This window comes from Rhinoderma darwinii, chromosome 6 (genome assembly GCF_050947455.1).
Source record: "Rhinoderma darwinii isolate aRhiDar2 chromosome 6, aRhiDar2.hap1, whole genome shotgun sequence".
NCBI classification, from domain to species: Eukaryota; Metazoa; Chordata; class Amphibia; order Anura; family Rhinodermatidae; genus Rhinoderma; species Rhinoderma darwinii.
In genome coordinates this window covers 14,772,627-14,916,805 of record NC_134692.1, presented here as the reverse complement: position 1 = coordinate 14,916,805, position 144,179 = coordinate 14,772,627, and the positions used below count along the sequence as shown (strand labels likewise).

At 43.4% G+C, this 144,179-nt stretch overlaps 1 protein-coding gene across 1 annotated transcript; it reads left to right on the top strand.

Annotated features, from left to right (window-relative positions):
* The first annotated feature begins 61,949 nt into the window (after positions 1–61,949).
* Positions 61,950–142,628, top strand: DARS1 (aspartyl-tRNA synthetase 1). The gene is made up of 18 exons (XM_075829231.1): positions 61,950–62,095; positions 85,618–85,714; positions 87,450–87,479; positions 90,356–90,413; positions 93,806–93,898; positions 97,729–97,831; positions 111,003–111,105; positions 113,350–113,430; positions 116,262–116,321; positions 129,328–129,439; positions 132,193–132,327; positions 136,929–137,076; positions 137,689–137,835; positions 138,780–138,822; positions 139,048–139,128; positions 141,428–141,539; positions 142,002–142,073; positions 142,193–142,628. The coding sequence occupies exons 1-18, from the start codon at positions 62,073–62,075 to the stop codon at positions 142,282–142,284; spliced, it is 1,590 nt and encodes a 529-aa protein (XP_075685346.1). The 5' UTR covers positions 61,950–62,072; the 3' UTR covers positions 142,285–142,628.
* Positions 142,629–144,179: the final 1,551 nt, after the last annotated feature.

Here is a 144,179-nt window from a genome sequence, read left to right as displayed (position 1 = left end):
AATGGGGTTGTCAACCAACTTTCACATGGATATGGGTGCGGAAGACATATCACTGCATGACATGGTAGGTTTTCCGTTCAGTGTTCCAGAAAAGCTGGGTGATGAACCCTATGTGAGCTGTAATGGAGGCCATGTTGGATGTGATCCAGCTTTCCCAGAAACAGATATTAATGATGGCCGAATGGATTGTTACCTCAAGGGCTTCAGATGGCCATAAACACAGCACGGTGCACAGCCAAAAATATCTTCAATATGAGGTTATTTCTATGAAATGAGGAAGATAAGCGGCATTCACTTTTGGCGCCGCTTATCACATAGGGGGAAAAAGTCAGGGGGGGTGCGAAACATTGACAGAATCTAAGATATTATCGATTGCTGCCAAAATCGTCAGCATCAAATGAAAATAATTTAACTATGATAGATTTACTGCAGATTTTTTTGTATTTTAGTTTCAAGAAACATTCCCAGAGATTTCCCCTTAAGAAAGTCAATAAGGTTGACTTTAAGGGGGAACTCTCTTTAATAATCCACTTATTCATTGATTCATCCCTTCCATAGGAGCGTTTATTTTTTTTTAAATATATTTGGATTATTTAAAGGGGAATTCCAGCTTTTGAAATGTCATAAATTATTATTTCCAAAATGAAGAAAGACCTTTTGCGATGCCCAATGTATAGTCGTCCTCCATAAGAAAACCGCATGATGGCCGCCAACGAGGTTTCCCTAGAGTTGGTTTATTTTTGTTTATAATACAGTGACCCTAATAAACACCCCGTCACTTTATTCTTTTATTCTTCAGACCCAAAAGGTAATTTTCCACTTGTCCAGTTTCCCTTGATTTTATTTTTCTTTAATTGAAGTTTCTTTGGAAGGAAGTTGAACTGGCGGAAGTGATTGCGCGCGCTGTCGTGATCTGTCTTCCTTATCTGGTTGACTTGTTATTTTATGGCCGGTTTCATTGATTAAATTAAAGCGTCACTCTACAAATGGTCACTGCGGTCATGCATTTGTTTCAGGGGACGGCTTTAGGGGGCTCTTTGTCCTTGTGAACATTCATTAAACTCAAAGAAAAGCAAACATTATAAAGTCAAATAGGGAGATAAAGACCTCATCCTATAAGATCGGTGCGCAGCTTCCGGTGGGAATCTTATTTTTTCAAGGCAATTTATTGTGTGTACTTTCATTAGTCAGGGCTCATACACAAGACTTAAAAAGGGATTGTCCAGGATTAGGAAAACGGCTCTGCAGTAACAGCGCCACTCTTGTCCATGGCCTGTGTCTGGTATTGCAGCTTAGTCTTATTCATTTGAATGCGGCAATACTAAACCCAGCCTGTGGACAAGAGTGGCGCTGTAGATTTCTAATCCTGGACAAGCCAATTGTTGTTCAGAATTGTGATGATACTCGGCCTGTTTTATGAAGAAGAAAATCAACGATAAATGCTAAAGAATTGTTTTTAGTTGATCTTTATGGATCGCACCACCATAAAAATCACTGCTATCGGTAGCACCGACAACGGTTGCTCGGCAACACCCGGCCAGGTAGTTTCCTCTTTGCCAGTAATGAGGGTCGACATGATGGAAATGTCCATCAGATCATCGATGTCGGATTTTTAAAATCATTTATTGGTGGTTTGAAGAGTCGTCACATGTAAAAGTCCCCAGGCTAAGGGTACCTGGTATTTAAAGGAACACCCTGAAAAAACCTACACACTGTGGACTATGGTCCTTGTTACCCATAGCAACCAATTACAGTGCAGCTTTCATTTTTTGTAGATCGCTTGAAATTAAATCTATGTTCTAATTGGTTGCTATGGACAACTAGACAACATTACAGAGCCTGAGGGGGTGGAGCATGACTCAAGAATTTAAAAAACACCTGACATGGAATCCACTCAGTTCCAGCACTAAGCAAAACACAATGGGGCAGATTTATCAATGTAGTCAGCCAGTCTTCTAGCATTAACACATAATAAAATGTGGAGTTTGGGCTGAACACCATATTTATGAAGCTACAGCAGCACTTTTAACGACACATTAAAAATGTATTCGAAAAAATGTGCGAGGCTTTACAGCGGTGGTGTCACAGCCCTGGATTTTTAGCCCAGTGCTCCGAACCTCCGAGCGAGCGCCACGTTTAACTGTATTCACATTCGCTCCCTGCCCCCCCATCCACTCTCATAGGCCACAGGCCACATTAGGGCTGTAGCTCATGAGAGGTAGAATATACAGCACAGGGTGGCAAAATTACATCATCACACAGGGTGGCTCCATGACGTCATCGCACTTATCATGGGCACATGCGCTGGCCCATAGACAGCTCACCCCCGCTGGTAGCAACATGGAACTGTAGTTAGGTAAGTATTGGATAATTTTTTTGTCTGTGGTACACTTCATTTTGGGGGTACTGTTGGGGGCAATACGGGGTTCACTAAAAGTTTAACACTTTAACTACTGTTAGTGTTGGAAAATAGTGTTAGGTATCGAGTGTACGCTACCATGGTCAGAGAGAGTGCCACATTGGCACACCTGATGTATATATACAGTGAAGGAAATAAGTATTTGATCCCTTGCTGATTTTGTAAGTTTGCCCACTGTCAAAGACATGAACAGTCTAGAATTTTTAGGCTAGGTTCATTTTATCAGTGAGAGATAGATTATATAAAAAAAAAAAAAAAAAGAAAATCACATTGTCAAAATTATATATATTTATTTGCATTGTGCACAGAGAAATAAGTATTTGAGCCCTTTGGCAAACAAGACTTAATACTTGGTGGCAAAACTCTTGTTGGCAAGCACAGCAGTCAGACGTTTTTTGTAGTTGATGATGAGGTTTGCACACATGTTAGATGGAATTTTGGCCCACTCCTCTTTGCAGATCATCTGTAAATCATTAATAAGATTTCGAGGCTGTCGCTTGGCAACTCGGATCTTCAGCTCCCTCCATAAGTTTTCGATGGGATTAAGGTCTGGAGACTGGCTAGGCCACTCCATGACCTTAATGTGCTTCTTTTTGAGCCACTCCTTTGTTGCCTTGGCTGTATGTTTCGGGTCATTGTCGTGCTGGAAGACCCAGCCACAAGCCATTTTTAATGTCCTGGTGGAGGGAAGGAGGTTGTCACTCAGGATTTGACGGTACATGGCTCCATCCATTCTCCCATTGATGCGGTGAAGTAGTCCTGTGCCCTTAGCAGAGAAACACCCCCAAAACATAATGTTTCCACCTCCATGCTTGACAGTGGGGACGGTGTTCTTTGGGTCATAAGCAGCATTTCTCTTCCTCCAAACACGGCGAGTTGAGTTAATGCCAAAGAGCTCAATTTTAGTCTCATCTGAACACAGCACCTTCTCCCAATCACTCTCAGAATCATCCAGATGTTCATTTGCAAACTTCAGACGGGCCTGTACATGTGCCTTCTTGAGCAGGGGGACCTTGCGGGCACTGCAGGATTTTAATCCATTACGGCGTAATGTGTTACCAATGGTTTTTTTGGTGACTGTGGTCCAAGCTGCCTTGAGATCATTAACAAGTTCCCCCCGTGTAGTTTTCGGCTGAGCTCTCACCCTCCTCAGGATCAAGGATACCCCACGAGGTGAGATTTTGCATGGAGCCCCAGATCGATGTCGATTGACAGTCATTTTGTATGTCTTCCATTTTCTTACTATTGCACCAACAGTTGTCTCCTTCTCACCCAGCGTCTTACTTATGGTTTTGTAGCCCATTCCAGCCTTGTGCAGGTCTATGATCTTGTCCCTGACATCCTTAGAAAGCTCTTTGGTCTTGCCCATGTTGTAGAGGTTAGAGTCAGACTGATTAATTGAGTCTGTGGACAGGAGTCTTTTATACAGGTGACCATGTAAGAGCTGTCTATAATGCAGGCACCAAGCTGATTTGGAGCGTGTAACTGGTCTGGAGGAGGCTGAACTCTTAAGGGCATGCCCACACGTGGCGGATTTCCTCCGCAACTGTCCGCATCAATGCCGCACAGAATCTGCGTTGCAGATTCTGCGGCGGATCTGCCCAAAATGTGCAGTAAATTGATGCGGACTAGCTGCTGTGGACTGCGGGAAAAGTGCTTCCCTTCTCTCTATCAGTGCAGGATAGAGAGAAGGGACAGCACTTTCCCTAGTGAAAGTAAACGAATTTCATACTTACCGGCCGTTGTCTTGGTGACGCGTCCCTCTTTCGGCATCCAGCCCGACCTCCCTGGATGACGCGGCAGTCCATGTGACCGCTGCAGCCTGTGATTGGCTGCAGCCGTCACTTAGACTGAAACGTCATCCTGGGAAGCCGGACTGGAGACAGAAGCAGGGAGTTCTCGGTAAGTATGAACTTCTATTTTTTTACAGGTTGCTGTATATTGGGATCGGTAGTCCCTGTCCAGGGTGCTGAAACAGTTACTGCCGATCGCTTAACTCTTTCAGCACCCTGGACAGTGACTATTTACTGACGTCTCCTAGCAACGCTCCCGTAATTCCGGGAGCCCCATTGACTTCCTCAGTCTGGCTGTAGACCTAGAAATACATAGGTCCAGCCAGAATGAAGAAATGTCATGTCAAAAAAGCAAGACGCATCCGCAGCACACATAACATGTACATGACATCTGCGGACTTCATGGCGGAATTTAGAATCTCCATTGAAGTCAATGGAGAACTTCCGCCATGAGTCCGCAACCAGTCCGCCACTGGTCCGCAACATCCATTGTATGCTGCGGACACCAAATTCCGCACCGCAGCCTATGCTCCGCAGCGAAATTTTCAGCCTCGTCTAAACGAAGCCTACTAAAAAGAAGTGGAAGGCAATGGAGAAACGGCTCCGCTGCGGATTAACGCTGCGGAGTGTCCGCAGCGGAATTCAAGAGCAATTCCGCCACGTGGGGCTTTGCCCTAATGGTTGGTAGGGGATCAAATACTTATTTCTCTGTGCACAATGCAAATAAATATATAGAATTTTGACAATGTGATTTTCTTTTTTTTATTTTATATAATCTATCTCTCACTGGTAAAATTAACCTAGCCTAAAAATTCTAGACTGTTCATGTCTTTGACAGTGGGCAAACTTACAAAATCAGCAAGGGATCAAATACTTATTTCCTTCACTGTATATATTTTTTCTCTTTAGGGTGCAATCACATGTGACGTAAAACGACACCACAAAATCCACAACAGGTAGGCTAGGGCTATGCGGCGACTTTGGCTGCGATACGCATCGCCCTGCCTGCAACACAGGCCGGCAAAGTGGCCCTGTAGCCCTTGCCTAATTCTGCAGCAGATTCCGCAGCGGAATTACATATGCAGATTTTGTGGCGACTGTGTTGCATATTTCAGTGGGGAATTTCACATAGCATTGAAGTCTATGAAAAAATTACGCATCCAAACTCAGCAACGAATAGAGTCAATTATTTCCTCAGCAGAAAAATTCTGCACATAAATTGAAACCATGTGTGTGTTGCGGATTTTGCTTCCACCCATAGGAAAACATTGTGTAAATTTACGCAGCGTATTTTTCCGCTAAGGAACATTATGCCCTGTGTGACGGCACCCTTAGGGCTTGTCCAAACACAGCGGAATTGCGGATGGAAAATACTCAGTAGAATACAGTAGCAGCAAAGTGGGTGATCCATCCACACGCTGCGTAAAAATACTGACCACAAATTCACCGTATTTTTCGTACTGCAGCACGTCAATGCCTGCTGCGGAAAGTGTACTGAATTGGTGCGTTTTTCAGAGTAGACGTCACCACATTGAGAAATGGTGCGGTTTTTCCGCAGCGCAAATCCTGCTAGTTTCTGTGGAATTGCTGCAGAAATTTACGGACGTAATTGGAGCTGTTTTTCAATGGAGTCAATGAAAAACGGCTCCAATTACGTCCCAAGAAGTGACATGCACTTCTTTGACGCGGTCGTCTTTTTACGCGCCGTCTTTTGACAGCGGCGCGTAAAAAAAAGCCTGTCTGCACAGAGCATCGTAACCCCATTGATTTCAATGGGCAGATGTTTGCCGGCGTTTTGGAGCCGTATTTTCTGACGTAATTCAAGGCGTAAAATGCCCGAATTACGTCCGTAAATAGGGCGTGTGCACATACCCTAACACTGCACTCTCTATATTGTATTTAGCGCTGTCAGCAGTTTTAAGGCCTCATTTCACACGGCTGAGTGAACTAAACGCACCTGACAGTTTAAAATCGCACGGAAATATTCACACGTTACAAGCGATCACGTCAAAGCGGCGGCAGAGAACTATCCCCGGTTCCACGCTTCATTGAGTCTCTTTTTATTGGTTTGGGAAAGGAAATTGCCTGAGGAAATATATTCTTGAATGGGATACAGACAGAATAATACTGCTCAGATACTTAACAATAGTTGCTTTTTGTGCGCCGCCCTTTCATATCCCACAATGGTCCGGAGCCAGTGAACCCGATATAGAAAGATACTGTTTACTTTTCGGCTTAGGACCCCACACCCCCCCCCCCCCCATCTTTCTCCGTCAGGTTCTGTATAGACGTTTAACTCATTCCTTATGAGAAGTGAATGAGAGCCGTCTTTCAGCTCTCAGTGATATTGTCCCTGGGGGGTCATTTGTTTTACGGACTTTAAGTGCGTTATTTCTTATTCCCAAAATGCTTTTAAAATCCTTAGTGCCCCATTAAGTGCGGCTTTTATTCAATTCCACGGAGGTCAGACCATGAAAATGTAAAACAAAGCTGAGCGCTCATCAAAGGTAAATGGTCCACTTCATTATCTTGCCGGATTATGCAGGAGAAACAGTCATGCGAGGAGAAGCGATGCGCGGAGAAAAGACACCGGATTCTCCATAAAATATCATAGAAATTCTTGTATGTCTCTACAGGACGGTTATAATACAAGGAAAAATGCTGACAATAAAGGTCAAAGCCTTCAGCCCTGATCTCCAGATGACAGGAGCCATGGGAAAAGTTGCAGGGGATGGGGCGGGGGTCCATAAATTCAGGCCCTGCTGACTCCTAGAAAAAAAAAGGGGCCACACTTATTAATGAACAAACCCTTTTGGAGATTCTATCATGGGAAATCTGGGACACAATTCTCATGCTACCTTTCTACTGAACTCATGCAAGAAAGTTGTGCTGGGGGTTTCCAAGGCAGAAATCTCAGATGAACTCCAATGCTTCAAAGAGGGCGAAAAATTGGCGGAGGTTCGAGTTCAAGGACACTCAACGATCTTAACTCCTGACATAAGGTGGATTTTAGGTGGACTTCCCCTTTAAGGAAGTTTTGCACCAGCCCCTAACATGACATATGCCTCAGGGTTTAAGTGAGGACCAGCGATGAGTGAATCAGTCTGCTCCATTCGTTGGAGAAGACCATTGCCGGTACTTTCTATAACTTCAAAAACGAAAATTAAACATTTTATTTAAAGGTGGAATATCCCTTTAACAGTTTTATTATCAGAGGCTTTCTCAGCTTTGGAAACCTCTGTAAACATAGTTTAATTTCCCATTGTGAATTATAAATTGGATGTTGAGGAAGACATATAGGGTACCGCACTAACAGAATGGCCGACAGATTCCTTCCCAACTCCTCCACAAACAGCCCTCACCTATCCAAACCCTACAACTTAGAGATGTCGGGGGGTAATTAGACAGGAAATGTTCAAAAGCCCCATCAAAATCGACAGAAGTGACGTAAAAAAAAATCTAGTGTCTATGGACAATCTAAAAAGGTATGGTGGTTGTCACAGCCCCACCCCTATTACTTATACCACTAAATACTAACATAAACTTATTTAAAGACCAAAATATGTCTAATTACTTATAAATTACAAAAGCAACATTTATCTAACTTTGGTTTTTGAGTTCCCTAGGAAAGTAGTCCTTTAGAAGAGCAGACTGGCATTGAGGTAACTATTAGTAAGCTTTATGTTAAGTTGTGGCTTTGATTAATACACTTGTTTTAATTTACCCTAATACATTTTATATTAAACATTTTTCATTCTGATCTAAATTTTATCATTTTAAATTTTGGTGTGGAGATACCCTTCAAGCATGGACATAAAAAGAGGCCACAGACCATGAAGAAGTCGGCGGAGAGGGAAAGGCCAGGGATGCTGGAATGAAGAAGGTCCAACATTCCTGCTGTTACTGCGATGGGGACGGGGAGATGGATGTGAAGCCATTTGACTTTCCTGCCTTTTGGCCGCTGAATCACAGCTGTGTGATGGACAGTACAATGGCCGGAGCCACAAAGGCTGACTGTGACCCTCAGAGGCCATTTAGACCAGGCTTAGAGCCAGCATTTATATTGGAAACAGCTGCCGCTAATCACCAAGAAACACTAACACATTAACACACTAAACTCCAGGAAACACCAACACACACATAAACCTAGTCAGTACCACGTACGACCGAGAACCGTAAAAATATCCATGTTAATTAATCCTTTTTTAATTCCTCCGCTAAATATATGTAAGAATGAAGCTAGTTATGGAGGAACTGCTGGCGGATTTACCTTTCAGCCATCACCCCTAAACCTAACATGCACAATCAGACAAATATGTCCATCAATATGGTGGAGTAAGGAGAAGTAGCTGTCAAAGGGTCCTGGTGCTGCTTATCTTTAGGTCGGCCAAGAAAGTCAAATATGGACAATCTAATCTATGATCGCCAACAACAGGAATATAATGCACATAAGAAGTTTCAGGGGTTGTAGCGGCCACTGGAGGAGAAATGTGGTATTACATGGCGCCCATTCAAATGTATGGGCGACCATGTAATTCATAACCCAGTCCTCCTCTTTATAGAAACTCAACACGCTTTCAGACAATCGTAATACGGGTGATTTTTTGGTTCTGTATGACGGATACTACACCTGGACTTCCCACGGTGCATCAAAACAAGAGTTAGAGCTCCATAGAAGCCTATGGAGCTCTAACCGGTTCGTTTGAAACGTGGGAGGTCTTGGTGTTGCGTTCGTAATACGGCACAAAAAAGCCACTATTTTACGCTTGTCTGAATGTGCCCTAATAGAGAGGGTTTACAAGCAGGATACCCCTCTATGACACCCATGTGCCCTAACAGAGGCTGTACTATAGGTACAATGCCTAAAAAGAGGTTCTCTCTTCTGGACAGCCCCTTTTCTTTTGCTGTCCTCTCCCAAATAACAAGGCGATCACATGGGCTCTGCTGGGGCCTCTTGTAATCAGCTGTGGGGAGACCCAGGTATTTTATTCCAATTTTTTAAAAATTGTCCCGTCAAAATCAAACGATCAGTCATTGATTTATATGGACGCATGGATTAGGACCCATTTTTGTTAACTTAAAATGTTTCAATAGGGGGATATCAATATATTCTTTGGTGCCATAACCCTGTTCCCCTTGGAAGTAAATGGCTAAAGTTCTAGGTCTAAGAGAAACTTTGAAGATCTGGTGGCCACATGACAAGAGATCAGATTAAAAAGGCATTGAACCTATCAAAGTAGTGCAGGAAAATGTCTCATACCACATAATAGGAATGTCCACATTAATTTGTATCTGTGGTATTTTCCATGACAATGTATGGGAACCACAAAAATGTGAACATACCCCAATACTGACCGCACTTGCAGAAGTGGCCTTATCATACAGGACCCATCCTGCCCGACCCAAAATAACCGATCTGTTCTGTATCCTGTCTATGCTGTCAATATCCACATAAAGACTGTCAGCAATCAGGTACCTAAGTAACTTTATCGCCATATCTAAATATCCATTTGACCTTGCTAGGAATATTACTAATAAAGGGGTTTCATGAGATTATAAAGACGGGTCTGCTTCTCCTCCTGAAACAGCGCCACTCTTTTGAATGGGGAGTGGCTGGTATTGCAGCTCAGCTCCATTCACTTAATTGGGTCAGAGCTGTAATACCGCACACAGCCTATGGACAAGATGGGCGCTTTTTTTTTCTAATCTCATTCACCCCATTTCAGGCCTGTCTGAACAAAGGTTTTCCACATTCAATGTATTATGACAGGTTATTAGTCAAGTCAGAAGATGACATTAGTAAGACCCCCCCCCCCCCCCAGAACGCAATGGATAAAGCGGTGTGAACACTTTGTCATTTCGATAAGCTTGCACCTGTCCATATGTCCTATTAGAGAATATGGATGACATAGACTAGGGCCCCTTTTTTGAGGCCCCCGTCTATAAGCCGGAGCAAAGAGACGCTCAGTAAGGCCGTATTCACACGAACGGATGTTAAATCAGCTGTGAAAAATGGCCATTCCTAAAGGCCAATTGTCACCTGTGCAGGGCCCGTTTTCATGGATCCCTCATAGACTTGAGTCTATTGAGGAATCGGGGAAAATGTGCAAAAATAGGACATGTCCTATTTTTTCACGGGCCATTCACGCGGTCCGTTAAAAGAACGGCCATGTGAATAGCCCCATAGACTTGTATTGATATTAATGCAGCCTCGTGACGGGCAATTGTCCCTGTCGTGTGAATAAGCCCTAAGAGTTGCACCCTGTCTGGTCAGTGTTTTTCTGACTTTTTACATGGATGCCAACTACGTCCAGGTATAAATAGGATGGAACTACGTAATTACTCAAAATAATGTAAGTAAACTTAAAGGAAAACACCAGGCAAATCTGAAACATTGGTCCACATTTACTAAGACTGGTGTTTCTAACGCCAGTCTAAGAAGAAAGATAGTTGGAGTGATTTGTGCCAACTTTATTAAAATGGCGCATTTTGGACTGACTAAAAGTCCAAAAATATAATCTGCGCCTGATAAAAGTAGGTGTAGATTTGCGCCCAATATTTGAGCCCTTTTCCGTCTTTCTTCATAAATCCATTTCAAATTTTGAGACCAAGCCCACTCCATGAAAACCACGGCCACTTTTCAAATCTGTAAAAAGTCACCCATTTTTGCACAAATATGGTGTGCGCCATAATTTGCGACCTTTTAATGCAAATTTTACGCCAAAACTGGTATCAAATGATACGTAAAAAGCAAATGGGCCATTGTGTTTTGCCTATTACAGGGCTTGAGGGGGTGGAGCATGACACAGAGATTTAAAAACATAGTCATGCCCCGCCCTCTTTGCAAAACGGATACACTGTGTATCCTGTGACCTTACAGTGTTCCTTTAGTTTTTTTTCATTCACTCTTTTTATTACCCCCACGTTACCCCATAACTTCCTCTATGCGGCTAAATTGAGAACATGATTACATTATAAATGATTTATTATACAGCCATTATATAAAAAGTACGATTCTAAATGTTTCCACATTACAGGCCTTTTGATGACTCTGATAATATCCTCCTGTTATTCCAGATCTTAAAATACATTGTGTAAACTTTCTCTTACAACATGAAATATATTTCTAATAATCCCAGAGGAAAGCGAAAATTACACCGAGCAGTTCAATGAAATGGTTCAATTTACTGCTCTGACTGCTCCGCAGAACGACACAATTATTTCTAAATTCAGATACAGATTTAGCCAAGAATTTTTTTTTTTCCCAGGTTTATACCGAAAATTTAGAAAAATAAAAAATTGTATTGCGTTCACTCTTTCGTCACTGCATGTCCCATGTGCCCTAGTTCTAAAAGGGATTCAGAAAAAAATATATTTACATTATGAATCAGACAGGGCCGGCTCCAGGTGTATATGGGCCCTTAGGCAAAAGTCACAGTGGGCCCCTTGACATTCCCACCCTTGACTTGAGCATTTAGAGCATGTTTACCAAGTTGGTCAGGGGGCCCTAAGCACAGAGCTACAGAGTTACTAGGCCATGCTATGTTTTTCCAAATTTTGTTTTTGCTGTTATTTAGTGGGAAAATGCATGCTGGGAAAAATACTGTTTTCCATTGCAGCAGTTTTGTCAACATTACCTAGACCGACTTATCAAGACATAGGGTATGTGCACACGATATCGACCATTACGTCTGAAATTACGGAGCTGTTTTCAGGAGAAAACAGCTCATTTCAGACGTAATTGCTCGTACTCGCGTTTTGCGAGGCGTCAATTACGGGCGTAATTTTGAGCTGTTCTTCATTGAATTCAATGAAAAACAGCTCAAATTACATCCCAAGAAGTGTCCTGCATATAATGTATATAAGTGTCCTGCACTTCTTTGACGAGGCAGTCATTTTACGCGTCGTCTTTTGACAGCCACGCGTAAAATGACAGGTCGTCAGCACAGTACGTCGGCAAACCCATTCAAATGAATGGGCAGATGTTTGCCGACGTATTGGAGCCGTATTTTCAGGCGTAGTTCGAGGCATAATACGCCTTGTTTACGCCTGAAAATAGGTCGTGTGAACCCAGCCATAGGGTATGTTCACACGGCAGCCTCCGTTACGGCTGAAATTATGGTGCTGTTTTCAGGAGAAAACAGCTCCGGAATTTCAGACGTAATGGCAAGTGCAGGTGCTTTTCGCTGCGTCCATTACGGACGTAATTGGAGCTGTTTTTCCATGGAGTCAATGCAAAACGGCTCCAATTACGTCTGAAGAAGTGACAGGCACTTCTTTGACGCGGGCGTCTTCTTTACGCGCCGTCTTTTGACAGCGGCGCTTAAAAAAAATAACCGACGGCACAGAACATCGTAAAGCCCATTCAAATGAATGGGCAGATGTTTGCCGATGCTTTGGAGCTGTATTTTCGGACGTAATTAGAGGTTAAAACGCCCGAATTACGTCCGTAAATAGGGTGTGTGAACCCAGCCATAGAATGACGGAGATGATCACGGATCAACCAAGTCAACAAATGCACGTATTATAAATGGGGCATTGCCACTATTTTAGCTGGGTGAAATTTCAACATTGTAATGACTCCTAATCAGCAGATGTGTCCTGTGTAGGAGACCAAAAGAAATCAAGGAAAACAAACTGAAAAAACAATTACAAAGCTTAACACAAGTCATGGACAAGGAAAATACTTTTTTATTTTCGTGAAAAATGTCCCCCAGGATAGTGTAAGAAACGTGAAAAGAAAAAAACGAATGCCTTAGGCTTCGTTCACATCTGCGTTGGGGTCCCGTTCTGACCTTCTGTCAGAGCTTTCCATCGGAACGGAGCCCTGACTGACACAAACTGACACGTTTCCATCACTGTTGATTTCAATGGTGACGGATCCGGTGCCAATGGTTTCCGTTTGTCTCGGTTGTGCATCGGACCCGTCGTTTTGCCGGAAGCAATAGCGTAGTCGACTATGCTATTGATTCCGTCAAACAACAGAACCCCTGCACAACTGAGATAAACGGAAACCATTGAATCATTGGCACCGGATCTGTCACCATTGAAATCAACAGTGATGGAAACGTGTCAGTTTGTGTCAGTCATGGCTCCGTTCCGATGGAAAGCTCCGACGGAATGTCTGAACGGAGCCCTGACGCAGATGTGAACAAAGCCTTACTCGACTTTTCAAGTTTTCCCTCCCATGCTGTCATAGATTAGGTAGTGCATTGAATTCAGTGTAAAACCTTTCTGGAGGATCCTCAAAGAGAGAAGGGGGAGGAGAGAGCAGGAGCTGTGCATTTATAGGAGGCCCAGCTGACTTTGTGACTAATTATAGCTCCATAGCTACTACAAATGGCTTTTGTAATTTTACTACTTACTAAAGCCAGCTTCAACAGGTTGATAGACAGAAATCACGGCATATCATGATAGGACAGTTCATGAAGACAACCCCTTTCTATATGCCCTATTAGAGAATGTTGACAATTACAAAAAGTGGACCCAACCATGTTTTACACACAGGAGCGTAACTAGAGTATGCAGGGCCTCATGGCACACTTTTGAATGGGGCCCCTTAGCATGGACCCCCCAGCATAGATCCCTCAGCATAGACCCCCAGATCAGACCCCATATCAGACATAGAAAAAATGCATTTACTTACCGCCCCTAGATCCTTTTCAGTGCCCGTTTGCCACTGGCTTGTCTTTAGGGCCCATCCGCCCTGGAACCCCACAGGCTGCCACATAGGGCCACGGCGCATACAAGGTCCTGATGCTGGATGTTTTGTGATGCGTCGCATACAACGTCCCGACACTGCCCGTCTCCAAGACCTTGTGTACGCTATGGCACAAAGCTTGTGTAGAGGCCTAATTTGGCAGCCAGCAGGGATCCGGGATGGCCCCCTTACTCTCCAGTCGCACCCCCTTTGACCGCGATCATTACGCCACTATTTACACGGTCAGCTATTCATTTGAATGACCTGCATGTAATACTATATTTCCCCTGTAGTGGCCGCTGCAGGGGAAATGTATGGCTGAATCTAGAGGACGGCAGTGATCGGCTGATTGCTGGGCCAGCTTCAATTTAAAAACAGGGTTGTTTCTTTATGATGCAATTAATGTATTTATTTTTAATAACAGATTGAAACTCTTATTACCTGAGGTTGAATTGACACAAAATCTGCATTAAAAATCAACCAGCGTAATTAAAATTTTTATGCAATGAAAATACGCAGTTTTTACGCCATGTGTGAATTCACCCTTATAAGCCAGACCCTAAGTCATAGCCTGCAGCCACTAGCAACATAGCTGTGTGTCTGTTTTATGATCTACAAATGGAGCCTGCCGTATACACACGCTATATAAATGTGTCCCCAGATAAAGGAAGACTGTATTCATGGACATCTTTGATATTCTTCAGTTTGATCTTTATTCCCGGCTTATGGATAAAACCTTTTAAAAGGCGGCCGTTGAGAGCTCAGCCTGAGGGAGCGCCGCTCAGAACAATGTATCTCAGAGGACGGGCAGGTTCTCCTGCAGTTTGGGTGCGTGGACTTCTGAGTAAATAGAAGCTTTATTTTTAGCCTATTGTTCTGCATTTGTATCTGGGCCTGTTCCATCTTGAAAAGCTTTTTAGCTTATTTTGGAGATACAGTAATCTTAAAATAAATAATAAAAAAATAAAATTGCTTTTGTGTTGTGAAAAGTATAAGCTGGATGTACCAGGACTCACATAGCAATCCAGCCAAGAAATAATGGAGCGATATGGTATCCGAAACGCACAAAATAATTACTACTTTACGGAACTATGTTGTGGTCAGAACTGCCACGGGCACGAAGCCTAAATGGTGCCATGAAGAGTCCCTGTGGGTCCATATGACTGCGCCGCCATATGTACCCCTCCACAAGGCACCATATTCTCCCCTAGAAGCAATGGTTCTAGGAGAGAATACCTATGTAATAGTGATTTCTTTTTTCTCAAGAATTCTCACTGTATTATTGAGAAAAAATCCTAGCATCCAGTACAGTGCGCCCTGCGTGCCACCTTATGGCTCTTATACAGCCTGCAAATAATATCCACTCCACCCTTCTGAGCTGAGTGCAGCCTCTCCCACAGTCAGGGGCATCTGCGTTAAGCAATATGGTGACCAATATAATACCTCGGGGGGCAAAGGCATAAATTGATGCTTCTGGGCCCAATGCAAAATACAGTATATAACAAGGTCCAAAATACCATGTGCCATTTATAATACTAGTGTGTTCTTATCTGGCAGATGGGCTTTTGGCCACTTGTTTTGTACTGATCACATGTTACAGCCTGTATTATACTTCAGAGCTGCACTCACTATTCTGCTAATGGAGTCACTGTGTACATACATTGCATTATTTATCCTGTACTGATCCTGAGTTATATACTGTATTATACTGCAGAGCTGCACTCACTATTCTGCTGGTGGAGTCACTGTGTACATACATTACATTACTTATACTGTACTGATCCAGAGTTACAGCCTGTATTATACTCCAGAGCTGCACTCACTATTCTGCTGGTGGAGTCACTGTGTACATTCATGACATTACTGATCCTGAGTTACATCCTGTATTATACTTCAGAGCTGCACTCACTATTCTGCTAATGGAGTCACTGTGTACATACATTGCATTATTTATCCTGTACTGATCCTGAGTTATATACTGTATTATACTACAGAGCTGCACTCACTATTCTGCTGGTGGAGTCACTGTGTACATACATTACATTACTTAAACTGTACTGATCCAGAGTTACAGCCTGTATTATACTCCAGAGCTGCACTCACTATTCTGCTGGTGGTGTCACTGTGTACATACCTTACATTACTTATCCTCTACTCATCCTGAGTTATATCCTGTATTATACTCCAGAGCTGCACTCACTATTCTGCTGGTGGAGTCACTGTGTACATACATTACATTACTTATCCTGTACCGATTCTGAGTTACAACCTGTATTATACTCCAGAGCTGGAGTCACAATTCTGCAGGCTTTACATAATTATTTTTTAGTTCTTGCTCAGGTGATTTGCATTCTGGGAAGTGTGATTTTTGCGCTAGAAAGTATACAGCAATCTAATTTTGGGAAAGCTAGCTGTTCCACTACATTATTTGAGCTCAGCTTTTAGGGGTGTGTCTGACAACAATCTTGCTGTCTGTTTCCAATGGCAACTAGCATAACTGTACTGTTAAATGGTGTTCAAAGGTGATCATACACTTAAAATAATTAATTGAGACAATTTCATAGGAAGCCATTTAGTGCTAACTACTGAGCCACCATGGCAGCCAACGGTTGGGAATGATTTCCTCTTCCCATCAGACGTCCCAATCATGAATAATATGAGAATGCTCCTCTGAACCTGTACAGGCCTAGTCTTGAAGGACGTCTTCTCAGTAGACTGTCATGCCCCAGGCAGGTGTATTGTGAGTAGATTAGGAGCTATAATCTATACCTCTCAGCGTCTCAGCCGGACAAAGAAGAACACTTAACAGTTAATGAGTAAAATAGGCAGCGACTTATGTGGTTACAGACACCTGCGAGTGCGAGATAGAAAGCACTACACAAATATGAAGGGTGGATGAAGGTGCGGGATACAGAAGAATTGACTGAAGCCAAACATTGAATAGATGTATACACATCTACACAAAGAGAGGAAAATGGGGTGGATGAGTACCTCAAATAGAGAAAGAGGGGCGCTCCCTTAGAATGAAGCAAATCTACATGCCGTAGATCCGAATGATATGTAACAATGTCTCTATAAATCCATACTATAGACTTGTAGGTATCCAGTATGATATGGCGTGCTCCATTGCACACCATATAAAATCGAAGGCACACAGGAGTACAATATGGACATTTAGCAAGCTATGGGCACCACTTTTTTTTTTTTATTTGAAGCCCGAGTCATGCTTTCTATCACCCAAAGTGCAAAAAAAGTGCAGGAGTGGCACACAAAAAAGTGCACAAAGGATGCGGTCTATCGTAGCCCTACTTCTAAAGGAGAGAGGCCCCGCATAACCATCCCCCGACCCTCGGAGCCATTAGGCCCTAAAAGGATCAAGGACAAATGGTCCCCTCTTCCTAAAGCTCAGGGAGACCCAACAACACCCCAAGGCTTCCACCTGGGCTGCCACCCCAGTTTCCACCTTGGCGCCTGCATCAGGTTTGCACCTCCCCTGCTCAGAAGAAGAAGGGAGGTCAGGAAAGACGGAACCATATGGCCGCACGACTTCCCACTAGACCTTGGGAGGGTCCCAAAAGGGTACCGCATCCCAGAAATCCAATGTGACAAACGCACAGTGAAAAACATCTATAAATAAAGTGAATGTGCGCTGTGATACAGCCTGGACATTCGCCAGATTCCTCATTGCGCAGCCAGACGGCCGGTAAAATAAAGGTGTGTGCTCAAATAGCATGAAAGACAAGTGCGTGCAAATGTGCCATCAGTCAGTGGGATTCCACTCCCAGTGACTTCGGACACCCCAATTATCTATATCTTTCTTAGTGCTCCTGCAGAGTTATTATCAGATTTATCCCAGTTTGTTAAGAAGAACTCCCCACCCCTCTCCTGTCATAAAAAAAAATTGGGGACACTTCCCACTGAGGGTTGTCACCCAGCTTTTCTAGAATACTGAATTGTAAATCTGCCTAGTTGTGCAGTATATCATTGCAATTGTAAGCAGATTTTGAGCCTTGGAAACCTCGTTGGGGACTGTCGTTGTGGCCACATTGGTTGTCACCCAGCTTTTCCTAAAACAGAGGGAAAAGTTGACAGGGCTTACACTTTTGACAATCCATTTTTGTTGGAAGGGTTCCCTAATGATAAGCACTTATTAGCATGGCCTGTCACTGGAAACCCCCAGCGATCAGCTTTTATCTGTAGGTGATCCTGGCAGGAAATGTGCAGTTTCCCTGCAGCGCCACCACAGGGGAATCTAAGCATTACACAGTGCCCATTCATATCAATGGATTGTCTGAGTAATGCATGGATGTTCCAGATCCTCCAGAGAGATAGAGAGAGACGCTCTTTGTAGCCGCTCTCAACTTTGACTAATAGATGAGGGTCCTGAACAAGGTACAACCCACTATTAACTCAAGGTTCCCTAATAGGGTATATGAAAATGGAGTTTTCTAAACCGGAAAATAGCATTCTTACTATAAGCTGGCCCTGGTGCAGGTTTTATACCAGAGTCAAGAATCTTCAAGTTCCAAGAGATCTTCAATGGAGATTATAGAGAGCTAGATACTTTGCTGTTTAGGGTCAGTTCACACGTTGCGTAAATACTGCTTTTTTTTCACAACAGAATTAGTTGACGAAAATCCGCAGCATATACAGTAGCAGCAAAGTGGATGAGATAAAACAAATTTCATCCACACGCTGCGTAAATACTGAGCGGAAAAAACGCTCAGAAATGGACCTGCGCTGCGGAATTTTATTCTGCAGCATGTCAATTGTATTTCTGTAAACGCTGCCTATTTGTTGCGGGTTGTCCCCATTGAATTCGATGGGACGGTAAATCCTGCAATAAATAGTAGATGTTGTGTTTTTTGCGCCGGGTTCGCAGCGATCCCACCGCAAAAAAACGCAATACATTCAAAAAAAACCCTCATACTTACCCAGGAGTCTGTATTCCTCCCTCCAGTGCGGCCTCCTGGGATGATGTTTCATCCCATGTGACCGCCACAGCCAATCACAGGCTGTAGCGGCGGTGACATGGGATGAAACATCATTCCAGGAGGCCGGCCCGTATGACGTCAGAGGGCCGGTCATCCCATGTGACCGCCGCTGCAGCCAATCACAGGCTCCTGGAATGATACGTAATCACAGGAGGCCGGCCTGGTAGCAGGCCGGATAATGAAACAGTTTTCCACAGCGAACATTCCGGGCAAAAAACTGCACCACAGTTTGGTGCACTTTTTTGCCCAGAATTCCTTGCGGCGCACAGGGCAGATACGCTGTGTGAACACGGCTTTACAGGACGGAAATCGTAAGAAATGTCACCAATGCTGATATTATGATTTAGTTCTACGCTGGAGTTAGTTGAGCGTCTGCCTGCAATCTACGACAGCGACGTGCCAAAGAAACCAGCAACGTCTTCCAGAAATGGAGATGACTTTTGTCTGAGGCTTGACAGGCCCAGATTTGTAGCCGTGGACAAGAGGCAGAGCACAAAAGGGAATTGTAAAACCAGCATTTATTGTATGGTGTTTGTCAAACACTTGTGGGCGCGGGCCGCCATCCCTCAGGAACACGCTGCGTCTTTCATGTCTGGGGATCGCCCCCTCCCTCCTTTCTCCGGATCGTGTTTTGCACTTACGTTGCTGGAAGCCCTTTGTGCGCCGTTGGTGCTGTAACACGATACAACAGAACTCTTGGCAGTAATAATAACTCCAGGTGCCTGTGTATAATAGGCAGGTAGGACGGGCGGGCTCCAGCCATGCTTTTATCCTACAAACTTCAATTACTGCATTGTCTTCATACTGAAATCTTCAAGATTCCCGGAATATAATAGACATTGGGCAGATTTATTAATAGTGGCAAAGAGACAAGTCATACGGCATAGTGTAAAAAGTTACTGCCAAAGTTCAGCAACATTCTAATGTACTTTGTCGTCTCCATTTTCAAGATCTCTGCTTGCTGGGAGTGAACTTTAACATCTTTGATAGTGTGCTACAATTGTATCTAGTCTGGACAATTCTCTGAAGTATATAGGGAAAGGTGGGCTCTGCTCATATAAGGATGACTACAAAGATCTTATGCACATGGCCATATTACGGCTTTGTGTTGGGCGAAACTATAATATGGCGCCCCTAGAATTCTATGGGTCCAATACTGTACCTGCGTGCTTCAGATTTTTCACATATTCTTTATTAATCCACCAGAAAAAAAATGGTGACATGCTCCATTACAGGACTGCGTGTGCTGCTGTAAGATTCTATGTACTCGGCATTACTGTGTGCATGAGACCTAAATAGAAGATGTATGAATTTTGAAAAAAATTACTTTACAGAGAAACATTATATACACAGACCAATAGGGATGACAGGGGTGTAGTTGGCAATTGCATCACTATCTCACAAACACCCCACTTCCACCCAAAAAAACAAACACACCCTTCATGAAAAATGATGGAAATTTGCTTTTGGTGAATTTAGGAAGGAAACAATTTATTTATTTATCTCTATAAAAAAAATGCCACCTTTAAGATGGCCATAGGCATTAGATGTATGTCGGACAAACCTGCCGATTTTGGCGAGAGCGGCCGACCATCTAATGTGTATGGCGGTGTCCCGACTCTTATCTCGATGGCAGGTGTTGGGACGGAGAAGGGTCAGGCATGTTGGATTTTAACATGCCCGATCCTTTTCTTGCAAGATCACTGTAATGGCAGGAAGGAGGTGAAGGGAAAGTGAGTCCTAATCTACCCACCGCCCTGTCCCTGCCAACTTGCAACGACCCGCCCTAGGCGACGGGGTACAACTGGGCGGCGGTCCCTACGCTGTCTAAGTGCACGGGAGAACAAACAGGGAACACGCAAGGGAAGGGGCAGTAGCCACGGAACGCCGCGAGGAAACGGAGCGGTGAATGAGTAGTCCGGACCAGGATGAAGTGGAGTATACCCAAGTGAGCACGGAGGAGGAAGCAAGCCAGGGGCAAAGCAAAGCAGGTTAAGCGGAACTGCAGCAAGGCAGAACCACGGCAGAAGCAGGCTGGAGCAAGCAGCAGTGGGGCCAGGAATCCAGAAGAATTACTGTTAGGGATCTGCCAGGTACTACGTCTAGGTATACTCCTGGGATTAATCAATCCACACCTGAGGCCAGACCTGTTCGACTGACACCATCTCCCACCAACCAGGGTGGCAGGCTCAGGAGTGGGAGAGCCTATCGCGGCCTGGTCAGTCTGAGTTAGCTCCGCCCCCTGTCCTTTATTACCTGCTGTGTTCTCCTCCTCAGTGCTTGTAATTCTTTTGGATTCCTGGCCCCACTGCTGCTTGCTCCAGCCTGCTCCTGCCGTGCTTCTGCCTTGCTGCTGTTCTGCTTAACCCGCTTTGCTTTGCCTCCGGCTTGCTTCCTCCTCCGTGCTCACTTGGGTATACTCCACTTCATCCTGGTCCTGACATCTCATTCACCACTCCGTTTCCTCGGCGTTCCGTGGGCTACTGCCCCTTCCCTTGCGTGTTCCCTGTTTGTTCTCCCGTGCACTTAGTCAGCGTAGGGACCGCCGCCCAGTTGTACCCCGTCGCCTAGGGCGGGTCGTTGCAAGTAGGCAGGGACAGGGCGGTGTGTAGATTAGGGCTCACCTTCCCTTCACCCCCTTCCTGCCATTACATAATTACAAGCCTCTTACCTAGTCTACCATTTCCCCTACGCTGACGCTATCATGGACCCCCTTGAGACCCTGACCCAGCAGATGCAGGGCCTCTCCCTACAGGTCCAGGCCCTGGCCCAGAGGGTCAACCAAGGTGACGCTGCCGTAGTAGTTCCCCTCACCTCACCTCTAGAACCCGACCTCAAGTTACCTGACCGGTTCTCAGGGGACCGTAAGACGTTTCTCTCTTTCCGGGAGAGTTGCAGACTGTATTTCCGCCTTAAACCCCACTCCTCAGGTTCCGAGAACCAGCGGGTGGGTATCATCATATCCCGACTCCAGGAAGGGCCCCAAGAGTGGGCCTTCTCCTTGGCTCCTGACGCCCCTGAACTTTCCTCTGTTGATCGCTTTTTCTCTGCCCTCGGACTCATTTACGACGAGACTGACAGGACTGCTTTAGCCGAGAGTCAGCTGGTGACCTTACGTCAGGGTAGGAGACCGGTTGAGGAGTACTGTTCTGATTTTAGGAAGTGGTGCGTAGCTTCTCGGTGGAACGATCCGGCCCTAAGGTGCCAGTTTAGGTTAGGATTATCTGACGCCCTGAAGGATCTGCTGGTTAGCTACCCCTCTTCTGACTCCCTTGACCAGGTTATGGCCCTAGCAGTACGACTTGACCGACGTCTCAGGGAACGTCAGCTTGAACGCTTCAATGTGCTCCCCTCTGACTTTTCTGCGATCCCCCCCGAGGTCCCGTCTCCTTGCCTCTCCACGGAGGACTCGGAGGTACCTATGCAACTCAGGGCCTCCATGTCCCCTCGACAACGTAGGGAGTTTGGCAGAATGAATGGTCTCTGCTTCTACTGTGGGGACGACAAGCATCTTCTGAACACCTGTCCCAGGCGCAAGAATAAAAAGCCGGAAAACTTCCGCGCCTAAGTGATCATTGGGGAGGTCACTTGGGCGCACAGGTATTTCCCGTTAATGTGAAACGCAATAAAATTTTGCTTCCCTTTCAGGTCTCGTTTGCTGGCCGGTCTGCCACTGGCAGTGCCTTCGTGGATTCTGGCTCATCTGCTAATATCATGTCTGTGGAATTTGCTATGTCTCTAAAAATGCCTTTTATTGATTTACCTTATCCTATCTCTGTAGTAGGTATCGACTCAACTCCCCTTGCTAATGGTTATTTTACTCAGCATACTCCTGTTTTTGAACTCCTGGTTGGCTCCATGCATTTGGAGCAGTGCTCTGTACTGGTGATGCAGGGATTATCGTCTGATCTGGTATTAGGTCTTCCCTGGTTGCAGTTGCATAATCCCACGTTTGATTGGAATACTGGGGATCTCACCAAATGGGGTAGTGAATGTCTTATGTCATGTCTTTCTGTTAACTCTATTTCTCCCCGGGAGGAGGTAAACACGCTTCCTGAGTTTGTTCAGGACTTCGCCGATGTGTTTTCTAAGGAGGCCTCCGAGGTGTTGCCCCCCCATAGAGATTACGATTGCGCCATCGATTTGGTGCCTGGTGCCAAGCTTCCTAAGGGTAGGATATTTAATCTTTCATGTCCTGAACGTGAAGCTATGAGGGTGTATATCCAAGAATGCCTGGCCAAGGGTTTCATTCGCCCCTCGACTTCTCCTGTAGGTGCTGGCTTCTTCTTCGTGGGGAAGAAGGATGGTGGTCTTAGGCCGTGCATTGATTATCGTAACCTGAATAAGGTCACCGTAAGGAACCAGTACCCACTTCCTTTGATTCCGGATCTTTTTAATCAGGTTCAGGGAGCCCAATGGTTTTCTAAGTTCGATCTACGGGGGGCATATAACCTTATCCGCATCAAAGAGGGGGATGAGTGGAAAACTGCGTTCAACACACCCGAGGGTCATTTCGAATACCTGGTCATGCCCTTTGGGTTGTGTAATGCCCCTGCTGTCTTCCAGAATTTTATTAATGAAATCCTGAGAGATTACCTGGGTAATTTTCTTGTTGTGTACCTTGATGACATACTGGTGTTTTCCAAGGACTGGTCCTCCCACGTGGAGCATGTCAGGAAGGTGCTCCAGGTCCTTCGGGAGAATAATCTGTTTGCTAAGACTGAAAAATGTGTCTTTAGGGTACAGGAGATACCATTTTTAGGGCAAATCCTCACTCCTCATGAATTCCGCATGGACCCTGCCAAGGTTCAGGCTGTGGTGGAATGGGTCCAACCTGCCTCCCTTAAGGCGTTAGTGTTTTTTAGGGTTCGCCAACTATTACAGGAGATTTATTGCCAACTTCTCGGTCGTCGCTAAGCCTCTTACGGACCTTACTCGCAAGGGTGCTGATGTCCTCCATTGGCCCCCTGAGGCCGTCCAGGCCTTTGAGACCCTCAAGAAGTGCTTTATCTCGGCCCCCGTGCTGATTCAGCCCAACCAAGAGGAGCCATTTATTGTGGAGGTTGACGCATCCGAGGTGGGAGTGGGGGCCGTCTTGTCCCAGGGTACCAGCTCCCTCACCCATCTCCGCCCCTGTGCTTACTTCTCTAGGAAGTTTTCGCCCACGGAGAGTAACTATGATATTGGCAACCGCGAACTTCTAGCCATTAAATGGGCTTTTGAAGAGTGGCGGCACTTCCTGGAGGGGGCCAGACCCAGGTAACGGTCCTTACGGATCACAAGAATCTGGTTTTCCTAGAATCGGCCCGGAGGCTTAATCCTAGACAAGCTCGGTGGGCACTATTCTTTACCAGATTTAATTTCTTGGTTACCTATAGGGCTGGGTCCAAGAATATTAAGGCTGATGCCCTGTCACGTAGTTTCATGGCCAATCCTCCTTCCGAGAAGGATCCTGCTTGTATTTTACCCCCTGGTATAATCGTTTCTGCCACGGATTCTGATTTAGCTTCTGATATCGCGGCTGATCAGGGTGCAGCTCCCGGGAACGTCCCTGGGGACAAACTGTTTGTTCCCCTGCAATACCGGCTAAGGGTACTCAGGGAAAACCATGACTCCGCTCTATCTGGTCATCCTGGCATCTTGGGCACCAAACACCTCATTACCAGAAACTATTGGTGGCCTGGGTTGCCTAAAGACGTTAGGGCTTACGTCGCCGCTTGTGAGGTTTGCGCTAGGTCCAAAACCCCTAGGTCCCGACCTGCGGGCCTACTACGTTCCTTGCCCATTCCCCAGAGACCTTGGACCCATATCTCCATGGATTTTATCACCGATTTGCCTCCATCTCAGGGCAAGTCGGTGGTGTGGGTGGTAGTAGACCGCTTCAGCAAGATGTGCCACTTTGTGCCCCTTAAGAAGCTACCTAACGCCAAGACGTTAGCTTCTTTGTTTGTGAAACACATCCTGCGTCTCCATGGGGCCCCAGTCAATATCGTTTCGGACAGAGGGGTACAATTTGTTTCCTTATTTTGGAGAGCCTTTTGTAAAAAGTTGGAGATTGATCTGTCCTTCTCCTCCGCCTTCCATCCCGAAACTAATGGCCAAACGGAGAGGACTAACCAGTCCCTGGAACAATATTTAAGGTGTTTCATCTCTGACTGTCAATTCGATTGGGTCTCATTCCTTCCCCTTGCTGAATTTTCCCTGAATAACCGGGTCAGTAACTCGTCAGGGGTCTCCCCGTTTTTCTGTAATTTCGGGTTTAACCCAAGGTTCTCCTCCATTTCCCCTGGTTGTTCCAATAATCCTGAGGTATAGGATGTTCATCGGGAACTGTGCACTGTCTGGGCCCAGGTGCAGAAGAACCTAGAGGTGTCCCAGAGCGCACAAAAGATTCAGGCGGATAGTAGACGTTCTGCTAACCCCCGGTTTGTCGTCGGGGATTTGGTCTGGTTGTCGTCCAGGAACTTGCGCCTTAAGGTCCCGTCCAGGAAGTTTGCTCCCCGATTTATTGGGCCTTATAAGATCATTGAAGTCCTTAACCCTGTATCCTTCCGTCTGGAGCTGCCCCCATCCTTTCGCATACATGACGTCTTCCATGCCTCCCTCCTTAAACGCTGCTCCCCGTCCTGGTCCCCCTCGAGGAAACCTCCTGTTCCCGTTCTCACCCCTGAGGGGGTGGAATTCGAGGTGGCCAAGATTATGGACAGTAGGATGGTCCAGGGCTCCCTCCAGTACCTGGTTCATTGGAGAGTGTAGGGGCCGGAGGAGAGGACTTGGGTACCTGCCCGTGATGTTCACGCTGGGGTATTGATCAGGAGGTTCCACCTTCTCTTCCCTACTAAACCGGGTCCTCTTAGTAAGGGTCCGGTGGCCCCTCATAAAAGGGGGAGTACTGTTAGGGATCTGCCAGGTACTACGTCTAGGTATACTCCTGGGATTAATCAATCCACACCTGAGGCCAGACCTGTTAGACTGACACCATCTCCCACCAACCAGGGTGGCAGGCTCAGGAGTGGGAGAGCCTATCGTGGCCTGGTCAGTCTGAGTTAGCTCCGCCCCCTGTCCTTTATTACCTGCTGTGTTCTCCTCCTCAGTGCTTGTAATTCTTTTGGATTCCTGGCCCCACTGCTGCTTGCTCCAGCCTGCTCCTGCCGTGCTTCTGCCTTGCTGCTGTTCTGCTTAACCCGCTTTGCTTTGCCTCCGGCTTGCTTCCTCCTCCGTGCTCACTTGGGTATACTCCACTTCATCCTGGTCCTGACATCTCATACACCACTCCGTTTCCTCGGCGTTCCGTGGGCTACTGCCCCTTCCCTTGCGTGTTCCCTGTTTGTTCTCCCGTGCACTTAGTCAGCATAGGGACCGCCGCCCAGTTGTACCCCGTCGCCTAGGGCGGGTCGTTGCAAGTAGGCAGGGACAAGGCGGTGGGTAGATTAGGGCTCACCTTCCCTTCACCCCCTTCCTGCCATTACAATTACAAGCACTGAGGAGGAGAACACGGCAGGTAATAAAGGACAGGGGGCGGAGCTAACTCCGACTGACCAGGCCGCGATAGGCTCTCCCACTCCTGAGCCTGCCACCCTGGTTGGTGGGAGATGGTGTCAGTCGAACAGGTCTGGCCTCAGGTGTGGATTGATTAATCCCAGGAGTATACCTAGACGTAGTACCTGGCAGATTCCTAACAATCACCTGCTGCCAGGAGTTTGAGAGAGGCTTTACTCCTTCTCCCTATTGAGAACGCATGCACGCTCGGACAAACGTGCATGTATACGGGGTAGTCGGATGGAATAGATGTCAGCCGAACGATCGTACGGCCGACAGCTATCTGAAGGGTATGGCCAGTTTTAGACATTGTTGCATTTTCCAAAAACACAGCAGCAAAAAGCAAGTGGAAACACCATATAAAATGTAAATGCAGATCTAAAAAATTCCTGTTCACTAGTATTACACAGACTAAACAGTGGGGAAACTTTATCGAAATTGGTACAGAGAGATTCTGGAATAAAAAAAAATTTGTTTAGCATTTGGCTAACATTTTTAGTATGTTCTCATGGCAACAGTTTTACATTTTGGGGGTTTTGTTTCATTTGCATAAGTGTGCACCAAACTTATTGAGCGTGTACAATCTTTTTGTATTCCATAAAACTGTCATCCAAGCAATGTCAGGTCAGCCCAGCAAAGAGGTGTAGTTAGACTTTTTTTTTACCTGGGGTAAAGATTACGTTTTCTGCCCTAGTCTTGTATCTAAATTCCCTAGCCAAGGAAGAGTGGCTTATAGGCTTCCCCCTCCATATACGCCCTTGTATTTTGTAGAAGGGATTTCTAAAGGGTTAATATATAACTGGAACAAAATTTCCATGCACAATTTTTGAAAATTTGACAAATTTCCATTGAAAATTTTGCATTTTTGCCACCTAAAAACATCTGGAAAATGCTGGAAAACTAAATGTGTGTGGCCCCAGCCTGGGACTCTTTATTGTCATAGCCAATAACATTACACCATGTAGAGCAGTTTGTTAAAAAATTTTACACCACTAAGTTCTATAGTAAATAATATGTATCCTATAAATCTTTTCCACAAAGCATTGAACCGGCTTTCAGCATAATGACTCTGCTCCATAATCAAGTCCCTCTGTGACCATCTCCCAATGTGTCGCTCCCTAAGATTTATGCTTTGATCTGAACAACCCGATCAGGGGGCAAAAAAGCCACTTGACCTGGACCTCATTACTTGGTGCGGCCATAAATCTGGACAAGTTTTTGTAATTTTCCTGGCACCCTGACAAATAGTCAATTAAAATAAAAGAAACAAGCATCATGTGGAGCTTGTAATATTTACTGACAGCGAACAAGTCCCAGGTCCTAACAGCCTCCGAGGCGCTCAGATTACTTTATGGGACTAGATGATCTTATGTAGATTTATTAGTGATGACGCCACTTATAACGTCGCTCCAAGATGATGATTCGGGGACTTCAGAATATCGAATGATTGAAAATGTAGGAGAAAGGGTAAAAATGTTTGTGATTATCTAATGAGATTTTTCTTTGGGGGGGCGCATCATTTTATTCTTTGCGATCATTTAGAAGATATTTTTTTTTAGATGTTCACTACCCACCAATGGACAAATGTGAATATTCCTAAATTTTTGTCCGAAGGCTGTGTCCGGTATTGTAGCATTTACCTGAATGGAGATGAGCTGCAATACTCGACACAGCAATGGATAAGGGTAGTGCTGTTTCTTGGAGGAAAAAAAACAAAAACGGGCCACTTCTCCTTGGCCAGAGTATTTAGATACAGGGCTAGTGAATCAAACTGAATCTTACCCCCCCCGGATGAAGGAAACCCTCACTAAGCCTTTGTCCGGGCTGACCTGACCTGGCTGGCTGTAGAGTCATAGATAAGTTTTCCTTTACCCAGGGCAAAGTAAGTTTGGTGCCCTAGCCCTGTATCTGAATACCCTGTCCAAGGCAGAGTAGGTTGGCCATGCCATGCTTACCAACATTTGAATCCCAAATTGTGGGATGTTTTAAGCCCCACTTCATTTCACCCGGGAATATTTGTAAAACAAGCAGAAACACCCTTTTTATACAAATCTGGGTAAATTACGCCCCTTTTGTGGCCCAGTTTCTGGGATTGTTCCGTGAAAATCAGGCCTTTTGGTAAGTCGGGACCAGGGCGTGAACTAAATATTTTCATTAAAGGGGCTGTCTCATCACAGACAACCCCTTTCATATGGGAACTGACGTGGCTCATGACCCCCCGACAAAAAGCTGATTTTGCCGGGGAAAGCCTCGGCTATGGAGATACTGCCCCTGCAGCGGCCACTGCGGCCTTTTAGTAAAATGGACAGCTCGGGTCCATGAGAGGGTGAGCAGCTTCTACAGAGCAATTCTCCGTTCTGGCTCATAGAGGTGGGTCCCAACACAGGACCCCACTCTATGATGTCCATAGGCCCTTCAACCCCTTTAATAATTACAATTTTTCTAGTACTAATTTATTTCTTTTACTTTTTAATTTTATAATTGAAATTTGTCCAAATTAAATTTAAAAAGTATTTTGCTCAGCGTCTGTTCTTCTTAAAAAGTGGGGAAAACATGACGGCAGTCATATTATAAGCTGAAAGCCCAGCAACAGGTGAAAATTAGGAGCCTATGTAACCCGATCCAGTTAATGAGTGGTAGGAAGCAGCACAGATATATGTGGTCTGATCGTGTTAAGCGTGGAGGTCTCTGAGGAATGGGCCCAGATGGAGCCTTAGATGTAAGATTCATTGCACGTGCAATTTTAACAATGTGACCCTACCTACAACATTAGGCCACTTTGCAGTAAGCCAACAACCACACTATATGGATTTATTGACATCTGCACCCCCGACCCTACTGACAGAGTGGGCCGCTGCTCCTTAGATCTTGAGATGCCTCTCCCTGACCTCTGACTTCCCATGCGGCCCTAAAAAATACACAGCTATCCCGTAAAAGTGCACATAACAAGCATACAGTACCGTTACATTTATGTAGTCATGGAATTATGTGAAATTAGAACGGTTACAGCCGGTGTTACACGCACAGTTCCTGCTCTTCTCTCACATCAGGAAGGGATCGCGTGCAAACCCTTAACCCCTTCAGGACACAGCCTGTTTTGGCCTTCAGGACATAGCCGATTTTTTCTAATCTGACATGTGTTAATTTATGTGGTAATAACTTTGGAATGCTTTTACCTATCCAAGCGATTCTGAGATTGTTTTCTCCTGACACTCTGTACTTTATGTTAGTGAAAAAATTGAGTTGATAAATTCAGTATTTATGTCTGAAAAACACCAAAATTTAGAGAAAATTTGCAAAAATATGAATTTTTCTAAATGTAAACGTATCTGCTTGTAAAACAGATAGTAATACCACACAAAATCGCTGCTAATTAACATTTCCCATATGTCTACTTTATGTTTGCATCGTTTTTTGAACGTCCTTTTATTTTTCTGGGACTTTACAGGACTTAGAACTTTAGCAGCGATTTTTCATATTTTAAAGAAAATTTTCAAAAGGCTATTTTTTCAGGGACCAGTTCAGTTGTGAAGTGACTTTTAGGGCCTTATATATTAGAAAGTCCCCAAAAATCACCCCATTTTGAAAACCACCTCTCAAAGTATTTGAATCAGCATTTCTAAAGTGTTTTACCCCTTCAGGCGTTTCACAGGAATTAACAGTGTTTTTTGAACTGGCCAGTCTGGCCTCCGGTTGCCATGACAAGCATCGGCAGCCCCCACAATCACATCGTGGGGGCTGTCGATATGCTTCAAACCCCTTAAATCGGTCGTCGCATTTTAGTGTTTAATTGCCGAAATCAGCGGAGATGATCTGCTAACCGTCAAGACTGGAGTGTCAACTGTCGGGGACAACTGACCTCCCGGTTCCCGGACACTGTTCGTTAGGACAGTGTGCGCTGGGAACCAGTCCGCAACTGTACGTCCTGGTGCAGGAAGCAACCCCTCTCCAGGACGTACAGTTGCGGCGTAGCACAGGAAGAGGTTAAAGAGCATTTCCCCTAAAATAAAAAAATTACAGTAAATATAAGTCCATGAATCATCCTTTGAGACAAAACTGGATGACCAACCAACATGGCCGTCATTGGTAGGGGGGTGTATCCACAAAAAATATTCTATTCAGGATTCGGGAAAGCTGAGGGACAACCTCTGTGGGAGCTGTAGTAGCAGCTTTTTTTGATTGTCACCCACTTTTTCTGGAAACAGATGTAACAACTTGACTGAAAGAAGACGACTTAAGGACTTGTGTCTACTGGAGATGTTTTTGCATTTGTTTTGTGATGTTAGATGGAAACGATCTTTAAAGGGGTTCTCCATTTTGGTCAATCCCTTTATATTAAAAGGATCCCCTGACAATAAACCGATCACAGGGTGCCCCACTGCTGGGACCCGCAGCAATTAGCTGTAATCTGTGACAGAACCCGGCAACAATTTCTCTGTTTTCCCACAGCGCTACTACAGGAGAAATTAGGCATTACACAATTCTTACTCAAATCAATGGGCTATCTGTGTAATGCATTAATGTGCCAGGTCCTCCTGGGAGAGACACTCTTTGTGGTCGCTTTCCGCTGGCTAATAGATAAGGGTCCTAAACAGGGGACCCCCTTTTTTTCACTCAGAATTCTATAATAGGGTATAGGGTTCATAAAGCAGACAATTATCTTTAAGTTTAGACTAGTAATTGGTGTCCAGTGGAAATTAATATACGGTACAGAGATATCAGTCTTGATAAAAACCGTACCCAGAATAGTCAGGCCTAAGTCAGCACAAAATGGGAGAAGTCTTGGACAGACTTCTGGTAAGGAATGCAGTAGTCGTACACCAACTGGGCTGCATATGTTCAGTCCAGGCACCAAACTCTTTAATAAGGGACATTTGGTTAGTGGGAAGTCACACTACACATATGTACTTTTACTTTACCATCCGTCTAATTAACATGTTCTACTTGTATATGGACCTCTTAAAGGGGAAGCACCCATAAATGCATTCTGCACAAGAACATCCGTACAGACTTTTGCCATAACAAATATAAGCACATTCATATTTAGAAACCCATTTATTCTCTTTAAAGTGCAATTTTAGTGACCGCTTATAATTAAACTTAATGATACAATAAAAAAAAGTCAGAAAAGAAACAGACAAAAAATAACTAAATAAAAACTATTTTTTAGGTTATTGAGGTTAGTGGCAGTCACTCCTGAGTTTTTAGATTGTGAGTGGAGCTAGATTCTAAATTTAAAGTGACAGTTTCTGGGTGTAATCACCATGTTTCTGAATTTTAATTTGATGACATAAGCACAGAAGAGCGGATTAGGTCACTACTACTGGAAGTGAGCTTACGATACCCGGGGGACCCTGTGAAATACACTTAACGCAGCAGCCCAGCAGATGTGACCGGCTCTTTAATCACCACGAGTGTATTAAATAGATTTGGTTATCTCTTAATGAATGAATCTATATCTAAGGATGAGGTCATATGTGAAGACTGAAAAATTACGTAACCGCATAGGCATCGGCGCAGAAAAAAACTGGTGCAATACAAATAGTAGAGGGAGATAAAATCATACTATATTGAATGTTGTCATAATATCTCATGAAATTAAACAGGTACTGCTCCTTTAAATAAGTATCATCATCATGTCAACCCGTCAGACTCATACAGATACACATGTTGTTGCCCATATAAACCAATTCGATCACCTCTTTCCTTTCTAATCTGCATAGGATAAATGAAAGTTGGAATTGCTGCTCTTCTAATGCCCTCGAAATGGCATCCGTGTTCACAATAATATTTATTATTACTATCATTATTATGATTGATTGATTGATTGATTGATTGATTGATTGATTGATTGATTGATTGATTGATATGGACATAACCTTCATTTTTTAATCTCCATTGTGTCTTATCCATAAGACCCAGATTTCTTCTGCCATTAGTTTCTGTAGCAGGAAGTAGCTGTCTTACAGCTGCCATTGTCAGCCATGTTAGTTCAAATGACTTGGCTAACTTGTCACCGGGTCATCTAGAGGGTCCCCTCACTCCTTCTTACGTCTCCATAGCAGTCAAATACAAACACATCCTTCTCACTTAGCAAAGACATGGTTGATCAAAACTATGCCTGTACAGTGTGAAATGATTTGGCATCAGTCATCAAATGTTTTCCTTCATCCTAACTAATAATAAACTATAAGGATACAAGGTTTTGTCATTTTTTTGTTTAACAAATAAAAAGTGAATCCTGGGAAGTTTGGTTCCACAGTGATGTCAGAGAGGGAAGTAGCTAACTTCTCATATGGATTTCAAGGAGGAAGTAGCTAACTTCTCTGGCATAACTGCATAAAAAGTCAAGACATGCTGCAGTTTTATTGCACACCCCAAGAAACAAAGTAGACCGTTTTCTGTCAAAATCTCTGGACACATGCTCCACTGTTCTGTAGCTCCACACAATTTACTTATAAATAGTTTTTATGAGCTTACAAGGCAATTAGTAATAAAAATGGCTGAACATTCCTGCTTTAGGTAGGTCCGTTTTAAGCGCACTTCCACTTTTAATGAAATTTCACAGTTTAACCCCTTCAGGATTGAGCCTGTTTTGGCCTTGAGGACGAAGCCGATATTTTCAAATCTGACATATGTCACTTTATGTGGTAAGAATTTGGGAATGCTTTTATGTATCCAAGTGATTCTGAGACTGTTTTGTCATGACATATTGTACTTTATGTTAGTAAAAAATTGGGTCGATAAATTCAATATTTATGTGTGAAAAACACCAACAATTTGAGAAAATGTGCAAAAATTAGCATTTTTCTAAATTTAAATGTATCTGCTTGTAAGACAGATGGTAATCCCACACAAAATAGTTACTAGTTCATATATCCCATATGTCTACTTTATGTTTGCATTGTTTTTTGAACATTCTTTTCTTTTTCTAGGACGTTTCAAGGCTTAGAACTTTAGCAGCAATTTCTCATATTTTCAAGAAAATTTCAAAAGGCTTTTTTTTTTCCAGGGACCAGTTCAGTTCTGAAGTGGCTTTGAGGGCCTTATATATAAGAAAGTCCCCAATAAATCATCCCATTTTGAAAACTGCACCCCACAAGGGATTCAGAAAGTGTTTAAGTGTCCAGTGTAAAAGGGCCTTGAGAGAGAGAGAGAACGAGAGAGAGAGAGAACGAGAGAGAGAGAGAGAACGAGAGAGAGAACGAGAGAGAGAGAAAAAACGAGAGAGAGAGAAAACGAGAGAGAGAAAACGAGAGAGAGAACGAGAGAGAGAACGAGAGAAAGAGAGAACGAGAGAAAGAGAGAATGAGAGAGAGAGAGAACGAGAGAGAGAGAGAACGAGAGAAAGAGAGAATGAGAGAGAGAGAGAACGAGAGAGAGAGAACGAGAGAGAGAGCGAGAGAGAGAGAACGAGAGAGAGAACGAGAGAGAGAGAGAACGAGAGAGAGAGAACGAGAGAGAGAGAACGAGAGAGAGAGAGAACGAGAGAGAGAGAGAACGAGAGAGAGAGAGAGAGAGAGAACGAACTGAAGGGGTCAGGTGTCTTGGTCAATAAAGTTTTCACAGGGACATCGGTGCAAGGGGATTGAGAATGGCGCCTCTCAGATGCCCAGTGCGTTTTATTATGTCGACCTTTGATGTGCTGATTGTGTATTCCGGGCAGCAGTAAACACTGGTAATGTATAGGATTTACGTTGTTTTCTTTCCACAAAGAGATATTTTCATGGAACTGATAAAACATTGATGATAAATCGATCAAACGCTTGACTTCTCTATGGAAGCTTTGTCCTGGCATAAAAATACATAGTTATGTGTCAGCTCCGAGCAATGTCATCTGTGTGTAATTTACACAGCAATTTGGCAGAATCAGCAGCATTTCATGACAATCTTCACTCTGTTGTCACCCCCTCAGCTGCTTCCCCTACTACTGGAATCAATGGTGGCTTCTTGTTACGAGAAGACAAATAAGTCTGCGGCTGTCTGGGCCACGCTTACCCCGGCTGCTGGTCAATTACTCTATGGCAGCATGGGATTTGTTTTATTAAAAAGTAGGATGACCCAAAACTCCCAATTGTTCTACCTTAAAGAGTATTTCCACCTTAAATAAAAAAAAAAACATTGTAATATAAATCCCTAAAAAGGACCCGTGCTCGCTGTTCTCCGCTGTTTCTGCAATCCCGAACACCTTTCTATTCATTCTCTGCCTGGATACGGTGGACAGGGGCCATCTTGCAAGACGGGTCAGGATGTGGTCAAGGGACCGCCGTTCTGGAGCTACTTCCGGTTCCCAGAGATGGGAGCCGCATCTGTCAGACATTTATGGTATATCCTGGGGATGCGAATACCTCAAAGGGGTTGTCCAGTTCAGAAAACCCATTTCTATGCACCCTATTAGGGAGTGCTGAGTAAATAGAGGGGGTCTTCGGTTCAGGCTCCTCAAGTCTTGGCCAAAGTGGAGAACAGTTACATAGAGCGTCTCTCGCTCTGGAAGACCTGTCCTGTATTACACAAACAACATATTGATATGAATGGACACTGTGTAATGCTTAATTTCCCCTGTGGTGGCGCTGCAGGGAAATTGAACACTTACTGCCATGATTCCCCACAGTTCACAGCTGATCGCTAGGGGTTCCAAGCAGGGGATACTTTGTGATCTACTTATTGTCAAGGGACCCTTCTAACAAGAAGGGATTATCCACAGCAGAGAACCCCTTTAACAGCCGGGGCTTAGTTATCGGAGTGCAGTAGCAGCAGTCACATTCAGGACCTCGTGCCTGCGGAGACCTAAATGGCCCTCTGCCACATGAGAAGACACCAGTATTATAAATAGTAGGTGGGGAACCTGTCACAGATTTGGAATTGGAACCCAGGAGCTTGAAGTTATGTCTCTGGCGAAGGCCCTGCTCACACGGAGTCCGTGGCAAAAACCGTGGCAAAAAACACCTCCTATTGATTTCAATGTACGGTGGAGGCGCTTTTTTCCAGAGTTGAAAAAAACGCTCGCGAGAAAAAAATGCGACATGACCTGTCTTGAGGGTTTTTCCACCTCAAAAACCCCATTAAAACCAATGGGAGAGGGAAGAAAAACGCCGTAATTTCAGATGCATTGGAACAATAAAAAAAGTTGCAAAAGTTTACACACTCTTTACGTTTTTCCCTTAGGCCGGGATCACACGCAGTTTTGATGCAGTTTTTGCAGCAGTTTTTGGCTCAGTTTTTTAGCCAAACACCGAAGTGGACACAAAAGAAAGGAGGTGCATCACTCTTTTCTTTATACCTTTATTTCCTTTTGGATCTACTTCTGGTTTTGGCTCAAAATACGGAGCCGAAAAATGCTACAAAAACTGCATCAAAACTCTGTGTGTGATCCTGACCTTAATCTGGAATCACACATGCAGTTTTTTTTGCTGTTTTTAATGCAGTTTTTTGAGCCACTCCTGGCTTTGACTCAAAAAACTGAACCTCAAACTGCATCAAAAACTGTAAGGCTGGGTTCACACGACCTATTTTCAGACGTAAACGAGGCGTATTATGCCTCATTTTACGTCTGAAAATACGGCTCCAATACGTCGGCAAACATCTGCCCATTGCTTGCAATGGGTCTTACGATGTTCTGTGCAGATGAGCTGTCATTTTACGTGTCGCTGTCAAAATACGGCGCGTAAAATGACGGCTCGTCAAAAGAAGTGCAGGACACTTCTTGGGACTTTTTTGGAGCCGTTTTTTTATAGATTCTATTGAAAACAGCTCCAAAAACGGACGTAAAAAACGCTGCGAAAAAGCAGCGAAAAACGCAAGTTGCTCAAAAAACGTCTGAAAATCAGGCGTATTTTGTTAAGCGTGTGAACATACCCTTAGGGTATGTGCACACGACCTATTTTCGGCCGTTTTTCGGGCCGTAAACGTCCTGAAAAATCAGAAGCAGGACGCCCACAAACATCTGCCCATTGATTTCCATGGGAAATACAGCGTTCTGCTCCGACGGGGCATTTTTTTTACGCCTCATTGTCGAAAAACGGCACGTAAAAAGACGTCCGTGAAAAAGAAGTGCATGTCACTTCTTGAGCCATTTTGACTCTATAGAAAAACAGCTCCAAAAATGTCCGTAAAAAACACTGCAAAAAACGTCTGAAAATCAGGAGCAGTTTTCCCTCGAAAACAGCTCCGTATTTTCAGACGTTATATCTAAGCGTGTGCACATACGCTTAACATTGCGTCCTGCAGTCCGTCATGTGGCCACGTGACAACTCAATGATCTCTCTAATTATAAGGGTATGTTCACACGCAAACGCCAATTACATCTGAAATTACGGAGCTGTTTTCAGGCGAAAACAGCTCCTGAATTTCAGACGTTTTTGCATGTGCAGGCGTTTTTCGCGACGTCCATTATGGACGTAATTGGAGCTGTTTTTCAATGGAGTCAATGAAAAACGGCTCCAATTACGTCCCAAGAAGTGACAGGCTCTTCTTTGACACGGCCGTCTTTTGACAGCGGCGCGTAAAAAAAAAAAAGCCTGTGTGCACAGAACATCGTAACCCCATTGATTTCAATGGACAGATGTTTGCCGGCGGTTTGGAGAAGTATTTTCGGACGTAATTCGAGGCGTAAAACGCCCGAATTACGTCCGTAAATAGGGAGTGTGAACATACCCTAAGCCAAAATTGTATACATTCGATGCATTTACAATATAAATAAATTAAATAAATTAGTGAAAAAATATTGGCGCTTCTCTTTCATCTTGATCCAAATTTGCACTTTTAAAATTGAATTAGCAGTCAAATGTACATAAGCAGCGGGAGGCGATGTTAGACAACGGCGCATGTTATTATTACCAGCAGACACCAGATAACAATCACTGTCACAGCTCGCTGGCTGACAATTAATTATGATACTTAGCTTGGCATAACAAGATAGTATTAACCCTTTATGTGCCTGTTTCCAGGTATAACTTGTGCTAACAGTGAACTACTCTGCGCTATATACAGTGTATATATACACAGTGACGGGCCGGGGTTCCTTGGGCCCACTGGAAAAAGTGATTTTTAGGGCTCATACTGCAGGCAGTGCCAAATCAAGCTCAATGGAGGTCACTGGGCAAGACATGTATGTAGAAGGAGAAAAGTATGAAGCGTTTCAATGGGTTTTCCGGGACTGTAATATTGACGGCCATCATTATCTAATCGGTGGGGGTCCAACTCCCAGCACCCCCACCAACCAGCTGTATGAAGCGTTCGCAGCACTCCATCGAGTGCTATAACCCCTCCATTAATTACCTAGACACAGCGCCATATATTTAGTTGTGGTTGTGCCTGGTACTGCAGTTGATTGTGACGCAGACCTTCTCCCCCAACATCAGGGCCTGACGTCACAAATGCACTTTTGGCTGAATGGGCACAAATTACCCCTGGAATACTTTAAAATCTTGTGAAAAGACTTCCCAGAAAAGTGGAGGCTGTTATAGCCACAAAACGGGGGCCCAACTCCATATCAACACCCATAGATTTTGAATGGGATGTCCAACAAGCTACTATTGGGGTGGCGGTCCACATACTTTTGGCCATATAGTGTCAATCCTGTGGTATAAAGGCTTCAGATAAGCCGATACATCAATGCATTTTTAATTACATGATATTTGCTAAGTATCACACAAGGGAGGCTCCAAATCTCATTTTGTGCCTTTTGTTAATCCTCACGAATAGAGGCAGCGTCAAAAGGAAGAATGAGTTCCTTTTGTTTCAGCCCATATGTTTCCCGAGATACGAGACCTACACGAAGTCTGCTGCCATGGACTGGCAAATGTTAGAGCAGTCCATGTCAAAGTGTGGGGCTTGTAGGCCTTGTTCACACAGTGCAGATTTGCTGCAGATTTTTCAATTATTTTTTTTAAGACAAAACCAGGAACGGAACCTAAACAGAAGAAATATATAAAGTAAGGCCTTTTAGCTCTGCATAAAAAATGCATTAAAAAAACTTAGGCTAAGTTTTTTGAACAACTTGCGTTTTTACGGCCGTTTTTGGAGCTGTTTTCAATAGTCTATGAGAAAATGGCTCCAAAAACATCCCAAGAAGTGTCCTGCACTTCTTTTGACGAGCCGTCATTTTACGCGGCGTATTTTGACAGCGACGCGTAAAATGACAGCTCGTCTGCACAGAACGTCGTAAGACCCATTGCAATCAATGGGCAGATGTTTGCCGACGTATTGGAGCCGTCTTTTCAGGCGTAATTCGAGGCGTAAAACGCCTCCATTACGCCTGAAAAATGGTCGTATGAACATACCCTTAGAATGCAAGAGTTTTGTGACACAATTTTCAGGCAATATTTTTTAATTTATCAAATAGAAAAAACACAGGTGGATTTTGGTCAAAAACTGAATCACAAACGCTCCACACGAACGTCAGTTTTTTTTTGCCCCCCATTGATTTTGATAGAGGTTCAGAGGCGGAAACTGCTCCAAGATAGAGCACAACATGTTGGTTTTCCGTGAAGGGACAAAAAACACCTGGGCAGAAAAAACGCCTCTACCTCCCATTGAAATCAATAGATTTGGCGCGGTTTTGGGGCTGATTCTGACCCAGTTTCCGGGTCAAAATCAGTTCCAAAAAATGCAGTGAGAACAAGGACTAACTATGGGGCTATTCTGCAAATAAATTTGAAGGCTGCTCAAGTAGCAATCCCTAATAAATTCCACACGGGACAGATGCCAATCCACAGAAATCCGCAGGTAGAACCAGAATACAAATCCGCATGAAATCATGCTGTGGATTTGCTTTTTTTGCTGCAGAATTCACTGTGGATTTGAGTAAAATTTGCACTTACGAATGTTCAGCAGATTTTTCCCAACAAATTTGAGGGAAGCCTTAGAAAAACATGAAACAGCGCCCCTCTTGTCAATGGGCTGTTTGTGGTATTGCACTACACGCCCATTCAAGTTAAACGCTTCAATACCAGACAGCCATAGATGAGCGTGGCGCTGTTACATGTTTTTCTAATCACGTACAACCCATCTGACCATTTACATCCATTCTTACTCTGGATCCACTGCAGTAAACTAGAGACATAAATGTATTTTTCCAGTCCAACAACCGTGTTGTTTTTCGCTCCATTTGGCAACACCAATTCCTGGGCGCTGCATCGTGATTCATCTCCGCTCAGATTCTGTCCCTCGGCAGTTACGTTCCCCCATGTAGATAAGATCACGTTATTTTCTTCTCGTTGTGATAATGGTCTCATTAATCATTTCTCACCTCTGAGAATTTGCATAAATGTATTATGCAAATGACCTGCCTTAAGCTGTTGTGATGTTTATCATTCATCCTGTAAGAACAATGATTTTAAGGAAAACGAAAGAATTAGCGAAGACGCCTAAATTCGTCGCTTGTTGCCGACACGTGTGAAGAGGACGCCCATTCTTGCGCATTTGTTGGTTTGATAATGATTTTACATATTGATATACTGGAGATAGAAGCAATGGGTATGTGTTGGGGGGTCCTAAACCTTCTGTGATGTAATAGTGAACACCCCGCGATTGCGGGCACAGCCGGCCGCCGACGCCTGTGGGCCGCTTTTTGGGCCTAAGGCCCCATGCACACGACCGTATTTTCATCTATCCCGAAATACTGTCCGTAAATACGGATCCGCAGGCATCCGTATTTCATCCATATATACGGAAGGGTGTCCGTAAACATGGTCCGTATTGCATCTGTATTCCGTCCGTACATATGGATCCGTAAAAAAAAGAGGGAGACTGCAAATGATGTCATCAGCATGTTGGATAGCAACGCTTCCGTAAATATGGACAGTATACGGATGCACATCCACAGCCGCCCATATTTACGGAAGCTCCCATAAACTTCTATGGGGAGTCGGTGCCGTAATTACTGACAAGAATAGGACAGGTTCAATAATTTTTTCGGCGCGGACACTCATCCGTAAAAATACTGAAAGGTGTCCGTGGCCGATAGAAATGAATAGGTCCGTAATTACTGATGAAAAATACAGTCGTGTGCATGGGGCCTTAGAGCTAAGGTTTTAGGTCACATGTCTGACAAAGGGGTGGAACTAAACTGTAGTCTGTTTCCAGAGGCAACCGTCAGACTTTTGATACCAGCTATGTATGTAAATGAAGAAAAAAAAAAGCACAAAATAACCGAAAATTGGTACAAAAGCGAAGTATAAGCAGTACAAAACCCTAAGACCAGGTTCACACAGAGTTTTTCGCAGGCAGAAAACCTGCCTCAAAATTCCGCTTGGAATTTTGAGGCACATTTTGGTCTGCCTGCGCGACAATTTTGGCTGCGTATTTCCCCCGCGGCTATTTAGCGCCACAGGCAAAAAACGCTGCGAAATACGCTTTCTCTGCCTCCCATTGATGTCAATGGGAGGTCAGAGACGTAAACGCCTGAAGATAGAGCATGTTCCTTCTTTTTCCCGCGAGCCGTTTTTTTTTGCCCGTGGGAAAAAAACGGCTCTACCTCCCATTGAAATCAATGGGAGGCATTTTCGGCGTGTTTTCCAACGCAGTTTTTGCGTCAAAAAAAGTGTAAAAAAAACTCTGTGTGAACTGACCCTTACAATTTCCCCAATCGCTGCCTCTTATAAAGCATCAGTGAAAAAAAATAAAAAATTATCTACTAATCCAATGGCCTCTGGGTTCTAGACGCCATCTTCCTCTTCTTGGCAGCTAGGACCTGAAGTGCTGTAGGTGGGTATAGATAGGAGCCTCCAGACTTTCTTCTTAATGCAAGTGATGATGTCAGAGCTGGACAAGACCACCAAGATCCTGACATCTTCACCCGTGGGCACTGTTTTCTGTTAATAGGCAAAAGACTGGACATAGTTGGGCCATTGCTTAGCAGATTATTTATATAAGGGATTCTCTGTTTCGGACAATCTTTATTTGTTAGCAGGGTCCATCAATAAACTGATCATTGGGTGTCGGGAATCTGGCAGCAAGTGTTCAATTTCCATGCAGCGCCACGACAGGTGAAATAAAGCATTACACAGATCTCATTGAAATCAATGGTCTGTCGGTTGATTGGATGAACATGCTGGGTCCTCCAGAGCAACTTTTTGTAGTCGCTCTCTGCTCTGGCTAATTGATGAGGCTCTTGAATGGGAGACCCCATCTATTAACTCCAAATTCCCCAGTAGGGTATTTTCCTAGTAGGGTATTTGAAAATGGTTTTCTTAACCAAACAAGAAACTCATTTATTTGACCGAAGTTTCAGCTTTTCCCAAAATTGCCTCCCAGCTTTCCCACATTTTAGAATGGCAAATCAGCCCCATTATGTAATGAAGGGGCACCCAGCTTTCCTAAAAAATATATATGAAATGGAAAAATAGAATTTTTGCTGGGAATTCTTTTCTTTCCAGTTTGATGCCTAGTTGAAACAGAGGGTTTTGTCAGGCAGAAAAAAATATGCCTCAAAATTCCTTCAGGATTTTTCAGGCAGATTTTGAAATGCCAGCGTTTTTTTAAGGCTTTTTTTTTTTTTTAATGAAGCAAATGCAAAAAAACGTGGGCAGTTTTTGGTAAAAGAACCAAAAAAAACAGCTTCAAATTTTTTTCTGCCTCTCATTAATTTCAAACGAGGCTTAGGCCCTAATCACATAGAGTTTTTTTGCAGGCAGAAACATCAGATTTTGAACTAAAAAACGCAGCGAAAAACACTTTCTCGGCCTCCCATTGATTTCAATGGGAGGTCAGAGGCGGAACTGCGGCAAGAAAGAGCTTGCCACTTTTTTTTACTGCGAGTGACTAAAAACCCACGCGGAAAAAAAATGCCTCTGCCTCCCATTGAAATCAATGGGAGGTGGTTTCGGACTTTTTTGCTGCTGATTCCGACGCGGTTTCTGTGTCAAATTCAACGTTTAAAAAAACTCAGTGTGAACAGGGCCTTACAGACAGACAGGGCATGCCCCTTTTTTTTCCCAAGTGGTCAAAAACCACCCGGGAAAAAAATGCCTCTACCTCTCATCAAAATCATTAGAGGGAGATTTAGGCCTTTTTTGAGGGTTATTCCAAGGCGCTTTCCACATCAAAATCAGTGCCAAAGTACTCTGTGTGACCTAGGCCTTAGGGGAAAAGCTCTTTACGGGATAGACTGACCTTCCTCTTCATGCCAGGGGCTGGTGGGAAATACGTCGGAGATGCCAGATGTGCTACTATAGGGGGTGCCCGTTGAGATGCCCCAATGGCCCCTTTACCACATAGAGTAATGTCTTAATATAAATGGCACATGATGGGTGGCAGGCCCTGGTACAAATTTTGCATCAGGGCCAATGAGTTCTAAGGGTCCTCTTACACGGCCCTACATGGGTCGTGTAAACGAGCGCCGATCCACGAGACAGCTCAAAGGATCGGCGATTGTTGGCTCCTTTCACAAGGAGCAATGCATGGGGACGAGCGAATATTACTACAATCGCTCGTCCCCGTACAGTTCCATCAGTTTACCGACAACGATAATATTTCTGGCAGCATAAACGATACGATCAGCCGATGACGAGCGTTTGCTCGTTCATCGGCTGATCGTTTTCCGGTTTACACTGGGCAATGACCGGGAACGAGCGTTCTGATAATTGGCCGGTTACTACTGAGCTCTCTGCCTTGCCCAGAGTACTTAGAAACAGGTCTAGGGCAGAATAATGAATCTTTGCCCTTGGTAAGGAAAAGTCTAACTACAATTCTGTTCCTGTCCATTGTCTCCTAATACAAAGACAAACAACCCTAAAGGCTTTTCATGGATTTCCCAGTAATATTGATTGACAGGTAAGCAAATTAGCGAAATGTTAAAGGTCCAAAGGGAAAAGTGCTATTTGCTGACACACATTAGCTCCGATGACCACAAAAATCCCTCTGTCAGGGCACATGTCAGGGGGATTAGCACTTATTTGCAAATGGGGGATTTGGGTTTTGGGAGTTAAGTTTCTCCGGTGACCCTGCACCATCCACTAACTCTTTTACACTGGCGAACTTCTCACTGTAATAATACGATACTTCTTCTACAAATTTCCTTGGCATGTGTCTGCGGCGCGTCCGATCACAGCGTGTTTGATGGTCAGTGAGTCACCGTAACCTGAAAAATTATCCAGCGCATAAGACAGAAAGCTGAATTTCACGGTTCTTGACACATCATGGAGAGTCTCAGTAGACGCCATATAGAATGTCAGGATCACAGAACTTTCCGAGGATCAGAACTTTTTGACTTGTCCACCAAAAACATATTACTCATCTAGTCTATAGAAATGTGATGACATAGGCGCACAACATAAGAGGACGCGGTAACGCTGCAATTTCAAAAGCAAAATATTAATGTCTCGGAGATGGATATTTGATCCTGAAGAAGAATAATTTGCCATGGAAGGTCAAAAGAGCAGTTGTATGACAACCATAGAGGATCTAAAAAGTATTGATATCTGTATCCAGGAAAGCTGGGTGATCACCAACTTTTGGGTGATCACCTAGAATCCTGAATTTCAAGTCTGCCTAGTTAGGGTGCAGTTGAGCATGGCGTAAAAATACGCAGTAAGTTACTTTACTGGAGAATTTGCCGCTTATGTATATATTTCAGTGCGGAATTTCATACAGCAAGTCTGTGATAAAATTCTGCATCCAAAATCTGCAACTCATATAGAAAATGCTGTGAAAAAAAATTCCGCAGCGGAAAAATTCTGCACAGAAATGTATTCAAATGTTGCAGATTTTGTGTCCACCCATAGGAATACATAGCGTGATTTTTCCGCTATGCAAAATTACGCCACGCGTGAATGCACCCTTAGGCCTCATTTACACGAGCGTGTGCGTTTTGCGCAGGCCAAAAAAACGCAGCGTTTGGCGTGCGCAAAAGGCACTTGACAGCTCCGTGTGTCATCAGTGTATGATGCGCGGCAGCGTGATTTTCGCGCAGCCGCCATCATAGAGATGAGGCTAGTCGACATCAGTCACTGTCCAGGGTGCTGAAAGAGCTAACTGATCGGCAGTAACTCTTTCAGCACCCTCGACAGTGAGTTCCGATCACAATATACACCAACCTGTGAATCAAAAAAAGACGTTCATACTTACCAAGAACTTCCTGCTTCCTCCAGTACGGTCTCCCGGCCGTTGCCTTGGTGACGCGTCCCTCTCTTGTCATCCGGCCCCACCTCCCTGGATGACGCGGCAGTCCTTGTGACCGCTGCAGCCTGTGATTGGCTGCAGCCTGTGCTTGGCTGCAGCTGTCACTTGGACTGAATTGTCATCCCGGGAGGTCAGACTGGAGGAAGAAGCCGGGAGTTATCGGTAAGTCAGAACTTCTTCTTTTTTTTACACGTTCATGTATATTGTGATCGGAAGTCACTGTCCAGGGTGCTGAAACAGTTTAACTCTTTCAGCACCGTGGACAGTGACTGTCTCCTGACGTTGCGTACCGGAAAATTTTTTGCCGGGTTCGGTCAAAACGAGTTCGGCCGAACCCTGTGAAGTTCGGTGCGCTCATCTCTAATTTGACACTCCGTTTGGATGTTTGTAAACAGAAAAGCACGTGGTGCTTTTCTGTTTACATTCATCCTTTTGACAGCTCTTGCGCGAATCACGCAGTTCGCACGGAAGTGCTTCCGTGCGGCATGCGTGGTTTTCACGCACCCATTGACTTCAATGGGTGCGTGATGCGCGAAAAACGCACGATTATAGAACATGTCGTGAGTTTTACGCAACGCACTCGCGCAGCGCAAAATTCACGCATTGTCTGCACTGCCCCATAGAGTAATATAGGTGCGTACGACACGCGTGAAAAGCACGCGCGTCGCACGCGCGTATATTACGCTCGTGTAAATGAGGCCTTATGCAGTGATATGGAAGCAGGGGATGTGTCAATGCATATGTAGGCAAATTTAGCCATTTCAGATTCTAGAAAAGCTGGGTGACAACCAGTGTGGAAGACGTAATATCAGCCATATTGGTTGTTACCCTGCATTCTTAGTAATAGGTGAAACGAAGACCCTCTATGATGTCCACCTGCCCTAATAGGATGTATAGACAGGGCATGTCCAGAGTGGACAATTCCTTTAAATGTCAATGATGAAAATCCTTATCAGCACAACCAATTGTAAGATGAATTATCTGTGTTCTTGGCCATATTTACCCATATAGCGCCAACATATTGCACATGATTGTCACGCTCTGCTAGTTGGGGGTGTGAAATTACAGTAAAATACTTTTAATCTGGTATCTGATAATCCACAAAATGTGATAATCTAGCACACAACTGCAATATAATGCGTCATTTACAGCAAGATATCTTTAATCCAACATCCGATAATTCCGAATATTTAATAATCCGATGCCTATCAGGTCCTATTAAAGGGTTTGACACAAGATCGACATTTACACAGGATAGATGATAAACGTCTGATCGCTGGGGGACCCTGAAACACTAGAATGGGGGTCCCGAGCCCCGTTTCTCCAAACTGCACGACTGCAGTGAGAACATTGAATGGAGCGGCAGTCGATCTATTCAAAGTCTATGGGACTGACAAAGACAGTCAGGTTCTTCCATCAGCCCCATAGACAATGGACCTCATTTATCAAATCTGTTTAATAGAAAAAAAAATGGTCTAGTTGCCCATAGCAACCAGTCACAGTGCAGCTTTCATTTTCCCAGAGACATAAAAGCTGAACTCTGATTGGTTGCTATGAGCAACAAGGCCAGTTTTTCTCTTAGTTGCGTTTGATAAATAAGGCCCATTAAATGGAGCTGAAGGGCACATGCTCGACCGCCAATCAAGCTCCTCCTCACTGATTGGGGTGCTCAGGACCCCCCTGTTCTAGTGATTGTGGGGGACCCAGCAGGGAGTCCCCAGCTATCAGACATTGATAATTTCGATCTTGGGATGACCCCGTTAACATTGGATTAAAGGAATTTTACTGTATATTTCTTTTACCTCAGTACAGTCAGTCTTTGGACTGTGTGAGGAAACGTCTGTCTATCTGAAGGGCACGTACAAGCTCAAGAACAATGTTAATGGCTGCGCTGCCTTTCAGCACCACACAGGGCGGTCATAAAACAAGTGAGGCTGTTGCAGTGTGAATCAGGTCCAATCCTCTCTTCCCGCTCTTTCTTGAGCTTGAATCTGCTAAAACTGTTAACATGAATTGTCACGATGATAAAATCTCCAGCTCTAACTTTACAGCCTCCTTCCACTTTCATCATCTGCACTTTGAACCCAAGAGACTTGACTTTATTGATGTCCATGAAACCAAGATGACTTCCTGTGACTGACCAGCTGCCCCTGCAGATGTGAGCCGAGAGCTTGGCATTGCAATGACCTCCTAACATATGGCAGCAAGTGACAACGTAACCGGTGCGTGCCGTATCATTGTCATCCTGGTTGTGGTAGAACTACAAGTCCCAGGCAAAGTCTATACAGCCCTTGTCTGTACTGGCCAACAACACACCGTGACCAGAAGTCCATGTCAACAGATTTCCTATATTGATGGACATGATCAATGTCTCTAAACAAAGCCCAGGTCTGACTAGTATTACATGTGCTCCAACTCTGGAAGATCCTCATTTCAACTTTGAACACAATATCAGTTTACAAACTAAATGAATGTACATAAAAAGTTCAGTTACTTTGTACATACATTATATTACTTATCCTGTACTGAACTGTATTATACTTCAGAGCTGCACTCCCTATTCTGCTGGTGGAGTTACTGTGTACATACATTACTTATCCTGTACAGATCCTGAGTTACATCCTGTATTATACTCCAGAGCTGCACTCACTATTCTGCTGGTGGAGTCACTGTGTACATACATTACATTACTTATCCTGTACTGCTCCTGAGTTACATCCTGTATTATACTCCAGAGCTGCACTCACTATTCTGCTGGTGGAGTCACTGTGTACATACATTACTTATCCTGTACTGATCCTGAGTTATATCCTGTATTATTCTCCAGAGCTGCACTCACTATTCTGCTGGTGGAGTCACTGTGTACATACATTACATTACTTATCCTGTACTGATCCTGAGTTACATCCTGTATTATACTCCAGAGCTGCACTCACTATTCTGCTGGTGGAGTCACTGTGTACATACATTACATTACTTATCCTGTACTGCTCCTGAGTTACATCCTGTATTATACTCCAGAGCTGCACTCACTATTCTGCTGGTGGAGTCACTGTGTACATACATTACTTATCCTGTACTGATCCTGAGTTATATCCTGTATTATTCTCCAGAGCTGCACTCACTATTCTGCTGGTGGAGTCACTGTGTACATACATTACATCACTTATCTTGTACTGATCTTGAGTTACAGCCTGTATTATACTCCAGAGCTGCACTCACTATTCTGCTGGTGGAGTCACTGTGTATATACAACACTTATATTATACGAATCCTGATTATATCCTGTATTATTCTCCAGAGCTGCACTCACTATTCTGCTGGTGGAGTCACTGTGTATATACATTACATTACTTATCTGGAGTATAATAAAGTAGGTAACTCAGGATCAGTACAGGCTAAGTAATGTAATGTATGCATGCAGTGGCTCCACCAGCAGAATAGTGAATGCAGCTCTGGATTATAATACAGGAAGTAACTCAGGATCAGTACAGGATAAATAATGTAATGTATGTACACAGTGACTCCACCAGCAGAATAGTGAGTTCAGCTCTGGAGTATAAGGGCATGACCACACGTGGCGGATTTCCTCCGCAACTGTCCGCATCAATGCCGCACAGAATCTGCGTTGCAGATTCTGCTGCGGATCTGCACAAAATGTGCAGTAAATTGATGCGGACTAGCTGCTGCGGACTGCGGGAAAAGTGCTTCCCTTCTCCCTATCAGTGCAGGATAGAGAGAAGGGACAGCACTTTCCCTAGTGAAAGTAAACGAATTTTATACTTACCGGCCGTTGTCTTGGTGACGCGTCCCTCTTTCGGCATCCAGCTCGACCTCCCTGGATGACGCGCCAGTCCATGTGACCGCTGCAGCCTGTGCTTGGCCTGTGATTGGCTGCAGCCGTCACTTAGACTGAAACGTCATCCTGGGAGGCCGGACTGGAGACAGAAGCAGGGAGTTCTCGGTAAGTATGAACTTATATTTTTTTACAGGTTGCTGTATAATGTGATCGGTAGTCACTGTCCCGGGTGCAGAAACAGTTACTGCCGATCGCTTAACTCTTTCAGCACCCTGGACAGTGACTATTTACTGACGTCTCCTAGCAACGCTCCTGTAATTACGGGAGCCCCATTGACTTCCTCAGTCTGGCTGTAGACCTAGAAATACATAGGTCCAGCCAGAATGAAGAAATGTCATGGCAAAAAAGCAAGACGCATCCGCAGCACACATAAGATGTGCATGACAGCTGCGGACTTCATTGCGGAACTTAGAATCTCCATTGAAGTCAATGGAGAAATTCCGCCATGAGTCCGCCACTGCTCCGCAACAGACAGAGCATGCTGCGGACACCAAATTCCGCTCCGCAGCCTATGCTCCGCAGCGGAATGTTACGCATCGTCTAAACGAACACTTCTAAATAGAAGTGGAAGTCAATGCAGAAACGGCTCCGCTGCGGATTAACGCTGCGGAGTGTCCGCAGCGGAATTTAAGTGAAATTCCGCCACGTGTGAACCCAGCCTAATACAGGATGTAACTCAGGATCAGTAGAGGATAAGTAATGTCATATATGTACGCAGTGACTCCACCAGCAGAATAGTGAGTGCAGCGCTGGAGTATAGTACAGGATGTAACTCAGGATCAGTACAGGATTAGTAATGTAATGTATGTACACAGTGACTCCACCAGCAGAATAGTGAGTGCAGCTCTGGAGTATAATACAGGACCAGTACAGGATAAGTAATGTAATGTATGTACACAGTGACTCCACCAGCAGAATAGTGAGTGCAGCTCTGGAGAATAATACAGGATGTAACTCAGGATTAGTACAAGATAGGTAATGTAATGTATGTATACAGTGACTCCACCAATGGAATAGTGAGTGCAGCTCTGGAGTATAATACAGGATGTAACGCAGGATCAGTACAGGATAAGTAATGTATTAACAAAGTTACATCTGGGCAAGTTTTTTTAGGACTGCACATTTTATTAGGGCCAAATGCCCCACTTCAAGCAGTTAAAGAAATCTCAGCAGTCACCTGCTTGTTGATCCAAAAAAATGAAGATTTTATTGGTCTATAAATCACAATCGTGACGCTTTGGTCTTTTTTTTTTTTAAAACATCGTACAAACACAGTATACAAGACCTCAATGAAAGGAACTCTCCAGGCAAAACTGAAACACTATGTGTAGAGCGGCGCCTGCGTGGGCGGTGCTTGATATCTCTATTTCGAGTTCTTTGAATCCTTGTGTCATGCATCTCCCCCTCAGGCCCTACACTAGATATAGCACAGTGTATAGTTTTAAGGAGTGTAAGGAGTGCTCCTTTAAAAGAGGGTCGCCCAGTTTAGAAAAAACATTCTCATATATCCTTACGCAGTGCTGAGTTAATAGAGGGAGGTCTTCTGTTCAGGATCCTCATCTCATGGCCAGAGTGGAGAGCGGTTTAACAACAGATTACATTTGATCGCTGGGGGTCCCTTTGTGATCATCTTATTGTCAAGAGACCCTTCTAACAAGTAGGGCATGTCTAATGCGGAGAACCCCTTTAGGCCGCTCACAGTGACTTAACAAAAGTTGACTCTTAAACTGGTCATGAACATGCATGTTATTTTAATCCAGCAGATGCACTATGTGGGTGGTATCCATTCCTGGCACCGCTTATCTCGGGGGGGGGGGGGGGAGTATCACACTGGTTCAATTCTGACCTATCAGATCCTTGTTTTCCATAGCATTGTAGGTAGTCTCCATGGCCACCTACCAGTCCCCACCTACCATGTGCTATCTATAATACTAGTATCTTCTTATGTGGCAGAAGGACCTGAGGGCCCCTTCGGGTACCAGGGCCTGGGTGGAACTTTTACCTGTCCATCCCTTAAAGCTACGCCCCTGCCTATTACATTGGCATCTAACTCCATCAATTTCGTCAGGATCAGCCAACAAATATCTAATGTCTGAAGGCGAGCCTTACTATCGGATACATTATACTATACTACACCACTATAATAATATTTAGCATTACACATAATAAACTTACATGAGTACCTGAGCACACCACATATATAAATGGTGACCAATATAATAGAAACCTATGACTATATAACAAAATAATCTCAGTAAATTACAGGACAGCATAGATTCTTGTATATCTGAGTATGGACTTATTTTTGTGCTTGTTTTAGCTTTCAGCTCTGAAACACAATAACTTCCATTTATTGCACACCCTCTTTACAGTCTTCAGTTCTCTTGCATTCTTAATGCTTGGTCAGCGGGAGGTCCGGGCACTTCTCCACCATATCAAACAAGATCACAGAATAGAGCCATTAAGGCAACTGCCAAGAGACCGAACATGATATAACGCTATCGGTTTCCTATAATAACCCTCACAAAGGGGCGACCTCCACCCACTGCTCAAATAACCGTCTTCAAGGAAAAAGGCCTCAGAATTATATATTTATGGCTCACATCAAAATTCCGTTTCCTCCCTTATTTCAGGTCGCCTATATAGTGTGAAATATTTTGCAGACAAGTTTTCTTAGGCTTATCAAAAAGGCCCTGTCTCCTCTCCGGTCTATTTTAGTAAATACTTGTATTCCCAATTTTTTTTAAAAAACAATTCTGGAGCATCTTTTCTTAGAATTCTGCATTGTGCCGTTCCTCTGTTATTCCTCTTGTAAATTTATGAATAAATTAACAACTGAGTGTTACCATTTCCCTTGTCAATGGAGTGTGTCTCTATACAGTCTGACATAGTCAGAAATTAGATCGTGTCAGTCTGTAGGGACATGCCCCATTGAAAATGTGGATTATAACACCCAGTTGTCAATTTATTCATACGTTTCCAGAAGGAGCAACAGAGGAATAGCACAATGTAGACTTCTAAGAAAAGGGAATTCAGAATTATTTCATGGGGAATGTAAGTATTTACTAAAACATAAATGGCAGAAGAACTGACAGGTCCTCTTTAAAGGGGATTTCTACTTAGAAGAAATTGAAGGCCTATCTTCAAGAGGGATCCCAGTCCCCTGTCGTAGCACTTGTTGTGTGTGCAAGTGGATGTACCCATGGACCCCAAAAGTCCTCTTACACGGGCCCGATATGGGCCGCAAAAACGAGCGCCGATCAATGTAACTCCGATCGCTCGTCCCCATACATTATTATAATGTCGGCAGCGAGTCTCCCTGTTTACACATGCGCTGCCGACAACAATAATATTTCTTGCTGCATTAATGATACAATTAGCCGATGAACCAGTGTTTCATCAGAAGTGTCAATTCGAGTATTAACATTGCTGGACGGCTTTGACCTCTGGTGTCACATTTCTACCATATCTGTCTCAATTGTCATTGGTCCATCGTCCATGTCTTTTGTCGATCCGTCTTGTTTCTGGTCAGATCTTCTTCTTATCTCTTTCCATCTCCATGCCTCTTGCACGTGTCTTGCATATCTCTTGTCCATCCTCCATGTCTCTTCTTTATTCTACTGGTTTCTAAAGGGGGTTTTACACTGGGCGATTATCGGGCAGACGAGCGTTCACATAACGCTCGTTGCCGATAATTGCCCTGTGTAAACAGGGCAGCAATTAGCAGATGGACGGGCATACGCTCGATCATCTGCTGGTCGTATCGTGTTAAAAAAGTAAAATATTATTGTTGTCGGCAGCACATGTGTAAACAGGGAGACGCGCTGCCGACATGATAATAATGTATGGGGACGAGCGATCATAGTAACGACTGCTCGTCCCCATCCATAGCTTCCTGTGACAGGAGAAAACAAGTGCCGATCAACGAGCTGTCTCGTTGATCGGCGCTCGCTGCACAGGACAAAATTGGCCAGTGTAATAGTCCTTCTGGTATCTTACTCATACTCCTTATCACTTGTCCAACCTTCTTGTCAGACATCCACATTATTTATCTTCAATAACTTTTTTCCATTTTGCTTTCTTGTGCATCTTCAATGGTTTTTTTTTCATCCTGAATTTTTTTTATTCATCCTCAAGGTCTCTTGACCATGCTCCACGTCTCTTGTCCATCTTCCATGTCTCTTGTCCATCTTCAATTTCTCTTGTCCATCTTCAATTTCTCTTGTCCGTCCTCCATGTCTCTTGCCTGTCATCCATGTCTCTTGCCTGTCATCCATGTCTCTTGCCTGTCATCCATGTCTCTTGCCTGTCATCCATGTCTCTTGGCCATTTATATTTATGTTGTCCATCCTCCATGTTTCTTATCCATCAACCCTGTCTTTCGTCCATCCGCCATGTCTCTTGTCCATAATCTTTTTCTTTTGTCTGTTCTCCATCTCTCTTGTCCACCATCCCTGTCTCTTGTCCGACCTTGTCCATCTTTCATGTTTCTTGTCCGTCCTCCATGTTTCTTGTTTATTCTCCATGTCTCCTGTCCATCCCCAATGTCTTTTGTTCCTCCAACATGTCTCTTTTACATCTGCCTTGTTTTTTGCCCATTCTCCATGTGTCTTGTATATCATCCATGTCTCTTGTCTGTCCTCCATGTCTCTTGTCTGTCCTCCATGTCTCTTGTCCACTATCGATATCATCCATGTCTCTTGTCCATCATTTTGTCTCTTGTCCACATCCATATCTTTTGTCCGCCATCCACACCTTTGGTACTTTTGTGTCTCTAACATTGTTTTTTACTGTGCTCAACATCTCTTGTCCATACTCCTTTTAATTCGTCTGTCGTCTAATTTATTTGTCATTGTTTTTGTGTTGTCCTCTTAAGGGGGTTTTACACTGGCCGATTATCGTGCAGACGAGCATTCGTATTAGGCTCGTTGCCGATATTTGCCCTGTAAACAGGGCAGCGATCAGCAGATGAACGAACAAATGCTCAATCATCTTCTGATCGTATCGTTTTAAAAAAGAGAAATATTATCGTTGTCGGCAGCCGACATGATGATAATGTACGGGGACGAGCGATCTGAGTAACGACCGCTCGTCCCCATCCATAGCTCCGTGTGACAGGAGCAAACGACTGCCGATCAACGATGTCTCGTTGATCGGCGTTCGCTGCACCGGCCGATTGTCGGATGGTGTAAAAGGCCCTTTAGTCATTTGCTGATTATTTATGTTTTTTATTCACCCTCCAGGTTTCTTGTCCATTCATCTTGACTCCCCACCATATTTTCCTCCACACCCCTCTTTACTATGCTACCCTCCCAGAACAGGTGGGGGGGGGGGGCACAGACAGCTTAGGGCCCCTGTGCAAGAATAGTATATGGGGCCCTTGCTCTCCAATATCTCATCATAAATCACACCCTTAGATCTTTCTAACAATTCATCAGTAATTTATAGCCATAAAAATCATTATCTCAGCCATTTACATCTAATGTAACAGATAGAAAGAGGTTACAGTGGGCCCCTTACCCAGGGGTGTAGCTAGGGGTGGCAGCCGGGGCATGTGCCTTAGGGTAACTTAGTGTAACTTAGGGTGGGGCGGGCTGCACCGTCCATGACAGCGGCCTGCTGCCTCGCTGAGGGGTGTCGGTGGCGCCACTAAAACCAGCCGCCGCCACCCCCTCCTGCACTATAATTGTACCTGCGTCTATAGGACAAAGGTACAATTAGAAGCAATGAATGGCCGGGTACGTTCCGTGCCCGGCCATTCAGCGCTTTCTACGAGTGAAGTGGCGCAATACTTTGCGCCACTTGCGTCGTTGAAAGGTGGTGATTGACAGGGAAAGTCATTCTGCCCTGCCAATCAGCGCCTTTCATAGATGCAAGCGGCGCGATCACGTCATCGCGCTGCTGTTTGAGTCGTTCAACCTCAGGAGACCTGCACAGAAGAGAGGAGGTCTCCATTGCCTCCGGATGGCGTGGGAACGGGATTAAGTTGAGTTAGTTTTTTTATCCTAATAAAAAAGTGTGTGGCATTATCTATAGGGGTGGCTTTATCTACGCGGGGCGGCTTTATCTACAAGGGGGCTTTATCTACGGGGGTGGGGGTTTATCTATGCGGGGGCCTCTATCTACAGGGGGGCTATATACTGGGGTGGGCTATATGTGGAGCACTATATGCAGGGGTGGGCTATATGTGGAGCACTATATACAGGGGTGGGCTATATCTACAAGCTATATACAGGAGAGGGCTATCTGTGGAGCGCTATAGGGGGAGCTATATGTGGGACACTATATACAGGGGCGCTATATGTGGGGCACTATATACAGGGGGGAAGTATGTGGGGCACTATCTACAGGGGGCTGTATGTGGGGCACTATATACAGGGGAGCTATATGTGGGCACTATCTAGAGGGGGCTCTATGGGGGGGCACTATCTACAGGGGGCACGGTGTGTGTGTGTGTGTGTGTGTGTGTGTGACACAGTATATGGTGCTATTATAATTAGATACCCAGTGTATGGCGCTACTATATTTAGGGGCATAGTGTGTGGTATAATGAGAACTTTATCTTTGTTTATAGGTGTAGAAATGTTTGAAAAGTGAGAAGCTGAGGACATCTGAGTGGCAAACTGCAGAAATGGGCCGTGGCCGGGAGAAGTCTTCATAGAGGTCTGGACCGGATGGAGAAAAAGAACTAGAATCTGAGACATCACCGGTGAGTCACTTAATGTAAATGTTTATTCTGCCTCTAATCAGTACTGTAGTCGCTGTATGATCTGCAGCGAGATGATGGGTGGTATGATGATATGATTTTTTTTTGTGAAACAGCAACTCCCAGCATATCCTTACCATTGTTCGGGCCATGCTGGGAGCTGGAAACAATTTAGTGCAAACCTATACGGCAGGGGTTGCACTAAATTGAGCTGTATTTGTGCTGGTGCTGTATTTATGTACTGAGCTTGGTTCTGGTACTATATATATGTACTGAACTTTGTTCTGGAGCTGTATTTATGTACTGAGCTTTGTTCTGGTGCTGTATATATGTAATGAGCTGTGTTCTGGTGCTGTATATATGGACTGAGCTTTATTCTGGTCCTGTATGTATGTAATGAGCTGGGTTCTGGTGCTGTATATATAGACTGAGCTTTGTTCTGGTGCTGTATATATTTAATGAGCTGTGTTCTGATGCTGTATATATGGAGTGAGCTTTATTCTGGTCCTGTATGTATGTAATGAGCTGGATTCTGGTGCTGTATATATAGACTGAGCTTTGTTCTGGTGCTGTATATATGTACAGTGCTTGGTACTGGAGCTGTATTTATGTACCAAGCTTGGTTCCGGGGATGTATATATGTACTGAGCTTGGTTCTGATGCTGTATTTATGTACTGAGCTTTGTTCTGGTGCTGTATATATGTAATGAGCTTGGTTCAGGTGTTGTGTATAGAACTATATTGCTTGTAAAATGTACAAATGTTTTTATGCTCGAGTTAAATAAAAAAAATGTGGAAAAGAAATGACACGTCATTGATTGGTAGAGAAAACAAACATGGCGAGGGGGAAGGAAATGTTGGGAAAAAGTTTGGGGGGGGGGGTGCCAAACTGAATCTTTGCCCTGGGTGCTGGAGAACTTAGCTACGCCTCTGCCTTACCTACTGGGCCCTTGTGCAGTAGCACAGGTTGCACCAATGGCAAGTCTGCCCCTGCCTCCCTGTACTCCATGTAACTCCCTTACCCTCCTATTTTTGTTTTTCCTTTTTTTCTTCTGACTGTTCTTTAATCGATTGACACCAAAACACACTCTATGCTGGTTTTTTTACCTTGAAAATAAATACTCTATTCATAAAGAATTAAAAAACAGATCAATGTCCATATTTTACAATATTCTTCTCAATGTTCCAAAACTTGCCATATAGTAATAGACATGCGGCTACCATCTAAGGCCCCATGCACACGACCGTAATTTTGATCCGCAATTACGGATCCGTAATTGTGGATCAAAACACGAATCCATTCAATTCTATGGCCCACAGCAACTTTCCCGTATATTTACGGGAAGGTGTCCGTCCCGCAAAAAATAAGACATGTCCTATTTTTTAAATTTACGGACCGTGCTCCTATACTTTATAATCGGAGCACGGCCTGCAAATGCGGGTGACAGTCCATGGCTTTCCATGCCCGTAATCACGGACCGTGATTATGAATACGACCGTGTGCAGGTGGCCTAATGTGTATGTGAACAGACAAACTGGCCTCTTCCTATGAGGAAACATGGGTCAGACAGGTAACTTATCCGATCCTTTGTTTCTTTCTGAGATATGCGGCACTAAAGTTGTCTGGCAGCTACCTATCTCCCGCACCCTATTGGAAGAACACGCAGGCCTGACCAAACTAAACATGCATGTTTATGGGTGAATATAGCTGTCAGTCCCCATCTTATGACTGACATTTGGATATCCTGGAATACAACAAAGTTACTTTTTCCAAAAAGTTCCAAAAAAGTTGACAATGAAATTTAAAAAAACACCTCAAATCCGAGTGCTGAGCAGTCACTGTATTCTGACTTTTGGTAAATAATGGAATTGCAGTTATCTGCTTTAGTGCAAGACAAGGAGAATGAGGGCTGTCCGTCTGCGGCCACTTAACAAACCCAACACCTTTCATGTTATTGTTGTTTTGAAGATCCAGGAGAGTTTGTGTTTTTGGGGATGGGGAGGGGGAGGGGGGAAAAAAAGATTGGGCAGACAACATGCACTTTTCAATGGTAAACTCCTATTTGACACGGTTTAAACAATCAACACATAAATGTAAATGGCGAAGAACCCCACCCCCCCCCCTCCCCTCCCCCTCCACACCGGCCTAACCAGTGAACAAACCAAGACTAAGTAAACGTTTGGAATGAGTTTTTTGGGAACTCTCACAATGAAGTGAAAGAATTGGAGGGAAAATCCCAGAAACAGATGTAATAAGGGGCTTTATCAGGTGATGCCGGAAAATGTGTCAAACGGGAGATTTTACCTTTGTTTTTTTTGGTGCTTATTGATGATGCAAACACAGATCATAAGGTCAATATGTCCCTAAAATTTTAAAACAAAGGAACATTTTTTGAAAAAAATAAAATAATTTATTATAGTTAAGGGATTACTTACTACTGGCAGATAAGTAGATAAGAGGAATATTCAGATCTCCATATGATCTGTCCTAGGGGCGTAGTGGAGGGGTCATTTGCCCCGAGTGCTGGATTGCCGAACTGGGATTGACATCATACTGTCAAATACTCGCGCGGTTTTTCAGACGGAATTTCCGCTGCGTAAAAAAGCGCTCATATTTCTTTGACGTCCTCTTAGGCCTCCTACGATAACGTGGCAGGCCATGTGACGCTGCAGCCTGTGATTGGCTGCAGCGGTCACATGGGATGAAACGTCATCCGAGGAGTTCGGACTGCAGGAAGGAGATCGCTGCGATTACGCCGCAAAAGTCACAACACTTGGCTTTCTGGTGCGGGTTTTGCATCCCCATTGAATTCAATGGGGAAATTACCGCAATGTAAAATCAATAAAAATGCAGAATTAAATTCCGCACCGCAGGTTAATTTCTTAACGTTTAAGCTGCATTTTTTTCCGCAGCGTGGGCATGAGATTTTCTAAATCGCATCCACTTAGCTGCTACTGTAAATGCTGCGGAATTTCCGCACAGAATTCCGTTGTGGAAATTCCGCTGCATTTACGCTACATGGGAACCCGGCCTTAGTAATTACTTGTATTCCCTATAAAATAACAATTCTGGAGCATCTTTTCATAGAACTCTAACCTTCATCTGTTATTCCTCCTGGAAATTTATGAATGAATTGACAACTAGGTGTTCCTACACAGACTGACATTGTCCAATCAGTGCTGACAGAGTGAGAATGTGGTGAGACACGCCCCTTTGGCAAGGGGAATACCAACACCCAGTTGTTAGATTATTTATAAATTTCTAGGAGGGATAACAGAGGAACGGCACAATGTACAGTTCTAAGAAAATATGTTCCAGAATTGTTACCTAATGGAAAATACAAGTAATTACTAAAACAGACATGTCAGGAGAGATGACAGGGCCTCTTTAGATACAGTAGATTTGCAGTGAATCATGTTTTTCCCGGTAACTTGTCTATTAGTAATCCATTGGTATCTTCATCCATCCGCCAGCTCCCTCTGAAGCCGGTGTCTACTAATAATTGCCCCTCTTATATACCTCTCCCAGCTTTTTCCATCTGCTGGAGGAATGTTAATGACTTTTTCAGATGGGCGCAAGCCATGGCATTAGTGGGTTTTTTGATGAGCAGAGTTGGGTTACATTACAGAGACGCTGCTGTTTGTTGTGAAGGATTACAGTTCTGATAAATGATAATATTTCAGACATTTATTTTACCGCCGTACAGAACAATAACTGCAGACGGATTACTCCCTGGAGTGCCTGCAGGCTTATAGAATGGCACCATATATTACCGAGAAGGACTTCTAAGGGTATGTGCACACACACTAATTACGTCCGTAATGGACGGACGTATTTCGGCCGCAAGTACCGGACCGAACACAGTGCAGGGAGCCGGGCTCCTAGCATCATACTTATGTACGACGCTAGGAGTCCCTGCCTCGCTGCCGGACAACTGTCCCATACTGTAATCATGTTTTCAGTACGGGACAGTACAGTACAGTACATAACTATGATGCTAGGAGCCCGGCTCCCTGCACTGAGTTCGGTCCGGGACTTCCGGCCGAAATACGTCCGTCCTTTACGGACGTTAATGTGGTCGTGTGAACCCAGCCTAATGTGTAACCGACTCTTTCTATACCTCTAGTCAGGGACGGACATACCATGTGTGCGAGCTGTGCAGAGGCACAGGGGCCCAGCAGGTTAGAGGGGCCCTTTGCTAACTCAAAAGCAGCTTGCAGAATTTCCCTTTCTAATAAATTGCATGTAAGGGACTGAGTTAATGATGTTTATAGCTCATAATTACTGGTTGATTGTCGGGGAGAGATGAGGGGGTGCTCAATGATAAGGGGGAATGATCTATGATTAGAGAGCTTGGGGCCCATAAACTGTTCTTGCACGTGGGCCAACTGCTGCCCATGTCCGCCCCTGCCTCTAATATAACAGTTATTATAGAAATAATTTGTGATTATCGGGTAGATTGCAAGCCTTTGGGAACACATAGGTGAGCTTTTCAAACAAATTGATTCTGATGATAAAATATCTAATATTCATTGGCTTATTAATGCAAAAGCAATGACAACCCTTCCCCCTGGATTCTCATAATGTCTTTTACACATGACTCCTTTATATATTTGCTATTTTTTAGTTGACTAAGGCTTTATTCAGACGAACGGGAAAAACGTCCGTGCAACGCGCGTGATTTGCACGCGTGTTGCACAGACCTATATTAGTCTATGGGGCCGTGCGGACATGTGCGTGATTTTTACTCAACGTTAGTCCGCTGAAAAAAAGTCACGACATGTCCGTTCTTTGGGCGTTTTGCGTGAATCACGCACCCATTGAAGTCAATGGGTGCGTGAAAACCACGCATGTCGCACGGAAGCACTTCCGTGCGAACAGCGTGATTCGCGCAACAGCTGTCGAAAGGATGAATGACAACAGAAAAGCACCACGTGCTTTTCTGTTTACAAACATCCAAATGGAGTGTCATAATGATGGCGGCTGCGTGAAAATCACGCAGCCGCGCATCATATGCTGCTGCCCCACGGAGCTGTTAAGTGGTTTTTGCATGCGCAAAAACGCCATGCTCGTGTGAGTGAGGCCTAAGGCCTCCTGCACAAGGCTGTAGCTGTGTGCCCGGTCCGGGATTACGGCACGGACGGGCCGCGGAGTGTCATCTGCGGGGTAACCGCAATCACTGACCGTGCACACACGAGATGTGCATTCATTTTAATGAGCCTATGGGCTCCTGGCAATGCATGGACCGTGGAAACCACGGTCGTGTGCATTGGCCCATTGGAAAGCAAGTGTTCTATACTATCCACAATAGCAGTTATTATACGGCCGCAAAACTACGGTCGTGTGCATGACTCCTAAAGATGATCCAGCAAATCCAGATCCTGCAGTTTGGTTTATAGGGGTTATCACTTTTATCTGCTATGTTATTGATAATTGTCAATAGATAACATTGCAACGGCCCTGCATGCCTGATAAAGAACATCCCCAAAGGTGCCCATACACATTAGATGTATGTCGGCCGAACTTGAAGATTTTAGTGGGACCAGATGACGATCTAATGTGTACAGGGGTATTCCGACTTTCTCCTGATGGCAGATGGCAGGCAAAAGAAGGATCCCCCCATTACCACTGAATATGTTCACACGTGGTGTTTTCGGGCCGTAAATGTCCCGAAAAACAGCTGAAAAAACGGAAGCTGTTCCGACAGGCCGTTTTTTTACACATCGTTTTCTAAAAACGGCACGTAAAAAAATCGCCCGCGAAAAAGAAGTGCAGGTCACTTCTTGGGACGTTTTTGGAGCCGTTTTTCATTGACTCTATAGAAAAACAGGCGTAAAAAATGCAGCGAAAAACGCGCGTTGCTTCAAAAACGTCTGAAAATCAGGAGCTGTTTTCCCTTGAAAATAGCTCCGTATTTTCAGACGTTTTTGAGTTTGTGTGTGCACGTACCCTAACAGCTGATGTTGGAGAAATCTGATTCTCTCCATATAACCCCTTAGATGCTGCGGTCAATAGCGTTTACAGCACCTCAGTGGTTTGGCCTAACAAATTAGTATTTCAATGTATTATTTAAGCGATTGGAATCTCCTAGCAATACTAAAAAAGTGTTTACAGTAAAAAAAAAAAAAAATTTCAAAAAATTGTATTTACTATGCTAAAGTGTAAAAAAACGGTAAAAAAAATATATACATTTGCTATTGCTTTAATTTTGACCTCAACCCTACAAAAAAATGACTTCAAGTTAGTTAGGCCTTATTCACACGAATGTAAAATACGCCCGTGTGACGGTCACTAAAACAACGACCGTCACAGGGATGCATGTGTTTCAACGGGGCCGTTCCCACGGCCGTTATTTCAACGGACCATGTGAAGGGTCAGTTGAAAAATAGAACATGTCCTATTTTCTTCCGTTTTCACGGATCCCTCAATAGACAAGTCTAAAAAACGGCCGCGTTTCACGTGCAAATTTGCATTCGTTCGTGTGAGTCGATAAATTATACGTACCCCCAACACAACTTTTTCCACCAAAACTACGGTGAAGGAAAAATGAAAAAAATAAAAAAATGGAACTCAGAATGCGGTGATAAAAAAAATATAAATAATAATTACCCAAAAAAATGAAATACATAGCAGTAACTGTGCCATTGGTCAGTCAGTACACAGGAGCAGGGACAATAAATGTATAATCTATGAGGTATTCATATTGAATCAGTCCCTAGTGTGACAAGGACTGTAAGTAGCAGAACTTCTCCCACCCGGAACCTGAGTTCTCTAGCCTTGTTCCCGCCCGAGTCGCGCTCGATGCACTCCAACCATATGCAGCTGCGTGTCGCCGCGAATTCCTTCCCCTTTTCCATTCTTGTGCACGTTGTTGGCGGAAGCCGGTTTTTTGGGGCTCGTTTGGGACACCCCCGTCTGACAGCTGACCGTTTGTCATCACCATGACCAAGGAGGAGAACAAGGGGTAAGATGGCGGCAGCACTAACGATTAACCCTTCACTTGTGGACTGGCAGAGCAAGTGTTAAGAGTCACGTGTGTGTTTGGTTTTCCAGTTGTTTTATTTTTACTTTGGAACTACGAGTGCCAAGAGGGTCCGTCAGCCAGAGGGCATGCTGGGGCTTGTAGTGCAAGCAGATTACATTAGCTGGCAGTACAAGTGGGACTGTGTTCCTGGTTGTCACAGGCCGCCATGACCTGTCAGTAGCCGCCGGGTGTGGATGATGCAATTCACTGCAAGTCTCTCCTGCTCTCACACCCAGTCATTCCACTAGGAAACAACAGTAGTGACTGACAACCCCTCCATGGCAGGATATGTACAGCGCGTCAGGAATTGTGTCTCCAAAGTAACTGGCAGCAGTGTGAAGAAGCCTCCCTAACAGCGCGCCAGCCACAGAGAGCCCGCGTAACAGCGCGCCAGCCAAAGAGAGCCCGCGTAACAGAGCGCCAGCCAAAGAGAGCCCGCGTAACGGCGCGCCAGCCGCAGAGAGCCCGCGTAACGGCGCGCCAGCCGCAGAGAGCCCGCGTAACGGCGCGCCAGCCGCAGAGAGCCCGCGTAACGGCGCGCCAGCCGCAGAGAGCCCGCGTAACGGCGCGCCAGCCGCAGAGAGCCCGCGTAACGGCGCGCCAGCCGCAGAGAGCCCGCGTAACGGCGCGCCAGCCGCAGAGAGCCCGCGTAACGGCTCGCCAGCCGCAGAGAGCCCGCGTAACGGCTCGCCAGCCGCAGAGAGCCCGCGTAACGGCGCGCCAGCCACAGAGAGCCCGCGTAACGGCGCGCCAGCCACAGAGAGCCTGCGTAAGGGCGCGCCAGCCACAGAGAGTGTGCCAACCACATAGAACTCAAGTAGCAGTGCGCCAGTCGCGGCATCCCCCTATGACCCAGCTGCAATACGTCAGACAACCACGCGTGTGCGCTGTTTTGAGCGGTTCTCAAATTGCTTGTTAATGACCGCTCGGTGTTGCAGGAGACAGTGAACAGGCGGTTAACAAGTAATTTGACAACTGCGTTGAACAGTGTGCGGCAGGGTTTTTGGGCGCATCACAGCCGGGTCAATGCCTTAGTGGCACATGGTGATAATCCAGCACCTCTCAGGTACCATTCATTATGGATTAAAGGAATCTTTCTATACAATCTCTTTATAGAAACAGATGACACAATCTTATTACACAGCGGAGATGTCACAAGCAGAGCGGGCGCAGTCACTGTGTGCGTGGCAGATCCTCGCACTGGATTGACAGGCACATGTGCGGCTTCACTCACCCCTGGCATAGAGTCATAGTGGGCAGTGCGGCTTCTCAGCAGATTCTGCAGCTCATTAGTCATTATATGACTGACAGGCATCTACGGGTGACATTCCAGGGTCTCTGCATTACCCCTCCCCCACACCTCACCCCCGCTGGGTTTGGTCTTTATTAAAAGATGAAAACAGCAGTGACGGCTTTGTGGACGAGACCCCGAGAAGTGATTCCTGTCAGACAGGTGCTGGTTATAATTACATGTACCGCCTGCCACAGTAAATGAGCGCACTATCCCCTTAAATGAAGACCTATGCAGTCACCAGGAAATACAGAGATTCAGCCAATTCTTCACTATCGGTTTCTGGGAAAGCTGGGTGACAACTAATATGGCTGCTATAACCGCTCCCACACAAGATGCTGCCCGGCTTTTCTGGACGCTCTTTGGATATATTCACACGTGCAGTTTTTCAAGCCACAACCAGGACTGAAGGGAGGGAAATTTTATAGGAAATATTCTACTTCCTTTTTTTTTTTTTTAAATCCTCTTCCGGTTGTGGCTTCAAAAATTGCACCAAAGTTTTCCAACTTTTTTTATATATTCTATTTCGGATGGAAAAAACGCAGCAGAATACAGTCACAGCAAAGTGGGTGAGATTTAACATATCTCATCCACATGCGGAGTAAAAAATTTCGGGCAGAAATCGACCTGTGTTGCGTATTTTTCGGACCGCAGCCTGTCATTTCCTGCTGTGCAGTTCTGGACGGAAAAAAACCGCAGCCCGTAGTCATGGTCCGTGATTACGGGCATGGCAATCCGCATTTGCCGGCCGTGCTCCCATTATAAAGTATCGAAGCACGGTCCGTAAAATAAAAAAAGGACGTCTTATTTTTTACGGAAGATTTCTACGGCCCGGTCACCTTCCTGTAAATATACGGGATGGTGTCCGTCGGCCGTAGAAATGAATGGGTCCGTAATTACGGCCGAAATCTACAGTTGTGTGCACAGGGCCTAAGGCTGCATTTAGATGAGACATTAGGGCCGCGCGATAAAAAAATCACTGCCAAAAACGTACACGGTTTTATCACGTATTGCCGCCGTTTTCACCTGTGCTGTTTTTGCAGGTGAAACACATTTATTTTCCATGTTTCACCTGTAAAAACCGCATCGGAAGCAGCGCCAATGTAAAACATTGTGCATTTCTAGCGTTTTTTTTAAATACGTTTTTGGCAGGGCAGTAAAAAAACGCATGATCTAAATGCGACCCGTGCACCTGTGTTAGTTTGACATGATCTGGCCAATTTCCAATGAACAATGAATGTTTCCTTTCACTGACAGCAAGCAGAGACCTTGAGGTGAGGAATTTGAACACACAAGTTCTATTTACCAGCATAGACCTGGATATATACATGATTGTGATCAGGTCTCCGGCTGTTTCCCTCACGTGTGACGCAGGTGTCAGACTCGTGTGCGGGGGGGTTATCACAGATGGAGACGCTGTGGTTTGTGCGCCGCCGGAGCAGACACGAGACCCTCTTCTTCCTCCCCCTCTGCAGAGTCTTTTGTTGCTCCCCTGCCATCGTCGTCACATCTCACACCTGTATGGTCTGTACACAGGGGGCTTCAGATCGGCATGACGTGCTCCTTCGGGGTAATCGGCTCCATCACCCGACTGCAGGCGAGGACGAGCCCCCTTCATGTCTGCTGTGGTTTCTCCAGTCGTCCTCCTACGTCTTCGTTATATCTGAGAAAGCTGGGTTATAACAGTACGGCTTCCATCGCAGCTCCCACAAGGGTTGTCACTCAGCTTTCCCAGACTTCTGATCGGTAAATCAGCCTCATAAAACACTCTTGTCCGCCAACTTTCTCAAAATCCGCAACATGTGAATGCACCTCTCCCAATATTCGTGTAAACGGTTATCTGAGGGGAGTTGTAGTCTCACATTATCTAGAGGTTCAGGGAGTCTCCAGGAATAACTACTAAATTCTTCCAATGTTTTTTTGCTGGTGTTTTTTTCCATTAAACGTGACCTCCAGCATCATGTAAATAAACAATTTTCAAGACTCCTGCTTGCCATCTTTGAATAGAAGGCACCTTGTTTACAATCCGAGGCTGAAAACTTGTACTGACCACGTCTAGCTTACACAGCTGATGATCCTGTTACAATTTATCAGTGTAGGTAACAAATATATGCACACGACTGTTTCCGCTTTGCGGACCACAAAACGTAGATCATAGTGACTCCCGTGTGCTATCCGTTTTTCTGCAGACCCATACACTAGCATGGGTAAGACGGAACCCCGAACACAGACAAGAATAGGACGTGTTCTATAATTTGCGGAACGGACACACAGATCCGTAACATAAAACGGATGTGTTTACGGCCCCCTCGTACAGTATGCTATCCCCCTACAAAAACGGATAAGACACTGAAGAAAACAGCTGTGTGCATGAGCCCTAAGCCTGGAGTCTAAGGCCTCATGTACACGACCCGTAAATACGACCCGTATTGCATCCGTATACATGGATCCATACAAAAAGAGGGAGGTTGCATATGATGTCATCAACATGTTGCCTAGCAATGCCCCCGTAAATACGGACAGTATATGGATGCACATCAGTAGCCGTCCGTATTTACGGAAGCGCCCATAGGCTTCTATGGGAGAGTCCTTGCCGTAATTAGGCGCCATGCACACGACCGTATTTTTCATCAGTAATTACGGACCCATTCATTTCTATTGGCCACGGACACCTTCAGTATTTATACAGATGGGTGTCCGTGCTGAAAAAACGATAGAACCCGTCCTATTCTTGTCCGTAATTACGTCACGGACTCCCCATAGAAGCCTATGGGAGCTTCCGTAAATACGGACGGCTACTGATGTGCATCCATAAACCGTCCGTATTTACGGAAGCGTTGCTAGGCAACATGTTGATGACATCATTTGAAACCTCCCTCTTTTTGTAAGGATCCGTATTTATGGTCAGTGTTTCGGGATAGATGAAAATACTGTAGTGTACATGGGGCCTAAGACAGGAGAAAGAGTACATTCAGACGGTGTGGTCAAATCGTGGATTAACGCAAAATGCAGCGGTTTCACAAAAATGAAATTTGAGAAATGACCGTAATATACCGTTGCGTCTGAATATTCCCAAATAGAGTATTGCCTACACTGATACATTGTAACAAACCCGCAGCTATATGAGCTAGATCAAGTCATGTTTGCAGCATCCGAATCCAAACAATTGTTGTTTTAATTTACTAAAAGCAAGCAGAGATCTTGATAATGTTGTCAAATTTAAACGCAGAGTATGTAAGAATGTTGCGGAACTTTGCATTATTTTATGATGAAAAAAGATTTATTTTTTTTCTGTCGACCCGAAAGAAAATTTGGCATCAGCCATTATTATATTACAAGTGTCGGGTTGTCAGACTTTCTGGATTATAGGATGTCGAATTTCACAGTATATCCCTATCGGTTATTATTCTCCAGCCATTCTGACTACAGGAGGGAAATGGAGTTGTCAGAGGGTAGACGGTTAATCTTCTGTGTCCGACGTGACCCGGAGCCGCCTGCTATGATGCCACAGAGGGCACTGAGAAGCCGTGATGTCTGCGGGGGGGGGGGGGGGGGGGGCAGTTCATCCTTTGTCCGCTGATGTGACATTCACCCCGTCGTCTACATTCCTCTCCGTTTAGATTTTGGATGTGGGGTTATTATTCAGATGAAGCGCGGTCTGACCCTCCGATAGGGTGACTGAAGCACAAAACCGGTTTATGGGCTAAATTGAATCATCTCGGTGTCCGTCACTTGTGTCATTACATTATTGTCCTAAACCTCATCTATAAAACTGTAAAAAAAAATTCTATTCAGCCTCCGGGAAAGCAGAGTGACAACCAATATATCAGCCCATTCCCGTAACTCATCCCCCCCAGGCTGAAGGGCAAACATACATCCTCCGCTCCGATACCACGGCTTAGATTTGCCCTTCAGGCTACATTAGCCTCTATATGGGTTGACACTCAGCTTTCCTGGTGTCCTGAATAGCAAATCTGCCAAGTTATGTAGTGATATGATGTGGGGGAAGAGGTTGTACAATTCAAGGGTCTAGGAAAGCTGGATGACAACCCCTGTGAGCTGTAACGGCCTAAAAGTGTTACCACCCAGCTTTCCTGGAGTCCTGAATGGCAGCTCTTCCTAGCTGTGTAGTGATATGGGAGCACAGGAGATGACTGTGCGATTCAGGAGTCTAGAATAGGTGGGTGACTCTCCCTGTCTGAGCTATATGGAGCCATATTGGTTGGCACCCAACTTTCCCAAAAAAAGATAGAAGCGGGATTGGTTTTGACTGGTGTGTTTTTGCTTTGTGGGGATTTGCTCTTTGTATACGTTGCCTTCTTGTGGTTTCCAGTTTAGTCCTGCCCCTGTGTGTACTGGTGCTGGTTGTTTGCTGTGCCCTGTGTGCCAGCTGCTGGTTGGTTTCCTCTCTGCCCGGCGTCGGGTTTAGTTCTAGATCTTTCATGTGTAACTTTATGAAGTCACCGGGTGGATTTCTTCTGTATCGCTCCATCTGTGTTGTGTTTTTTTATGATGTTCTTTTGCGTTCCCGGATGTGGCGAGGTTCAGCTCTGTGTACGTACGTGTCAGCTGCAATATCACACCAGAAAATATTTAAAAAAATAATTTTGTGTTTTTTTAAATTTCTTTGTTGTTTTGTTCACATACGATAGAGGAGTCGAGCATGCAAATACAATGTTCCCAGTAATGCAGCGACCAACATCAATAGGGCTTTACAGGTGCGGGATTATCAAATGTCCCGGATTATCCAACCGTTACAGAAAAGTGTATAAAGCTCGTAGGCTGTGTTCACACTTCGCAGAAAAGCACGGCAGAAACCGCAATTTGACCACCATGTGAGAACACAAGGGTTGAGAGGTCTGAATAGTGACTGTACCAATGAATTGCTTATAATTGCAACTCCCTAATATTTAAAGGGCTCGTCCAGTCGTCTGTATGTAAAGCTCAGGGTCTGTTCACATCAGCATCGGGTTCCTGTTCATCGGTTACATTCAAACTTTCCGACAGAGGAACCGACAAACGGAAAGCCAAACGGAAACCGTAGCTTTCGTTTGCATTACCATTCATTTCAGTGGTAAAGCTTCCGTTGGTTTCCGTGTGTTTCTGTTCCGTAAAGTTTCAGTTCTTTTAACCGAATCAATAACGCAGCTGACTACGCTATTATTTCCGTTAAAAAAAACTTAACAGGCGGAAAACTAATTGCAACGAAAACAGATCCTATAGTTTCCGTTTGGCTTTCTGTTCATTGGTTCCTCCGACGGAAACGCTCAGGTGAACCGGCCCCGGATCATTAAATGAGAGTCTCGTGAGGTGCAAAGATTTGTTCTTTTGTCTAAATTAATTTCCACTAAAAAAACGGCGCAACTTTAAGGGCTTGTCCACACGTAACGGAATTCCTGCCGAAATTTTCTGCAGAAATTCCGCTACAGAAAAACTGCACCGTTTCCTGCGTTTTTTTTACTGCAGAAAATGGTGCGTATTTTGCGGCGTTTTTTTGAATGTTGGGGGATGGTGACGTCTCCTGAAAATTCAGTCCACTTTCCACAGCAGGAATTGACAAGCTGTGGTACGAAAAATACGCACCGCGGGTGAATCTCTGCGCGGAAATTTTACGCAGCGTGTGGATGAGATTTGTTAAATCTCACCCACTTTGCCGCTACTGTATTCTGCGTATTTTCCGTCCACGATTCCAGACGGAAAATATGCGGCAATTCCGTTCTGTGTGGACAAGCCCTTAATCTGCTCCTTTGTGTTTCAATTTCTCAGCATTTTCAAGATTTCTGTTTGTTGTCAGTGAATGAGAACATTCTTGTCTGCTCCCAGAGACTGGAAAACCCATACAGACCTAACACTCCTCACAGCTGACGGTTTGCTACAATTGCATCCAGTCTAGACAATCCTCTATGAGGTTTCGTTCACATCTGTGCTGTGGCTCCGTTCCGTCTGAGCTTTCTGTCGGAACGGACATAGGTTTCCGTTTCCATCACCATTGATTTCAAAGGCTGACGGATCCGGTGCCAATGTTTTCTGTTTGTCTCCGTTGTGCGAGGGTTCCATCGTTTTGACTGAATAAATAGCGCAGTCGACTACAGTATTGATTACGTCAAAACGACGGAACCCTTGCTCAACGGAGTCAAACGGAAACCATTGGCACCGGATCCGTCCTCAATGAAATCAATGGTAACGGAAACCTATGGTTTCCGTTTGTGCCTGTCAGGGCTCCGTTCCGACAGAAAGCTTAGACGGAACGGAGCCCTAGCGCAGATGTGAATGAAGCCTGAGCTAAACAGCGCGGACTCCCAGATTGATACATTGTAACAAGCTTTCCGGATAGGAGGAAGATTTATGCTGCTGATGTGTTCAGTTCACACAGGATTTTCTAGACTTGAGACCATTGTAACAAACCCTCAGCTGTAAGGCCTAATGCACACGACCATAGTGATTTTGAAAAAACTTCCGTAGTTTATCCGTGTGACATTCGTATTCTTGGATCCGCAAAAAAAAGGAAGGCTGGAATTGGTCTCGACCCCCTGTGTAGGTCACATGACCCGCAAATACGGTCAGTAAAATGACATGTCCTGAGTTTTTGCGTCCTGGAATCGTGGCCTTTAAACGGATCTGTGAACATCACGATCGTGTGGATGGGTCATATAAATGATTGGGTCTGTGTGCAATCCGCAAAATTACAGCTAGCCCATGGAATGAAAACTACGGTTGTGTGCACTAGGCCTTAGGCTGGATTCACACTGCATTTTTGTTGCGGTTTTAACTTGCAGTTTTTTTTTGTTTTGGTTGATGACCTCCCATTGAGAGACATTGGAATAAATAAAATAAAAAATATATGGTAAAAACTCAGTGTGAATCCAGCCTATGAAGTACTAGGGTATGTTCACACGGGCTATTTTCAGCCGTTTTTCGGGCTGTAAACGTCCCGAAAAACAGCTGAAAAATTGCTTAAAAAAACTTCTGAAAATCAGCAGCTGTTTTCCCTTGAAACCAGCTCCGTATTTTCAGACGTTTGTTAGTGAGCGTGTGAACATACCTTTAGGTCTGTATAAGTTTTCAGCCTTTGAATGTAAAAATAATGTTCCAATTCACTGACGGCAAGCAGAGATCTTAATGTTGAGGAGTTGAAACACAAAGTATATTTGAAAGTTGCCAAACTTCATTATTCCATAATTAAGCTTCATTTACATTAGACTGGACAGCCCCTTGAACCCAATGCACCCCCAAATTGGGGGGTACACTTCAAGTTTGGCCAATAATTGATGCCATTAAAGTGTCCCGTTTCCCACACTCTTGACTGTAGTGTTTTTTAGCAGCGCAAGATCCAATCTGTCAATTATCTTGCACATATAATGGCAGAGAGCGGGGTTCATTTGTGCGGCCACCCTTAGCTGCCGGCTGCCATGGGGACCTGGCATTACGAGCGGCGTTGTGAGTAAATAATTGAGCTCATTTGCATACGTGTAAAGAGGTCCCATTGTGATTATGAAGTGCAGCGAGCGGGGACCTCCCATATCGTAGACAGATGGGTTTAGCGGCCGCAGCTCATCTTCTCTTCACAGGGGCTTATTTCATTGTCCAGGGCCCGGCATATGCAGAGCTCACCCTTTCACTACAAGTAATCATCTTAGCTTAGGGGTCACTTACTTTTCTGGAGGGTTGTGGGGGGTCATTTACATGTGCGGTCATCAGTTGATAATGAAAGTGTCTGTCGTTCGTCTCCATCTGCGCTACTCCCACTGCAATCAGACCCTCACCTCAAATAAAGGGGTTATTAGATAGCGGATCAGACAATCTACACGCCACGTCATCAGGTAGAAGGAAACGTATGTGGCCACGAGGGTCTGGGATTCTGCACCTGTCTGCAGCTTTCAAACTTCATTCCCCTATAAAATAAATCCTTGTAAGAAGTCCTTGAGTCGTTCTCTTTTAAAGAAATTGTCCAGTTTAGAAAAACTATTTTCTTATGTCCTATTAGGGAATTCTGAGTTAATATCGGGGGGTCCTCTGTTCAGGGTCCTCATCTCTTGTCCAGAGTGGAGAGCGATTACAAAGAGCGTCTCTCGCTCTGGAGGACCTGTCCTGTTCTGCATTGCACAGATAATCCATTGATATGGATGGACACTGTGTAATGCTTCATTTCTCCTGTGGTGGCGCTGCAGGGAAATTGAACACTTACTGCCAGGATTCCCTGACAGATTACAGCCGATCACTGGGGGTCCCAGCAGGGCGAATCGGATTATTGTCAAAGGACACTTCTAACAAGTAGGGATTCTCCAGAGCGGAAAGAAAAAAAAAATCATTCAACTGTTTCTAGGTGACAACCAATATTGTGGCTATTAAAAATGTTATGGTGGTCACCCAGCTTTTATGGGATCTTTAACAGCAAATCTGGTGTCTGGGAAAGCTGGGTGAGCTGTGAAGGCCAAATGTATCCGATTCTAGAATGTCTGAATAGAATTTGAATGAATCAATGACTTCTATTTACTGGTGACCTGCTATAAATGCACCACTGGAACCTCCACCTATGGCAAGTATGGGAGCCCCCGTTCCACGCGTGGGGTTCGACTGTTTCCGTAACTCCCATAGACTTGAATGGAGACATCGCTGTGGACATTCGCGGACACCTCCCCATTCATTCTCTGCCTTGATCCGCCTGCCTTACATGCTGTTCTTCCGGCAGGTGGGAGTCCCGGAGGTGGGGCAGATAATTATAGTATATCCTGTGCATATGTGATATATGTCTGCGGTGGGAAAATGCCTTAACAGGGTTGTCCAGTAGTAGAAAAAACATGTCTGCTTTCTTAAAACCCAGCACCACACCAGCCGATGGGTTGTATCTGGTATTGCGGCTTGGCTCCATTCAAGCGCATAGGCGGAGCAGCAATACCGCGCGAACCGTGGACAAGTGTGGCGCTGTGTTTGGAAGAAAGTCAACATGTTTTTCTACTACGGGACATCCCCTTTAAATATTTCGGCCCGTCTAAAGCAGTGATGTGTATTAATATGGCGGGGTACATCATCAGGGGTGAAGAGTCTTCACTTAAAGGGACATGTGTTGCTTTGTTATTAACCCCGTCAGTAGGAGCGGCCTCACCTTATATTTAGCCAAGAAGAGCCTGGAGGCGCTTTCATTTCTCAAACCTGAACACGAGGGGAGGAATGAAATGTCAGCGACGTATTTTAAGGTCCGATAACTGAAGTCTCTGCTGTTAGTCTCACGGTTTACACTCCATTATGGGGGTTTGGATATCCCGGGTCAGAGGTTAGAAAAATAATGAGTCCTTCTTCACGTGACATCAAAGAGTTAACCAGTCGACTGTCCTACAAAAAATACAATGGAGCTTCTCTGCCCAGCGCTGACATTATATGACGCTTGTTAAGTCTTGTTCTGAGGCTAGAAAATCCCCGGAGCAGTCCGCCAATGTGCCTGAAAAGTGTGTACGGAATTGCCGCTGGCACCTAACGTTTTGGAATGTCCCCTATTGATATCTGGCTCCTGGTTTGGTTTTATCTCCTCCCATGATCTCCAGCCTGTGGTTCTCCAGCTGTTGTAGAACTACAACTCCAAGTATATCCTGACTGCTACTGTCTTTCAGAGCATGCTGGTAGTTGTAGTTTTGCAAGATCTAGAGAGCCACTGGTCTACAGTATAAGACGTCATTCAGACGGCCTTGTTTGGTCGGTGAGATGCGGACTGTATGTCAGCTGTATTTCCCGGTCCGAACACAGTTCAGGGAGCCGGGTGCCTAGCATTAGTCATGTATGACGTTAGGTGTCCCTTCCTCCCCGCGGGAATACTGTCCCCTACTAAAACATGGATTACACTAAGGGACCGTATTCCCGCGGGGAGGCAGGGACTCCTAGCATCCTGAACACGGCCGTCTGAATAAAGCCTCATGTAGAATCTTGGCTGATGGTCTGTCACTGTATACACTCATGATCCACGCCGAGCACGTTTATGGACTGAGAACAAAGACTCTTTTACCATTCAATGGTGCCCAACACACTTTTGCCATTACAATTTTATAGTTGTCCTCAACCCACCACAAAGATGGCAAAGAGATACTTGTCCACAGATCCAGCAGACTTTGGTGGGATCTGCAGACAATAAGCCGGCTATACACATAAGATAAAGGCCGGGCTCCCACGTAGCTGAAACGCTGCAGAATTTCTGCAACGGAATTATGTGTGGAAATTCCGCAACATTTACAGTAGCAGCGAAAGTGAATGAGATCCAGAAAATCTCATGCCCACGCTGCGGACAAAAAACACAACAAAAACGTTCACACATGTACGTGCAGGACGGGTTTTAAATCCACAGCATGTCGATTTATGTTGCGTTTTTGTTTCTTTTCTGTTGCGGGTTGAATTCAATGGAGATGTAAAACCCGCAACAAATAGCCGAGTGATTCCGTCGCACAAATCGCAACTCAAAAAAACCTTATACTTACCACCCAGGCATTGTCATAGCGACACTATCTTCCTTTCTTCTTCCAGGCCGGCCTCCTGGGATGACAAGCCGCATCGGTTACATGGGCTGCAGCGTCATCCCAGGAGGCCAGACAGCACGACAACGGAGGGTTGCGTCACTATGACCAGGCGAAGTATGAACGCCATGTGGTGAGGTTTTTCGGACGGAACGTGCTGCAGATTCTAGGTCGGATGCGTAGTTTTACATCTTGTATCCGACCCGTGGGAACCAGGCCGAAAGTCGGACGAATTTATTTTTAACTTTGTTTCAATGTCAATGGTAGGCTATGAACATTAGCTTGGGGATCCCACTAAATTTGGTTGGTTCTGCCAACAAGTACCCCATGTCTGTGCCCATATTAAAGCTGGCCATTCACATTGGATAAAAGTCGTCCAAACTCGCTAATTCCGGCTTGATCGGCCAACAAACTAATCTGTATTGGGCCGCTCCTGCCAGCAGAGTTTGGGGGAAAGAAGGATCGGACATGTTGGATTTTAGCATACCCGATCCTTTGTTCCCTCGGAAGATAAACCCTTGCCATCGGGTGTCCTGGCAGCAGTTCCCCCGCTCCACAATGAAATCTACGTGCTCTCTCGGCATGTGTGCGGCTACAGGTGGAGACAGTGATTCTGCTTCACGTTTTCATTCACACGCATGGCCACAAGACCTCTGTTCTCCTAAAAGTGGGTGTCCGAGCGGTGGGACCCCACCAATCCGACATTTATGGTATATCCTATGTATACGTCTTATGTCTATGGTGGGAATTCCCCTTTAACAAGTCCTATCCTTTCTTTTTCCTTGTCTTTTCGGAGTTGCAAGAACTGAAAATTGGTAAATTATTTATTAAAATTCACGAGCGGTTTACGGTGTGTAATCCGTATGAACGACAGACGTGTTATTTTGGACGTCACCGTTGAACATGTTAAAAGACCTAATTGACTGGAGCTGAAAAGCCGTCCCAGATTGTAATGTTAATGGGATGTAAATGCGCTGCAGAACGGAGGGGCTCCGGGACGTGGCCCCCCAGCTTTTCTTACACAACTCATCAGTCATTCTGCTCTGCCATTGTGCAGCCGGTTACATTTAGCCTCATGCGGCTCACGAGACCCTTACTCATAAATTGAATTTATCTTCTGGTAGCGCAGATTAATAAGCCTGTCACTGGAAACCATTCATATCTGCACTGGTCACATTCACCCGGGTCCTACGATTCATCATCTTTTCAGAATTCTGACAGAAAACATTGTATTTCCGTGTTAATTGATATTATGGAAACAGCGAGCGCTTTCCTGGGGGGCTTCCGTCACAATGTAACATGTCTAGCATCGGTAAAGGGGCACTAATCTTATGTATGTACATTTTGCTGTGCTTATGAATTCATTCTATTGTTCCCTGTTATCAGCCATTCCAGACAAGGAAAAAGTTGACTGTATTGTTCTGAGACGACCAAAACCCCCCGTATCACGGCTTCCTCTCCTATCCAGGAACATTTCCATATGTGGGAATGATATTAGCAGCTTATTCTATAAGCCATGTTGTAGACCCCTCTCTTCACAGAATGGATAAGTATCGGCTATCCACAGGAAAAGTTATGATTGTCTGATCCCTGGGACCCCGCTCCTCCTCACTGCACCCCCTGCAGCGAGGAGGACATTGGTCAAGCATGCGCCTGCCGTTCCGTTCAATGTCTATGGGACTGACGGGATTCCAGACGCCCATTCTCGCGATCGTTGGGGATCCCAGCGATCAGACAATTATCACTTATGCGATGGACAGGTGATAATTGTCATTTCTGAGAATACTCCCATTAAATATATTTCTAATATACGTTGTATTTTAATTCCTCACCATTTCTCTGTTTGCTGTCAGTGAATGAAAGCATTCTTGTTTACATCAAGAGACTGAAAGCTGGAACAAACCTCATAGTTTTCACAGCTGAGTGTTTGTTCCAATGCGGAGTAGCAGCTAATATTGGGGGCAGAGCCTGAGGGGGCTTATTAAAGGGGTTATCCACAATTAGAAAAACATTTGCTATGGGGTCTTATGAATTCTACTTATATCGCTGCTCCATTGTATAGGTCTAGGAAATACTCTGTGAGCTAAATACATCAACAACACAAATCTCTCTGTTGTACTGATAGTTCGTTACAAAGTATCAGTGCAGCTAAAATGTGTCAGCCTGGAGAGCAGAATATATAGCTCACCGGAGGGTCTTACTGGATACAATTGTAGCAAACTCTCAGTATGACGGTCTGTTAACCACCTCATTGGAAGGTCCAGTCAAGCGTTCTGGTATTTTTGATGGCAAGAATAATGGAATTCTGCCTCCAAAAATACTGAAACCTCATCCGGACCCCATTAAAGTCAAAAGGGGTCAGTTTTGACTCATCACACAAGTGACGAGAACCATAACACAAGTGTGAACAAAGCCTTAGGCTTGTACAGGTTTTCAGCCTCTGGGTGTAAACAAGAATGTTCTCAATCACTGACAGCAAACAGAGATCTTGAAAACTGAGGAACTGAAATACAAAGATTATTAGCGAGGTGCACAACATTTCATTATATGCTCGCAATGATCAAGCTTTATTTATATAGGACCTGACAACCCCCATTTAGGAAGAGTAATTGGCAGACAAAGAAGACCTTGAACAAAGCAAAACCCTCTTGCATATATTTTCTATCTCTGCTTGCTTGGTGGAGCGTTGCCTATTTCATGATATTGGATTGGTAGGTGATTATGCGTGGTCTTAAATTCCCACATGCATAGACCTAATCATAGAGCGGTTGACACTTTAGCTGCGACCGTCTCATACCCGGCTTCAGACGCCCGGCTCGCGCTCTCTAAGGGATTTCTTCGATCAAAAGTCAAGTGCAGATGGGGATTTTCCTCACTGTACAGATGGCGCGTTGGTGACAGCCGAATATAAAACTTGAATCAATTAAGCAATTTCTCCTCCTATAGAACGTCAAGGAATCTAAGGTAATCCCATATGAAGCACTAAGGCCTTGAAGTCTGGTGGTAAACCGGGGCCGCTGAGTGACGGGGAGATTCATTTCGAGTTCCGTGCATTCTTCGTAGTCAATCCTCATCACTTTACCCACAGCTGAGCCCCGGCTTTCCATATGTGTTTTCTGCTTGTAGTCTTAATCTCATAATTAAGAGCCGGCCTCTCCGCGGTCAATGACAGGCAGCAGCCATTGTTTTGGTGATATCCTGAAGGTCAAAGAGTCCGGTAAATATTCTTTCAGTATAAAAGAGCTCCATGTGAAACCCTCGGAGACGTAGAAATGTCCTACCCTGTATTCCATACATCGTCCATTACGATGTTACTCCACCCAAGGTCATTTTTCTACATTCATTCTTTAAAGAATCGAACGCTATGCTTTGTGCTTTACGTTCGCAGATCTCGACTTTGCCATAAACTCTAATTGAACTCCAAAATTCAGACAATTGAGTGAGGAAAATTTTGATCGCTTGATTTGTGATCTCAAAAATAGTCCATGTAGCTTAGATTTAAAGGGGTATTCCGGGACTTTAATATCGATGACCTAGGATAGGTCACCTATATCAGATCGGTGGGGGTCCGACTCCCAGCACCCCCACCGATCAGCTGATTGAAGGGGCCGAATCGCTCTGGCAAGCGCTGCAGTGTCTTTATGATTTACCAGGTACAGCTCCAATCTCACACTCAGTAGAAAGCTGATTTTAGGGTATGGACACAAACGGCGTAAACACTGCGGACTTCATTGCGGAAAATCCACAGCGTAGTACGGTATCGGCAGTGTGGATGAGATTTGAACAAATCTCATCCACACTGCGAAAAATCAGCCGAGAAACCGTTCATAAATTGACCCGCGGTGCTTTATTTAAATCTTTATGCTGCGGAATCGCTGCTCTTCTGTTGCGGGTTTTCCCCTTTTTGAATTCAATGGGGATGCTTGGAAACGCGGATGCCTGACGAAGACCTCAGCTCGAGGTTGAAACGCGTTGCAGCAGTTCCTCTCTCATCTCTTTTATTGTCTTAATACGAGTTATCCAATAAATTGTTTCAACATTTACCTAATGGGTCCGTGGTCATCATCGCGTCAGTTACACAGAAGCGCCCGATACAAGGAGCAATTTTTTATCCAGATAAGCAAATTCAATGGGGACGTAAATCTGCAACAAATAGACAAATGTTGCGATTTTTAAAGCGAAAAAGCTGCGATTCCGCCGCAAAAAAAACAACGCAAAAGAGGAAAATGTTCATACTTACCCACGGCTGTGGTCACAGCAACACAATCCTCTGTTCTGAGTTTCATCCCAGGAACCCATTGCAATGAGAACGGTGTAAGTATGAACTTTTTGTTTTTTCGTGCGGAGTGTCCTGGGGCTTCCAGGACTTTTGCGCAGCGTATCCGCCTTGTGTGCACTTTCTGGCACCTTTAAACCTACTGGTCCACTTTGCAACTACACAGGTTGAACATATTCTGTATCTGCCCCTGTGCTAAACCACTAATGCATCATTGCAAAGGTGGAGTGGCACATTCTGCTGGAAATTATTGGGCACGTGTATCCTTTATCTGTAAACTTCCATGTACTTATAAACACAATATGGGGGGGAAAAAACTGTTTTCTCATTGACCTGCTACTGTAGGAAATGCCTGTGTTATGTTAGATTTGTAATTAAAACCTCTTTCAGAAGTCTAGATCTGGATTCTGAAGTGTTTATAGAGATTTCCTTGATGACTAATGTGTTTTGCCTCTTGTTCAGTGTTCGTAGAAAACCAAAATGGTCTGTGGCTTTCTCTGATTCAGACAGTGGTGCCCAATGCCAGGCAGGTGCATGCACGAGTCAGCCTTTTAATGTGTTTGCTACGCAGTGACACCTGTTACTGTTATTGTACAGTTTTCCTGGCTGCTGGGATTGTAGCTCGCCGTCTGTTCTCAGGATCACATCCTCCCTGTTACATATTGGGTGTCTATACTTAGTGTTCCTGTGCGCACCATTCTGGATTGTGCTCTTCCACCACTGTCTTTAATGAGCTCCGAAGTTTGTTTAGACAAATACTGCATATATACAACTGAAAGTCTATAAATTATCCATTGTAAGTGAAAGGAAATAATTGTATGCCACAATGCTAAATAAAATTATATTCTAAGAATAGACTGTGAATCAATGGCAGCTTTTTCTATAAAATGCTATAGGGAATATTCTGTTAAGAGGGTTTTACACTGGGCAATTATCGGGCAGACGATCGCTCATAGAACGCTTGTTTGCGATAATTGTCCTGCGTAAACAGGGCAGCGATCAGCAGATGAACAAGCAAACGGTCGTTTATCTGCTGATCGTATCGTTTTAGAAAAGAGAAATATTATCGTTGACGGCATCACATCTTGGTGTGTAAACAGAGAGACGCGCTGCCGAACGTACGCGCTGCCGACATGATAATAACGTATAGGGATGAGCGATCGGGGTAACGACCACTCATCGCGATACAGAGCTCTGTGTTATTGGAGCAGACGAGCACCGATCAATGAGCTGTCTCGTTGATCGGCGCTCGATGCATCGGCCAAAATCAGGCGGTGTAATAGGGCCTTTAGTCTGTTGCAGAGGTGTAGATGTGAATTCTAAATAATTAAAATTTCCTTAATGACTAATGTGGAGTCTTGTTTTGCACCTAGAAGTCCAAAATGGTCCACGACTATCTATGTCTTACAGAAAGGTGCCCAGCGTCAAGCAGCTGCATGCACGAGTCAGACCTAATGTGTTTGCTGCCCAGTGACGCCTGTTAGGTTATTGTGTTTTGCTTCTAGCTGCTGTGATTTCCGTAAATAGCTGGTATGTCGTTTCTTGAAAAAAAAAATGACACATAACAAAGTCAGCAGGAAGCATTCCGTCAGTGAAAAACGCTAAACGAGGCGTGCCCTGTATCGGTGGCGTTACAGTTTGATATTTTCTATTGTTTTACTTTTTTTGTATGTTTAATATGACATAAAATCTGAATCCATTTTTTAGTTTTTAATTTTTCTGTTTTGCTTTGAACTAAGGCTGTGTTCACATCTGCTTTGCTGATCCGATGAAAAATGCAAAAAAATAAAGTAGTGCAACATGCTGTGCTATTTCTTCCGGTCATGCGACGGACACCCGACAGAACACATTAAAGTTAATGGGTTCCGTTGGGCGCGGTTACTGTCAGTCATGCAATAGCTCTGGTGCTTCAGTTTTTTTCGTTCTTCTGTTCCCATGACGGAACAGGGGAATGGAAAACCATAGCGCAGTTGTGAACAAAGCCTAACCGTGGTTTATCTATCTAATTAAGGGCTTATTCAGACGAACGTGGCATTTTTGCGCACGCAAAACACGCAGCGTTTTGCCTGCGCAAAAGCCACTTGACAGCTCCGTGTGGCAGCATCATATGATGCACGACTGCGTGCTTTTCGCGCAGCCGCCATCATTATGACACGCCATTCGGATGTTTGTAAACAGAAAAGCACGTGGTGCTTTTCTGTTTTCATTCATCCTTTTCACAGCTGTTGCGCGAATCACGCAGTTCGCATGGAAGTGCTTCCTTGCGGCCTGCGTGGTTTTCACGCACCCATTGACTTCAATGGGTGCGTGATGCGCGAAAAACGCCGAGATGTTGAACATGTCGCGCTTTTTACGCAGCGGACAAACGCTGCTCAAAAAGCACGGACTGTCTGTACTGCCCCATACACTTCTATTGGTCCATGCGAGCCGCGTGAAAACCACGCGGCCTGCACGGACGCAATTCACGTTCGTGTGAATCTGCCCTAATACATAAGAGACAAGAGAGTTTGATCAGCACATCTCAGCAAAATGAAGCAAAACGTGTACACAGGTGCAAGAACGCCTCTGACTGCAAAATAATACAGTACACAAGAAAATGGCGACAATGCACTGCGAACACCAACGCCACCTAAACACTATAGATAATTAAATTAGCATTACTGCTAAATCTACTTACAATAGTGAGGTTCTCCGTGCACATTTTGATCAAATTGTGTGAGCCCATCTGCCTCGACAAGGCGCCCTCTATAAGGTGGGTCCCTATGATGCTCATACACCCAGAACTGGAACTAAGCCTACCAATATCTTGGGATGGTAGGAACCAGCATTAAGCTAATTAAAATCACCCAGGGCAGAATGGGAGGAGTGCAAGCGTAGGGACCCACCTTATAGAGGATGCCTTGTCGTGGCAGGTGGGCTCACACAATTTTATCAAAATGTATGCTAAGAACCTCACTATTGTAAGTAGATTCAGCATATTTATTTATCTCTTGTGTTTAGGTGGCATAAAGGGCCTTTTACACCTTCCGATATTTGGCCGCTGCAGCGAGCGCCAATCAACGAGACATCGTTGATCGGCGCTTGTTTGCTTCTGTCACACAGAGCTATAGATGAGAACAAGCGGTCGTTACTCCGATCGCTTGTCCCCATACGTTATTATCATGTCGGCAGCGCGTCTCCCTGTTTACACACCAAGATGTGCTGCCGATAATGAGAATATTTCACTTTTTTAAACGATACGACCAGCAGATGATCGAGAGTTTGCCATTTTCTTGTATACTGTATCTAATCTAGTTTATCTATCTCATATATATCTATTGACCTATTTCCTAACTTTCTCCAAATTCTATCTATCTATCTCTCTCATATCTATCTATCTATCTCATATCTATCTATCTATCTATCTATCTATCTCTCTCATATCTATCTATCTATCTATCTCTCTCATATCTATCTATCTATCTATCTATCTATCTCTCTCATATCTATCTATCTATCTATCTCATATCTATCTATCTATCTATCTATCTATCTATCTATCTATCTATCTATCTATCTATCTATCTATCTATCTATCTATCTATCTCATATCTGTCTGTCTGTCTGTCTGTCTGTCTGTCTGTCTGTCTGTCTGTCTATCTCCTATCTATCTATCTATCTATCTATCTTGGCACTGAGTTGCTTATAACTTAGCTTTACCTTATTTGCAAATACAATACTTGATCTCGGTAAGGTAACTGAGAACTACACGTGGGTGACTGTGCTAGGTGTCCTTTTATTCTATACCCTGTTGTACAGATTGCCAGTCACGGGCATCATGTAGGTGCGGGCGCCCTCATCACTGACACATTGAACACGAGTATCACGAGGGAGGAATCAACCAACAATACAGTTCCCCAGTGAATTACCCACAAAGAATAGGTGTCAAGTAGCACAATCTGCTTCTCAAATTCTGATTTCCCTCCTGTCAGTCTAGACGGCTTCACCTCAGCCCGACGGAGAGGTTATTAGCGAGCGAGAAATCCTTCTGGGCTAATGTACTTTACTGCAGCGCTGCTCACCTGCTACACGTACTCTCATGTAACCTGACCATAGACTGTTTCTCTGGATATTCCTCAAATATATAATAGGTAAGGGGTCCCACCTCTGGCAGAAAGGGCTTAGCGGTTTCCATAATGCCATAGCCTTGAATGGGGAGCCGCACACATGTGGGAGCACTCTTCCATTAGATTTCAGTCTGGCTGTGGCCGCCGCCTACCTCGTCTGGTGTAATTGGCATTAAGGGACCCCCATTTTCTCAGTAGGTCGGGGGCCAAGGGTTGGGAGTTTCACCTATCAGATGTTCACGTCATATTCTGTGGGTGGAGAAATATGGTAAAACCATTTTTAACCAGTATATTTTTGAGAGGAAACTAAGACCCCCAAAAGCCCTAATCGTCCATAGATCTGGAGTATAATACAGGATGTAACTCGGGATCAGTACAAGATATGTAATGTATGTACACAGTGACTCCACCAGCAGAATAGTGAGTGCAGCTCTGGAGTATAATACAGGATGTAACTCAGGATCAGTACAGGATAAGTAATGTAATGTATGTACACAGTGACTCCACCAGCAGAATAGTGAGTGCAGCTCTGGAGTATAATACAGGATGTAACTCAGGATCAGTACAGGATATGTAATATAATGTATGTACACAGTGACTCCACCAGCAGAATAGTGAGTGCAGCTCTGTAGTATAATACAGGATGTAACTCGGGATCAGTACAGGATATGTAATGTAATGTATGTACACAGTGACTCCACCAGCAGAATAGTGAGTGCAGCTCTGGAGTATAATACAGGATGTAACTGAGGATCAGTACAGGATAAGTAATGTAATGTATGTACACAGTGACTCCACCAGCAGAATAGTGAGTGCAGCTCTGGAGTATAATACAGGATAAGTAATGTAATGTATGTATACAGTGACTCCACCAGCAGAATAGTGAGTGCAGCTCTGGAGTATAATATAGGATGTAACTCAGGATCAGTAAAGGATATGTAATGTAATGTATGTACACAGTGACTCCACCAGCAGAATAGTGAGTGCAGCTCTGTAGTATAATACAGGATGTAACTCGGGATCAGTACAGGATATGTAATGTAATGTATGTACACAGTGACTCCACCAGCAGAATAGTGAGTGCAGCTCTGGAGTATAATACAGGATGTAACTCAGGATCAGTACAAGATAAGTAATGTAATGTATGTAGACAGTGACTCCACCAGCAGAATAGTGAGTGCAGCTCTGGAGTATAATACAGGATGTAACTCAGGATCAGTACAGGATAAGTAATGTAATGTATGTACACAGTCCAGTGACTCCACCAGCAGAATAGTGAGTGCAACTCTGGAGTATAATACAGGATGTAACTCTGGATCAGTTCAAGATAAGTAATGTAATGTATATACACAGTGACTCCACCAGCAGAATAGTGAGTGCAGCTCTGGAGTATAATACAGGATGTAACTCAGGATCAGTACAAGATAAGTAATGTATGTAGACACTGACTCCACCAGCAGAATAGTGAGTGCAGCTCTGGAGTATAATACAGGATGTAACTCAGGATCAGTACAGGATAAGTAATGTAATGTATGTACACAGTCCAGTGACTCCACCAGCAGAATAGTGAGTGCAACTCTGGAGTATAATACAGGATGTAACTCTGGATCAGTTCAAGATAAGTAATGTAATGTATATACACAGTGACTCCACCATCAGAATAGTGAGTGCAGCTCTGGAGTATAATACAGGATGTAACTCAGGATCAGTACAGGATAAGTAATGTAATGTATGTACACAGACTCCACCAGCAGAATAGTGAGTGCAGCTCTGGAGTATAATACAGGATATAACTCCGGATCAGTACAGGATAAGTAATGTAATGTATGTACACAGAGACTCCACCAGCAGAATAGTGAGTGCAGCTCTGGAGTATAATACAGGATGTAACTCAGGATCAGTACAGGATAAGTAATGTAATGTATGTACACAGAGACTCCACCAGCAGAATAGTGAGTGCAGCTCTGGAGTATAATACAGGATGTAACTCAGGATCAGTAATGTAATGTATGTACACAGAGACTCCACCAGCAGAATAGTGAGTGCAGCTCTGGAGTATAATACAGGATGTAACTCCGGATCAGTACAGGATAAGTAATGTAATGTATGTACACAGAGACTCCACCAGCAGAATAGTGAGTGCAGCTCTGGAGTATAATACAGGATATAACTCAGGATCAGTACAGGATAAGTAATGTAATGTATGTACACAGTGACTCCACCAGCAGAATAGTGAGTGCAACTCTGGAGTATAATACAGGATGTAACTCATGATCAGTACAGGATAAGTAATGTAATGTATGTACACAGAGACTCCACCAGCAGAATAGTGAGTGCAGCTCTGGAGTATAATACAGGATATAACTCAGGATCAGTACAGGATAAGTAATGTAATGTATGTACACAGAGACTCCACCAGCAGAATAGTGAGTGCAGCTCTGGAGTATAATACAGGATATAACTCAGGATCAGTACAGGATAAGTAATGTAATGTATGTACACAGTGACTCCACCAGCAGAATAGTGAGTGCAGCTCTGGAGTATAATACAGGATGTAACTCAGGATCAGTACAGGATAAGTAATGTAATGTATATACACAGTGACTCCACCAGCAGAATAGTCAGTGCAGCTCTGGAGTATAATACAGGATGTAACTCTGGATCATTTCAAGATAAGTGTTGTAATGTAAGTTACTCAACTGTTTATGTAAGTCATTAATGTAGCAGGATTTTACAAGTTAAGACAGATAATATTGGTGGCGTGTTTGCACCATTAAAAAAAATACATAGTTTAGGCCTAAAAGTGTAATTACTATGTTGTTAACAGGTGTATTTTAGTTTCTTATAAATGCATACCCATAAATCATGGACAATGCCAAATTAGGGTCATGGAGTCATACGGGTTCACATAATCCACCGCCATTGTCAGCATCCTAATTGGAAGAGGATACCTCTTCATTTTATGTTTGAAATGCTTGTTAAAAGAAACATCCCATGCTTATTATTTCCAAGCACTCGCTTCCCTAGAAATTTCCTGTTTTTATTTTCTGGAAGAGAGAAAAAAAAGTTTGCATGAATGGAGAGAAACCGAACAAATCATTCCATACCAGACAAAAGAAATAAGTGCCCCCCCCCCCCCCAGCTCCGCTGCTATGAATGGGACCGAGTTTCCCACTGACTGAAAAACTTCCTCCGGGAAGTGGAATAAATAGCAAATAGAAGCGGCAAGGTCGCCTTTTATATCATACGCTGCACGCCGGCATCACGCTCTATTCTCGCTTTATGTTTTGTAGTGCGGCCGAGGACCAGGCGCAGTCTAAGAAAGGCCTGAAGAAACAACAGAAGGAAGCGGAGAAGGCAGCAAAGAAAGCTGAGAAACAAGCCAAGTTGGTCAGTGCTGGGTGCCGCTGTATTATTCTAACTCGCCCTAAACAAACACACTGAGAAAACAATGATGGACACAATAAACAATGGCCGTACCCCCTCCCGCCATTATATTCAGTTATACAAGTGGTGAAAGGTGTCCTGCAGAGCGCAGAGGTCATAGTCCCCCTGATAGACCCAACCTATACCGGTCAGAAAAGCCCATTTAAAGGGCATGTAGACTTTTGCAACCACTTTATAATGCGCCAAAGCATCTAAAAGGAAAAATGAACCAACTTTGCTAATAGTCTCGATTTAAAAATCTTCAACCGCTTTGTGTATACAGCCCCTATGCAGATCAAATTATCAGACTACAAATTAACACCACGTGTAGCTGGATCCTGCAGTCAGGAGTGGGCAAAGGGAATAATATATTTATAATGAAAAGTAATGCAAGCTTCTTATATTGTCTGGTCCTTATCATTTTCAATATGTCTGCTTACTTTCAGTGAATGGAAGCATTTGTATATTTTTAAAACACGTCCTGAATATGTCTGACACAGGTGCAGGGGTCCTTAGAAGTAATCGCTCTGATACACTGAATGTTTCTATTTACTGACAGCAAACAGAGATGATAAGTGAGGGATTGAAATCCAAAGTATAATGGGAAGTTTCAGAGGTCTCCTTTAAAGGGGTTGTCTCATTAGGATAACCCCTATACCACTGAAGCCGCTGCGGCTTCTAAAATCCAAAGGTTTATCGAGAAATATAGTATGATATGACGGCCATTCAAGTGGCTCTCCAATCCTGCTCACAGAGGGGTTCCCTAATATAAGCACTGTATTAGACACGTTGGTTGTTCCTTGTGATCACCCCTGAAGGAGCTGCTGTGATGAACAGCCGCCACACCATGACAATGGTCAGGATTGGAGAAGTCTCAGAACTTTAAAAAAAAAAAAAAGAAGCTTTCGACATGTCATAGTGACATGTCAAAAGTTTTGATGGATGGGGATCCGAACACTGAGACCCCCACCAATCACTAAAACAAAGCAATAGAAGCGCTGGGGTGAGCGCTGTGCTGCTTCATTCCTGATCGGCTTTCCTCGGAAAGCTGAGCGAGTAGTGTATGGACTCATAGACTTTCTATCGTGCCCATACACCGCTCCGATGAAAGCCGTTCAGAAACCAAACTGCTCAGCGCTCACCTGAGAACTTCTGTTGCTCCGTTTTAGCGATCAGTGGGGGTCTCTGTGCTCAGACTCCCACCGATCAAAACTTCTGACATGTCAAAGTTTTTTTAAAAGTTTAGTTACACTTTAATGATTGCCATGCTGCGATCAATGGCGATCGCTGGAGCTGGTGGCCTAACAAAGGCCGTGTGAGCTATCCTGCGAGAATCTCTGTAAGAGCGTACCTGAAGTATACTCTTAACAGCTGCCGGTGAATTTTACATAGGTTTTTCAATGCAATATAATAAAAAATATAAATCAGAAAAAAAATAAAACGATAATTTTTGTTTATTTTTATAAATAAGTGATGTCTGTGCAATGTAAAAAAACTAATTCTGGAATTTAATATTTGTGCATTACGCAAAAAAAAAGTTACAAAAAAAAATGCTATGGTATATGTAACGAGAAATTATACAAAACCTGCAAAAATAAACAACACCTCGAACAGGTTCAAAACTTCAACTAAGTTGTAAATCTGTTTTTGGAACTGACGGCTTTTTTATTATTGACTTGTGTTTTTCTGTTTTCTTCAGGCCTCTGACCAGCAAGCGGATGAAGGAGAGGTAAGAGCCCGTGGTGTCGGCCTCTCAGGACACTTTTTCTTGCACCTCCTTGCGGTTATCACAGGGTAACGGGTTGCATTGGGTGTGAATCTCTAAGCTAACATGTCCATTACCTTTCTGATCTAGACTCCAGTTAGGAGAAGGGAAATTCTAGATCTCAACATACTCAGCCTTGCATTTATGAAACCTGTCAGCACTAATAACCCTCACTGACCGCTGCCTGACTGTTATACATGTCGTTGAGATGATTCTAAAGATGTCCATGTACTAAAGAATCTTATTGTAGAAAAATACATTTTAATCTTTGGGGAGCTGTAAGCAAATTCACTAAGCAGAGTCAATAGTGACAACAGCATCGGGGGAGAGCCCCTCTGTCATCCTATCGGCCACCCACGACACGTGGCAACCGGCAGGGGGGTCCTGAATGCGGCAGATCTGCCATATTAGTACTCCCATTCCCACTAAGCACATTGATCACCTTTCCACAGGAAAGGTGATAAATGTATGATCGCTGGGGGCCCCACCATGAGACCCCCACTGATCACAAGATTCTACTCACTGCACGATCTCAGTGAGGAGGATTATGAATTTTATCACCTATCCTGTAGAGTCACAGTGTACATACATTACATTACTTATCCTGTACTTCTCCTGGGTTACATCCTGTATTATACTCCAGAGCTGCACTCACTATTCTGCTGGTGGAGTCACTGTATACATACATTACATTACTTATCCTGCACTGATCCTGAGTTACATCCTGTATTATACTCCAGAGCTGCACTCACTATTCTGCTGGTGGGGGTCACCGTGTACATATATTACATTACTTATCCTGCACTGATCCTGAGTTACATCCTGTATTATACTCCAGAGCTGCACTCACTATTCTGCTGGTGGAGTCACTGTGTACATACATTACATTACTTATCCTGTACTTCTCCTGGGTTACATCCTGTATTATACTCCAGAGCTGCACTCACTATTCTGCTGGTGGAGTCACTGTGTACATACATTACATTACTTATCCTGTACTGATCCTGAGTTACATCCTGTATTATACTCCAGAGCTGCACTCACTATTCTGCTGGTGGAGTCACTGTGTACATACATTACATTACTTATCCTGTACTTCTCCTGGGTTACATCCTGTATTATACTCCAGAGCTGCACTCACTATTCTGCTGGTGGAGTCACTGTGTACATACATTACCTTACTTATCCTGTACTGATCCTGAGTTACACCCTGTATTATACTCCAGAGCTGCACTTACTATTCTGCTGGTGGAGTCACTGTGTACATATATTACATTACTTATCCTGTACTGATCCTGAGTTACATCCTGCATTATACTCCAGAGCTGCACTCACTATTCTGCTGGTGGAGTCACTGTGTACATACATTACATTACTTATCCTGTACTGATCCTGAGTTACATCCTGTATTATACTCCAGAGCTGCACTCACTATTCTGCTGGTGGAGTCACTGTGTACATACATTACATTACTTATCCTGTACTGATCCTGAGTTACATCCTGCATTATACTCCAGAGCTGCACTCACTATTCTGCTGGTGGAGTCACTGTGTACATACATTACATTACTTATCCTGTACTTCTCCTGAGTTACATCCTGTATTATACTCCAGAGCTGCACTCACTATTCTGCTGGTGGAGTCACTATACATACATTACATTACTTATGCTGTACTGATCCTGAGTTAGACTGTTATCTCCCAGCATTCCCTGCTTGGTATGTTTGTTATGTTAATTTGCATTTCTTGTCCTCTTTACTGCAGACACTATACAGTAAGCATGTTATAGGAAAAACGAACTGTTCCTCTGCATTAAAGGAGTTCAACTCAGCTGTTAGCAATATGCCTATTGACTGGCTTGATGACTGTTTCCAATAACCAGCAGAATTATGAGTGCAGCTCTAGAGTATATTACAGACTAGCACTGGATCAGAGCTAAGTAATGTCATGTATTTGCAAGGTTTTTCTATGTGACTGTCCACAATTGACTGCCATTAAGCATTTACTGCCAGAGCTGTTATATTGGTTGTCACCCAGCTTTCCCAGAAGCAGATACAAATAAGTAACCAATATATAGCTAAGATTTATTTTCTATATTTTGGGAGAAGAGGACAACTCAACGACTTCTTAACCAAACCAGTGTTCATCCTAATTGATATTTTAGCGTAGTGTCTGGACCTGAGGATCGTTGACAAGCAGCAGTGTTAGTATTGTGCCAGCAGAAGAATAAGGACAAGGATGTTTGTTTTAATAATTCAGCTTGATCTTAATAAGTTTTTGGCAACAGCAGTAAAAGAACCTGTTTTATAGAGGATAAGGAGACTCCAAGTAGACGGTTCTTGGCAGCGGTTCTCATCCTCCTTCTCAAGGACGTATCACAAAAAGAACACAGCACTAATGGCGGACTGTTGACAGCCGTCGTCCATGGAGCTGCGTTCTCCGGTTCTCAGAATGGAAAAAGTTTTTTTATTTTTTTAAGGCAAAACCCATACGAGGCAGACTTTTTCCGCAGTGGGTTTCACTGGATTGAGCTGCAGATTTGATGTAGATTTCACACTATGCATTTAAAGGGTTAAATCGGCACTCAAAATCTGCAAGATTTCCGCACGAGGATGATTTTAAAGTCTGCAGCATGGTCATATATTCGGAGTTTTTCTGCTACGTGTTAATGGGGTTTTTCAGAACTCCATTCAAAGTATTCTGCTTTACATTTCCGTGGACTCGTGGTGCGGAAACCGCAGCGCAAATCTGGAGCAATTCCGTCAAGTCTGACCGTAAGCTTACCTGATTTAATTGCATGTCCCCTCTGTGTTTTTAATTCCATGTTTTTTGTTATACAGGACTTTGCTAAGGACAGATATGGGGTCTCCGTAATGATACAGTCTGAAGAGAGACCTGGTATGTATATGCAATATTCCGATCCGTATCTTATCGCCCTGGCTTAACCCTTTTTCTTTTGGGACCCTTTTCACCTCCAGAAATAAATACTTAAATCTAAAATCAAAAAATCATATTATACCCCCATACTCATATCTTTTCTAAAAGTAGACACTTAAAAGTGGCACCCAGCACTTTACACTCATGGGCGCCTTCATCCAATTTTGCATCAAAGCTTGACTTTTTTTCAAAACTTCTTACAAATTTTGTGGCTAAAAGTCTCATCAGAGCTGAGCCGGAGACCCCCCCCCCCCCCCCACACGCCTCCTAAAAATAAAAGATGCGCAGAGGTCATACATCCCGCTTATGTCTATATCTACGTGCACACTGTGTCTCTTCACAAAATCACCGGAACTGAATGGGCTAGAAAATCTCCGCAATCCCGAAACTAGTAAATGTCATGGAGTCGACAACTAGCCTGACGTAGCTCAGTGTTGATTGGATGTGTAATTTCTCTGCTCCGAACTCCTGTACTAGGAAAAAAAGGACCTCCTAAGGCTGCGTTCACATCTGCATCAGGGCTCCGTTCCGTTCGAGCTTTCCGTCAGAACGGAGCCCTGACTGACGCAATCGGAAACCATATGTTTCCGTTTCCATCACCAATGATTTCAATGGTGACGGATCCGGTGCCAATAGTTTCCGTTTGTCTCAGTTGTGTAAGGTTTCCGTCGTTTTGACGGAACGAATAGCGCAGTCGACTACGGCATTGATTGACATTAGACTAGGTACCGAGCAGGGATCCCCTCTTTATGGCATCTATATGCTCTAACAGGACATATGGAAAGGGGTCGTCTTGTTTAATGTCCGTCAGTGCGTTTTGAAAGACGGTGAGTACGTTCTGGGTTATATTCATCTGTATGACAGAAGTTAAAATGACAAACAAATGGGTCACGCGTTTCGCACCTCGCTGGGTTAACTCATTTAGTTGAATTCCTGTTATTATTTGCTGATCGGGTTTTCTGTTCCTGTACACACGGACATCCTCTAACCGTATAAATAAAGAGTGTCATTTTATATAATAAAAATCTCTTATAAGTGATTCAGAACTGAAAAGTAAACGGAAAAACAGTTCATGTCAGTGCAGAAAGATATTTTTATTTTATGTTTTGCTAATTATTCAAACTCCTTTTATTATCAGCCGGGAGCTATTAGGGGAATTCCGTGCGCCGTTCGGCCAGGATTAATTACTTTGCATGTTTCTGCAGGAAGCGTCGCTCTCAGATGGGTTTCACCTGTGCAGGTGTCTTGTGCATTTTCTACTCTCCTAGAGTGAAATCAAAAATCAAGCGAAAATCAAAATCTGCTTTTAGCTCTTGCACAGAACTTAACTGGGACGGAAAATACTAACAGCAGACCACAGAATCTCACATGTAGAGTCGTGTCAGAGATAAAAGTGAGGAAAGTGAAGCGTTTAGCACCTTGGAGTGTGAGATTCTTCATTTCTACTCTTGTATTTTGTGACAGCCACAACTTTTATAGATGACTGTTTAAAGAGTATTTCTCAAAAAATATAAAACCCCCATAAATTGCCAGTAAATATCCGTCCGTGACTCCTCCTTTGCCTGTCAGTCTTTTAAAGTGTCCTCCAGTTGCGATCTACTGCCCTACCTGACATCGGGCGTGGAGAGACGCTTAGGCCTTGTTCACACTGCGTGTATCTGACGCGTTTTACGCTCCCAAAAACGCATGCTTTAAGCTTCCCATTGACATCATTGGGAAAATGCATTGTAGTGCATAGAACTAGTTGGTTTTTTTTTACGCGTGCGTGTTTAAAAAACGCATAATGTAAAAAAAAAAAAAAAAGCTTTGGTCGCAATTCTTGGCGCGTAAAATACGTCTAATTCCCATAGTCAATCGAAGTCCAAATTACGCACCAGAAAAAGTGCCAAAAATGCTCACAAAACGCGTAGAAAAAGACTATTTTAAGAAGCGCTTTACAAAAACGCAAGCATTTTCAGACGTTTACGTGGTTTTTTTTGGTTTTTTTGCCGCCGTGTGAACAAGACTTTAGGCATAGGGGCAGTACTTGGCAACCATATGACCTCAGGAGAATATCATGCACGGGTCATATTAATTAGATTAGGACCAGTCCACGATACCCTCCGGGCGCTGTATGGTTGCCACGGTCACTGTACTGCCCAATATGCAGTAGCGTCTCCCCACGCCTGATGTCCGGTGGAGCGGGAGATCGTAACAGGAGGTCGACTTTAAAATCACGTTGAGCTGTTAATTATATTTATCTGTTTCTGGGTCCGCTGGGTTACAGCCAATATGGCCGTCGTAACCGCTTCTGCGGGAGTAACACCCTACTGGACCTTGACCTGTGGCTCTTCAGCAGTTGCAAAACTACAACTCCCAGCGTGCCCTGACGACCTGATATTTAATGGAGCAGGGTCCAGAGCTGTTTTCTTTGTATCGCTCTTTGGTGCTGATTCTTACTTATTAAATTTTGCATAAACAACGACCCAGGAGGTGAAAACTGATTAAAGAGACTACGGAGTGTGACCTGCAGAAAGTTGTGTGGGAGATGAAAGTAAAGTTAGAACACAATGTGGTTTTCTTCATATACAAAAATGTGTCGCTGTTTCTGTGTCTTCTCCGGTTTACAGTCTGGTTTGGAGGATATTGATCCTGTACATAAGATACTTAGGCCCTGTTCACACAGATTATTTTGGCGCTGATTTTGACGCGGAGACCACGTCGGAATCAGCGCCATAAAAATGCAGAAACCGCATTCCATTGATTTCAATGGGAGGCAGAGGCAGTGGTTTTTAAGAAAAAAGCGGCATGTCCTTTCTTGCCACGTTTTACGCCTCTGACCTCCCATTGAAATCAATGGGAGGCAGAAAAGACCTGCGGCGTTAGTTTCCGAGCGTTTTTTGATTGCGATCCTTACATTAGTTTCATGGCCTCAGGCGAAAACCGCGGCAAAACAGCGCTGCCAGGTCAAAATCTGCCTCAAAATTCCTGAAGAAATCCTGAGGCAGATTTTTTCTGCTTGCAAAATACTCTGTGTGAACACGGCCTTATTGTCACTCTTACACCGCTGTGATGTTGCTTTTATTCTTCACACTGTCGGATATTGTTGTAATAATGGGCACTGATTGTAGGGTTAGGCCTCATTTACACAACTGTATTACAGCGCCATACATCCCCCGATTTGTACAGAGTCATAATACCGTGTCTATGGGATTGCAACATTATATACAGTATAGCGATGGAATAATTTTTTTGTCAGGGGTCTTTATGGATATGATGACAGGGGCCAATGACGCGTTTCATAAAGCCGTGTCAGCTTGTGTAAATAAATCCTATGGCAGCCATGATTTCTCCTTTTATTTTTTTTCCTCCAGAGAGGGTTCTTGTGAGAGTGAAAGACCTGACGCTGCAGAAAGCTGATGAAACAGTCTGGGTCCGTGCCAGGGTCCACACCAGCAGAGCAAAGGGTAAGAGCTCATGTTCTCACTGTATAGTGGCCACGGGATCTTCTACATCAAATAAGATGCACCTTCACAGAATTAATGAGACTGATATTTCCATCTGTTATAGTTAAAGGGGAAGGAGCCACTGCATTCAAGTGAATGGAAGTGAGCTGCAATACCAGGCGCAGCCACTACCAAATCTACAGCGCTGTGCCTGGTAAGCAATGATGGTGACGTGTATGAGGCTCATTCAGTCAGCTGACTGGAGCGGTCCTGGGACTCAGGCCATCAATATCCTATCAGAGGGGGGTCTATCTTAAAGGGTAACTAAATTTTCAACAAACTTCTGACTTGTCAGAAGTTTTGATCGCTGGGGGTCTGAGCACTGAGACCCCCTCCGATCACTAAAACAAATCAGCAGAAGCGCTCGTGTGAGTGCTGAGCCGCTTAGTTTCTGTTCTGCTTTTCTCGGAAAGCCAAGCAGTTGGTGCATGGATTCAACAGAAAGTCTATGGGCCCCGTACACACCGCACCGCCTCCTTTAGCCTTGCATTCGTTTTACCTGGAGTGTTCCTTTAAATTCCCCGCCATCAGAAGAATACAGGTGCTGTTTGGACCTTTTTAAAATGGGTTTTAAACCTGGTTGAAAAGGGCCTAAATTGATAAATGTTCCTCTCTATTCATCTCCTCGGACCCACTGCAGTTTTTCTTTAGAAAGCTACATCATGAAGTGTGTCCTCCGTGACCGTGGCAGCCAATCGCTGCCCACCTCTGTAATGTTCAGTCAATAGCAACGTCCTTTCCGGCAGCGCAGAACAATCCTCCGTGCCCTCAGTACAATTCTCACTCCTTTTCTGATACTTTGCTACAATGTATCAGTGCAGGTAAACTGTTTCAGCGTGGAGTCCAGACCGTTTAGCTCACAGGGGGTTGTCTAGACTGGATCCAATTGTAGTAAATCCTCTGCTGTTTGACGTAATAGGCCTGTACAGATTTTTCAGTCTCCGAATATTCTCTTTCACTGACAGTAAGCAGATGTCTTGAAATTGTGGAGAAATTGAAACACAAAGTATATTACAAAACTGTCGAACTTTCCATTACTGGATGTTAATGGTATCTTGAACATGGTGACAAGTTAGAAATATGACAAAGGGCTATAGGTCTTTTTTTTTTTTTCAGTTCACTGATTCATTTGTGAGAGTAAAATGTATAACATAATGCTGAAACTCTCAGCCCAAATATAAGATGACGCCCCCCCCCCCCCATCGCTCGGCACCCAGTCTGTACTCCGCAGGCGTGGCGCACATTTCCCAAATGTCATGTTATTTTAGTCTGGCAAAATAAACATTCTTCCACTATACCAGCCCCAAAACCCATTGTGATAGAAAAGGGTATATGCCATTAGTGATTGTCAGCCCTGCTGAGTGACGGCAGACAAACACGGGCATGCCGAGGAAGTGATGCCGCTCGTCTGCTACGACAATAGACGAGGCAAAAAGATCACTGGACGCTATTTTTGTTTTTTTAATTAATTTTTTTATAATACTGATTTGATATTTTTTGTACAGTTCAAATTAGTCTATTAGTAAGGCCTTACCTTACCTGACAGTCTTAAAGGGGAAGTCCCCTATTTTAGCAATCGGTTTGGGAGCCAGTGGTTAGGTGATAAGTAGTATCCCGGCTCCCACACCGATTGCTAGAATGTGGAACCCCGGACACCCCTCCCCCCCCCCCCCCCACCTCACATCCACAGTTGGTTTGTATGGAGTGGACGCACTCGATTGGCTGTTTCCGGAATTCAACGCACATGCTCGAAAACAACAATTTACGGTTACAGTCGACGTTACACAGCCGACACCTCACTCCAGCGGGCGGAATCAAAGTTCACTTTGATTCCACCCGTTTAACACCTTAAATGCCGCGGTCAATAGGGACAGCGGCATTTAAATAGTTAGAATCGGGGGGGGGGGGGCCTCAAACACGCCATCGCGGCACGATCGGCCGTTTACAATAATTGTTATGGCAGCCTGGGGGCCTAATCTTTGTACTCTGGCCAGTGCTTCAAATGAGACTGTCCGTATCACGATATAACTGCAATACATTAGTATTGCCGTATATCATGCAAGCGATCCAACGATCTCTGGTTCAAGTAACCTAGGAGGACTAATAAAAAAATAAACGGTTAAATAACGTTTTTTTTAATGTTAAAAAAAAAAAAAGTATTAACCGTTAAAAAAAAAAAAAAAAGTTATGTAAATAAAATAAAGTAAAGTAATGTTAAATAAAATAAAAGTTAACATAACTGGTATTGCCGCGTCCATAAAAGTCCGAGCACAATACAATATAGCGTTGTTTAACCCGCTCGGTGAACGCCGTAAAAAATAATCATTATAAAACGCGCAAATTGATGTTTTTTAAAAAAGTTCTGGCTCTCAGAACACGGCGACACAAAACATGTTTTTTTTAGCAATTAGTTTTGTTTTTTTAAAAGTGGTAAAAGATAAAACAAAACCTATAAATTTGGTATCGCCATAATCGTATCAACCTGTAGAATAAGGTGCACATGTCGTTTTTACCGCCTGATGCACGGCGTAAAAACAAAACCCCCAAAAAAATGGCGTAATCGCCGTTTTTTTTCCCATTTCACCCCACAAATATATTTTTTTCAGCTTCCCAGTACATTATGCGGTACAGTACATGGTGCCATGACAAACTACAACTTGTCCCGCAAAAAACAAGCCCTCATACAGCTGTGTCGACGAAGAAATAAAAAATGTTACGGCTTTTGGAAGACGGGGAGGAAAAAACTAAAATGAAAAAACTGAAATTGGCCGTGTCTCCAAAGGGTTAATAAACTTTGTAATCATCTCGTTATTGCCGCGTTTCCACGCCATCACTGCCCGCTACTCCTCCCCGTTTACAACTTGACCTGATGGAGGCAACCAACCGCTGCGTGACGTCACTGTTGGATGAGACTGTTGGTGGCGCTTGGCTGCCACGGTCATGTGACTTGACTTTAGATTGTAAAGAGGGGACCGGGGCCGTCATGTGAGAAAGGGGCAGAATTAGTAACATTTAGCATTTTTGACATTTAATTAGGTTTGGCCTCTGTCTTTGTTATTAGAACTGAGGCATGATTACAGCAGTCATGATTCTGTAGTCATGTGATACCCCATCCCGCCGCAGGTTATTTTCCATTGACTTCTACGGAATCCTGGTACAAGTGTGAGAAATGATGGCCGCTGCATATTGAGTTGCACTGTGTCCATGACCCAATGCGTTAAGGCTCCATGCACACGTTGCGTAGTTTGCTGCGTAAAATACACACCAAAACCGCAGCAATACGCAGGAAATTCACAAGTAAAAACCCCACCTAATCGTGTTGGTTTTTTGTGCGGTTTTTCCGTTTTGGTGCGGTTTTCCTCCGCACTAGGCAGATACAATTCGCAAGCGGAAACGCAAGATAAATTGACATGCTGCCGATTTTAAAATCCGCACCGCAGGTCAATTTACGTGCAGAAAAATACCGCAGGGTATTTATGAGATTTCCTGGAATCTCGTTGACTATGCCGGTGCTGTATTACGCTGCGGTTTTGCCGCACACAAATACGCGTTTCAAAACCGCACGCAATAGACATCATGTGCATAGACCCTGACCGTTCCCGTTCTGAGTCCTATCACGTTGTGAAAATCTCCTTGAAGTCATGTCGCCCGATACATTGTTTCTAATACCTTTTAGGTCTTTTTATACCGATTGTTTATTTTTTGAGTCCATTCTTTTGAGCGTTTGTATATGTTGTGTCAGCGTGATCGACCAGCGTACAATGCACCTGTATTCTGTTTTCGCTCCTCAGGAAAGCAGTGTTTTCTGGTCCTGCGTCAGCAGCAGTTCAACGTCCAGGCCCTGGTGGCTGTGGGGGAGCGCGCGAGCAAGCAGATGGTTAAGTTTGCTGCCAAGTAAGTAAGCAATTCTATCCTGTTGTCACAGTAAACAATGGTGAGAACCCCCGTCCGTGAGGGTTGGGACCATTTTCACACATTCACATCAATGCTCCGTTTGTTTAAGAAGGAGAAAAAGAAGTGGGGGGGCAGCACTTTTTGAGATTGTCACTTCACCAGTGCGCAGAATACATTACGCTCACAATGGATTCCTGACCTGAAATTCATTGGAAGCCGGTGAAGCGGCAGTCTATCCAGCAACCGGCCACATTGCTTTTACACCAAACACAAAAGACCTGGCTGCGTCTTCAGGGATTCGGGGAGGAGGGGGGCACAGGGGGTTGTGGATATGCAGATTTGCTAAGTTTTTGCAACTTTCTTGAAACTTATTAGGAGTCTATGGGACAATGGTTTCTGGGGGACTCGGTGGAATACTGTATGAGCTGGAAAACGAGTGTTTGCAGGAGATTTTTGCTATGTTTTTAATTTTGCTTCTACATAAAAATACATTGAGTTAATTAATTGGCGCTCTGTTGTCATCAGAGACGGGATTATGGCGCTTTCACATTGCGCTAATCCCGCTCACTGATTTGTGTTATTTTTCCTCTCCGTTTTAATAATACCCTTAGGGTGCTTCCACTCGTACCAGCCACAACCACACTTCAATACCGTATGCTTTTCTAAACCCCTTCCCGCCCTGCGCCGTAATAGTACATCTTAGTGAGCGTGTCGTTCCTGCGAATCATTGAACTATTATCGCGCAGTTATGGTTCGGCACAGAAGCCGTGTCCATTCTATCACTTTCGGGTGCCAGTTGTGTTATACAGCCGATACTCCACTCTAATGGCCAGGATCGGAGGTAACTCCGATCCAGACCATTTAACGCCTTTGATGCCTCAGTCCCTTGCAACCGCAAAACCTAAGTGGTTTTATACACAGAAGGGGCTTCTTTTGTAAGCCTATCAGCACCCCCATGATGTGATTGCGGGTTGCCAATGAATTGCCATGGCAGTTGGGGGCTGCCATGTATGAGACCCTATTACGCTGTCTGTCAGAGTTACACTGACTGGCATCATACACTGCAACACAGAAGTTTTGCAATGTATTATAGTAGAGATTAGGGGATCGCATGATCAAGTTCCATAGAGGGAATAAAATAAAAAAAGATCTGTCTTTTGGAATGCCGAAATGAAAAAAAAAAAAATAATTCCTGGATCTATAAAATCACCTATTTTTTATTTAATTTTTTTTACATATTAAAACCAGACAATAAAACATAACCCTTTTTTATTTTATTTTTTGTCTATTTTTATTTTGTGATTGTAGATTTATTTATTTTTTATTCTGTTTTCTGTACATGATTATGGGGGCAGCCATCTTGCCTGAGCTGCTGTTAACAGCATTGAGGCTGGATTCACACGAGCATGTTCATTTCCTGATATACAGAACGCATGTCGGCCGCATTTCCCGGACCGAACACACTGCAGGGAGCCGGGCTCCTAGCATCATACTTATGTACGATGCTAGGAGTCCCTGCTTCGCTCTGGGAAAACTGTCCCGTACTGTAATCATGTTTTCAGTACGGGACAGTAGTTCCGCGGGGAGACAGGGACACCTAGCGTGATAGATAACTGTGATGCTAGGAGCCCGGCTCCCTGCACTGTGTTCGGTCCAGGAAATGCGGCCGAAAAGCGGACCGTATATCACGGACCGAACATGCTCGTGTGAATCCAGCCTTAACTGTGTTCACACTGAGTTTTTTGCAGGAGGAAAATTCCTCCTGCAAAAACTGCTCCAGTAGGTTTTTGCACAGTGGTTTGACAAAAACTCGTCAAAACACTCGTCGAGGTTTTTTTTTTCTCTTTCTGACTCATTGAAATGGGGTTTTGGAGGCGGAAACCGCCTCAAGATGTATCATGTTGCTTCTTTTTACCACGACGAGTTTTTTTTACTCGTGGTAAAAAAACTCGTCTGCCTCCCATTGAAATCAATGGGAGGCATTTTCGGGCGGTTTTTGAGGAGTTTTTTGGCGCGGTTTCTGCCCCAAAAAACTCATCAAAAAACTCTGTGTGAACAGGGCCTTAGAGCTATGCTTTACAGCAGCCACATGAACCATAGGAAGCAATAGTTTGGAGCTGACCTATTGACTTCTATCGGAGAGTGTTGTGGGCATGCTCTGTGACCTGTACAGAGGTCATTGTGCAGGGAGGGGAGAGCTGTGTCCATCACCTATTGTCAATGGTGGATCCTGTGTTAACTAATATAAATATATAATGAGATGACTGTTTAGAAATGATCAGTCACCTCTGGGACCCCCCACTGATTCTTAGAATAAATAAGACCGCAGTGCGAAATCAGTACCCTTCTTAGTATTCCCTGCACAGCGGCGCTCCTGGCCACCTGGCTGAGAAGAGAACTGCAGCCAGCCCCATTAACTTAAATAGGGCAATGCTGCAGTTCCCTTCACAGTGGGTGGCCGGGGCGCCGCTGTGCAGGGAGAAGCAGTGTCACCTACAGTCATGGCCGGCTTTCTGTACTCTTATTCCAAACTTCAACAAGGCAAAGTTCATTACATCTTTATTGTGATTCTGTAAGGAAACCCCGGGGTAGGAGCTGTGGTTGGGAGTTCCCAGCTGCCTACGTCCTATACAGAGATCTAGCCACAAGTCTACAAGATAAATTACCCCTAAAATCAGATTTTATTTCCCGGTTTGTATTCAAGGCAGTAAATGCGATACAATTAAAGGCCAATTTAATTTTGTTGTCAAAACCACAGGAATGATTCCGTTAGACATCAGCTGGAGGGGAATGGTAATTTTTCTGGATTGTGGCATTCAGGGCTAGAGAATTTCAGGATCTGGTTTTGCGATGTAGCAATACAGTAAAATTCCTTTAATCTGACATCAATGGGACCTCATAGGTGCTGGATTATAAAATATTCTGGATTTTTGTGCGATCAAAGTAAAGTATAGAGATCCTTCAGCAACAAAAAGTACAAAATAGGAGAGTAAAGGGGAATCCCGATCTCAAGTATTCATGGCATATGTACAGGATATTAATACTGGGAGTCTCCCCTCTGGGACCCCCACCAAGTGCGGCCATCTTTCCATTATTGTCAATGCAGCTGGCAGCCGTTTTGCATCAGTTAATGGGATCAAGGGATCCCTATTTTCCCAATAGTTGGGGGTCCCAAATGTGGGGGATTTATGGCATACAGTGTGAATATGCCATAAATGTTTGAGATGGGAATCCCCTTTTAACATAAAATCTGCAGCTCTCACCCAATTCTCTGCTCAGTCTTCTGCTTCTTGTCCTGTGAAATTCCACATTATATTGCAGTTCTGTGCTGGAAAAAATGCCGGATTATCAGTCTTTCTGGATTATTGAATGCCGAATTAAAGGAATCCTCACAGTTTGTTTTTTTTACTGGAGAAAATACACAGCCATCATTTTTAAAGAATTGCATTTGATTGACAGCTCTGGAGGCCATGCTGCTGCCCGGAGCATCCTTTGTAACTGACCCAGCAACCTTCAGCGACTGACCACTTCATTATAATGACACAGTCCTGGGGGGGGGGGGGGGGGCACACAGTCCTGCCTCAGGTTCATTTCTTAATTAGTCATCCAAGGTGTCTCTTTCCTCTTACTCATATGTTTTTAATTAGTATTTTGTGCAGTGTTAATTGTATCGGCCAGTAAGTTGCAATTTGTAACGTAAGATTGACAGAAGGACCAGACTTCCTGCGTTGTATTTGCCCCACCAATCACACCTATAGTCATAGGGCTGAATTCACACATCACGGTCGATTTTGCTTTTTTTGCATCGATTTTACCAAAATACCTTGATTGAGCAAAAATGACTGCATCAAACTGCAGCGTGTGAACACAGCCTATTAGTTGGGGTCATTTCTTCCTAAAGTAAAAACAAAATTTGTAAATAAAAGTCAAGTTGCTAAAAAAAATGTATTCCATTTCCTATTTTATTCCTAACGCCTCATGCACACGACCGTCAGTGTTCCGAGGAAAGATAGAACATGTCCTATCTTGCCTCGGATGGGAGATTCGGATCATTTTTCATGGACCCGATTCACCCGCTAAAGTGAATGGGTCTGTGAGGACTATCGGGTGCCACTCGGATTCCGTCAAAAACGGCCCAAGTGGCACAACAGTCGTGTGCATGAGGCGTTACTAAGAAAGTGGCAAAAAAGTTTTAAGAATTAGACGGAACAAGACGACTTTGGGTAAAATGCTCGTGAATGAGAGTGCGGTGCGGCACATTTGAATCAGTACTGTTAGGCTGGGTTCACACGAGCATGTTATGTCCGTAATGGACGGAACGTATTTCGGCCGCAAGTCCCGGACCGAACACACTGCAGGGAGCCGGGCTCCTAGCATCATAGTTATGTACGACGCTAGGAGTCCCTGCCTCGCTGCAGGACAACTGTCCCGTACTGTAATCATGTTTTCAGTACTGGACAGTAGTTCCACGGAGAGGCAGGGACTCCTATCATCGTCCATAACTATGATGCTAGGAGCCCGGCTCCCTGCAGTGCGTTCGGTCCGGGACTTGCGGCCGAAATACGTTCCGTCCATTACGGACGTAACATGCTCATGTGAATCCAGCCTTAGATGTCTTTTTTGCCTGATGATTTATGGTCTTGGTTGCGTTACATTGTATCCCGCTCGTGAATCATCACCTACACAGTAAACAAGCACGTTGCTGCTGTAACATTGTTTTTACTGGCATTGTCTTGTTTTCTTCCATTTCCTCAGTGGTTTTTTTAAGGAAGAGCCAGTAATAGATGTTTAGTCTCCTGGCGTTCTTCATGATCTATGTATAGGAAGATGCACGTTAATGGAGACGAGAGAGTGACTGATATCCCAAAACAAACTGCTATGTCCGTCTTCATATCCACCGGTGACTCCAGGGTTAATAGTGAAGCAGGGAAAGGGTGTTAAACAGTTTTCCCTGTTAAAGTCAAGGCGGACCGCATGCCCTAAAGACCATTATATGTTTTTTGCACCCGGTTTCTATTACGAAGACTTTCACTATAATATTGTGTCGGAGTTCCCTTTTACACAGCCCAGGTCCTGTTCACAGCTGCATTGGAGGCTCCGTCACAGATCCGATCCAGAATGCCGGAAACAATAGTGCAGCATGCTACGCTATTCTTTCCGGTAAACTCATGGACACCATGACGTAAAACCCACTGAGCCCATTAAAATCAATAGGTTCAGTCAGGCGCCGACGGTGTCTGTCATGCAACGGAATCGGTGCTTCCGGTATTTTCGGTGTTCCGCTCCTCTGAGTGAGCAGAGCAATGGAAATGCCGAACGCAGATGTGAACAGGCCCTTAGTAACATGCTAAAATTGAATTGCGGCTGCCTTTAGCCACCAATAGGGGGAGCTAACCGAAGACACATTCATATAGCTTCCCTTAAAATCAGAAATGAATGCTCCCCCTAGTGGCATCTGCAGGCAGACAGATTTTTTACTTTTATCTCCTGCTGCCCTTCATACTGCTAAAGTGCTTTGTATCATAAAAACTGAGCTCCGACCCCAATAAAAATATATTCTGAAATGAATCGGGACCTATTTTAACTAAAGTTGCAATCACTTTTCTCTTTGCTTTTCTAAATATCTTTTGTGTAACATTTGGAGACAAGTCAGATGTTGCTCTCCAGTTTGGCTGGCGTCTGATTCTATATATTGATGTGAGATGGCACCCTACGTCCTAGTAAGGTGGTAATGGGGAACTCCACTCTCTGATTTCTCATAATCCTTGTAATGTGGCTTCTCTATGATGTTTTTTTTTAACCTGTCAATAAAATGTAAACTCGTGAAAGATGACTGTCCTGCACCACAAGTGGCACTTTCACATCCTTAAAGGGAAAGCCACATTAAAAACATCTGATATGTCAGCACTAGTAATTGGCGGGGGTCACTAAATTTGAACCTCCATTGATTTCCAGATGGAAGGAGCTGCAGCGCTGTGTAGATGCCCAAATAACTTTCAGCAGATTTTCGATGTCTGACTCTAAATTTTCCTTTCAATTCTTTTGCTATTGTGACACTGAAATGTATGTGAAAATATCCGCCTTTGCTTCTTGGTTTCTTTTTTGGTTTTCTTTTTACTGTGATACCGTCAGTGTTTCGTTTCTTGTTACATGTGGAGCTCTTTCTACCAAGCGTAGACCATGCAGCATGGGTATTAAAGGGGTTCTATGAGATAAAATAAACATGGCTGCTTTATTCCAAAAATAGCGCCACTCATGTCCATAGGTGGCATCTGGTACTGCAGTATTCAAGTGAGGCTGAGCAGCACTACCAGACACAGCTCATAGACACTCTTCTTTCTGTAAAACAGCAGCCATGTTTGTCTAATCTCCGCTTATCACTATGATCTACCTAATAACTATGACAAACCTCCTTATGGTAGGACATTGGGGAGCTTCAATTGTAGGTTCACTTTCCAGGACTGAAATGATGCATGCCCCCCTCCATATGTTAATGAGAAAATACACTATATGTCCAAAACTATGTGGACACCCATCCTAATGATTGAGTTCATGTGCATAAAATCAAGCTCACACCCGTGTATTCTCCATAGAGAAACATTGCTAGTAGTATGGGTCATACTAAAGAGTTTAGTCTATTTACACATGGCACTGGCATAGGATGCCATCATTGTCATGAGTTAGTTTATGAAATTTCGGATGTGCTAAATCTGTCCTGGTCACCTGTAAGAGCTGTTATTATCTGCTAGATCTGCCCCGGTCACCTGTAAGTGCTATTATTATTATTATTATTATTATTATCTGCTAGATCTGCCCCCGTCACCTATAAGTGCTATTATTATCTGCTAGATCTGCCCCGGTAACCTGTAAGTGCTACTATTATCTGCTAGATCTGTCCCGGTCACCTGTTCATTCTAGTATTATCTGCTAGATCTGCCCCGGTCACCTGTAAGTGCTATTATGATTATTATTATTATTATTATTATTATTATCTGCTAGATCTGCCCTGGTCATATGTAAGTGCTATTATGATTATTATTATCTGCTAGATCTGCCCGGTCACCTGTAAGTGCTATTATGATTATTATTATTATTATTATTATTATTATCTGCTAGATCTGCCCTGTCACCTGTAAGTGCTATTATGATTATTATTATCTGCTAGATCTGCCCGGTCACCTGTAAGTGCTATTATTATCTGCTGATGGCCCTGGTTATCTGTAAGTGTGCACAGTGCGGGCACACAAGTCAGGGATCAATGTGTAATGTCAAGTGTCGGCTGGAGGGGAGTAATTCATGCCATCACTGGACTCTGGAGCAGTGGCAATGTACATCGTGCCTACTGTGACATTTGGTGGACAAAGGGTAATGGTCTGGGGTTGTTTATCAGGGTTTGTCTCCTTATTTCCAGTGAAGAGAATGTTAAAGGTGTTATCTGGGATCTGAAAACGTTTTATTAGGGGATGAAATGAAAATGAAATAAATGAACCAAAAAAGCAATACTTGCCTATCCTTGCCCCTGGCAATCCAGTTCTGTTGCTTCGGCAGCACTCCCGGTGGTTGTTTATATTACTTCTCCTCCAACACCAGTGTCTGACCACACAAATGCTCTTTTGGCTGAATGTGCACAAATTCCCAGAGACACCCTCCAAATTCTTGTAGAAAGCCTTCCCAGGAGAGCCAGAGATTTTAAAGATGCAAAAAGTGCCCCAATTTTCATATTAACACCCGTAGTTTTGAAATGGATGGACAACAAGCTCACATAGGTATGATGGTCAGGTGTACACATACTTTTGGCCAGATAGTCTATATGCAGTCAGCAGCCCCAAGAAGGGTTGGGTCATCAGATCCATGACTGTCTACTTTGGGGTATGCCACTTGATCTTCTCTGTACTGCTGACTGGCACTAGGGGATGACTGAAGTGAGGGAAGCTGCCCCATATCCCATATAATTGTTTCAGTTGGTGGGTGGGGGAGCTAAATGGGGGCAATTGCAGTCATGTGTCTTTAAAGAAAATATTTAAACTAATGGTCATTTCTGAGGCCCGCGGTTTACAAAACCAAGCAGCTACAAACAGTGTCTCGCTGGAGGACCCAGCATGTCTGTGTATTACTTGTACAGCCCATTGATTTAAATGGGCCCCATGTGGAGGCCCTGCAAAAAAAAAAAATACAATTAGAACACAAGCTATTAGGTTCCCCCACATGATAAAACTGATTGCTGAGGGTTCTAGCAGTGGGACACTGGGTGATAAGCTTATTATCAGCGGACCCTTCCTTTGGTCTGATATATTCTTGAGTATTGTCGGCTGAATAAAGGCTGATGCAAGATATTGATTATCCATGATCAACAGACGTTCCTCTCCTGACCTAAAGGCCCTTTTACACGGGCCAATTATCGTGCAAACGATCGCTCATGTAACGCTCGTTGCCGAACATTGTCCTGTGTAAACAGCGCAGCGATCAGCAGATGAACGAGCAAACGCTCTTTCATCTGCTGGTCGTATCGTTTAAAAAAAGTTAAATATTATCGATGTCGCCAGAACATGTGTAAACCGGGAGAAGCACTGCCGACATGATAGAAATGTATAGGAAGGAGCGATTGGAGTAACAAGCGCTCGTCCCCATATATAGCTCCGTATGACAGGAGCAAACGAGCGCAGATCAGCGCGGGGTGTCTCGTTGATCGGCGCTCGCTGCATCGGCCAAAATTGGCTGGTGTAAGAGGACCTTAAGTCCGGTGTTAAATGACTATTTTAGCCGTAGAGACCCCTAACCACATGATGCAAATCGGAAAACGTTTTCCTGTATCCATTGACTGAACCTTTCGTGTGACAAGTGTTGTGGTTGCGATCACTGGGGGGCGATCACTGGGGGGCTATTCCATGTATTTCTATGGATTTGACCGTTCAACTTTGGATGACGCTCGTCGGCATGACTTTAAAATTATTGTATAGCTCGGACCTTCGAGTCCGCTGAAAAGTGGACAATGATCATCCTCCTTACATCGCCCCCTATTCTTTCCCCCCTAAACATCTGTAAAAAGAAGCCAAACAAGAGCCTGATGAAGACACCAGTAAGACAGATTTGTCATGTATATTGTCACCATCTTCAAGGCAGTCATTAATTCCCTGACTAATGATGCTCCTGACACTGTACATGACAAAGGGGCCAGTGAAAGCGAAGGGTCTGACCCCTCTCCCCCTCCTGGGGGAGATGCAGGAACACCCAGCGGACAAGCATTCATCCCTCCATTTACTGGAAGACTGACGTCCTCCTATCATTACTGCAGGCTAATCCGCAGAGTGGGCTACCTTTATGTGAGCCCCCCCAGGTACCGCCGCTCTCAGCTGTATTTCAGAATGACTCCTTTATGTTAGGGACAGCACGGCAAATTACTGAGGCCGCTTTGATCAGCGCATAGTGCTGTATATTCAGTCATACCAATTAGCTGATGAGTTTTTTTGTGGCTGTGTTAATTTCCTGCAATAACGAGGCCGTTTTCCGCTTAATGCACGAATAACGGCGGTGTCTCTGCAGGCACCAGGCCGGGGTTTTGCAAATTATTAATATGCAAATTGGGGCTTTTATTGGGGTAGTATGGCCTCATTCACATTGTCTTATTAAAGGACCACCGAGCTCAAAATACTTCATATAATTGATGTGCTTGATGCCTTGCTGCAGGGACTCCTTTAGGGACCATGTTGTCCTACGGTGAGACAGAAATTGCCATGTGTATTCTGAGATAGCTGGCTTGTTTGGTATATTGGGCAGAGATTTAGCCCCTGTTCACATTACGCTTTTTGGTTATGTTTTAGCATGTACCTCGAGAAACCTCCCGACATACACGCTTCACGTGCCCATAGGGCTCCATTGGCAGAGCGAGGCCAAAAGAGCGGCACTTTTAGCTTCTTGTCTGGCTGGTATATGTCAGAATACCGTAAATAGAAGGTATGGAATAGCGTAATAGACTGCGCTATTTCATCCCGCGGAGTCCAGAAAAAACAACAAAACGTTATTTATTTTTTTTATATGGGAACTTATGGGTGACGTATGACTGTACGGCATCAGTTAGGGCTCATGCACACGACCGTGCTCGTAATTACGACTCGTAATTACGAGCACGGCCGGCCACGGGCAGCCAGCCGCTTTTGCGAGCCGTGCTCCCATTATAAAGTATAGCAGCACGGCCCGTAAAATAAAAAAATAGAACATGTTCTATTTTTTTAACGGCACGGGCACCTTCCCGTGAGAAAACGGGAAGGTACCCGTGGCTAACAGAAGTCTATGGGCCCGTTCCTGCGGGTCGTAATTACGACCCGCACTAACGGGTGTTTTTACGGTCGTGTGCATGAAGCCTAAAACGTATATGTCACAAGCTTTTCAATAACTCTTTATGACGCATCTATTAAACGGATGCCATTGACCTATGGGTGACGGGTGCCGCTGTTCGGCATCTGGGTTTTACTGATGCACTTACCTGCTGTCTAACAAAATAACCTGACCGTGTTGCCCAAAGTAACCAATCCGAGCTCAGCTTTCATTTCTTAAACTGCTCTAGAAAAATGAAAGCTGCGCTGTGATTGGTTGTTTTAGCCAACAAGGACATTTGTTTTTTTTTTTTGTTTTTTTTTTGTGTTTTTCTTGACCATCATGATAATTGAGACCTTGTGTAATAATCGGCAGTCATCAGTACTGGACGGGTTTATATTCATTTCGCTATTAAAGGCCCTTTTACAAAGGCCAATGAGTTGGCAAGCGCGCGCTTGCACGAACGCTCATTCCCGATTATTGCCCTGTGCAAACAAGGCAGCAATCAGCCGACAAACAAGTAAACACTCATCCATCGGCTGATCGGGTCTTATGTCTGTGAGAACACATGGAGCGCCTGCCGCACTCTTCAAAACCACGTCGCAATGCGGTGGCGAATGGCTGCAAGATTAACGGCGGAAACGTGCAGTTATTTGCCACCTCATACTGGCGTGGCTGCGGCTGGCGCTCCGTGTGTTCTCAACATAATGCGCCCAAAAAAGGGTCGCTTGCCGGCAGCATATCTTCTCGTTTAAGCAGATGTGTTGCCGACAAGGCGCAAAATGTATGGGGATCAACGATCGTATTAACAATCGTTACTCCGCATACATTTCGATCATTGCGCCGATTGGGTCGGACGCTCGTTTAGTGGGCGAAAATCTGCCGGTGTAAAAGTAACTTAAGCATTTAAGCAGATATCATCCGTCATTATACCATTAGTCAAACTTTTACTTTCTGCCTCGTAACTCGGTCTCTGTTGTCTGCAATTAAAGGGGCAGCAATGGCGGATCCAGGATGTGACCTCTCGTCTCCGATTAGATTAGTATCTCGTTCGTTTGTTTGTTTGTTTGTTTGCTCTGGCTAATAAAGCTATTTTGGTGCCATCTTTCCTGGATTTGTTTAGACTGACCTTTTATATGCAGCTTTGATGCAGACCACCCCAATTTCAGACCCGCAACCTACGCCAGAGCAGATGCTATTAATAGGTAGACTGGACTTTCGTGCGGCCGCATAGCAGTCCGTAAATAAAGATTATTCCGGGTGATAAGCAGTTACTATTGTTTTTCTGATTATCTGCATGTAACGTATGTGTTCAGAGCCGACCACAATGTTGCATCAGTCGCTCTATTGCTACATAGTTTACGCGCTATGGATAATCAACGTCGGTTTGTCGTCATTGCAGCAAAATAAACCCAGCTATTCTTCGTAATGGCAATTCTCTTCAGATCATCGCAAATTAACAAATTTAAATAGTTAAAAGAAAAAAAAAGTGTAAGAAATAATGTAAAAAATTTTTATTTTTATTTTTTAATACTTGTATCTATTATTTATACTCAAGATTTTATTCATCTGTGACGTCTCTTTAAGGGGTTGTGTCAACACTACAACCCCTTTCTTTGTTGGAGCCGGCCTGGCAATCATGCATGTCCAGCTTCATAACCCCCCCCCCATATTGCAGCGTGTATGGCCAGGGTTAGGCTTCGTCTATTGGTGGGGCTCGCACAGTGGGCTGCAGGACTATCTCAAGTCAGCACAGTCTCACATAAGCCTCACGGCCGGCCGTCACTTGTTATCATCATCCATTCTATAGGCGCGAATACATTAAGGGTATGTTCCCGTGTAGCGGAAATGCTTCGGATTTCATTGCAGAATATCTGCAGCATAATACAGCAGCAGCAGAGTGGATGAGATTTGAACAAATCTGACCCCAATCTGTGTGTAAAATCTGCCGAAAAAAACATTCCCAAATCGACTTTCGGCGCGTTTTTTTTAATCTGCAGCATGTCAATTTATACTTCGGAATCGCTGCTTTTCTGTTGCGGATTTTCCCCATTGAATTCCATGGTAAAACCCGCAAGAAAAAGCAGATGTTGAGATTTTTGCGGCGGAAAAGCTGCTATTCTGCAGCAAAAATTACAACTCAGAATAAAAAACATTTTTTGTGTGTAAAATGAATAAAAACGTTCATACTTACAGCCCAGGCATTGTCGTAGCGACAATTTCTTCTGTTTTCCGTGAAGACCCGGCCTCCTGGGATGACGTTTCGTCCTATGTAACTGCTGCAGCCAATCACAGGCTGCAGCGGTCACATGGACTGTAGCGTCATCCCAAGAAGCAGGCCAGGACAAGATCAGAAGAAATCGCCGCTATGTCAACGGAGACCGGGGTAAGTCTAAACTTTTTTTTTTTTTTTTCCCAGCCACTGTCCTCCGCAGCGGAGATTCTGCCTAAAAAACTGCACTACAATTCCTGTGGGTTCCAGGATGGATACACTGTGTACTTTTATGCAGCGTATCTGCCCTGTGTGAACATGGCCTAACACAAGAACTTAGGATATTGAATGTTTTGTCAAACAGGTTCTTTCACCACATAGTTGTTTACTGATAAACAGAGTAACTTCTAGATCAGGTTATCCCATATGATGACGTTTTGGTGATAAAGGCGGAAAACACGTGAACCAATGATCTGCAATCATTTAGAAGATGGCCAGCTATCTGTAATATGGCTGCGAGTGTGCGGAGCATAGTTTACTGCCATGGTCAATATTCAAGGTCTAACATCTGATGTATGGGAATTGTTTCACAACCTCCCATTGGTTAAACTTTTAATTTTTTGCTTTGTCCGCCTTTTTCTGCTTTAGTATCACCAAGGAAAGCATCGTAGATGTGGAAGGAGTCGTGCGCAAGGTGGACCAGAAAATCGAGAGCTGCACTCAGCAGGATGTTGAGCTTCACATTGAGAAGGTAAGACACCAGTCAGACACGGCTTCATCTCATCCATAGCAACTGGACCCCATAGGCTACATTCACACGAGCGTATCAGATTACCGCACGTGAATCCGGTCCAGGTGGGTTGCGTTATGCATCCGCGTGCTTTGCGAGTCATGTGTTATTCGCGCACTGGTGCACAAATCACACACTGCACACGGATCCGTGCGCGGTGCGTGGTTTTCACGCACCCATTGACTCCAATGGGCGCAAAGGTGCGTGAAAACGCACCAATATAGGACATGCAGTCAGTTTCACGCAGCGAACTCTCGCTGCGTGAACACTCACGCATGTGTGAACGGCCCCATTGATATCAATAGGTCCGTGTGCTGCGCGTGATTTCCATACGCAGCGCACGGACGTCATTCACGTTCGTGTGAACGGGCCCTTAGAAGTCGGGCAATGAATTTTGCTCGGATAGCAACTTGCTAATATACTTACTGGTTTTCTGAAAGTCCGTACAGAGTTACACGTTTTGGAGTCTAGGCGATCTCCGTCAGCCAAACATCATCACAACAAATCTCTCTCCCATTCTGAGGGTTTGCTACAATGTATCAGTGCAGGTTAAATGCATCAGTCTGGCAGCCAGACAGACTAGCTCACAAAGGATTGTCTAGGCTGGATACAATACATCAAACTACTGCTGGAAGTATTAGGTCTGTATAGATTTTCAGCCTCTGGATGTTAACACACAGGTTTCCACTCAGAGCAAACAGAGATCTTGAAATAAATAGAGGAATCGAAAAACACAAATTAATTAAAATCTAAACGATGAGCACTATTTATTCCTTTGGCGCTACGGCCATTTTTCCGTTTTTAGCTTCCCACATTCCAAAAGCTATTACTTTTTTTTTTTTTTTTTGGAAATGGCCTTTTTTCTGCCTGACTGATTGGATTTATTAATGGCAATATTTAATGTACTGGGAAACTGAAAACAAATTCTTTGCGGGGTGGAATGGGACAAAAAACAGCATTTCCTACATTTTTTGGGGGGTTTACGTTTTAAAGCGTTCACCATGCGATAATACTTTTCCGTCGATTGTAAAATGGGTCGTTTTTGCTTGGGGAACTGTAGTTTTTAGTAATACCGTTTTGGGGAACACATGACTTATTTATTTTTTGGGCGCGCTAAGGTGACCAAAAAAACACTAATCACAGTGCGGTTTAAAAAAAAATAAAAATATTCGAATAGTCCAGACATTTACAGACGCAGCAATACCAATTATGTTCAGGGATTTTTTTACATTAAGGAAATAATGGGAAAAACATTTTTTAGAACTTTTATTATATTTAGATTTTTTTTTTTTTGTATAGAATTTTTTTTTTCAATTTAACATTTATTTCGAACGAATCGTTTAATGGCCGGGACCATACACTGGGATACTTTTGGCTGTTATTAAAGGGGTTTTCCACGTTCTGACAACTGATGACTTATCTACCGAATATGTCATCAGAATATCATCGGTGCGGATCCGACACCCAGACCCTGCACCGTTAAGCCGCTCCGGTGGCCTGCGGGCACCGTATGTTATGGCACATAATGCTATATACGGAGCCCGGAAGCAGTTTGCGCCATACACAGCATAGTGGCCGTGCTGCAGAACTGCAGGTCCGCTCCTATTCACTAGAATACAGCACTGCAGCTCGGCCGCTATTCTGTCGCCGGAGCCAACTGCTTCCGGCTTGTACATCCGGTGCACAGAGGCAGCTGCCCTGTGCGGGGTCTGGATGTTGGACCCCCACAGATCATGTACTGATGACCTATCTGGTGGATAGGTCATCAGTTGTCAGAAGGTGGAAAACCCCATTAAGCCCGTGTTTCTGCTCCATACTACTCCTTGGCGGCTGTGACGTTCAGTTACGTTACACGTCGCCAAAGGGTTAAAGTGTATCTGTTAGAAATTTTTCTATTATCAATACTGGTTTATGATTTATCCTCTTATGGGCATTCGGTTACGTGTCTTTAACATTTTGATACATTGATTTTTAATTGGACGAGAGGAGTGACTACTTTCAGATGACTCCTCCTTCCAAGTGGAGCATTTTTGACTATGACAGATCTGTCCAACATCTGATCATCTCCCCAGTTACCTACAGAACATGTTTCCCACCACGCTTCCTCATGCAGGTCATAGTTGTTGTGCTCACAATTTCAGACGGTGTATTGTGGTGACCAGGTGTCTCTTTTTCTGCTCAAGTTATTTCTGTCCTGACTTTCAGATCTACGTGATCAGCGCAGCGGAGCCCCGTCTGCCACTGCAGCTGGAAGATGCAATGCGGCCTGAAGGCGAAGGGGAAGAGGTGAGGAACCCTGCAAACACCATGCATGGTGCTAAGTGACGGTCTGTCCGTGTACTTACCGCTGTGCAGGAGACCATTCACAATCAACATGTAAAACCCTATATTATCACCCCGCTTCCGGGCTGCCGAATGCAGAAAGGGCTTCATGGGAGAAACTTCTTGTTGGGGAAACGGAATTCGGAAAAGTTATTAAATTCTATTTATAATTCAGATCATTCGTTTATGGGAACAATGTTTTTAAATAGAAGATTCCCGCTTGCGAAAAAGAAGCTTTCTATGGCCCTAAATGCAAAATAATAAACTTTTGAATATATTTACCAGACTGATTCCGGCCCGTTCTTGCACCGCCACGCTTCACGTCTCCACCCAGTCCTCTGTGATTGTGTTGTCAGTAGAAAATACACATATCACACGCTGATTTAAATAAAGAACTGGGGGCCAAAGAGTGGCAGCGCAGGTATAGGTGTGAGTCCCTATAGTAGGTATGTTCAAAAGTATATTATTATTGTGGGCCGTGGACATCCTTTTTTTTTTTTTTTTTATTAACAGCCCCTTTTAAAGAGATATTCCAGGATCTTACATTCATTTCGGATAGGCCATCAATGTGTGATCGGTGGGGGTCCCACTCTGAGGACCCTAAAGCATCAGTTGAATGCAGGGGCTGCAGCACTATTCACAGTAGTACCTGATACAGCGACGTCCATGTACGTGCAATGTTGTGTTGTACCAGCTCAACCCATCCAAGTCAACGGGGCTGAGCTGCAGGAGCAGACACGGCGGTATGGACGCCTATTGCTGTATCGGTGAAACTGGGAAGTCAAGTGAGCGCCACGGCCCCTGCAGTCGGCTGCTAAGCGGGGCCCCCAGGGGAAGGATTTCCACTGATCATACATTTTAAGACCTATCTTTAAGCATAGGCCATCATTGTAGGATCCTGGAAAAAAAATGTAATTGCAAAAAATATATACCCAGTTATATTGAAAATTAATTGCCCCATTTTGGGTTTTCAGGGTAAAAAAAATTAATTCTGGTGCTGCTTCGGTGAATAAATACCAAATCACTGGTCGTAGTGGTCACATGTCATACATACTGATTTCACAGCTGCAAAAAGTGATTGGCTGCAGAGGTACGGCATTGCTGCAGCCAATCACATTGCAGTACGGCACGTAACCGGGACGACGGGACCCGCGGCAGGGGGTTTAAGAGATAAATATGGGTTTAATTGCTGTTTTATCACCGCAGTTCCCAGAAAGAATTTTATTTTTTTTTCTTAAATTGCTTCTATAACCTGAGAGCAGAGGAGATTGTGAGAGCAATGTTACTTATCGGGAGTCGGCCCCTGGGGACGGAGCCCTTGTGCATTGTGTCTACGTCATCAGTGATGAACGGAAGTCACTGTGCGGCAGAGCTCTATAGTCGGCGGAGCTCTATAGTCTGTGCGTCTCCTGTTTACATTGACTTGAACATTAGTTTTTTCCTCTCTGTACGTGAGAAGCTCCTGTGTAAACAGATCTCTGACATCGCAGGGTTTGGCTCCTCAATGACTTTCACGAGTAATTGATCCGGCTCTATTTTTAACCATAAATTTTTAATAATCGCGATTATTACAGGATTTGCTGTGTGATTAGGTAACAGAAGATACAGAATGCAATGGTGTCTGTTAAAGAGGCAGCTCATAAAACTTCAGCGTAATAAGACGGGAAGCTGATATTATAGTGCACGTCCTGTCAGCCGTCCCATTGAAGAGCAGTGTAGTCAAACTCTCCATAGCCTGACATGGCTGATAACAGGGAACTATAGATTGCATTGAACTGCCAGACTGGTTTTTTTAGATAGACTTCCCTGTGTAAAATGTAAAGTTCCCTGTGGACTCCCTGCTTTCCATCTTTTCATGTCTCGTTAAAAATATTCAGAAAAATACGCAGGGAATTTGAAATTTCCCAGAAGCACTGCAGTTTGGCTAAATTGCGATTTAAAAAAAATCTGTATATTAGGAAATTGCTCTTTAAGCAGTGCCCTTATATATTACCTTCAGTTATGTCAGTAAATTTATGCTGGCCTACAAAGCTTACCTGAGTTTTTGGTGCTGATTTTGACACGGAAACCGCGTTGGAATCGGCGCCAAAAAACGGCAGAAATTTGCTCCTATTTATTTCAATGGGAGGCAGAGGCGTTTTCTCTTACCCAGGCGACTTTTGGCCTCTCTCGGTAAAAAAAAGCGGCATGTCCTGTTTCCGCCTCTGACCTCTAATTGAATCAATGGGAGGCAGAAATATTTTTTACCCGCTGTCCTTTCATTAGCTTAAATGGCCGCGGGCGAAAAACGCGAAAAAATAAGTGCAGGCAGTTTAAAATCGCCCTTAAAATTCCTGAAGGAATTTCTGAGGCAGATCTTTTTTCTGCCTTAAATCTCAGTGTGAACAGGGCCTTATAATGTGATTGTAACTTATCTAGTCTTCAACCTGATGGGACTCCAGATGTTGTGAAAGTACAACTCCCATCGTGCGCTGACAAGTGATGTGAGTTGTAGTTTAAGAAAGGCACGGGTTGCGGAGCGCTCCAGGATACACTAGTGCGAAGAGCAGATTTTAGACTTTTATGTATTTATTTTACATTCGCTGTATCGCAAGTTTTGCTTTTTGAACTTTTTACGCTCCGGCGACGCTTTAAACGCTAAACCTTTCCCCCTGGTCTTGTATTGTGAATTACCCAGCAGGATAGTGCGAGCAGTCACTGGGAATATTGACTCGAAATCCCTTTACTGTATTATGTTACTTTGCTTGATGTTTTGTGAGTGTTTTCGTTGTGTTTTTCTTTTTTTCCTGCTTTAGGAAGGAAGAGCTACTGTAAACCAGGATACTCGGCTGGACAATAGAGTCATTGATTTAAGGGTAAGGATTGAATTCCAGAGCACGCACAACTCAACCTTCTCATATTGTAATTCTGAGACAAACAAGTCTTTATTACAGGTGCTTTTTACATGACAAGATGGCGGCCCCTTATAATTTTAGCAATTTTGTGTTGCAATAATTCATCCTGTTAACTCATCGGGAGTTGGTGATGTCACTAGCTGTTACATAAATGTATGAACCTTAAAAAATGGCGGCCTCCATTGCTCGTCAATGTACAGCCAAATCCTATAACAGTAAAAATAAACTACATCCAATATATGAAATCTTTCCCAACACACCCTAACCTCACCCACATTATAACCGTGTTCTTCTATTTTCCCCCAAGTGACCTTTAATTTGCTTTTTAGAAAAGAATAATCGAGCCTCTGTCCGCCATCTTGATTGTACAAATGGCAGTGGTAACTACAGGTACCATGATACCGTGCCCAAAGATTACATAGTAAAGTGTGGTCAGATCACATATATCAGAAGCTAGAGATATATAGATCATTTCAAATTAGTGTGATGCTGGATAGCCACAGATGCAGGTCTAAGGCACAGGAGAGGCTGTACCGCGCCGTGTGCAGCAGCATGCATGTCACAGGCAGTATACGAACTTCAGCCCACTGCAGAGAGGGACAGAGATGATTGTGACAATAACCTAACATCATCTACAGGAAGCAGCCTAGAGGGGTTTCAGTGGCAACGGAAGAATACATTAGGCTATGCAAAATGCAGTGGTCATCCAGCACATTGCAATTTTATTACTAAGAAAACCCCTGTGAATATCAAGAATTGGCAGGTAAAACTAGAGTTTGCAATTCACAGTAAGTCCATGTTCACACGGCATATGTTCAGGCTAAAAATATACGAGGTTGATTTCAAGAGAATACAGAGTGTGAATCCAGGCATTTTTTAAGCTGATTTTCAAAGTGTTTTTTTTATTTTTGCAAAAGTTTTCGAAGCATATTTTGAGCCATATTTACGAAGCGTTTTATGAAGTGTCAATGGGAAATGGGGGGAAATCGGCTTATAAAACGCTTCAAAATGTTACGAAGCACTTTTTTACAAGGCCGTTTTTAATTCAGCAGCATAAAAAATAATCAATGGGAAGCTGTTTGCAGTCGTCGAAAAACTCCTCAGATTATTCTTGAAAAATACGCCTAAAAATATGCCGTGTGAATATGTTCTCAGGTTTAACTGGGAATAAGCTCTCATCCCCCTCAAATCACACTTGTAAGAATCCAGGAAGCGGAGATTCGGGCTGATGTATGCTTGTACTGAAGGTTTGGTTAATAGTCCCTGTGTCTGGGGACCAAAACATTTTTTTTATTTAGATTTTATTTTAAGCCTACTGAGGCAGTATTTTTGTATTCATTCCTGGAAAGAAATTTGCTGGTGACTACGCAGGCCCAAGGGCGGCATAAATAAGCTGCTCTCTAATCTGAGGACCCTGCATAAAGCAGCCCGTATATCGGTTTTCGGGACCACTGTAATGAGTATTTCTAAAGCATTTTCCGAGAGTAAACAATGGTTTGCTCCTAATGTGTCTATCCTGTTTCGTCTCATATTGCAATTAAAACTGAGAAATATATAATGAATTGATCTATACGTGTCACAGGAGTTCAGTCATTTCCCCCTCCTCCTCACAATCCTGTGTCTGACTGTAAGACAACTGGCTGCAGCAAAAGCCCTCTGTCTGCTAGTGGAGACCAGGAACAAGAAGTCCCGCCCTCCCTTGTTAAGCCCCACCCTCATCTCTTCTAGCTCAAAATGGAAGAGATCAAACCCCTGTGTTCTCTGCAAGATTTCTACAGGAACACTGGGACAAGTTTATCTTCTGTTTATTTTTAACATTTATTTCTAGGTTTACTGTCCCTTTAATTGGGAGCTCATAGACCTTGGTATATTACACACAGTCACGGTGGAGATGGTGATCGTTCCTCAGCCAGTTGTCTGTGTCATGAGTCTTTTAGACAGTCATCTGGACAATGACTGTGTAAACTCTACTCAACAATTCTATTATTCAAAATATATATATATAAATAAATAAAAAAGACTTTTTTTTTTATGCCAGACGATGTAAACAAGTTTGACCCAGACTTCGTTGTCTGGAATTGGTGATACATAATGTTGTCATTATTAACTTCTCCATTCTGCAGATCTAGGAGAGTGCATAGATCTGTAGACTTTGCAGACCTTGCGCTCGGTCCCATGCACTTGAATAGAGCTGACCTGCAGTACCAGACACAACCCATTGAACAAGTGTGGTGCTGTTTCTTGAAAGCGGCCATGTTGTTCTAATCCTGGTCAAACCTTTTAATCTTGATAAAGAATTTCAGGGACTGAATACCTAGCATGTGTATACTAAAAGTAATTCAGAATCCCGAAAGTCTGTTCTATTGGCTAGAAGTGCCTGTAACAGCCACAGTGCCTTCATAACAATGCCAACCATGTAATAACATTTACCTACTTCACGCTTCCCTAATGCGCCCCTCATATAGAAGTAATGTATCCGCCTGCAGTCCAAAGGGACATAACAGTAACATTCTGAAGTTTTCAGCTGAAATATCCCAGCATTCCCTGCTTGTTCAGTGTCTGCACAGATCTTGCTCTGGGGATTTATATTCCATGCAGTCCTTACAACAGACACTGTACAATAGTCTGATATAGGAAAAACTAACTGTCCCTCTGCATTGTGGGAGCTGTTCTTAGGTTGTCTAATGACAAGTTGTTGACTATTTCCAAAAACAACTAGCTGAATTGTGAATGCAGCTCTGGGCTAGAATATATTACCGGCTGTAACTCGGGATCCGTACAAGATAAGTAATGTCATTGCAAAGTTAATCAACTTTGTAAGGAGATTAAAGGGCTTTTCCAGGCATATCCATTGATGGCCTATCCTAAGGATATTACATCAATGTGTGATAGGGGGCGCTCTTACCTCCAGGACCCCCAACATCAGCAAAACGATAGGACCTTGCTGGAGTGCTTCTGCCCCTACATTGTTGTTCCAGACAAGATTCAGCACCTTTGACCTGCTCATCAGTTGGGTCCTGGGGGTTGGACCCCCGCCGATCACACACTGATGGCCTAGCCATCAAATAGGCCATCGATTGATATTCCTGGAGAATCTCTTTATTCTATATGTAAACAGAGTGTGAACAGCGTCCATGAAAAGATAGAATAAATATGTGAAGTCTGCACTCCCCATGATAATAAAATATCTGCACAGCTGGGGTAACAGCAGACTTTGATCAAACCACCGTGAGACCGTGATTCAGCGCCGCGCCGTAAACAGGAAGAGAAAACACTTGCTATTATTTCAACGTGCTACAAAATAAACTTCTATATTTTTCTTGAATGTATGTTCCTTTGAAGCATTGTTCTGCTCCAGCGCATACATCTGCCAGGATCCTGCCCTTCACGGAGCCCCTCGGTCTTACAGAACCTAAAACCTGACACAGAGGAAGCAGCGGCGCACTTTTCGCCCTGCACTTTACATGTTATTAATTTGTATTCATAACAAGGTCATATATTCTGGCTGCGCCGTGTATAAGGAAAGTGTCTCCGCAAAAATGTCCTCCACAAATATATATTATTTTTTTTATTCAGCGAACCCAAATATTTGTGTCCATCGCTCATTTTAAAGCAGCTCCTTCCTGTCATTGTGGACAAAGGTCAAACAATAGTTGCAAAGTGTTTGTGGTGCAGGATATCATTCAAACCGGGAAATATGGAATATACTTGTTGAGAGCTCGACACAAGGGACCTCTGCTATGAAGAGTAAAATTCTGCAAATTATGGAGGATTTCTATGGCAGAACTTTACAGTCTATGACCAATTCAGATCTATAAGCATAACCAATTTTGTTTTCTGGATACATCATAAAAACTCATTAAAGAGGTTTTCTAGTTCAATTGCCCCTTGGGATGTCCTGCTGCCGGGATCAGCTCTTATTTCTATAGAAATGAAATGGGACATTATTTAGTAGTTCTATTCTTGTATATAGGGGGCAGTATTATAGTAGTTATATTCTTGTATATAGGGGCAGTATAATAGTAGTTATATTATTGTATATAGGGGGCAGTATTATAGTAGATATATTCTTGTATATAGGGGGCAGTATTATAGTAGTTATATTCTTGTGTAAAGGGGCAGTATTATAGTAGTTATATTCTTGTATATAGGGGGCAGTATTATAGTAGTTATATTCTTGTATATAGGAGCAGTATTATAGTAGTTATATTCTTGTATATAGAAGGCAGTATTATAGTAGTTATATTCTTGTATATAGTGGCAGTATTATAGTAGTTATATTCTTGTATATAGGAGGCAGTATTATAGTAGTTATATTCTTGTATATAGGAGGCAGTATTATAGTAGTTATATTCTTCTATATAGGAGCAGTATTATAGTAGTTATATTCTTGTATATAGGGGGCAGTATTATAGTAGTTATATTCTTGTATATAGGAGGCAGTATTATAGTAGTTATATTCTTATATATAGGGGTAGTATTATAGTAGTTATATTCTTGTATATAGGGGGCAGTATTATAGTGGTTATATTCTTGTATATAGGGGCAGTATTATAGTGGTTATATTCTTGTATATAGGAGCAGTATTATAGTAGTTATATTCTTGTATATAGGGGACAGTATTATAGTAGTTATATTCTTGTATATAGGGGGCAGTATTATAGTAGTTATATTCTTGTATATAGGAGCAGTATTATAGTAGTTATATTCTTGTATATAGGGAGCAGTATTATACTAGTTATATTCTTGTATATAGGGGGCAGTATTATAGTAGTTATATTCTTGTATATAGGGGGCAGTATTATAGTAGTTATATTCTTGTATATAGGGGCAGTATTATACTAGTTATATTCTTGTATATAGGGGGCAGTATTATAGTAGTTATATTCTTGTATATAGAGGCAGTATTATAGTAGTTATATTCTTGTATATAGGGGGCAGTATTATAGTAGTTATATTCTTGTATATAGGGAGCAGTATTATAGTAGTTATATTCTTGTATATAGGGGCAGTATTATAGTAGTTATATTCTTGTATATAGGAGGCAGTATTATAGTAGTTATATTCTTGTATATAGGGGGCAGTATTATAGTAGTTATATTCTTGTATATAGGGGCAGTATTATACTAGTTATATTCTTGTATATAGGGGGCAGTATTATAGTAGTTATATTCTTGTATATAGAGGCAGTATTATAGTAGTTATATTCTTGTATATAGGGGGCAGTATTATAGTAGTTATATTCTTGTATATAGGGAGCAGTATTATAGTAGTTATATTCTTGTATATAGGGGCAGTATTATAGTAGTTATATTCTTGTACATAGGGGCAGTATTATAGTAGTCATATTCTTGTACATAGGAGCAGTATTATAGTAGTTATATTCTTGTATATAGGGGCAGTATTATAGTAGTTATATTCTTGTACATAGGGGCAGTATTATAGTAGTTATATTCTTGTACATAGGGGGCAGTATTATAGTAGTTATATTCTTGTATATAGGGGCAATATTATAGTAGTTATATTCTTGTATATAGGAGCAGTATTATAGTAGTTATATTCTTCTATATAGGAGCAGTATTATAGTAGTTATATTCTTGTATATAGGAGGCAGTATTATAGTAGTTATATTCTTCTATATAGGAGCAGTATTATAGTAGTTATATTCTTGTATATAGGGGTCAGTATTATAGTAGTTATATTCTTGTATATTGGAGGCAGTATTATAGTAGTTATATTCTTGTATATGGGAGCAGTATTATAGTAGTTATATTCTTGTATATAGGGGGCAGTATTGTAGTAGATATATTCTTATATATAGGGAGCAGTATTGTAGTAGCTATATTCTTGTATATAGGGGGCAGTATTATAGTGGTTATATTCTTGTATATAGGGGCAGTATTATAGTAGTTATATTCTTGTACATAGGTGGCAGTATTATAGTAGTTAAATTCTTGTATATAGGGGGCAGTATTATAGTAGTTATATTCTTGCATATAGGGAGCAGTATTATAGTAGTTATATTCTTGTATATAGGGAGCAGTATTATAGTAGTTATATTCTTGTATATAGGAGCAGTATTATAGTAGTTCTATTCTTGTATATAGGGCAGTATTATAGTAGTTATATTCTTGTATATAGGGGGCAGTATTATAGTAGTTATATTCTTGTACATAGGGGGCAGTATTATAGTAGTTATATTCTTGTATATAGGGGGCAGTATTATAGTAGTTATATTCTTGTATATAGGGGGCAGTATTATAGTAGTTATATTCTTGTATATAGGGGCAGTATTATAATAGTTATATTCTTGTACATATGGAGCAGTATTATAGTAGTTATATTCTTGTATATAGGGGCAGTATTATAGTAGTTATATTCTTCTATATAGGGGCAGTATTATAGTAGTTATATTCTTGTATATAGGGGCAGTATTATAGTAGTTATATTCTTGTACATAGGAGGCAGTATTATAGTAGTTATATTCTTGTATATAGGGGGCAGTATTATAGTAGTTATATTCTTGTATATTGGAGGCAGTATTATAGTAGTTATATTCTTGTATATAGGAGCAGTATTATAGTAGTTATATTCTTGTATATAGGGGGCAGTATTGTAGTAGATATATTCTTATATATAGGGAGCAGTATTATAGTAGCTATATTCTTGTATATAGGAGCAGTATTATAGTAGTTATATTCTTGTATATAGGGGCAGTATTATAGTAGTTATATTCTTGTATATTGGAGGCAGTATTATAGTAGTTATATTCTTGTATATAGGAGAAGTATTATAGTAGTTATATTCTTGTACATAGGGGGCAGTATTATAGTAGTTATATTCTTGTATATAGGAGCAGTATTATAGTAGTTATATTCTTGTATATAGGAGCAGTATTATAGTAGTTATATTCTTGTATATAGGAGCAGTATTATAGTAGTTATATTCTTGTATATAGGGGGCAGTATTGTAGTAGATATATTCTTATATGTAGGGAGCAGTATTATAGTAGTTATATTCTTGTATATAGGGGGCAGTATTATAGTAGTTATATTCTTGTATATAGGAGCAGTATTATAGTAGTTATATTCTTGTATATAGGGGCAGTATTATAGTAGTTATATTCTTGTATATAGGGGCAGTATTATAGTAGTTATATTCTTGTATATAGGGGCAGTATTATAGTAGTTATATTCTTGTATATAGGGGCAGTATTATAGTAGTTATATTCTTGTATATAGGGGGCAGTATTATAGTAGTTATATTCTTGTATATAGGGGGCAGTATTATAGTAGTTATATTCTTGTATATAGGGGGCAGTATTATAGTAGTTATATTCTTGTATATAGGGGGCAGTATTATAGTAGTTATATTCTTGTATATAGGGGTAAGTATTATAGTAGTTATATTCTTGTATAAAGGGGGCAGTATTATAGTAGTTATATTCTTGTATATAGAGAAGTATTATAGTAGTTATATTCTTGTATATAGGAGCAGTATTATAGTAGTTATATTCTTGTATATAGGGGGCAGTATTATAGTAGTTATATTCCTGTATATAGAGGGCAGTATTATAGTGGTTATATTCTTGTATATAGGAAGCAGTATTATAGTAGTTATATTCTTGTATATAGGGGCAGTATTATAGTGGTTATATTCTTGTATATAGGAGCAGTATTATAGTAGTTATATTCTTGTATATAGGAGGCAGTATTATAGTAGTTATATTCTTGTATATAGGGGCAGTATTATAGTAGTTATATTCTTGTATATAGGGAGTAGTATTATAGTAGTTATATTCTTGTATATAGGAGGCAGTATTATAGTAGTTATATTCTTGTATATAGGGGCAGTATTATAGTATTTATATTCTTGTATATAGGGGCAGTATTATAGTAGTTATATTCTTGTATATAGGGGGCAGTATTATAGTAGTTATATTCTTGTATATAGGGGGCAGTATTATAGTAGTTATATTCTTGTATATAGGGGGCAGTATTATAGTAGTTATATTCTTGTATATAGGAGGCAGTATTATAGTAGTTATATTCTTGTATATAGGAGCAGTATTATAGTAGTTATATTCTTGTATATAGGAGCAGTATTATAGTAGTTATATTCTTGTATATAGGGGGCAGTATTATAGTAGTTATATTCTTGTATGTAGGGGGCGGTATTATAGTAGTTATATTATTGTACATAGGTGGCGGTATTATAGTAGTTATATTCTTGTATATAGGGGGGCAGTATTATAGTAGTTATATTCTTGTATATAGGAGCAGTATTATAGTAGTTATATTCTTGTATATAGGGGGCAGTATTATAGTAGTTATATTCTTGTATATAGGGGCAGTATTATAGTAGTTATATTCTTGTATATAGTGGGCAGTATTATAGTAGTTATATTCTTGTATATAGGAGCAGTATTATAGTAGTTATATTCTTGTATATAGTGGGCAGTATTATAGTAGTTATATTCTTGTATATAGTGGGCAGTATTATAGTAGTTATATTCTTGTATATAGGAGCAGTATTATAGTAGTTATATTCTTGTATATAGGAGCAGTATTATAGTAGTTATATTCTTGTATATAGGGGACAGTATTATAGTAGTTATATTCTTGTATATAGGGGCAGTATTATAGTAGTTATATTCTTATATATAGGGGGCAGTATTATAGTAGTTATATTCTTGTATATAGGGGCAGTATTATAGTAGTTATATTCTTGTACATGGGGGCAGTATTATAGTAGTTATATTCTTGTATATAGGTGCAGTATTATAGTAGTTATATTCTTGTATATAGGAGGCAATATTATAGTAGTTATATTCTTGTATATAGGGGGCAGTATTATAGTAGTTATATTTTTGTATATAGGGGCAGTATTATAGTAGTTATATTTTTGTATATAGGGGCAGTATTATAGTAGTTATATTCTTGTATATAGGGGCAGTATTATAGTAGTTATATTCTTGTATATAGGGGCAGCATTATAGTAGTTATATTCTTGTATATAGGAGGCAGTATTATAGTAGTTATATTCTTGTACATAGGTTGCTGGTTTTTTTTGTAGTTATATTTTCGTCTATAGTGGGCAGTATGATGGAAGCCACTGCTAGTGAGGTAAATATATTCAGTTTAGTCGGTCATGTCTGCAACTGGATTGTCTTGAAAATTTACAATAATGGGATATGTCTGTACTACCGGTTATTTGTGAACTGCATAGAAGATGCCATCTCTAGAATCAATGATCCCACAGATGTATAATTCTTGTCTCTTTGTTTGGATCATAAACAGTTAAGTGTTTTAATGTGATGAATAGGGCAAGAAGTTCATAGTTGTAATGTCATGTGTCTCCCTGTACGGCCATGGGATTCATCTTTGGAGCAGCAAAAAGTGCCCACTTGAGGCTATCATCTGCTTCTCGTGTGGCCTGATGTTCCCACTTTTCGCCGCTCTGTGCATCTTGCGCTCTCCAAGAAATCCTTATTATACATTCATGAATAATTCTCAGTCCATTAACAGGAGAGTCTCGCTGCGCTACCTAAGGTACAATACACTGATTGTGTTTGATAGAAAGTCGATTTTTAAGTAGGGAAAAAAATAATTTACATTTTTTTTTAGAGGAGACTCAGAATATCTCTTTTTGTCATTCTGTTAAAGCACCTTTCCCTCTAAAATAATATAATTTATGCAAATACTAGTTCTTGTGTAAAGTCTTAAAATATTCTTCAAGCTATCCAGTTGAGACTTTTTTCAGCCATTGCAGTTCTCATAGCATTTGTTACCCAGCTTTTCACAGACCCTGAATTACACATAAGTACAGTATTGCCACCCCCCCCCTCCCCCTATTCCTTGGGAGTGTCAGTCTTTACTGAGGTTGTGATATTCACGCACAATGGAGTTCAGTCTGAACAGCTCCTACCAATAGTGGAGAGCATTGTACACTTATCTACATCCATGGCTACAATCCCCAAGGCTTTGTACAATAGATATTATCAGTTATCTGTATCGATTATCTTTCCTTGGGGTTTTTCTTTGTGTAAACAGGGCAATGATCAACCGATGAACGAGAGGGAAAAAATATTTTTAAATAGGTATCTGTGATTTCTAGATGATTTATGTATTGCTACCCTCATTTTTAAGACCTTCATTGTCTGACATGTCGGCTTGTGGAGCTGCAAATTCAGAGCTCGGTGGGTGTTCCCTGTGAAGCTGCTTTCTTTTTATCCCCATCCCTTCTATCAATTCTCTTCCCTTGGTGCCTGTGTCCCCTCCGTCTCACACGCTGTCATGACAAGGATGCATCTCAGAAGTGCGGTGGGGGGAAGCAGGTTAACTGAGTGCCGCACGCAGAGCGGAGTGTGGCTGCCATTGTTATGACAGCACAGTGATTGGCACCAGGGCCAGGAGTGGGGGGTAGGCAAACACACACAACTATAGACATTGTTTACGCACCCATATTTGCTATCTGTGTTCCATCTATATATTTAGTCAAAACAAGAGCTGATCTTGGTATATACAAGAACGTTAATATAGCCTATAAGTGTGTCTACCCCCTGTTATTATTGATCCCAAATAAAAGCCCCCATAATGTGTCAGGTCACAACTTTTTATAGAACGCTTGCTTTAAATAGTAAATGCTCCTTAATTCCCTACAATTGCAGCAAAAAGCATATGTCAAGCAGTTTGTGCCATAGAGATGCGGTCCTTGGATGCACCAATGTAGTCCAGATGTTTCCAGCCAATGTAATGCCGTAGAGCCCATTTATATCATAGAAAGATGACCTCCGTATACAGTAATCTTCCACCAATGTGACCATATCCGTGCCAAAAAGTAGGGGTAGCAATAAAACTGAACAAATCCGCTGAGCAGACTGTGACTTCTTATAGTCGCTCACCTCAACTTTCTTTTGCGGCATGAAAGGTTAACCAGAAGTGAAACGCTCAAAATTCTCCCCTTAGGCCCTGTTCACACTGAGTGTTTTTTGCCGCAATTTTTGCTGCGGTTTTTTTTTCCAATAGTTTTTCTACCTCTCTCTTCAACAAGCAAAGGAAAAAACCCCAAGCGGTTTTTGCCATAAAACTTGTCAAATCCACCGGGGGCCATTCGCTGCGTTTTTTTCTGTCTCCCATTGATTTCAATGGGGTTTTCGAAGCAGAAAACGCCTCAAGATAAAGCATGTCGCTTCTTTTGCCCGCAAGCGGAAAAAACGGCTTCACCTCCCATTGAAATCAATGGGAGGCAATTGTTTCCGCAGCAAAAACCACGGCAAAAAAATTCTGTGTGAGCAGGGCTCTGTTCACATCAGGTTATTATTTGGGCACGTTTGGCGTATTCGCTAGGAAAGCTCCTGGCACATATGCCCAACATAGCTATAGGCTGCCATTCACCCGACAGAAGCCAAAAGAGTGTCCGTCAGGGTGGTATGCCTCAGTATACTGTTTTTGCGCTTTCCTATACAGTGGGCCAGCGCTTAAAAGTAAGTTGTTTTTTTCGGGTTTTTTTATTAACATTGTGGCCAACGTACGTCACTATATGGCTATACAGTGTTATACTGTATATCAGAGGAATACTCCCACGTTTACCTCTGACGTACACCCATAGCGTAATTTCAACAGAACCACATGGCAAATGTAACGTAAAATCACCCAAAACCAAACATCATGAAGAAATATACAGTAATGTCGCCCAACCAATATGGCTGCCACTTGTATGGCTTTATAGATCCAGCTCGTGTTTACGGTCTCCTCTTGATCTTCTGGAGCCGACATCACAAGGTTTTTCAGACTTGTGTGTAACCAAATCAACAACAAACTTTTAACCGACTTTAACCCTCTGTACAGATAAATAGGGAAGTGTGTCACTTTATGACGTAAGTGGAAAAAAAAGAGAACATCAGAAGAAAGAGTTTTTGAGTTTTAACGTCCAACGATAAACATGTGAAACTTATCTGAGATCCTGTGGTCTTGTCTTTCTGCCACCAGAGTCGTTCAAAGCCATTCCACTTTGCGTCTTCGTCTTGTATAGTATGCAGTAATCTACAACAGCTACAAAGCATAATACAATATTTCTGATGACTACCAGCCAAATTATGCCTGAAGTTGCCTAAAAGTGCCTCCAAAAGTGATCTCCAAATACGTTGTTACCGCTACAGCCATAAAGTTACATGATAAAATTCTTTCTACCTGCGGTCGCCACTAGGGGGCGCTCACTGCATATGGATTTATGTAGATCCAAATAGAAGGGTATTCCGATCTCGACATATATGGTATATACACATTATATGCCATAAATGTCCTGTAGATGCGAGACCCACACCTTTCTCTAGAACGGGGACCCCTTTCCCTACCTTCGCCTGCTGTCACTCGTGGCAGGGTTTTTCTAAAACAGCCGAGCTCGTTTTGCCACATTGTTTCTGGAACTCCTGTAGAAGTAAATGGGAGTTATTTAAACAGCAAAGCAATATTGGCTGTTTCCGAAAATATCGGCCACTTTCCTAGTCTTTTTATGGTTAGGCAGATCACATCATGGATTTTGGCCTACATTTGATGTATACGCTGGGAAAATCTCAAGAGGTATACGTTAAACGTAGGCTGTGACGGATGCCTAACCGTTGCATCCATCACCCATAGGCTATGACGGTATCTAATACCATTATAGTCTATGGGTGACAGATGTCCATCGCAGTCTACGTTTAATGTATATTTTGGGAGTTTTCCCGGCGTATGCATCAAATTTTAGGCCAAAGACCGTGATGAGAACAACCGAAATTAAAAATGATTAAGAACCAAGAACGTTAAATGACCATCATTGATGGCCACCTTAAATGTAAGAAATTCCCACCTGTTTTTGTATTAATGTCACAGCAGATAAGAATCTGGTATAGTAATGGCGGCATGATCGTTATAATGACTGTAATGCTCACACAGGTCTTTTTACCGGGTGGTCTTTTATGTTACAGACCTCCACAAGTCACGCTGTCTTTACCCTCCAGTCTGGCGTTTGTCAGCTCTTCCGGGATACCCTAAGCAACAAAGGATTTATCGAGATTCAAACTCCCAAAATTATATCAGGTTTGTGATACTATGGTCAACAGGGCGATCTCCTAGTTATGGTAGAAGTCCCACCTAGAATTTGGTAGAGCATTCCTGGTTCCATATTTTGTAGCCTGGTGTACATCCTCACCTCGGCTTCTTATGTCGTTGCATCAAAACTGGTCAGCACTGATCGAAATTATCCTAAAACCCTATGGTTAGAGCTGGAAGGTGACCTGAACCTGTGGGAAGTGACATGCAACATCAGGGTGCAACGTTCTTAGATGTCGCTAGTGTCACATCCTCATATATGCCCAATATTTGGCCTCCACTTAAAAGGTGGTGAGGGAGGAAGTTGTGCCACTGATGACCGTAAAGGCCCTATTACACCGGACGATTTTGGCCGTTGCAGCGATCGTTGATCGGCGATCGTTTGCTCCTGTCAGATGGAGCTATGTATGGGGACGAGCGCTCGTCCCTCCGATCGCTCGTCCCCATACATTATTATCATGTTGGCAGCAAATTTCCCTGTTTAAACATGTGCTGCCGACAACAATAATATTTAACTTTTTTAAAACGATGCAATCAGCTGTTGAACGAGCGTTTGCGCGATAATTGCCCAGTGTAAAACACCCTTAAGGCGGAATTCACACGACAGGGTTTCCCGACCGGGTGACGGCCGTTCATAAATCGGCCGTCACCCGGCTGCATTAGGAACAATAGACCCCTAATGGGGCTATTCACACGACCGATTTTTTGACGGGTCGGTAAAACCGGCCGTCAAAAAATGGGACATGCCCTATTTTCGGCCGGGTACCCGGCCGCCCGGCTCCCATAGAAGTCTATGGGGCCGGGTAATACACGGCCATCACCGGAATGTGTCCCGAGTGATGGCCGGGTCTACCGTCGCTCGCGCACTCTCCTCCTCCTCACAGCGCAGAGTGCATGTGAGGAGGAGGAGTTGATGCCATTCGGACGAATGGCTACGCTAGAGATACACTGTGTGGCAGGGCCGGGGTGTACAGCAGGTGGAAGGGAGCGCTGCGCTGGCTCCCCTCCCCTGCTTGTTTTAAAAGCGCCCTGGCCCGGTGACACCTTCGATGGCGCCGCTAGCAGCTGCTGCTGCTGCGGCTGCTACTATTGCAGCGACGCCACTATAGCAGAGCAGGGGAGGTATCTCCCCGCTCTGCTATGTGCTAGCCCCACTTTAGCTCCCTGAAGGAGTGGAATCCCCGTGTGTTCGGGGATTCCGCTCCTGGACAGAGCGCTTGATGTCTCTGTCCATATATGGATTGTGACATCAGGGGAAACTCCTGAAGCGGAATCACCGGCCACATGGAGATTCCACTTCAGGAGTTGCCCCTGATGTCCCTATCCAGATATGGACAGAGACATCAAGCGCTCTGTCCAGGGGGACATACAAAAGAATGTTGAAAACGAATGAAGTAAAAGAATGAACATTATTAGTAATGTGAAGATAATATAAAAAAATTCATCCGATTAAAAAACGGTCAGGGAAAAAACCGGATGCAAATCGGCCAGTAAAAACGGCAACACGGCCCGGAATGGAATCAGAACGAATGCAAACCGGCCAGGAAAAATGGCCGATTTTCCCGGCCGACACTCGGACCCTGTCGTGTGAATGAGGCCTAACAGGCTGTGATCTTTCTTCCAGCTCTCACTTGCAGCTCCCACCTCTCTCCCCTACACAGACAGAGAAGATGTTTTTATCCAGCACCCCGACTTCAAAAAAAGTGCTGCACCCTAAATATTACACCTAGAGATTTGATTGCATCACGTGAAACCTAAGATTTAAAGTAATTACGTATTTCAGATGTACATGGCAGTGAAAGGGTTAAAATGCAAAATGTTCTTTAAGTGAAATTAAAGAGGCTCTGTCACCAGATTTTGCAACCCCTATCTGCCATTGCAGCAGATCGGCGCTGCAATGTAGATTACAGTAACGTTTTTATTTTTAAAAAACGAGCATTTTTGGCCAAGTTATGACCATTTTCGTATTTATGCAAATGAGGCTTGCAAAAGTCCAAGTGGGTGTGTTTAAAAGTAAAAGTCCAACTGGGCGTGTATTATGTGCGTACATCGGGGCGTGTTTACTACTTTTACTAGCTGGGCGTTCTGATGAGAAGTATCATCCACTTCTCTTCACAACGCCCAGCTTCTGGCAGTGCAGATCTGTGACGTCACTCACAGGTCCTGCATCGTGTCGGCACCAGAGGCTACAGTTGATTCTGCAGCAGCATCAGCATTTGCAGGTAAGTAGCTACATCGACTTACCTGCAAAAGCCGATGCTGCTGCAGAATCATCTGTAGCCTCTGGTGCCGACACGATGCAGGACCTGTGAGTGACGTCACAGCGTGATCTCTGGAGAACACGGCTGTGTCTGCACTGCCAGAAGCTGGGCGTTGTGAAGAGAAGTGGATGATACTTCTCATCAGAACGCCCAGCTAATAAAAGTAGTAAAAACGCCCCGATGTACGCACATAATACACGCCCAGTTGTACTTTTACTTTTCAACACGCCCAGTTGGACTTTTGCAAGCCTCATTTGCATAAATACGAAAATGGTCATAACTTGGCCAAAAATGCTCGTTTTTTAAAAATAAAAACGTTACTGTAATCTACATTGCAGCGCCGATCTGCTGCAATAGCAGATAGGGGTTGCAAAATCTGGTGACAGAGCCTCTTTAAGTAAATTGTTCATGGACATTTTGAGAGGTACGTGGGAGGAGCTTCTCTCTAATAATTATTTCACTTAATTATTCACTCTTTAGCGGCCAGTGAAGGAGGAGCCAATGTATTCACCGTGTCATACTTTAAAACCAGCGCCTATCTCGCCCAATCTCCACAACTCTACAAGCAAATGTGTATCTGTGCTGACTTTGAGAAGGTGTTTTGCATTGGGCCAGGTAAGAAATCAGTTGATACGCCTCCATGATTCAAGAATTGATATTCAAACTGAAAAATTGATGATCAATTGTCCAACCAACCGGTAAATACATCTTATATAAATAGGTTATGCCATAGATTTCCTCTATTTACCCTGGAAAGAGCTTTCTCCTGTGCTCATTGTCGCCTCCTGCAGAGAAATGTATATGAAGTGCCAAGAGGAGCTCAGAAACAAAGTTAATACTTCTGAAACTCTTTCAGCCTTTGGCCTTACAAACTATGTAGAAAGTGTTTATCAGCATAAACTAATATAGTATTTCTTCATATGGATAAGACTAGAACTATTATAATACTGCCTCCCATATTACTACTGCAAAACTGCCCCTTATGTACAAGAATATAACTACTATAATACTGCCCCCTATATACAAGAATATAACTACTACAATACTGCCCCTATATACAAGAATATAACTACTATAATACTGCCCCCTATATACAAGAATATAACTACTATAATACTGCCCCTATATACAAGAATATAACTACTATAATACTGCCCCTATATACAAGAATATAACTACTATAATACTGCTCCCTATATACAAGAATATAACTACTATAATACTGCTCCCTATATACAAGAATATAACTACTATAATACTGCTCCTATATACAAGAATATAACTACTATAATACTGCCCCCTATATACAAGAATATAACTACTATAATACTGCCCCTATATACAAGAATATAACTACTATAATACTGCTCTCTATATACAAGAATATAACTACTATAATACTGCCCCCTATGTACAAGAATATAACTACTATAATACTGCCCCTATATACAAGAATATAACTACTATAATACTGCCCCTATATACAAGAATATAACTACTCCAAAACTGCCCCCTATGTACAAGAATATAACTACTATAATACTGCTCCTATATACAAGAATATAACTACTATAATACTGCCTCTATATACAAGAATATAACTACTATAATACTGCCCCTATATACAAGAATATAACTACTATAATACTGCCCCCTATATACAAGAATATAATTACTATAATACTGCTCCTATATACAAGAATATAACTACTATAATACTGCTCCTATATACAAGAATATAACTACTATAATACTGCCCCCTATATACAAGAATATAACTACTATAATACTGCCCCCTATATACAAGAATATAACTACTATAATACTGCCCCTATATACAAGAATATAACTACTATAATACTGCCCCTATATACAAGAATATAACTACTATAATACTGCCCCTATATACAAGAATATAACTACTATAATGCTGCCTCTATATACAAGAATATAACTACTATAATACTGCCCCCTATATACAAGAATATAACTACTATAATACTGCCCCCCTATACACAAGAATATAACTACTATAATACTGCCCCTATATACAAGAATATAACTACTATAATAATGCCCCCTATGTACAAGAATATAACTACTATAATACTGCCCCTATATACAAGAATATAACTACTATAATACTGCTCCTATATACAAGAATATAACTACTATAATACTGCCCCCTATATACAAGAATATAACTACTATAATACTGCCCCCTATATACAAGAATATAACTACTATAATACTGCCCCCTATATACAAGAATATAACTACTATAATACTGCCCCTATATACAAGAATATAACTACTATAATACTGCCCCTATATACAAGAATATAACTACTATAATACTGCCCTCTATATACAAGAATATAACTACTATAATACTGCTCCCTATATACAAGAATATAACTACTATAATACTGCTCCTATATACAAGAATATAACTACTATAATACTGCCGCTATATACAAGAATATAACTACTATAATACTACCCCTATATACAAGAATATAACTACTATAATACTGCCCCTATATACAAGAATATAACCACTATAATACTGCCCCTATATTCAAGAATATAACTACTATAATACTGCCCCTATATACAAGAATATAACCACTATAATACTGCCCCTATATACAAGAATATAACTACTATAATACTGCCGCCTATATACAAGAATATAACTACTATAATACTTCCCCCTATATACAAGAATATAACTACTATAATACTGCTCCTATATACAAGAATATAACTACTATAATACTGCTCCTATATACAAGAATATAACTACTATAATACTGATCCTATATACAAGAATATAACTACTATAATACTGATCCTATATACAAGAATATAACTACTATAATACTGCCCCTATGTACAAGAATATAACTACTATAATACTGCCCCTATATACAAGAATATAACTACTATAATACTGCTCCTATATACAAGAATATAACTACTACAATACTGCCCCTATATACAAGAATATAACTACTATAATACTGATCCTATATACAAGAATATAACTACTATAATACTGCCCCTATGTACAAGAATATAACTACTATAATACTGCTCCTATATACAAGAATATAACTACTACAATACTGCCCCTATACACAAGAATATAACTACTATAATACTGCCCCTATGTACAAGAATATAACTACTATAATACTGCCCCTATATACAAGAATATAACTACTATAATACTGCTCCTATATACAAGAATATAACTACTACAATACTGCCCCTATACACAAGAATATAACTACTATAATACTGCCCCCTATATACAAGAACATAACTACTATAATACTGCCCCCTATATACAAGAATATAACTACTATAATCCTGCCCCCATATACAAGAATATAACTACTATAATACTGCCCCTATATACAAGAATATATCTACTATAATACTGCCCCCATATACAAGAATGTAACTACTATAATACTGCCCCTATATCATTGTGACACTTGTGCCGTTTTTGTCGCTCATGCCACTTTCCTAAAATTGTGGGGTGCTTAGCAGGAGAATCGGGGCCACGAGTAGCCCGACACATTTACTATGATCTATACTAGAATCTGACGTAACTTACAGTGGCCGATTTCACACTGTGGTGCGCGGACAGCCGGAGATTCAATAAATTTATCAAGGGGAGTGTTGTCTGATCACAGTGATCTTATGTGATCGTGAAAAAGGCATCAGCCTGAAGATTATAACCGTTACGCTGGCCACACACATAATAAGGCTTTGTTCTCATCTGCGTCAGGACTCCGTTCCTGGGTCCTGTCAGACCTGTCCGTCAGGGGAACTCATGTACGGAACCCTGACAGAAACAAATGGAAACCATAGGTTTCCATTTGCATCACCATTGATTTCAATGGGGACGGACCCGGTGAAAATGGTTTCCGTTTGTCACCGTTGTGTAAGGATTCCGTTGTTTTGACGGAATGTATAGTGCGGTCGACTATGGTATTGATTCCACCAGAACGACGGAATCCTTACACAACGGTGACAAACGGAAACCATTTGCACCGGATCCGTCACCTATGGTTTCCGTTTGTTTCAGTTTGTATTCCGTACATGGGTTCCCCTAACGGAAAGCTCAGACGGAACCCAGGAATGGATCCCTGACGCAGATGCGTATGAAGCCAGATGAACAGTCATTTAGCTGACCGTTTTCTTCCCGGACTCCCCCATAAAATGCCTGTCTGGCTTAGATTATTATGCAGGACATTTCAATAGAGGGAGGAATATCTGCCACTCAGACAACTGGTGCCGCTTATCTCTAGTAAACACAGGTTTAGACCTTGTTTAAAGGGTAACTAAACTTTCGAAAACTTTTGACATGTCAGGAGTTTTTACTGGTGGGTGTCCGAGCACCACCGATCGCTAAAATGAAGCAGCAGAAGAGCTCGGGTGAGCGCTGTCACTTTCTTTCTGAACGTTGTTTTCGGAAAGCTGAGCGAGCGTTGTACGGACCTGGAGACTTTCCATGGAGTCCGTACGCTGCGCGCCTGGCTATGAGGAGAGCCGATCAGAAAGGAAGCAGCACAGCGCTCACAGGAGCGCTTCTGCTGCTTTGTTTTAGTGATAGGTGCTCCCAGAGCTCGGAACCCCACCCATCATAACTTCTGACATGTCACTATGACATGACAAAAGTTTTTTGAAAGTTTAGTCACACTTTTAAGGGTTCTGTCCCCAGTCACATTAGATTCAGTAGAAATGTCTATTGTGTCTGCCTGGTTTAAAGTGAGTGCATTGTATGGATACCATATTGTACATTGGAGGTTGTAGTACCCACCAGAAAAGTACAGTGACCACTCACCGAGGCAAAACTCTTGTATTTCTCATAGATAGCAGTTTGGTAGGTTCTATATATGGTCTATGCTGGGGTTTGGAGCCCTCTAGTGCATCTCTATTGTAACTACAGCAACTGGTTTCCATACTATCATGTTGGATCTCCAAAACGATACTAGTTTTAGGAATAAAATCTTACGTTTAAATTTCCTGTGAATGATGGGAGTTGCAGTTTTGCAACAACTGAAAACACATAGGTTGGAGACCCCAGCGCGTTATAATATTTGATATAGTAGTGATATTTCCCTCTTTTATACATGGGCAGTTGATATTGACGATGAATTCCTGGTGAAAACCGTCTGTTTTTTTTGTTTTTTTTACAGTTTTCCGCGCAGAGGATTCCAACACTCATCGGCACCTGACAGAATTCGTAGGCCTGGATATTGAGATGGCGTTCAGCTATCATTATCATGAAGTTTTGGATGAGATTGCAGACACTCTGGTTCAGATATTTAAGGGATTGCAAGCAAGGTAATGTGACCGTGACTTAAAGGGAAATCTCCCAGCAATAGAGGGAACAACTTAGAAACCTCGCCTGAATAGTGGGTATCGTCTCCTTCAGGTGCAAACTTGAAGTTGCTATATAGGAGGCTGGCATCGCCTTGCAGATTACTGTGACATTTTCTTCCTGGAAGGCTCCGCCATTGTTACTTCATGTGCATTCGCACTTATCACCTTGGAACGATTTGCTAAATTGCTATGAAAAACCCTCCAGCTCTCGGACTTCTTGTGCACTCTGCTTATGGCAATGTGAGAATAACAACAGGGGGCCAACTATTACCGAGCCACAATAACCTTCCATTCTTCACTTATGGCACAATGGGCATTGCCTGTACACCACGGCAGGTTGTCACACTCTTAGAGGGGGATTATTACTGTCAGGGCTATGTACCGCCATTGTTGGACCTCCACTTTTCTGCTAATTGAAATAAGTTTACTGTAGTGATTCCTGCGGCAAGAGAAATAAGACGAAAGTCCAAAATATTGATTCCGCATGACAACTGCTCCCTCTAGTGTTGTAACCAGTTATTGCACTCCCAACCAATTACATGATCTTTTTTTATTTTCCTGCCAATTAACCAGGTTTCATACGGAGATCCAGACTGTGTGCAAACAGTTTCCTTCCGAGCCGTTTAAGTTCCTGGAGCCCACACTTCGTCTGGAGTACCGCGAGGGTCTGGCCATGTTACGGGAGGCCGGAGTGGAGATGGGTGATGAAGAAGATCTCAGGTGCATATTACTTGTTGGTATTTATATTGATTTATGAACATGAGATTCTGATGCCTGCTAATGGGGTTAACGTGTATTACATTGTAGGTTTAGAATTTGCTGCATGCGATTTTACATTCCGTCAGTTGCTCCTTAACAACAGATTTGTTTTTCTAAAGGACTTTTTGTTGCTGAGGAGCAACTGACTGAATTGTATATGGATTGTTTTGAATGATAACCCCTCAACACCAATTTGTATATATTATTTTCATCTAAAGAGGTCCTAAGTTATTTGCTAATCAATTTCTTATGATATCTTTATAGTGGTCATTGTTCAGTTTTTATCTGATACAGAGCTCCAAATTCCCTGCATAAACATAGTTCAATCTTTGGCTTCCTGCAGCCACCACTAGGAGGAGCATAGGAGTTGACTGCATACTATTTTATGATTGAGTTCAATGTATAACAGTTTGCAGTAATCTCCCCCTAGTGGTGGCTGCAGGAAGAGAAAATATTATCATTTAAAGGCTATGTAAACCTTTGAAAGGGATTTTTTCTTTTTTTTTTTTTTATAAAAAGGTCAGTGTGTTTGGTGAAACGTTATAATTCGTTTTTAATAAAAATATATATTTTTACTTTTTGAGGTACAGCTGCTCTGTATTCTCTATACACAGCAGCTGTAACGTTATCTAAGACCTGAATCTGTCAGTACCGCGGGCCTGACAAGTAGAGTGACAGCGGGTCCTGCGTGTCTAACACTCGGATCCACCTGTAATCTATCACATCTAAGTTACGGATCAGCACAAAATGTTTCACCTAAAAACTACATGGTGGTCTGAACATTCACTGTGTGAGGGCATGCTGGGGGTTGTAGTTTCTCAATAGTTGGTGACAGACTTACTCCTTTAAAGAAATAGGGAGCAGTGCATAGGTTTGTCACTGGTAATTCTGTTTTTCTTCCCCAGCACTCCCAATGAGAAACTTCTGGGACGATTGGTCAAAGAAAAGGTAAATTTTAAATTTCTCTCCAATATCCATTGCGCATCATTACAGACCCAACATGTACATCGTCTACTGTATGTCTGGACGTCCTGCATTCATTTCCCTACATTACATAACACATCAAGATAAAAGAAAGTCTGACTCAAACTTGACCCGCAGGCTTACAATCTAGTATATGAATAGTCAATTCTAATATCACTGATACAATGCGATGTTGTGTTTATCTCTCAGTACGACACCGACTTCTACATCCTTGATAAATATCCATTGGCTGTGAGACCTTTCTACACAATGCCCGACCCTCAGGACCCTGTGAGTATTATATGACTAGTGCTGAATAACTGATGATTTATCTATATATCAGTGTGCCCCAGTCCTAGGACCCAAGTGTCAGTGTGACTCAGTCCTAGAACCCCCAGTGTCAGTGTGCCTCACTACTAGGACCCCAGTGTCAGTGTGCCCCAGTCCTAGGACCCCAGTGTCAGTGTGCCTCACTACTAGGACCCCAGTGTCAGTGTGACTCACTACTAGGACCGCAGTGTCAGTGTGCCTCACTACTAGGACCCCAGTGTCAGTGTGCCTCACTACTAGGACGTCAGTGTGCCTCACTACTAAGACCCCAGTGTCAGTGTGCCTCACTACTAGGACCGCAGTGTCAGTGTGCCTCACTACTAGGACCCCAGTGTCAATGAGCCTCACTACTAGGACCCCAGTGTCAGTGTGCCTCACTACTAGGACCGCAGTGTCAGTGTGCCTCACTACTAGGACCGCAGTGTCAGTGTGCCTCACTACTAGGACCCCAGTGTCAATGAGCCTCACTACTAGGACCCCAGTGTCAATGTGCCTCACTACTAGGACCCCATTGTCAGTGTGCCTCACTACTAGGACCCCAGTGTCAGTGTGCCTCACTACTAGGACCCCAGTGTCAGTGTGCCTCACTACTAGGACCCCAGTGTCAATGAGCCTCACTACTAGGACCCCAGTGTCAATGTGCCTCACTACTAGGACCCCATTGTCAGTGTGCCTCACTACTAGGACCCCAGTGTCAGTGTGCCTCACTACTAGGACCCCAGTGTCAGTGTGCCTCACTACTAGGACCCCAGTGTCAGTGTGCCTCACTACTAGGACCCCAGTGTCAGTGTGCCTCACTACTAGGACCCCAGTATCAATGAGCCTCACTACTAGGACCCCAGTGTCAATGTGCCTCACTACTAGGACCCCAGTATCAGTGTGCCTCACTACTAGGACCGCAGTGTAAATGTACCTCACTACTAGAACCGCAGTGTCAGTGTGCCTCACTACTAGGACCCCAGTGTCAGTGTGCCTCACTACTAGGACCCCAGTGTCAGTGTGCCTCACTACTAGGACCCCAGTGTCAGTGTGCCTCACTACTAGGACCCCAGTGTCAGTGTGCCTCACTACTAGGACCCCAGTGTCAGTGTGCCTCACTACTAGGACCCCAGTGTCAGTGTGCCTCACTACTAGGACCCCAGTGTCAGTGTGCCTCACTACTAGGACCCCAGTGTCAATGAGCCTCACTACTAGGACCCCAGTGTCAATGTGCCTCACTACTAGGACCCCAGTATCAGTGTGCCTCACTACTAGGACCGCAGTGTCAATGTACCTCACTACTAGGACCGCAGTGTCAGTGTGCCTCACTACTAGGACCCCAGTATCAGTGTGCCTCACTACTAGGACCGCAGTGTCAGTGTGCCTCACTACTAGGACCCCAGTGTCAGTGTGCCTCACTACTAGGACCCCAGTGTCAGTGTGCCTCACTACTAGGACCCCAGTATCAGTGTGCCTCACTACTAGGACCGCAGTGTCAATGTGCCTCACTACTAGGACCGCAGTGTCAATGTACCTCACTACTAGAACCGCAGTGTCAGTGTGCCTCACTACTAGGACCGCAGTGTCAGTGTGCCTCACTACTAGGACCCGTGTTAGTGTGCCTCACTACTAGGACCGCAGTGTCAATGTGCCTCACTACTAGGACCGCAGTGTCAGTGTACCTCACTACTAGGACCGCAGTGTCAGTGTGCCTCGCTACTAGGACCCCAGTGTCAGTGTGCCTCACTACTAGGACCCCAGTGTTAGTGTGCCTCACTACTAGGACCGCAGTGTCAATGTGCCTCACTACTAGGACCGCAGTGTCAATGTGCCTCACTACTAGGACCCCAGTATCAGTGTGCCTCACTACTAGGACCGCCGTGTCAATATGCCTCACTACTAGGACCGCAGTGTCAGTGTGCCTCACTACTAGGACCCCCAGTATTTGTGCCTCAGTTATTGTAACCCCCCCCCCCAGTGTAAGTGTGCCTCAGTCCTAAAACCTGCCCAGTGTTAGTGTACCTCAGTCCTAGGACCCCCAATACATGTGCCTCAGTCCTTTGAATCCCCAAGCATAAGTGGGCGGGCCTCACTCCTAGAAACCCCCCCCCCCCCCCAGCATCCATGTGCCCCAGTCCTAGGACCCTCCCTGTGTCAGCATGTCTCAATTCTAGGACCCCCAGTGTCGGTGTGCCCTATTCCTCATGTGATTGGTGCTGCCGGTTGTATTTGCTTTACAGTGTTTTTTTTTTTTTATCTAAATCTAACTTTATTTGCACAGAAATATTCCAACTCCTATGACATGTTCATGAGGGGAGAGGAGATCCTGTCCGGAGCTCAGAGAGTGCACGATGCTCAGCTGCTGACAGAAAGAGCCCAGCATCATGCCATAGGTAAGAAATACCGGATTAGACATAAAAGGCCCAATTTTACTATACGACACATTGGTCACATGGGGTGGGGGGCTTTCCAGCTTTAGGTAGACTCATTAGATTGCCAGCCTGTGGGAAAATCTGCTGGCAATGAACACAAACCTGCTGATCCTCCACTCCCTCTGCCTCCTCCTCCTCTTTATAACCTACAGACAGTGAAGAGGCAGCAGATGGAAGGGTGAAACACATGACTACAGGGCCTGTAGTCTGTAACCATGGAGACGCATAGGTCTGCATAGGAGCTGTGCACACAAAACAATAGCAGATATTTTTTTATCAAGACAATTTGTGAAGCCGATTCATTATTTTTTATTACAGATGCATTGGAGCAATATAAAATGGTTGCAAATGTATACACACCCTTTAAAAATATAGACTAAATATAACTGGTCATTTATTTTTTTGCTTTTTATTTTTCTCAAGACTTGGAGAAAATCAAGGCGTACATCGACTCTTTCCGTTACGGAGCTCCACCTCACGCCGGCGGCGGTATTGGTAAGGAAACTCTTAAGTCATTTTATTTACCGGTGCTGTATGTGAAGAAATCATTCATATATCGGAGCATACGTTCTATTTATCTTCATGCTGATCTTATATTTTCCTTTCTATTTTAGGTCTTGAGCGAGTCACCATGCTGTACCTAGGACTGCACAATGTCCGTCAAACCTCCATGTTCCCCCGTGACCCCAAGAGGCTTACCCCATAAGACGCCCCCAGACATGGAATCACCTGCGGCCAGTCCTGATAGATCTCCTCCTAGTCCGGAGGTTTAGGTTTCCTGTAGATAACACGTCATGGGCCACTCATCCTGCAAGAAATACATCTATGGGACCTCTCCGGCCCAGAACCCTGTAAACTCCTAACAGACATACATGGAAACAAGCGCCACCATTTGTATTATAACATCCCAACACTCCCTACTGCAGGATTTTAACATTTTCAATTTAACGCCGTAATCGCCTTTTTGTAACGGTAACGAGACGTAAAGTGCAAATCCCTGTAATCGCAAGTGAATTCTAACCAGGCAAATATTAAACTTATTGGATAGATTCTAAGGTCATCTGACTTTTCTTGGGTTGTGGGGGGAAGGGGGTTACAGTGGTTTTCCACCAAATTGATGACACATCCATGTGATATGCCATTTTCTTGTGATTGGCCGGGGGTCACACCTCTGGGACCTCAACTGATGCCTAAAATGAAGGGGCTGCTGCACCTGTCACGTCCACGCAGTCAGACACCCCCTTCAGACATTGATGACTTAACTAATCGGGGTCATCTCATCACAGACAACCCCTTTATAGGGATTATCCCACCACATGAGCTTATTACCTATCCACAGGAGAGGTGATAAGTGTTTGGGCATTTCAATGATCAAGAGAGCAGGAATCCCCAGTCCCCTGAACAAAGAGAGCGGCGGTCCCACATGTGCGCTGCCGCTCCTTTCATACTCCATGGGACTGCCGGAGATAGCAGAGTGCTGTACTAGGCTGTTTTCGTCAGTGCCATAGAGAAGGAATGTAGAAACAGCGCGACCGCCGCGCCGTTCGTTCAGGGACTCGGGATTCGCGCTCCATCCAGCAGTGGGACCCCCATCAATCAAACGCTTATCGCCTATCCTGTGGATAGGTGATTTGTTGATGTGATGGGATAACCCCTTTAATGTGAAATCCACAGCGGGGGACTTTGCTTTTGGCTGCTCGTTTATTTAAATGAATAGCCATCCCAAGCAAGAGAAGCAGTAGTAACATGGGAGGACCCCGTCTGTCGGAGCGAGAGCTGAAGCCGCTCTTGCTCAGGACTCCACTTGCTAAACTAAATGTTTTCTATTGTTGCAGATATTTTGTAGTGTGTGCCCCTTTAATGACCAGTGTCTGATAGAGAAAAATATTGGGACCCTGGCCGGATTAGGAGCCAGCTTGATATATATTGGCCAGGTACTTGCCAATATTCTAGAATGTATTGGGGGGGGGGGGGTGTTTTGTTTTTTTCCCCACATCATAGCATGCTATGTACAGACACTAAATCAGAAGGGGGCAGCAGACAGATATTAAAGGGGTATTCCCAAATCTATAATGCAGGGATCAGCAACCTTCGGCACTACAAATTCAAAAATTTGCAGCATGCCCTGACAGCCTTTGGCTGGAATAATAAAGACATTGGCTGTCAGGGCATGCTGGGAGTTGTAGTTTCACAACAGCTGGTATGACGATGGTTGCTGATCCCCGCTATAATGTCATATAGAGCTTGGACCCAAATCTATCAGACATTTATGGCATATGCGCTGGATATGCCATAAATGTCTGAGTTAGGAATGCTCCTTTAAGGCCTGCAGCCTGAGAGCTAACAGGAAGCCAGTGTAATTTAAAATGCAGATCTTTAATTTCAGTGGAATATTCGATATGATGTGACTCGAGGCCAACATTTATGTGAATCAGAATGATGATAAATAGTGGATGTACATTATCAGACCTCTGCTTATTAAGGTGATAACATTCACAAGAGTCTATGTTAAAGTTTACGAAACTCAGACATTGGAGTGGAAGGTCCTGTCATTGGCTGGTAGGTTTACCCACTGGTTACTAAACGATTGACAAACTTCTG

Bases quoted from the DNA above. Each gene is read 5' to 3' on its own strand.
- DARS1 (XM_075829231.1), top strand. From the start codon at position 62,073: ATGACCAAGGAGGAGAACAAGGG. The intron at 90,414-93,805 runs GTATGTATATGC...TTTTTCCTCCAG, and splicing joins ACAGTCTGAAGAGAGACCTG to AGAGGGTTCTTGTGAGAGTG. The intron at 139,129-141,427 runs GTGAGTATTATA...TTATTTGCACAG, and splicing joins TGCCCGACCCTCAGGACCCT to AAATATTCCAACTCCTATGA.